Source organism: Anabrus simplex, chromosome 14 (assembly GCF_040414725.1).
Source record: "Anabrus simplex isolate iqAnaSimp1 chromosome 14, ASM4041472v1, whole genome shotgun sequence".
In the NCBI taxonomy this organism is placed as follows: domain Eukaryota; kingdom Metazoa; phylum Arthropoda; class Insecta; order Orthoptera; family Tettigoniidae; genus Anabrus; species Anabrus simplex.
In genome coordinates this window covers 54095407-54232621 of record NC_090278.1, presented here as the reverse complement: position 1 = coordinate 54232621, position 137215 = coordinate 54095407, and the positions used below count along the sequence as shown (strand labels likewise).

The 137215-nt window shown below is 40.6% G+C and overlaps 1 protein-coding gene across 1 annotated transcript; it reads right to left on the bottom strand.

The window, feature by feature from the left end:
• Window positions 1–19164: 19164 nt before the first annotated feature.
• Window positions 19165–93920, bottom strand: LOC136885622 (MFS-type transporter SLC18B1). The gene is made up of 11 exons (XM_067158319.2): window positions 93382–93920; window positions 50018–50113; window positions 47525–47598; window positions 47225–47372; window positions 41380–41448; window positions 40611–40728; window positions 35884–35999; window positions 32907–33097; window positions 30743–30838; window positions 29297–29465; window positions 19165–21724 (listed from the first exon to the last, which is right to left on the bottom strand). Exons 1-11 carry the CDS (start codon window positions 93499–93501, stop codon window positions 21398–21400), a joined length of 1524 nt encoding a protein of 507 aa, XP_067014420.1. The 5' UTR covers window positions 93502–93920; the 3' UTR covers window positions 19165–21397.
• Window positions 93921–137215: the final 43295 nt, after the last annotated feature.

Sequence of the window (137215 nt, the reverse complement as noted above, 5' to 3'; positions counted from 1 at the left end):
ACTAATAACAATATTTGAGAATTAAATTTTAGGCCTTCCCCTAAACTACCATTTTTCTTTGCGTGAATACAATTATTGATAGCCTAGATAGTAGCAATTTATTCCCCAACTTTGCATACCCATTTTCTTTAAAATACGACCACTAATAACATAAATAGTTGAGAATTCAATTTTAGGCCTTCCCCTAAACTACTATTTCACTCAGCGTGAGTGAAATGATTTATAGCCTAGATTGTAGCGGCTCATCCCCCGACTTCAAATGCCGATTTTCATTAGACCACTAATAACATAAATAGTTGAGAATTCAATTTTTGGCCTTCCCCTAAACTACCATTTCACTCAGCGTGAGTAAAATGATTTATAGCCTAGATTGTAGAGGCTCATCCCCCGACTTCACATACCGATTTTCATTAAATTCTCTTCAACCGTTTTCTCGTGATGCGTGTACATACATACATACATACATACAGACAGACAGACAGACAGACAGACAGAAATTACGGAAGAGTAAAAAGTGCATTTTCTTGTTACTATGGACATGACCGATACAGAAATACCATTATTTTTAAATTCTGAGCAATGTACAGAAAAAACTCTTATTTTATATATATATAGATATTGGTTACGATGTTCATATTACCCCATACTATAAGGCTCTCTCATGGTTGAAGCCTGATAAACGTCGGCAGCTACACATTTTAACGATGGTGTTTAGAGTACTAGCGGAGAGTCAGCCACTGTATATTTCTTCTAAATTCACCTTTTTATCATCATTTCACAACACGTTCCAGATCCTCTCTTTCTATTCCAATGCACCGCACAAATAAAATTAATAGATCGTTTGTAGCGACCGGCGCCAGATTATGGAATTCCCTGCCAGCTCAGGTCAGAGAAACTAGCTCTTTACAAAGGTTTAAGGTCACCTGCCGAGACTACCTGCTGAGGACAGCTAACTGAATGGCTGAAGTATGAATGTGTGCGCGCCTGAGGATTAGTCATTATTAAGAGTTCTTACTATTAATTAGTTTTATTATTAACTTAGTAATGTATTTAAATTTGTTCTCAATTCTATTAATTTTTTGTTTGGTTTTAACTATTTTAAATGTCTCAGCATTTTATTTATGATTTTGATTAGTATGTGGTTAAGTGGAAGAGAGGGCCTCGAGCCCTAACTTCGCCACTGAAAAAAAAAAAAGCATTAATAAATAAATAATAAATAATTAATCATTGCCCCAGAGGAGTGCGACACGCTTCGGCAGCCGACACAATTCCTAACCTCGCCGCTAGATGGGGGCTTCATTCAATCCATTCCTGACCTGGTCGAATGACTGGAAACAGATACAGACTGTGGGTTTTCATTCAAGAGGACAAATTAGGGAAGAGGAGTTTGGGATCGGAATATTTTACTAAGGGAGTTGTTCGATATATTTCTGCTTGCTTGTTGTTTTAAGGGGCCTAACATCGAAGGTCATCGGCCCTCGATATATTTCCAAATTCTGTAAAATTATATAAAGGAAGCTACAGCGCACAACACAGTATTATTCAGAGGTTATTCGAAACTTAGGCCATCGTGGTGCAGAGCTTCTTTCGTCAGTAGGAGTACGGTAGTTACAGGTAAACCTCGTTATACGCGATAGTTACGTTTCGCGGAATTGCCGCGCATACCGAATTCGCGTAAATCGAGAGTCATTTTATATGTAAAATATAAAGTTAGGTTTCCATTTACTCACATATTATGTTTAAAATAGTAAATATTATTAGTATTTCAAAAAAAATCATTAACATGTTTCTTAAACGCATTTTAATGCAAACATTATAGACTTAAAAATGTAACACTTAAACACACAATAATAAAATAAACTCTGCATACAAGCTCCTGACTTTAGCTTGAATAGCAGCTCCGGAGAAAGGCATGCGTTGTGAGTTGTGATGCTCAATCCGATCCATTCTTTGCATCGCTTCCGAGCGAGATTTGGCCATTCCAGTCACACTTAAGTTAGCAAAAGATTGAGCAGTTTTTTTCGAATTGATTCGGCATTATCACGAATAGTTCTCACGGTGGATTCACTACGCCCCCAAAGCACGCTGAATATCAACAATACGCTCACCTTTCCCATAGCGATCCAAAACTCCTAACTTTGTTTCTAACGAATATGACTTCGACAGGCACACTTTCTTTCCTTTTATCCGGCGTTTTAAATACGCCTGTCAAGTGCAACTTCACAGCTCTACTGATCGGAACTGACGATCCAAGTCTCGACAAACACGACAGAAGATCCGCGTAGAGATATGCTCGCCTCGTTTAACCTTGGCGCGCATTATAGTGTAGGTTAGAGTTAGGACCGCATGTCTATACCCGCCTTAAGGCATTACAGCTTCCACGTACAGAATTCTTAACAGATGGCAGCACTAGACTAAAACCAAAATCGCGCATATGCGAAAACGCGGATAACGAATCCGCGTATAACGGGGTTTACCTGTATTTTTTTTCTTGCTAGGGGCTTTACGTCGCGCCGACACAGACAGGTCTTATGGCGACGATGGGATAGGAAAGGCCTAGGAGTTGGAAGGAAGCGGACGTGGCCTTAATTAAGGTACAGCCCCAGCATTTGCCTGGTGTGAAAATGGGAAACCACGGAAAACCATTTTCAGGGCTGCCGATAGTGGGACTCGAACCTACTATCTCCCGGATGCAAGCTCACAGCTGCGCGCCTCTACGCGCACGGCCAACTCGCCCGGTACCTGTATTTTTGAAAGAATGTGGGTTTCCCAACCTGTTCCAATAATAACCATCCCTTGCTTCCGCTCACAACAATTAACAAGGCTTTTGAAGTAATTAGCCAGTTCTGAGAACAAAGTAGTCAGCAAAGATACGATAACAAAGACTCTAAATACTGAAGTTTAGAGCCGGTTTATAACTCTCGGCAGTCTGTGTAGCTAAGTAGGCCTACGATGGACGGTTGAGCTGTAAATTATTTGGTCCTAGGAACGAGATTATTTCTTAATATTGTGACGATCAGCGTGTTGTGGTTATTATAATTGGAATATGCTTTTCTTGTGTGTGTGTGTGTGTGTGTGTGTGTGTGTGTGTGTGTGTGTGTGTGTGTGTGTGTTCGTACCATATAAGTGTATTATTTGATTTCCTTCGGATTTCAGAACTAAATGATAAATTGTTATTATTATTATTTCTCTTGTCCGTTTCACCCTCTTTGGCGTACGATAGATCTATCAATGGTTAGTGAGTCGTGTTTTCCTGTCCTCCCAGTACTTTTTCATTCTTTCAGATCTTGCCTTCCTCTCTTCTTCAGAAATTCTGTACAGTCGCTTGGGCTTCACCCTGTCCTGAAACCTCTTTATTTTATCTTTTGTTATTTTCTTTGCAGATCCATCTGCAAGCATCTCTACTGTAATTTGGAATTCTCGTAGGTTCTTCTCAGTTTCCTTAAACCAGTTCGGCTTGGTTTTCTTATAACGGAAATAGTCGAAGATTATTATTATTATTATTATTATTCTTTCGAATGGGCCACCAGAGGACCACGTGCCAATTTCAATTCCTTCTTCTTTGTTCTTTCCTTTTCTTCCAGTACGCTTTCATCTGTTCACTATGTTTCTTCTTTCTGTCTTCAGACCACTTTGAACCAGTCTTTTTTTACTTTCCTACCTTGGAATCCTTCTATTTTCAATACTTTTTCCTGAAAGCCTTCTCTATTATTTATTTCTTCTGTTGTTATATTGTTTTTTTCTAAATCCTTTCTTACTTCATTGACCCAGCTTGTCGTTGATTTCTTACTCCACAAATATCTGAAAATCTTACTGGTTAATCTACTATCTTGCATTCGATATAAATGTCCAAAAAACATAAGTCTCCTTTTCCTCATTACATCTGATATATTTTCTATTTTTTGATATATTTCAGCATTACTTCGTAATTTCCAACCTTCTGCTGTGTTTTGTGGGCCTAATATTTTCCTCATGATTCGCCTTTCTAGTATTTCTAGCTTATCTAAATTATAGTTTAATGCCAGACACTCGCTTGCATATAGGCATTCTGGCTTCACTACTGTGTTGTAATGCCTTATTTTTGCATTTTTGGATAGGCATCTTTTATTGTAGATATCTTTGGTGACACCATAAGCTCTCTCCATTTTATGTACCCTCTCCTCTACTGCAGATTTTTCTAAACCATTTTCTTGGATTATTTCCCCTAGATATTTGAATTTTTTTACCCTCTCTATTTGGCCAATATCTGTTTTCAGAAATTTTGGTGCATCCCAAATATTTGTTAAAAATTTTGTTTTTTCTGCAGAAATTCTTAAGCCAGTTCTGCTGGCGATTCTTTCCAAGACATTTACTTGGGTTACAGCAGATGTCACATTTTCAGAAAGTATTGCAAAGTCATCTGCAAATGCAAGACAATTTATTTCAATCCTTTTATTTCCTCTGCCTAACCTTATCGGTGAAATGTTGAGTTCAATAAGTTTTTCGTTCCAAATTCTCACTATTTTCTCTAGGACACAATTAAAAAGAATTGGGGATAGTCCGTCGCCTTGTCGTACACCAGTTTTTATTTTGAAAGGCTGTGATATCTCTCCCAGAAATTTCACTTTAGAGACTGTGTCTATAAGTGTTTCACGGATTAGATTTGCCAGTTTAGACTTTATGCCAAATTCTCGAATTATTTTATATATAGTTTCTCTGTCAACAGAATCAAAAGCCTTTTTGAAATCTACAAACATGACTACAATGTCCTTTGAATTAAGTAACCTGTGGCGAATTATTGACTTAAGATTAAATATTTGTTCTGAGCATGATCTTCCTTTCCTGAAACCACCTTGATATTCACCTAAATGATTGTCTAGTGTTGTTTCAACTCTGTTTAATAAAATCTTGGAAAATACTTTATATGCCACTGCTAATAAAGATATTCCTCTGTAGTTATTAACGTCCTGTTTATTACCTTTTTTGTGGAGTGGATGTATCAAGGCTACTTTCCATTCCTCAGGAATTTTTTCAGTTTTCCAGATTTCTTCAAAGAGTAATTGTAGCTCATTTGCTATATTTGGTAAGGACCACTTCAAAAGTTCCGCTGTAATAGAATCTTCTCCGCTAGCTTTGTTGTTTTTGAGGGTTTTAATTACTTCTTCAATTTCTTTTATAGTTGGTGGTATGTCTTCTTCCAAATTTTCATCAATATCTTGAAATTCTAATTTATGACTTGGTTCAGGACAGTTCAAAAGTTGATCAAAATATCTTGCTAATATCTCACAATTTTCAGTATTGCTTAGTCCAATTCTGCCGTTTTCATCCTTGAAACTAACATTTGTAGTTTGGTACCCCTTTAATTCATTCTTAAAAGTCTGATAAAAGTCACGGGTGTTATTTTTTATAAAGTTTTTGTCCATTTCTATAAGTTTCTCCTTTTGAAAGGCTCGTTTAGTACTTCTGATTATCCTTGCTGTTTCCTTCCTTTGTTGTTTAAACTGATCAAAATCTTCAATTTTCTTTGAGCATTTCCATTTTTTCCATGTTTTAGCCCTCTCTGCTAAAGCTTCTTCACATATTTCATTCCACCATATTTTCCTTTTATTTTTTATTGGCCCAAATGTTTTCTGTGCTGCATAATTAATTGCTTTGGATATTTCTTGCCAGTTGCCTTGTTTAGCCACTTTAATTTCGTCTTGGTAGTTTTTAATTGATTCTTTTGTTATAGTAAGTCTGTCTACATTATATTTTATTAACCTCTGTGGCTTTCTTTGTTCTTTATTAGGTAGGAGTTTGGCTTTAATTTTAGAGAGATAATGGTCGGAATCAAATTCACCATTCCTTACTACTTTCACATTCATAATTTCTTTTGTACTTTTTTTGAAACAGCCACATGATCTAACTGAAACTCTCCTAACATTGGGTTTGGAGATATCCACGTTTTAGCTTTTCTGGGGAGTTTTCTAAAGAAGGTTGACATTAGTTTCAGGTGATAGCTTTGACACAAACTGATTAGCCTAATACCATTTGTATTTGTTCTTCTGTGGGCTGGGTAATGTCCTACTACATTTCTAAATTTCTTTTCTCTACCTATTTGTGCATTGAAGTCACCTAATAGTAATATGGTGTTCATTTTCGGAATTTTGGATATTTCATTTTCCAAACGAACCCAGAATTCCTCTGTTTTTTGAGGGTTTTTCCTATTGTCTTCATTTATTGGTGCATGGCAATTAACAAGTGTGTACGTTTTGTTTTTGCATTTAATTGATAGGAGAGATATTCTTTCTGAGTTGGATTTAAATTCTGTTACATTTCCTATTATACTTTTATGAATGTAGAAAGCTGTACCAAGTAGTGGCATCCCCTTCATAATTTTGATTGCTGGTTTGCCTTTAAAGATCCTGTAGTTACAAGTGTCTGTTACATTTTCATCTAGGAATCTAGTTTCTTGAACTGCCAAAATTTGAATTTTGTTTTTCTCTAGAAGTATTTCTAGTTCTTTTTGTTTACCAGTCTTGAGTAGAGAATTTACATTTAAAGTGCCAAAAAAGAATTCCTTTTTGAATTTTATTTTAGAAGGATTCCAAGGTTGCTCCGACTCAACCTTCTGATTGCAGTTGTTGGGACTCCCCAGAACCTTTAGTCCCAATGCATTGCGTGACGCAATGGTGGATTTCTCTTTCGAGTTACCACCTGGGGTAGTGCCTTCATTCAGCGGACTTTCCATACTGCAATTGAAATTGTATAAAATACAAAGTGAGGAATTAGATTCCAGGATAAGATCGGATTGTTAGTCCGAAATTTGATTTTTGTTCGTGGTTCACTCCACTAGGCTCTTCCGCTCTCTCCACCGTTCGGAACTAAAGCAGAGTTCCTCTTCCGCCTTCAAGACCGTTGGCCAGGTTTCACCTGTAACCCTAGGCAGGGGCCCTTACTGGGTGCTACCACCCGGAGCCAGATGGACCCAGGTTTTTTAACGAGGTTGTTACTCCTCATTGTTCCGGGGTTATCTGTGGAACGCAGAGATGAAAGAAGGTGTTGGCTTGAATGGGTCTATCTACGATATGTTTGTATGTATGTATGTATGTATGTATGTATGTATGTATGTATGTATGTATGTATGTGTAGTCCTCAGCCCGAAGGCTGGTTGGATCCTCAACAGCTCCGCCATCAGCTGTCATAGATGGCCTAGGCATCACTGAAGAGGCGTACTAGGGAAATGAGGAGTGATGTAGTTTCCCATTGCTTTCCTCACCGAGCCAGAAGTTGCTATTACATATCAGTCTGCCAAGCCCACTGAAATGCCTGCACCAACCGACCCCATGAGCAATATTTTCACACCTTGCATAGCAGAAGGAATGGCATTACCAGCATCGCTGATACCTAAGTCACTTTCATATTGTCAAAGCCAAGGGTAAGACAAAGACAGATCAATGAAAGTAACAAAATTGCTCTAGCCCATAGTGCACTGTAAACACTAGATCCTGCCAGCAAAGGCACCTATCTACGATATCAAAGATTAATTTAAAACTTTAAAAAATAAAGGTTTTATTTCTTTTCAGATCTCAAACTTAACAAAATTCTTCACTAGGTAAAGGAACAAAAATGTCAGGTACAAAATAGCAAACAAGAATAGAAACCCAAGGGTTGGAAATTACAAGTTTTGAGCTTCCAGCTCCAATTTACAAGTTTTACAACGTCGCAAATGTTGCGTTTGGTTTTAAATAAGGAGAGATATCTCCCAAAACACAGTTCAAGAGCACTTTGCTCCAAAGGTTACAAATACGGCCTTCCAAAGGCCCCACTCAATATTACACCAACATCAGAAAAGAGCTTACATGCTTTTTAAATCCAACCAAGGAGGCTGTGCTCCCATTTCCTTACAGCCTACTCAAGGCAACATTACACAAAAACCTTTCAATTTCTGGCCTCTCTAGGCACAACCTACAATTTGCAATACCTTTACACAGGGGTATCTAGTACCCATACCACTCGGCCTTCATGAAAGGAAGAACAGGTTAAATAACTGGCCCCGACTCAAGAATGTATGGAGGCGTACACTTGCACCAAGTTTTGAAACCCTACGTGGGCTTGTGGCCCGATGATGCTGAGGCTAATCCCACACGACTGAGGTGACTAGAAAGAAAAGTTAAATAATGCTTTACAAGAGGAAAAACCGTTACAAAATCGTAGTCACCTCAAGATAAATTGAAGGGGAACTCGAGAGGGTAACGCACTCTCTATCCCCGAATTTACAGTTTAAGTCTTTATGAAATTTTACGTTAGCAAGAAGAAGTTTACCTTTTTAGAAACCAGGTGGTTACATAGTTAAAAATTAGGAGCTTCCCCTCGGGTAAGTTTGCGGAGATAGCTACAGAGATATACAACTGGTAGCCATTACCTGGGCTGATGTTCTGCCTGCCGAAGAATGAGTCACCCTCCCCCACCTCCTGTCTTAACTCGCACACTCAGAAATCCGACGATCAATAAGACAAGGTAGCTTGAAAAGCCGCAGCTGTATATACCCGAGGGGATGGTTCGAGAAGGCTCTGGACTAAATACGGACACGCCCTCTCATTTTTATTGGATGGTTTAAAAGTTACAAGAAGCCTGAAAAATAATTACAGAAAATTTCCCATTGGGAAGAATCAAAGCTAGCGGGACGAACAGGAAGTGTTGCAAACCTTGAAGTATCAAAATAAATGAAAGTCATTCCTGTTGGAGAAACCTATGAACACAAAACTTCTTTAAATCACTAATTATTCCACCTTGCACCAGAGTGCATGACCTCAGTCTTTTTGTAGAGACATCTATGGAAAAGAGTGAGAACTTCTTGATGTACACCAAAACAAAACAAGAAAATTCGGTCAGTTTATGAAACTTTAAAATAACATATTACTCTGTTATTCAGTAGTGACATCTTCTGATCAATGTCCCAATTTTATGCATTAGTGCCTTCAAGTTTTGTTTGATAGATAGTGTTCTTGAAGGCGCTTCTTTTAAATGTGCGGGGTTGAGGTGTACCTCCCGCTAAATTATTATTATTATTATTATTATTATTATTATTATTATTATTATTATTATTATTATTATTATTATTATTATTATTGCGACCTTGTTGTTCATTGTAATAATATACACTGTAGTACGAAATAAACTTATAACTTTCCATATAAAGAAACGAGGGGACTATTCGATTATTGCGGAGGGCGAGTTTCTTAGCGCCGCTATTGCTGGGTAAATACCTGATAGACAATCGGCCACATGGGCGACCGCCCTATATGCAGATCGTTGTAATTAACTACTAGCGTGAGGCCTCCAAACAGGCCTGATGGAGGTCTTTCGAGCTGGTACCCTTTAGGCGACCTGTAAGGAAGTAACCCTATCTATGTTGAACTCTGGTGATGAAGACGACCCACACATTTAGCCCCCCGAGCCATCGGAATTAACCAGTGAATATTAAAATCCCTGACCTGGCCGAGAACTGAACTCAAGATGCCGTGAACCAAAGGCCAGCACGCTAACCTAGGGTTACCATACTACAAGCATGAAAATACGGGACATTCAGACTGCCGTTGATTATTAGGCCCTATTTAAGTTGATAATTTATCATGTGCCACATACCTCACAAAGAGTACTATTATTATTATTATTATTATTATTATTATTATTATTATTATTATTATTATTATTAGGGTCCGCTTCTGTGATGTAGTGGTTATTGTGATTATCTGCCACCCCAGAAGTCCGGGTTCGATTCCCGGCTCTGCCACGAAATTTGAAAAGTGGTACGAGGGCTGGAACGGGGTCCACTCAGCCTCGTGTCAACTGAGTAGAGGTGGGTTCGATTCCCACCTCAGCCATCCTAGAAGAGGTTTTCCGTGGTTTCCCACTTCTCCTCCAGGCAAATGCCGGTATGGTACATAACTTAAGGCCACGGGCGCTTTCTTCCCTCTTCCTTGCCTGTCCCATCCAATCTTCCCATCCCCCCGCAAGCCCCTGTTGAGCATAGCAGGTAAGGCCGCCTAGGCAAGGTACTGGTCATTCTCCTCAGTTGTATCCCCGACCCAGAGTCTGAAGCTCCAGGACACTGCCCTTGAGACGGTAGAGGTGGGATCTCTCGCTGAGTCCGAGGGGAAAACCGACCCTTGAGGGTAAACAGATTACGAACGAACGAACGAACGAAGCATGATTTTACCTAAGGCGGCTAAAATTATGCAATTTTTGCGGCTCATATAAAGTCATATTTTGGATTTATTTAAACGTTTTTGTCATTTTCCGGTAATTGTTCATATGTTCAATTTTCGTATTTTTGCCATATTTTTAATTTTTTTTTTTTTTTCCATTTTCGCATACCTAACTGCAATCGTCTCAAAGACGGATTTTTCACATCTCCTAATTGTAATAATAATGTTATTTGCTTTACGTCCCATGAACTTCTTTTACGGTTTTCGGAGACGCCGAGGTGCCGGAATTTAGTCGCGCAGGAGTTATTTTACGTGCCAGTAAATCTACCGACAAGAGACTGGCGTATTTAAGCACCTTGAAATACCACCGGACTCTCCGGTTTTTGTGGTCTGAGAGTGCATATGGTTTTCCATGTCATCAACAATCACTCATCTGTTATTCAGAATTATATCACGCACTTGTTCAATATTGACATCAGTTACGGCTGCAGATGGACGCCCGGGTCTTTCCTCATCCTTCACGTTCGTGCGACCCCCTTTGAACTGTTCACTCCACTGGTAAACACTTCGCTGTGTCCTGCTCCATGGCTAAATGGTTAGCGTACTGGCCTTTGGTCACAGGGGTACCGGGTTCGATTCCCGGCAGGGTCGGGAATTTTAACCATCATTGGTTAATTTACATGGCACGGGGGCTGGGTGTATGTGTCGTCTTCATCATCATTTCATCCTCATCACGAAGCGCAGGTCACCGACGGCCGTCAAATCAAAAGACCTGCACCCGGCGAGTCGAACCCCTCCTGGGATTTCCCGGCACTAAAAGCCATACGCCACTTCATTTTCACTTCGCTGTGGCAAAACATTGGCCCCGTATTGTGTTGAAAGTCGTCTATGAATTGTAAAGTTTAAAAAAGGTATAAAATATACGGGACGGTTCATGAAATACGAGACGATTATTTTTGTGCAGGGACAACGGGACACCTTAGAGAAATAAGGGACAGTCCCGCTAACCATTTAGCCATGGAACAGATCGGTGGTAATTGATGGTGACTGATGAAGTGACACTACATTTATTCAGCTTCGCTTCAACACTGCTTTTAGCATCATAGGTGATAAATTTCATATTGTTACCATTCATACTTTCGCGGCCCGTACTTGTAGACATGATATGGACTTTTGGGCTTACGTTGTGCCAAGAAAACAAGGTGAACCTCTTTACGTTTTGCATAGAACTTGCTCCGCGTCTTCAGAAGAAAAAAAATCTCGACTGTTCATGAGAAAGACTTCTACAATAATGAGGGTTTGAATTTAAGAATATTTTTACCTTTCATATTACTCTGTATTGAAGAGCAACAGAATGTAAAACAAGTGATAAAGGTTTCCACCTATTCAATACTTACTTTTCTGACCTAAAAATATACATATATGAGGGTCGAGTCATAAGTCTATTTTTTTCACGCGAACAGGAGACAACACGGAAAATCTGAGATATTCATTTGGAAATATTGGGCATGTACTTATGCATAGTGCCTGAAGACAAATTCTAACTGCAGGAGATTCTCGTAGGAAAGTGACAGAACGCAGGCCATTAGTAAACATTGTTTTATTATGGTATAGACAGCAAATACACAAGACTACGTACAAAGGACAGGTCTCCACTGGTTACAGACCTTCGAAATAATCACCCAAATTTTCCACTATGCGTTGCCAGCGGTGGGGATGGCGCTGAATACCATTCGCTGCATGTGTATCGCTAACGTGTGACACCTCTCTCCGAAATGCTGTTACGATGTCCTCTTTGTTAGCAAACCGTTGTCCACCTAATGCTTCCCGCAGCTCTGCATGGCATTGGTGTGCATTTCTGCCGCGGAGAACTGCTATTTTATTATACGATCGTTGCTCCTGCTTGTTGACTTCCATTTTGTGACGCTCTCTCTCGCACACTGAACTTGGGAGCTTGCTTAGACCCACACTGTTGTTTACATACACCATCTAGTGGCATCATACGCAAGTACATTCAATGCGTTTCCAAATGCATATCTTAGATTTTCCGTGTTGTCGCGAGGGAAAAAGTAGTTGCCATGACTTATGACTCGACCTACGTATTTGAAGCTAGTTTCGGTCTTGCTAGAGACCATCGTCAGTCATAGTCATGCAGTTAAAGTGAGACATGAATTATAATAAATACAATGTATGAACACTCATCACGATCACATTTGTTCAGTGTAAGTTCAGGAAGATTCTACAAGTGCTAGTATTTTAAATGTTTGAGGTGTCGGACTCGTTGGCTGCATTGTCAGCGTACTGGCTTTCGGTTCAGAGGGTCCCGGGTTCGATTCCCGGCCGGGTCGGGGATTTTAACCTTCATTGGTTAATTCCAATGGCCCGGGGGCTGGGTGTTGGTGCTGTCCCCAACATCCCTGCAACTCAAACACCACACATAACACTATCCTCCACCACAATAACACGCAGTTACCTACACTTAGCAGATGCCGCCCACCCTCATCGGAGGGTCTGCCTTACAAGGGCTGCGCACTCGGCTAGAAATAGCCACACGAAATTAATAATAAAAATGTTTGAGGTGGTCTTTTGGGAGGTGCGTTCTTTAAATTGGAACAAAAAGTTAAGAACTCACAGATAACACAGACCTATGGTGTTCCTCACATAGTGGAACTAATCACGATCACCGGCTAGATCCATGGTTTTGCTCACATATTGGTACAATAATAATAATAATAATAATAATAATAATTTCGTGTGGCTATTTCTAGCCGAGTGCAGCCCTTGTAAGGCAGACACTCCGATGTGGGTGGGCGGCATCTGCCATGTTAGATAACTGCGTGTTATCGTGGTGGAGGATAGTGTTATGTGTGGTGTGTGAGTTGCAGGGATGTTGGGGACAGCACAAACACCCAGCTCCCGAGCCACTGGAATTAACCAATGAAGGTTAAAATCTCCGACCCGGCCGGTTAAGAATCCGGGACCCTCTGAACCGAACGCCAGTACGCTGACCATTCAGCCAACGAGTCGGACACATTTTGGTACTAATCATAGGCAATGTAGACCGAAGGTGTTCCTCACATGGTGGTAATAATCACAAGTATTCTCATGCTTCTAAGTCCATCATCCCTTGGTCGCCCCTTTTAGTCGTCTCTTACGACTGACAGAGGATGCCGAACCGGGCGGGTTGGCCGTGAGGTTAGGAGCGTGCAGCTGTGAGCTCACATCCGGGAGCCCCACTGTCCCCACTGTCGGCAGCCCTGAAGATGGTTTTCCGTGGTTTCCCATTTTCACACCAGGCAAATGCTGGGGCTGTGCCTTAATTAAGGCCACGGCCGCTTCCTTCCCATTCCTAGGCCTATCCTGTCCCATCGTCGCCATAAGACCTATCTGTGTCCGTGCGACGTAAAGCAAATAGCAAAAGGGAAAAAAAAGGGGGATGCCATGGTTGTATTCTTCATCTGCGTCCCCCACCCACAGGGAGTTCTTAAGTATTTAACAATGGGACAATTGAAGATATCTGTGCAAAAACAGCCTAATTCCAACATTTTTGAGAAATTGCATTTTATGTGCTTTAGTTAGAGAAATCGATGCCACACAAAATAAATCAGACACGCTCACCTTGAAGTAACGTCTATGCCGTAGAGAGAGACGTGCTACATCACGAATTTGCATTAAAGAAAACCGACCAAGTCGGGACTTGAGTGAATCTTGCTGTGAAACCCTGTTGCTAGATGGTGGTAACATTATTTACGTGTCAGCTGTGATGAAGGACAGTACGAAAACAACTCACTGTTGTACGTGTGAAATTGTAGCCTACGTATTGTGTGAATTGCTACCATAGTCGAACGGAAATAGAGTTAACCAAATTTAAGTAAACCCCTGCGGGTGGGGGACGCAGACGAAGAATACACCCACGGTATCCTCTGCCTGTCGTAAGAGGCGACTAAATGGGGCGACCAAGCGATGACTGAATTAGAACCATGAGACTACTTGTAATTAGTACCATCACGCGAGGAACACCATGGATCGCCTTTACTTGTGAGTAGTAGCACTATGTCAGGTACACAATAGGTTTGTGATTAGTAGCAACAGAGTGTGAATCAGTATAAGTTTTACAGTACCCGTGATTAGTATCACTATATGCGGAACACCACAGGCTTACGTTGTCTGTGATTAGTACACCTATGTGAGGAACACCATGGGTTTGCGTTGCCCATGGGTGGCACCGTACTGTGAGAAATACCATAGGTGTGCGTTACCTGTGCCCATTACATCACCTGTGAGTAGTACCACAATGTGTGTAACACCCAAGTCTACTTAACTCATGATCAGTACGGCTACATGAGAAATACCATGGTTCTTATTTTCCTAGCGATAAGTACCATTATCATGAGCCGTTGACCTGGATTTTGTACCCCTTTAGACAACTAGCATCATTGTTCAGTAGAACCAGCCCATTGATCAGTATATACTATTGTTTTTAGATAGTTTCTTGGAAGATGAGGCATTGCGGGTCGAATTCACTAATATTTTAAGTTCATCATCATTGTTCATCGTCTCTTTTCTTTAAATTCTAGTCAGTGGATTAATTTTGGAATGAAACAGTTCAAAAAATTAGGGGAACATATTTTGTAACGTCTGGTATGTGAACGTTAATTTGGTAGATGGGGGTTCCAATGGTCGTACAGCATACCGTGGGACCTTAGCAACGCAGGGTATGTCAAATCGAAGTTATACTCCATCTGTAGACGTAGCCTTGCATTAAACTGTCAGGTGACGCCTCAAAACAAAGTGAATAGCGGTGCGTCCGTGTTTCGTTGTAATGTACACAGACTACTGCACAAATTTGAGCACGTCGTGCGTCAACCAGCACATCTCATGAGACATCTTAACGCAAGGGCAGTCACTTTGATCTAGGAACGATGGACTTCTTGTCGTGTTGCTGTGGATCTCAATGTCTCTCCGTCAGTTATTCACCCCTTGTGGAATTGCTACAGTGAGACAGGCCAGTTCACAAGGTGGGTTGAACAGGGTCGTGAACGCCTGACAACCCCACAGGACGACGATAGCTGACCATCTGTGCGTTGCGGCGTCGTTCAGCAACTGCCAGAGAACTGCAACAAGACCTCAGGAGGGTCACTGGAGACACGGTGTCTGACCAGACAGTAAGGAACAGGTTAAGAGAAGTGTCCTCACTACCCAGACGTCCTGTTCGAGTGCCCCGTTTAACGCAGCAACATCGTGCAGCTCGCCTTCTGTTTGCCCGTACCCACGTCAACTGGCAACTCCACCAATGGAGACCTGTGGTTGTTCACAGGCGAGTCCAGGATTCCCCTGACACAGCGTGATGGACGTCAACGTGTATGGAGACGCCGTGATGAGCAGTACATGCCAAATGTTGTCCAGCAAGTAGACCGATTCGGATAATGTTCTGTGATGATGTGGGGTGGCATTAGTATTGATGGCCGTACGGATCTTGCAGTCGTCCGTGGTAATCTTACCACTGCGGGGTACATCGAGCAGATACTGCCACAGCATGTGTTGGTTGCTGCATACGGTGTTGGCCCTGAATTCGTACTCATGCACGATAATGCCAGGGCTCATGTAGCGCGCATCACCAGGGCTGTCTTGCGAGAACTGGACATTCAAGTAATGGAATGGCCAGCAGTCATCGAGCATGTGTGGGATAGGCTTGACAGAAGTGTTCGTGGGCGTCATGTTCCAGCATAGACTCTCCAAGACCTCGAACAGGCACCTGATACCGCAACGTGACCTCCGTCGACTTATACAGAGCATGCCACGTAGGTGCCAAGCTGTGATAAAGGCTCGTGGAGGACATGCAGCATACTGAAGCTCTCCAACTGTGATAAAAATCCACCCTGGAGGACTGTTACCACCTTGTTTTCGCCCCTATTTGGACATTTCCGTTTGTGTTCTGAAAATGAACACGAATCCATCGATGTTCTTTTGTATATTTCAATGCTAAAGATCAAAGGTTTAGTTGGTTATATACTTGGGTGTGAGGTATTGTATCGTGGAGCATGGCGTACATTAAAAACATGTTCCCCTAATTTTTTTGAACTGTGTATTTGTAACTTTCAACATTTTGAGCTGGATTCGCTGATTATATTAAATTCATATTCTTCCATTCATTCTTCATAGTCACATTGTGAATTCTGGTCAGTGGAGGAGGTTTTTTTTTTTTTTTGCTAGGGGCTTTACGTCGCACCGACACAGATAGGTCTTATGGCGAGAATGGGATAGGAAAGGCTTAGGAGTTGGAAGGAAGCGGCCGTGGCCTTAATTAAGGTACAGCCCCAGCATTTGCCTGGTGTGAAAATGGGAAACCACGGAAAATAATCTTCAGGGCTGCCGATAGTGGGATTCGAACCTACTATCTCCCGGATGCAAGCTCACAGCCGCGCGCCTCTACGCGCACGGCCAACTCGCCCGGTGTGGATGAGTTCAAGACTTTTAAATTGTCATTACATTTTGTTTCATTTCTTACCATTAGGGTCCGATGATCTAGATGTTAGGCCCCTTTAAACAACAAGCATCATCATAAAATTTGTCTGACTCGTTGGCTGAATGGTCAGCGTACTGGCCTTCGGTTCAGAGGGTCCCGGGTTCGATTCCTGGCCGGGTCGGGGATTTTAACCTTCATTGGTTACTTCCATTGGCTCGGGGGCTGGGTGTTTGTGCTGTCCCCAACATACCTGCAACTCACACACCACACATAACACTATCCTCCACCAGAATAACACGCAGTTACCTATACATGGCAGATGCCGCCCACCCTCATCGGGGGGTCTGCCGTACAAGGGCTGCACTCGGCTAGAAATAGCCACACGAAATTATATATATCATCAAATTTAAAGATGCGCAAAAGCTTTCAATCACTATGTGCCAAAGGGTTTACAGTTTATAATATAAACATTACACCTAAAATCAAGAACAAGAAAATAATTATTTAACTGAATCAATCTAAAGGGCATAACAACTGCAAGATGCACAATCGTAACCATGGTACAGTTGTCATTTTTGTGTCATTCAAGTCAGCATTTTGTTTGTATTACCTTTAACACTGGAAATAAAAATTAAATATGTGTGTCTACATATGCAAATATTTATTAATACTTACACATTTGCAATGATTAGCGACCCAGTTGTCTTATCTTAGGGTTATCGTATTCTGAAACTTCAAAATGAGGACACACTCGACGGGACTGATCAACACGTTTTTTAGGATTGCCGAATGGTTATGTGAACGAATCTAATTCTTGAAATGTCATTGTAATTGTTGTCCTAAACGGAGGATAATTGCTTTCACGCGAATCAGCAGTAAAATTAGAGGTAAATTAATAGATACCACTGCCGGCCTGAGTGGCTCAGACGGTTAAGGCGCTGGCCTTCTAACCCCAACTTGGTAGGTTCGATCCTGGCTCAGTCCGGTGGTATTTGAAGGTGCTCAAATACGACAGCCTCGTGTCGGTAGATTTAGTGGTACGTAAATGAACTCCTGCGGGACTAAATTCCGGCCCCTCGGAGTCTCCGAAGACCGTAAAAGTAGTTAGGCCTAGTGGGACGTAAAGCAAATATTATTAATAAATACCACTTCTTCTTCATAAACTGCTTACCCTCCAGGGTTGGTTTTCCCTCGGAATCAGCGAGGGATCACTGCCTTAAAGGCATTGTCATGGAGCTTCAGACTCTGGGTCGGGGATACAAGTGGGGAGGATGACCAGTACCTCGACCAGGCGGCCTGACCTGCTATGCTGAACAGGAACCTTGGTGGGGGATGGGAAGATTTTAAGGGACAGACAAGGAAGAGGGAAGGAAGCCGTGCGTTAGGTACCATCCCGGCATTCGCCTGGAAAAGAAGTGGGAAACCACGGAAAACCACTTCCAGGATGGCTGAGGAGGGAATCGAACCCACCTCTACTCAGCTGACCTCCCGAGGCTGAGTGGATCCCGTTCCAGCTCTCGTACCACTTTTCAAATTTCGTGGCAGAGCCGGGAATCGAACCCGGGCCTCCGGGGGTGTCAGCTAATCACACCAACCACTACACCACAGAGGCGGACAATACCGCTGCTGCTAGAGAAATATGTAACTTTGGCGACTATTTCGCTGTAGACACAACTCTCTTCTCTGGCATTAGGCCTCATCGTGCCGTCTTTTTCTTTTCCTTACGTGAGGTCCAGGAAATGTCATTGAAAATGCAATTTTCCGTCATCAACCTTGACCTCAATTCTTTTCAAAAACTAGGGAGTGTCTAGCAAAACGTCGAAACACGCGTCTCTTATTTCCAATACAGAACGTCCCTGCAAAATTTTATCAAAATCTATGAGACGCATGTCAGACCCTCCCCTTGCGAGAGGAAAACGGATTTTATGGTTTTGTTTACAAATAATTAACACATAAATACCATTTTAGCATAAGAAATGTTGCACTGAATCTTTTCAGGTCAAGAAACAGTTAATTCCACCTTCCTGAAAAGTGCATATGTACAAAATGAAAAGCCCAAACATTTTGGTAACCACAAACCATTCCCAATAATTACCTTACATTTTGTGTGAACAATTTGATTTGATTTTCATGCACATTTGAATGTTTTGGAATGATTTTATTGTCTCCTGTAAAATTTTACTTTGTGGACTTGACAGGTTCTTGAACCGAGGTCCTCAGTTTCAAGTTATTCAGAACCCGCAGATGAACGCATCAGTAGTCTGCAGTTTTCCTCCCCTTCTTAATTTCATAACCTTTGTTTTGTAATTCATTAGCTTCGTTAGCCCCGTATTGAAAGTTCCGACAATCACAATCATAAACCTGGATTTCCCACCTAATCAATACTTGATTTATTTTTTTATGTATTTAATATATTTTTGTAGTACCGGTTTCGACCTCTAATAGGCCATCTTCAGCTGCTGAAGAACCTTAATTTGATAAAACATACAATAATGTTAAAAACACTACTTATTTGTAATTATTTGAATGCTTTCTGGTGGTATTATGTGAGGATAAAACCATTCTTCCAGCCGATGACGTCGGACTTACCAGTTTGAAAACAGCTACATATTAGGAGAATAAGGGTACACAGGAGAAATGAAATAGACAATTCAATGCCTAAGAACTAACATATCGATAAGTAATTAACAAAACTAGACATATATGAATGAGCTTGATATTTATTTAGAGTCTAAGACAATTGGAATAAATTACTACAGAGATGATTTTTAAAATTGTGTTTTATAACTCAATAGTTAAAAATGATTATCTTTATCAGTGCTGTACTTACAATAACAATTAAAATGAGTTTATAGGCAAGGATTCAATACTAAGTGTAGAATTCCATTATTTCTGTACAATTTTACAAGTGATATTTACAATGAATATGATAAAAAGTATATTTCTCCAACATTAAAAATGTAACATGTGTGTACTTCGAACTACCCTATTTTTTTAAGAATTATTATTTTGAACAATTAAATATCCTTCATTCTTCTATTTGATGTACTTTAAGTCTGCAATAATGTGATTGAAGATGCTAAATTCATAGCTTTTCACAATAATCAAGTCATCAAAACCAAGCGCTTCCATCTTCAGGAACTTTTTAATGTTACAAGACTCGCTTACGGTTGGCTAAGTACCCACGCTATTATGTAAGTTTCAGAAATGTTATGACTTGCAATCATCTATTAGTTTTGTAAAACTTGCGGAGCTCTTTTGTGGCTTTGATTACAACAACAGCATGTAATTCCTACTACATTTCCATTCCTTTATTTTTCTTACACTAAAACATGACTTTCATTCTACAGTTGCATTAGTGAACCATTGTGATGCTTTCCCAATGTTAAATTCCCTAACATTTGGTTCATCGTGAGAAATCAGGAAATGTTGAGATAAAAAGTTCTACATTCCTGGTCTGAGGAATATTATTACTGTATTTTATTTTAAAATAATATTAAATATAGTAATAAGACGTTTAGAATTGTCATCATAAAAGTATCTGAATTTCCACAAAGAATAAGCATTACTTCCTTCTATTCACCAAACAAGCAAAAATAATTAACAGTCATAAAATGAACACATATCTTCGGGTATCTTATTTATGGTACAATGTTATCTTATTTTAAGAAGGTTTGAGTTACAACAATCACACTGGCAGTTCCATTAAGACACGTAATACCCTAGTTTTCCTTATTTACTGACGCCACTGATATTTCTCACAGAGAACTGCAGTGACCGTATATGTAAACAGTCGTTTTATTTTTTAAATAGAGGTTATGTCTGGTTTTCCAGTGTCATAATATGGTTAAACATCGACCTCACAAACAAGACTATACATTTTTATCAATCATATGGAGAAATTATCTATAAAATACTTTTTTAAAACTTATGACAGTCATGTTTCAATTAGCTCAGTTCATAGCTTCAATCTGTGATGAAACAGAACTAGCTATATCTGATGATAATACCTTCATGAATAGCCATTTTAAAGTGAACTATCGCAATTCAATGTTTTCAGTTATACGAAATCCTTTGAGGTTATGTGTGGGTTAATCAGTACAATATATGGCTTAACATCAACCTCTAATATAACTATAAATTTGAAAGAATTATCAAAAGAATGCTTTAAAGAAATATCAGTTATCTTTTAGTAAGCGCGTACCGTAAGCACAATCTGTGGTGAAATAGAACTAGACATAACCTATCTGACGAAGTGGTACAATGGATAATCTTCTTAAAAACACATTAAGGCGGATTGATCGGATTGAGTATAACAGTTCCATTCAATGCTAACAGTTTTAAGTAATGTTATTCATTGGGCTGAATATTGCAATGCAATTATTACAGTTCTACGAATGTTTGTGAGGTTATGGCTCCAGTGTGGTTGAAATTGTTTGAGTTAACAATTGCAATTCAATGCATGCTGTTTCACGAATGTTTGAGGTTATGGCTCCAGTGTGGCTAAAATTGGTTGAGTTAACAATTACAATTCAATGAATACAGTTTCACGAATGTTTTTGAGATTATGTCTCCGATCGTTACTACAATTACGGCTTGAAGTAACCCTAGAGAATTCTTACAACGGATTGCAGGAAGGGTATAAACAGTCTTTTCCTTTCACAACGATTTCAATTTATGTTATTAGAAAGCATACCTTAAACCTGCAGTGAAATAGAAGTGGAATGTTTGAGATTCTTGTTCGTAACGTAAGAGTTCTCTCTCATGCTAAGCTTTCTAAGAAGCCTCTAGACTCGAGACTGCCATAGCTGCTGCTGTATGGACCGATTAGCACCGCACCCGTGTCTTTCATATGCCACGTCCCGTGACGGTTCTTGTAACTGTTACATGTAATTATTCCGTTCATTCCCGGTGGTCGTTCTATCGCCACACTATTCGCACGACCCGATGGCGTGTGATGTCCGTTGCTGAGAAGATGTGAACCACTATCCGTCAACGACATGTTCGATTTTAAGTCCTCCTGTGTTACGACTTCTTTGTACGCTGGGGTTCGCTTCGCACAGCAGATGAAGATGACGACGACTATTCCCTGGAAAGAGAAAACAAAAACCATTTATTAGCAGAGTTGGGAAGTATTTGAGTCAGAGCAATTGGATTACGTGTAACTGTTACTTTCTTAGCAAGTTTTACTCGTAATGTACTTCTGAAAATAAAATTGTAATCGTTACATTATGATAATCGATATATATGTATATCGAAACCTTTCAATGGATTCCGAGTCGAAGATGAATGAATCATTGAAGTTTATGATAGTAAGGAAACTGTTTGAAATCATGTCAGAGTATACGTCCAGTCCACAATCAGAGTGCTGGAATGCACAAAGACTCAATCTAGGACACTGTAAAACTAACAGAGTAATAACAGAGGAAGATCAACACATGTCTTCTGATCATATGATACCAAAGTACAACTTCGAAAAGCCGTTTGAGACCCAGATAATAAAAAAAGAAGATTGGGATATCAACAAATGGAATACTGAAAACGAAGATATAGTGTGGTGGACTAATGGCTCAAAGACTGTTGATGGCACAGGAGGAGAGATCAACGGGGGAAGACCTGAGAGATGAATCCAGACGAGCCTGGGCAGACACACTACAGTCTTTCAAGCTGAAATTATAGCTATCACAACATATCTTGAAAAAATCTTAAAATGAACTATAAGAATAAGAACATTTTAATTTTAACGGACAGCCAAGCGGCCATTAAGGCAGTCCGGATAATATCCAGAATTGTCTGGTATTGCCACTCACTTCTCCTGAAGCTCTCAAAGTACAAAATTATCAAAATAATATGGGTACCAGGGCATGCAGGCATAGAAGGAAATGAAAAGGCAGATAAACTGGTAAGGAAAGCGGCAGAAACATATTTTGTAGGCCCAGAACCTGAATGCGGGGTTTCCTATGGACAAGCCCGACACTACATAGGAAAATTGGTTCAAAAGAAACAAATGGAAAACTGGGGAAAACTACTTCAGGATGCAGGCTTGTGAAGGAAATGATAAAAGTACCAAACAAGAAGCATACTAACGAACTGTTGAAACTCAGCAGAGAGAATATAAAATGGGTAGTAGGACTGTTGACAGGACACTGCCATCTGAAAAGACACCTACATAGAATTGGAGTAATAAGAGACAATATATGTAGGAAATGCAATGAAGCAGAGGAATCAGCTGAACACATACTTTTCGAATGTGAGGCGCTGGGTAGAATCAGACTCTCCACTCTAGGACTACCCTGTGAAGAGAGAGAAAAAATCCAAGAAGACCCAATAAGAACAACCTGCAGCTTTGTGAAGGGAGCGGGTATATCTAGGTGGGAATGAAGTAAAAACATGGTAGCAAAAGATCTTAGAGGTCGACACTAATTAGGAACTAATATTTAGAGGTCCCATGAAGAAAAGAATAAGAAGATACGTCCAGTCAATTTACGTCCAGATACGTCGATAATTCGAAGTAACTCGCTCAATTGAGTGGTGATTCTAAATAAAAATGAGAATTCATAAAATTCATAAAATGAGAATTCATAAGCTCAGAACCCCGTAGTATCTAACAAATTCACGTCCAGAAGTTTAATATTGAAGTAATAATCAACTACTATTGAATGAAAAGGACTATATTTGACGGGAGAACAAACCGATTTCTTATGCGCAACATTTAGTTCTGATAACAATTTACACGACAGGAGATGTTTTATCAATTTTTTTTTAAGTTAACCTTTTTAGCTTTTATATTTGTTTGAATGATACATGTCAAGTTCACATTTATTTGCACTGTTTATATGTTATCATGAACATCTACAACTGATCGAGAATTCGTTTATGAAACGATAGATTAGGATACAATTGAAGCACGGCCGACTGGATCCCTCGCTGCGCTAGAGCGATGCATCAAGTTGGCCGTGATTGAAGAAAGCTATACGAATTATTAGGTGCATTCCATTGTTAGCATTCCCGATCGTGAGATGAATTTATGTCAAGGAGGATGTTCCTCGAACGTCAGAAATATTAAAAAGGAAGTTATATGGCATTTATTCTCAAGTATAAAAATGCACGCAATTATTTTATTGTTATTATAGAATAGGGTTTTGTTCTTATTAAAAACAATTAGAGGAGGAGAATGAGCATCGGCATTGACATACATAGACGAATGAAATGAAAGCTGATTGCAGACTGATTGAATCTGTATAGTTATTATATGCTAATAAGGAAAGTGAATTGTAAAGATATACAGCATAGCTTTTAATAGAAAAACAAGGCGAGTGTTGTATCAAAACATTAATATATCTGTTTTGGAGTGTAATACTGTACTAATCGTATTAGATAAGTTGCAGGTTTCATGGTGTCTAGTCGGATGGAAAATTGTGATATTGAGGTATCCGCCAGTATGGCCATGCAGGCCTAAACCGGGCTGGAATCGCGACGGGTCTGGAAGATGTGGTGAAACAAACAAAATGACCATTTTCCAACAACCAGAATGATGGAGCTGTGTCTTCAAGATTTCGTGAGGGGAACTATGACCTTAAATGTTTGGCCCCTTTAAATAACAAGCATCATCATCATCATCATCATCATCATCATCATCATCATCATCATCATCATCATCATCATCATCATCATCATCATCAGAATTTGTCAGATATGATGAGGTCTCTGAGCATCTTATGACATTCGTGGAGTGAGATAATCCTCTTAAATAATGGCGTAATTCGAATCATGATTTAGAATGTGCTATTTCATCTAGCTTCGAGCACACAATCATGGATTATGATACGGGAATTTTACTAGGAATATTAAATGTTTACTGAAGTACTGTCTTCCTATCTAATTTAATGTGCCAATTACTACGTGGATAGTTCTTATTGGAATAGTTATAAATATTTGTTATGTGTGTCGAGATTAGAAGGATTTTGAATAAGCATGATGCGTAGATGAAATGATATGATATGGTTGATATGGTCGAAGTATTTGAAATGATGTTATGCGCGATGGTTACGTTGTAATATTTTGTTGGGAAATAAGCATTAATTGTGATGTAATGTCGTCTTCGAAGAATCCCAATGATGTTGATAGTGAAGGTAACGGAATAAATGCTCATCTTGCGAGTATTAAAATGATATGAAGGGATAGAGAAGCGTTTAAAATTTGATAATTATGTTTCAAAGATATTGTTTCTGAAGAATATTTTCTTACTGGGCATGTGAATAATCATAAATAATATTAATTTCAGATGTGGTTATGCGACGAATGTTACATGAAAGAATAGATAAATATGATAGGAAGATATTCGACACAATATTATAACAATGAGATGTGCAAGTTATATAATGATTGGAAATGAAGTTAGGGTCATGTTATGTAATGTACAACTTGTATTTCCTGTAGAATAGTAGTTGTTGTAGTGCTAATGTCTTGTTGATATTAGTAGAATTTCAGATCTTTGGAGGAAAACCTATGGACGGATCCAGATGCTGTGGTGTCTTAAGAATCTCAAATCATGATTTTTATGATGGTATTATGTAGCTTTGAATGTCTACTTTAGTTCAGGTGCAGCGATTTGAGGACACCAGGATTATGTTGTTCTTTATTTCTCAGTTATGGCGATTATTTATCTGAGATTAGCTGCGGATCTTACTTTGAATGTCCATGGTTGTTTTATTTTAGGTTCCACGACGTTGCACACATTTACATAGCGAACACTCAAGTTGTTAGTTAGGGTTCGTTGATCTACGCGAGGATTATAATATTACATTAATAGAATATTAAAGGACAAGTTTCTGATTTATCAACGAATAGATATGAACGAATAAATATTTTCTTTATTTTTGGCGGAAAAGTGAATAATTTCAGCAATTTTCTTGTTGGCAGTAACAATTCGTTTGCTTTGTTTAACTGAATGTTAGATTGGTTTGCTAACACATTTGTTTTGAGTTTATAAAATGGTAGTTCCTTACGTGCGAGAAATGACAACCAACAAAAGGACATTAGTATTTATTTTTAATTGCGTTGATTAGCATGTTCAACATTTGACTTATCCATCCATGTTACGAGATTTCATTAATTATTATTGTTAATTATACTTTATCAATGAATTGATAAAGCGGAAAATACTTCCAATTAAAATTGATTCTTAGTATTGTCATTTATAGATTAATAGTTAGAAAAGCCTCAGATAGTTATAAGGTACAGATTCTCATAATGACGATGATAACGTGCTGATGATTGCCATGAATTGTAACCGGTGCCTGATTGAACCTGTACGCCCGCGAGTGGAATTTCATGGATCACCGTTGAGTAAGGCTGAGGCAAATCTACAATATTTTCTTCGAACCTCTAAATATACTCTAACGGTTACAATATATTTTAATTTAATTTGATCTATATATTCAAAGAGTTTACTAAACAGCCTTGGCAAATCCGTCCGTTCGTTCGACTGTACCGATTTGCTTTATTTTTGTTTCATTCTCTCTGGAATTACCTGCCGGTGAATCATGAGACATTGTAAGGTCTCTAAGTTCAGCCAACTTTGAGTAATAATAAAATAAAATCATTAAATGATTACTCCAATAACTGCAGGGTAAGGCTTAGCCTAGCCCGTAATACATTATGTACTTAGCAGGTTGGTAAGAGACTAACAATTTCATTAATATTCTGATGTACTATCTGCGCACTTTTTAGCGATAGATTTGTGTACGGGTTTGAGGAGTAAGGAGGGAGCTCTTCCGGTTCCGTTAGTACTGCTAACTGAATGGAAATGAAATCTGAATTGAATCGATAATATGATCAATCGATATGAATTTTCTAAACCTTTGTTATTTAAGCCAACAACTGTGTCACACACACATTATATAACATTATATAACATTTCTCGATGCGAATCTTATTCCTAGAGTGAATTCTATAGTTTGGCTTTGCTGTGTAAATAACAACAGTACTAGTACGTAAAGTATACGCCAGATGCATAAGCGATTCATAGTTTGTGTTTCAAAGATTTTCCAGTGCGAATCTCGAAGATTGCCGAGGTCGACCGCTTCAGCACTAGGGTGTAAATCTATCGCTAAAAAGTGCGCAGATACTATGTGATTTTCATTCTTAGTATGTCATTTCGCATGCAGCCATGTTTGATTACTACCTGTCAAGCCGGAGAGTATACACTTCCTCTGGTCACGGAAGAATACTATTCGCTGCTAGATAGTCTTGATTCTCTAACTTTTCTCAGCTTCTAAGTACAATCAACAGATGACAGAGCGTTACTAATAACTTACATGTTGCTAAGAGAAAAAGTCTACGTGCAAACAGACCCCATCATGGCATACGTCATAGATATTCCGAGAACACCTATCCTAGGATAAGCTAGCTAGATTAGAAACAGTGAAGGCAATGTATCTTAAAAACTTCTATGTCTGGCAAGAAACGCTCCTTCGAGACGAAAGTATGAGCTCACAAGACAACCATTCTATATAGAAGAACTGCGATTTAAAATACCATTGCCTTTTACGACACAATACCGAGCTATACATCAAGACCTACCGGATAAAAAAAAAGCGAATATATGGATAGATTTTTACAAAAAAGACGGCATGATGACGTCAGAATTGGTTAATTCTGACTAAGAACTGCGACATATCACAACGTGCTTCTTATTAAATGTTCATAAAACCAGTGAAAATAGCAGAAAAAGAAGAGACTACGACAGGCAGATCAAGACGAGTTATTTGACCTATTTATAACGAATGCTCGGAGTATCACGGGTTCTCTAGCTTAATTTTTAATTCCTTAGAATAGATTCTTCTACCACTTGTTAGGTGGATGCACCGTATTTCAATTACGTTCTGTATAAATTTGGAGATCAGGGCCCTGTTTCATAAAACATCTTTCACTAATATTAGTAAGAAACCAATAATATTAACTAATAATATTAGTATTATGTTTCATGAAATTATTAGCTAATAATATTAGTTATTAGTTTATGAGTCGAAATTATTAGTAGATGTGCCTAATAATATTAGTAAATTGTTTTATAGACAACATGACTAATAAAAGTTACTCATATTATTAGGATTATTTCCATGAGTGTATTTTGACCCATAATTCATATTATTAGTGAAACCAAAGTGAGCGGTATTTTAATATTTTGGCATAAAATCATGAAGATCACTGAAATGGTCGACTCTGATTCAAATAGTGATAAGGAACGAGTGTAGGCATTCACCGTTCAAGAAATGTTACGTCAAAAACAGCCTGTACTGGAATATAACAAACATATGAATACAATGGGAGATTTAGGTTAGATTACAGAACTACTGAGTATTTGCTTGATAGGATTGGTAATAGAACGTTCCACTGAAAGGAATGAAGCATAACCTTAAAATAGCAGCTTCGCATTGCACTCCACCGGTTGGTAGTGATACACAGTATCATTGTGTTTCACTAGTGCAGTTCTGCTCGGACACTCCGGGTATCCTTTAAAATCTTGGCTTATATCACAAATAAACCAAAATGATGCTGGTGATTATTGTTTTATGGGGAAGTAGGCTGCAACTAGGCAACCATAATCTATAATAACACTAATCAGATAGAAAAATGGAAAGGATCCGACTTTTTGAAAAATGAAGGTATCGGCTAAAGAAAGAGAAGGGCCACGATGGGTGTGAAAATGAAAGACTCTCTCGGCCTCGCAACCTAATACTGTCAGGGTTGGAAAAGAACAAGAGTTGAACAAGGGAGGTTAGAAGGGTAGATGAAAATGAGCCTAGCAGAAGTAAGCAATGGCAGGACTCATCTCAGTGCCCCATGTTCGCCAACACACGCTCCCAAGTTGAGAGCCCTGGGACCCCTTCTAGTCGCCTCTTACGACAGGCAGGGGATACCGTGGCTGTTATCCTGCCGCCCCCACCAATAGGGCGTAGTAAACAAAGATTTTGCTAGTCCATCTCAGAGATTTTTAAGAGCACATGAAATAAAAAAGTAAAAGGAACAAGGAGGGTTATAGTGTGCAAAAGGCTGCGAATAGTTGACGCTTTAACTCAATCACTTTCTGCAAAGTAACTTTCTTCTCTCACATTATTTTAACTTTTTTTAAAATCCATTTTCACACGTATCTAATTCATAAAAACGAAAATATCAAATGAGCCTTTTGAACATGTGGATTAATAGTCGGTTGTAGCCAAGCATTAGCGTACTGCTAGGAACAAACCCAAACCAAGAACATATGGAACAGACCGAATCTAACCTCCATTTGTATCAGCTGACTAATGAACTAATATTATTAGTTAAGATATTTTATTAGTCATGTGTAAATCTTTATGAAACAGAATTTGGTTAACTAATAATTATTTTTATGAGTTCTAATATTGTTAGCTAATATTATTAGTTAGTTTTATGAAACAGGGCCCAGAGAGTGAGAATTCCCAGGCACGCTGCTACAAGCGTGCGCTGAATATTATGTACATGTGTTATGCTCTGTAGGGTCAATGGCTGTGCCAATTAAGCAGGAATGAAAAGATAATGAAATAGTAGATAATTAGTGTTATCTCTTGACCTGACCTGTAAGTGTGTGACAAACTACATAATTATGTTCTAAAGTACAACGTTATGAAATACATACCACAATCGCATTAAGTCCAACGACTACCATTGTGCCATTCCTGAACCCCATGTGGTCGTACAGGATGCCAGCCAATGACGGGCCGATGAAGGCGCCTAGCGCGAACGTCGATGTCCATAATCCAGATATGAGACCATAAGTCTCGAGATTATTTGGGAATCCATGGGCTCTGCAAGAGAAGAATAGATCAATGAATGAATGAATCAATCAATCAATGACCTACATTGATGTCTGTCACCCAAGGGGCAAATTACCTTTCAACTGGTCACCTAGCCTTTTCTTAAATGCTCTCAAAAAGCCCTTCTGGCAAGCAACTCACTGCTGAAAATATCCTAGGGATATGAGCTACGAATTTTAGATGAATAAAATATAATAAAGTATGGGAATACGTTCTTTATTTGTTCCTAAAAATTACAATCCTTTTCTTAATTATTGTTATCTGGTCGATTAGATTAGCATTTTGTCTTTTTCTACCACTACGGGCGCTAAAGTGAGTCAAAGCAGAGTTTCACTTAAGCCCTTATAACTACATTCGGTGTGGACATATTTCAAAAAATAAAAAATGCCTGAGGGTATTGAACAAAGGAACACATTACAGGAAGAATTATGTAAATACGTTAATTTGCCTAGGATTTGAATCACAAAGAAAACGAGTAGAGGGACAAGCGATTTTAGGCAGCTTTTCCGGAACTGCATTTAGGCTGGCAGTGATTTTCGAAGTTTTTTTTGATAGATCTATCCAAGACTCACAATTTGAAACTTTTCCGCGCCATTTAGCCCTTCAACATTAAAACATACACATTGTTGAGCTTTTGTTATATATTGTACACTGTCAACAAGAATGCATTTTAAAGGCTTCCGGCGGCGACCGGAATTCTTACATATTCATTTCTTTGCATTGTTATACCGATTTGAATATCGGTATGCGATATTATATGTTGTTTTACACAAAAATAATAAAAACCGCAATTATGTATTTTATGCGCGTATGTCAAGAATATGCTCGTATCTTGATTATATATACATTTATATGCACTGTAAAACTTAGCCATTCGATTTCAAATGGTATGAATCGCCTTTATTTCTTATGAGCATAGTATATCTTGAAACAGACAAAACTTGCAAATATGCTAAAATCCGCACTCTAATGATAATTATCTGCTGGGGACAAAAGTCCGTTCGTTTATACTGTATAGTCATTTAGAACGCCTGGAAGGTATGCACAGCCGCTTAACGGTGTTGGCGGACAAGTTGCCGGCTTAATTCATAGCCATTTCAGTGCATGGTCACCTGTGTTACGCTGCTGTTAAGCGGGTTGTGGCTTCCCTAGGCTGTATGGATTACAGCGTGAATGAACTTATATCCCCACCAGATATTTCCTGCATTCTAATCAAAGGCAGGGCAAAGTAAACGTGGGGCATGCAACTTAACAGAGTCCACACTTACACACAAGTACGGAGAGCATCTGTGAATGATGCCACCAGTTGAGCTGCGATTCCTAGCCCATGGAACACCAGGCCAACAATACACACCCAGAGGACCCTGGAAAGAAAACAGTGCTCTGAATTAATAACAGCTTATATTGATACATGATGATGAATTTAGATACAGGATGACCCTATGTCACTTCTTAGAATTTCTTTCTTTCTTTCTTTCTTTCTTTCTTTCTTTCTTTCTTTCTTTCTTTCTTTCAAGTCAGCGTTTGAGGGCCTGGCAAGTGCTGATATTCATTACTTCCTCTAGCTAGTGCAGTGGCAATGTAAGGACTCGCACACCGGGTCGCTGGACTTGACGTTTTAGTCAACATTATGGGTACAAACCGTCCTAAATGCTTCTTTGCAAGGCAGAATTCGTGTATATGAGATGGAATTTTTACTGTTTGAAGAACAATTACAAGATAAGAGTTCCCATATACCGGATGGGGAAAATGAAACTGGCCCAGTAAGTATTTACAATAAGACTGGCGCGGGATTGACCCTTATTAGTGAACATCACAGAAGATGCTGAAAATGACCTCATCGGAAGAAATTAAAACACTGAGGATCCAGAAGTCTTGACTCCACTTCAGTCAGAAGCCACCGACAGGACTCAACACGCGAAGGTTCGTCTGGATGTTTTAAAGCATGCACGACAGTAAATTTGTAAGGATACAGATGCAAGTCCTTTTTGATAATATTTCGACAGGACAATCTCTTAAATCCCACTTGCACAGATAAACGACGCTGAGAGTTTGTCGGATTTCGTTCCAGATTTCCTTCATTATCAGTTTGACTTTTGTTGGTCTGTTACCCTTCGCTCTACCTACTCTTTCCTCGTCGTCAATGTCCGCTTCACTAAAATTAATCTTCATCTTATTTTGTATGACGTCCGCAACTTTATATATAGTCTATCTTCGTTTCTACCCGTTCGTCCTGCACCCCATATAAGAATAAGCATTTCTTCATTCTCTCTTCCGATCACCTCCTCTTCTAAACTTCTGACTTTCTCTCTTAGTGATGCAATTTCTTCTCCGTTATTTCTCACCTTTGCTGTTGCATCGCCTTCTTTTTCCTGTAACCACTTCTCCATTTCCTCGCGCTCCTCCGATTGCTCCTGCATCATATTCTTAATCTGCTCAACCTGGTCAACTTCTTCTACCACCTCTTTTACCATCTTTCTAATTACTTCCACGTCCTCCCAGCCCATGCTTCCACTGGAAATCATCCCGGGATTCAATTCCACTCCCCCGTTACATAACATTACTAAAATCACCTTCATTCGCAGTTCCATCATGCTTCCTCTACTTTTCACTTCTTTCTTCTTTCTCCCCAGGCATCTTCCTATAACTGCCCTGCATTGTTCAGCACCAATTATCTTCCCGACATTCTTCACTTCACTCTAGCACTCCCTTCCACACACTATCAGCACACTCCTCTCGACACGTCTGCACTTGTCGCTTGCTCAGGCTAGACTGTGCTTTCCTTCACTATAGCAATGTTTTCTGGTGTTCGAACTCCTTTCAGATAGTTTCTTCGCTACAGAGCCCATGCCATTTTGCCGCTAAGTTTTGCATTGCAGGCTTCGCTGGAGGTTTTTTCCAAAACACTTCCAGTCTTAAACTCTTGCGCAAACAGTTCTGCACAGGTTTTCCACGAAACGTGTTGCGCACACAACACTCGGCAATGAACACGCGCTGTTTTATCATGAGCACCATTTTGTGATGCATTCAACTGGTCACTAAACACGTCTGCTCGTCTCACTCACTCGCACGTAATGACACACTCGGGAGATGCGCAAGCGCAGACATGCGACATCAACAGATTGGTGCATTGATATCATGGTTTCCAGCATTTCCTGTGATGGGCAGTTCTGCGCCAGTCTTATAAATATTTTTTGGGTCAGATTTATCTTGCCCACCCTGTACTTCTCTGGCAGTCCCTTGCATCTCCATAACTTCCTGATCTATGAAGATGTAATTTTTAAGGAGAAAATAATAGTTGTTATTTTGAAATCATGCACCATTTTTATCTACATTTCCCCATCCATTTATTAAATACCTTTCTGGCTACAACCTTTGTTAGCAGCACATTCAGTTAAAGGTTCCATATGAAACTGAAGCTTGCATACTTACGTAGATCCAGGGAAGAAGGGAGCAGGTCCAACCATACTGAAGCCGATGATGATTGAGATGCATCCCATTACTGTAATAACCTTAGGGAGCACCTTCTTGTCACAGAGCCAGCCGTAGAAGGGTGCAGTCAGAGCGTATGTACCTCCATTGATGACGAACATCAGTCCCAGCACGACGGGGGACAGCGAGAACTGAAACACACACAATAATAACAATAATAATAATAATGACTAATTCTAGAAACCTTGACTAACACCAATTCCAAGGTTACATTTAGAGGCGAGGTCTCGGAAAGTTTCGAGATAAAAACAGGGGTGAGGCAAGGGGGTGAACGTTCCCCACTTCTCTTCAACTGTGTCCTTGAAAAGGTTGTGAGAGAATGGCCCAAAGAATTGACCAACTTGGGTGTCCAGAGTGGGTCATAAGATGGAAGGGCTGGTTGTAGATTGCCTGGCCTTTGCCCACGACATGGCACTGATTGTCGATTCGCTGGATACAGCAACAATACAGGTCAATTGTCGATTGGGTCTTCAAGTGTCGTTGGAGAGAACAGAGTTCCTCACCAACTTCAAAGAAGCTAGCAGAGGGATACTACTAGAACAGGGAAAAATCAAAAGGACTGAGAAGTTTAAGTATCTCGGCGAATGAATTGAACCCAACTTTTCAGAAAGAGCATCATTATCCATGAGAGTCAACAAGTTGGAACTGGGCTATCGACTGACAAAGAACACATAACAAAAAGTGCCTGTCAGGCAATCAAACTGAAGCACTACACATCAGTCATTACGACCATAAGTTTTGTACGCCATGGAGTGTCTTTCGTTGAACCGAGGAGGTCTGATGGAGAAACTGGAAGTCAGAGAGAGGAGAATCCTCAGGAAGATCTTAGGTCCGGTAAAGGAAGATAAGGAATTACGTAGACAGCGCAATACAATCATATACAGAGGCTCCCTGATTGTGCTTTCTATGGCTATATAGTAAGACTATCTCCCCAAAGACTGACCGATCGCCTGTTCATCTTCTCGCAGAGCAAGAAGATTCGTACCACTTCGCTGACGGAAACTGAGAAGACATTAAAGAACTAGAAATTTCAGATCTTCAAGATAGACTAGATTTCAGGAAAGGTACCCCCTGGACATATGAAAGGAGTTAAACTGGAAGAAAATGCGACAATACTGGCCAAAAATCAAAGTACAACAGTTGAACAGGCGTGGTCCAATGTAGGTCCATTCGGACCAAGAAGAATGACACTACAAGACAGTTCTTTTTCCGGAAGTTTTATACGACTCAGAAACCATATCCCTTGGGAGGTCATTCTAAAAGTATAGAAGTTGAAAAGAAAGAAAGGAAAATTTTCCGGAAAATTTATAGTCGCACGAGAGAAAATAGAACGTGGATTAAGAGAATAACAGCGGAATTCTACTGATTAATTGACAGGCTCAATGATACTGTACACAAGAGACACCTGAAATTATATGCCCATATCTACACCAATTATTAAATTTACCAGAGGAGACGTGCTACTCCGCAGAATTTTTATATCAGTAGTTCAGGTGACGTGTCTTGATATAAAATTGCTTTATGTGCTGTCTGGGTTGTGTTTTGAACGTTTACCTTTCGGATTTTTATTACATGTTAATTTTTTGGGAAGCGAATTTTTGTAAATGCCTTCGTTGTGACGATGAATTATATTTTACGAACTTTTGGTTTGTTTTACAATTTGCTTTACGTCGCGCCGAAATAGATAGATTTTATGGCGACGGTAAGATAGGAAAGGGCTAGGAATTGGAAGGAAGCGACGGTGGCCTTAATTGAGGCACAAGCCCCACAATATGCCTGGTGTGAAAATAGAAGCACGGAAAACCACCTTCAGAACCCACTCTCTCCCAAATAATAATAATAATAATAATAATAATAATAATAATAATAATAATAATAATAATAATAATAATAATAATAATAATAATCATAATAATAATAATATAATTATTATTATTATACTAATAATTATTATTAGATGCGAAAAAACCAGAAAACTGATCACGCAAAGCTCACTTGCAAGTTGTGCATTTCCTTCTTTGCCAAGCAGCCTTCAATTTTTCTCTCATCGTGGTTCTTCGTTCTTCTGTCCACTTAGCTCCTGTCTTCTTCTTGTGGTTTCTCTCTGACTCTACTTCCCATTTTCTGATTTTCATTCTGTAGCAGGTTCCGTCAGCGATGTCGGCCACTTCGATTCCTGATTTTTCCAGGTCTTGGCGGATTTCCGTTGTCCACTTATTTGTTTTGAGATTTTCTGTTGCCTCTAGTAAGATTCTTGTCAGTCTGTTTTCTGGAAGGCGTTTGATGTGTCCGTAAAATTTCAGGCGTCTTTTTCTGCTGTCGGCCACAAGGTTTGAGAGTTCGTCGGTTTTTGTACGAGATTGCAGTCTGTATCCTTCGTCAGTCAGTTTTCGTCCGAGAATTTTTCTGATGAATTTACGTTCCTCTTTCAGGATGTCTTCGAGTACTGTTTTTCTGTGGATATCCAGTGTTTCACTCGCGTGTAGTATTTCAGGTTTGATCACAGTGTTGTAATGTCGAATTTTGGTGAAGATTGAAAGGCATTTTTCCTTGTAAATGTTTTGCGTTCGGCCGAGGGCTCTCTTCATTTTCTGGATGCTGACCTCAAGGGCTTTCTGTTCTTTTCCTGTTGGTACTACAATTTCTGCGAGATATCGGAACTCAGTTACTTTTTCGATTGTGCCAAATCTATTACTATTAGTATTATTCATGAGCTGACCGATAAAACCAGGAGAAGTCTGCTATTGTAATCAACACGAATAGAATTGTTGTCTTAAATAAATATATTTTCAAAGTTTGAATTTATTGTTTCTGATTTTACAATATATACGCAGCATTATTTTATAGAAGTCTTCAAATTTTAATATTTAATATCCCTCCCCCTCGAAAATAATTGCTGCCTACTCCCCTATCTTACCTGTCTCAAGTGCGGCTCCAGCGTGGCCTGAAGGAATCCAATACTCATCGAAGTGACTATGATACTGCAGGACGCCAATAATACTCCAGGGATCTTGAGGACTTTGAACAGACTAGCTGGGAACAGAAAAGAAGATCACTTGAATTATAAAATGTAAACAATTATGGTAAATGGAGAAAGGGATTTATGGCATGTAGCCTCAACTCAGTGCCCTATGACGTCGTAACAGAGTGCACTCTCACGGGCGCTGTGTTCAAGATAACATGAGCAGTGTGGGCCCATTGCATTTGTCGCCATTACTTAAGTAAATAATCAAATTTAACCTTAAAAATCCTCGAATTCTTTCTATTTCAAATCCCGTTATCAGCTTTTCCCTAACGCCATTTTAAAGCTCAAAATATCGGATTTAAAGGATAGCGGCTCGACGTATACAGGATGTCTCATATAAACCCAGTGTTTGTACTCTGCGCCACAGCAGCTGCCTCAGCCGAACTTATGTCGCGCGCGGCCGCCCTGCTTTAAGCGTGTATACAATCTTACCTTATGAATAAAGCCCGGATTTTTATGCAGTAACAGGTTAGATTGCAAACTAATTTGGTTAGTAAAATGTGTCGGCCACCCGCTCTTCCATAATGTAGCAAGAGTAACATAAATTATAGGGGTTCTGATGGGCCGTACCCCTAAGTTTTATGCAGACCCCATAGCATAATCGTTGTGAAGGTAGACTGTACTTGCTATTCGCTACAGTAAGTTTGCATGCTAACCTATTAATGCATAAAAATCCGGGCTCTACTTATGAACGATGCTGGAAGTGTCGCCCTTGCATCTGGTAACCACATTCTGACTGACGCGAATAAGTACTGCCACTGTAATGTTCCTGATTTCATTCGTAATGTTTTCTTTCAGTTCCTCCAATGTGTGTGGATTTGTTCGTTACACTTTTTCTCTCAGTTTACCCCACAAGTAAAAATCACACACTGTTAGATCTGGAGAACGAGGGGGAAACACACCAGTACTGCTCACTCTGTCTGCAAACACGTCCGAGATTGTAAGAAGGGTATCTTCTGCTGTAAGAGCAGGGGCTGAATCTTGTCGAAACCACCCTCGCGATTTTTCTTCTTTTTTAAAAATTTATTTATTTATTTATTTATTGTACTTCAGACAGGTACAAACCTAATGATGTGAAACACATATACATATAATATTACATTAGATAAAAACAAATATTAAATTAAAATTATAATACCTCTTATGAAATTCCTTGTAAAATAGTCATAAATGAAATACAAAATACACTTTTCTTCAGTAACATAGTATTACAAATATTCAGTTACATATGCACATATTATAACAAGGTATTTAAAATATTACAATTAAAATGATTTACGAACTGCTTTAAAGCTGCATTAGTACTGTAATTATACATGATGGTAGTGATGGTATCGAAGATAATAATGATGATGAGCTAGATGGTATAACTAGAAACTAGAATATTAACTAAAGTTATGAGGTTAACAATCGGAATCAGCAAAGTGGGATTTTAAATTAGAACAGAAAACAATTAAGCTATTTGTTTACATTGTTTTACTATGGATGTGTATGTAGTTGCAAATATATCTATTCTATACTCATTGCTATATTTATTAAATATTTTCATTGAGTTTAACACTGGTGAATTACTATGTTGTTGGGTTCTTGATCTAGAGCAGTAGAAAGTAACATATTTTGGGCGTGTAGATGGATTAGGGACAGACAAGTTGAACAGAGAGAGCAAGTTAGAGCTACCAATAAGATTGTTAAATAATTTGTAGACAAATAGAAGAACTGCAATTACTCGTCTTTTTGCTAAGGACTTATAGCCAAGTTGTTTCATTAAGTCATCATACGAATCAAATTTAGGATAATTATTAGTTATTTTGTACGTAAGCTATCTAAGAAATTTGTTTTGCACCATTTCAACTTTGTTTTCATATAGTTTAATGGTGGGATTCCAAATGGTTGGTGCATATTCTAGCCGACTTCTTACAAAGGAGTTGTATAATAGCTTTATTGCCTCGGGATTTGTGAAGTCACGTGTGCATTTCTTAATAAATCCTAATATTCTGTAAGCATCTGCAACTACTTCGTTTATGTGCAGAGAGAACGTCAATTTAGCGTCAAAATGCACGCCAAGATCCTTGATAAAATTCACTGATGACAGATTAGTATTCAAAATATTATACGAGTGACTAATTTTATTTTTTTCCTGGAAAATACCATTACATGACACTTGTTAATGTTAAAATCTAACTTGGTTAATAACGCTCCAATGTGATATGCTATTGAGGTCTTTGTGAAGAAATCTACAGTCCACCTGTGAACGAATGGTTTTGAAAATTTTTACATCGTCTGCGAATAGCAATATGTACGTTAACTAATAGAAGAACGGCGTAAAAAATGTCATCTTACCGGGTGAGTTGGCCGTGCGGTCAAGGGCACGCGGCTGTGAGCTTGCATCCGGGAGATGGTGGGTTCGAATCCCACTGTCGGTAGCCCTGAAGGTGCTTTTCCGTGCTTTCCCATTTTCACACCAGGCAAATCTTAATTAAGGTCACGGCCGCTTCCTTCCAACTCCTAGACCTTTTCTGTCCTATCGTCGCCATAAGACCTATCTGTGTCGGTGCGACGTAAAGCAACTAGCAAAAAAATGTCATCTTAGGACCTCTCCGCATTTTCAAACATCTCGAAAAAAAAAATAGGCCCATCTTCCTATCATAATGAGGGACTTCATAAACATCATCAGGATTTTCTGCACACCAGTTGCGAGAGTTACGACTGTTCACATGATCATTAAGATGAAACGAGAACGGTGTTGACTGGCGACTCATGCTTGCCAGGTCGAACACGTGCAGGCTGCTTGCAAGGTCAAGAACTATGCGCGCGCCTCATATACTGCAGCTTACGTATAGGACAGTACAAACACCGTGCATTCGCTCTCAGTTTACCTGAGAGACCATCGCCATGAGACATCTGGTGGTGTAATAGTAAAACTTCCAATAATAATTTTATTTATACAGTAAAGCAAAAAATAATATAGCTGAAAACTGAACTTTTGAAACTTATCAGAATGGAAGAAAGTTCAATTACATCACAGGAGCATCTTACAACTCCTACTCGGCAACATCACTGAAAAATAAAAGCAAAATTAGCAGATTACTGTAATTTTCTTTTGCTAGGGGCTTTACGTCGCACCGACACAGATAGGTCTTATGGCGACGATGGGATAGGAAAGGTCTAGGAGTTGGAAGGAAGCGGCCGTTGCCTTAATTAAGGTACAGCCCCAGCATTTACCTGGTGTGAAAATGGGAAACCACGGAAAACCATCTTCAGGGCTGCCGATAGTGGGATTCGAACCTACTATCTCCCGGATGCAAACTCACAGCCGCGCGCCTCTACGCGCACGGCCAACTCGCCCGGTATTACTGTAATAGAGAAAAAGAAAAACCATTGCTCTTCCCCCATAGTAATTCCCTTGAGCTACCGCATATACGGGAGAATCCTTTTCCACGATAAAATATATTAAAACATGTTCTGCCTCTCATCCTAACAAATCTCCAGGCAGCCCTGGTAAGAAGAGTTAAGCAGAGCTCTTTATTTTATTATGCTTGATATTATTATGGATGATTAAAAAATCCACAGTTCTATCCCTTCAGGCAAGCAACTCAATGTTGAAAACAACCTAGAGATATGAGCTACAAATTTTCAGTAAATAAAATATGATAAATAATTATGAGAATATATTCTTTATTTATTCTTACAACTTACAACCTTTTCTTAATCATCATTATCCTGTCGATTAGATTAGCAGTTTGCCTTTTTTCTACCATCACGACCGCTAATCAGAGTTTCACTTAAGCCCTTAACTACATTCGGTGTGGATATTTTTAAAAAATAAAAAAATGCCTGAGGGCATTGAACAAAGGAACACATCACAGAAATAATTATGTAAATAAGTTAATTTGGCTAGGATATGAATCAAAACGAAAACGAATAAAGAAAGAAGCGATTTAGGCTGTTTTCCGGAACTGTATTTAGGCCGGAAGAGATTTTCTATATTTGTTTTTAGTTTGATAGAGCTGTCAAAGAATCATAATTTAAAACCCTTGAGGACTCTGCTTGATTTTACGTTTTTCGCGAGACATTATGTGATGCAGTTGTAGGCTGATAATCAAGGTTTGGAAAATTAATACCAGTCATACTATCGATTCAATGTAGATTCCAGATCAATTCATTTGGCAGTTGTAATGGGACATTCCAGCCCTTTCCTTGCCCCACACTCCGTAAAACTAAGTGCCACTAAAGTTCCACGGATAGTAACCTAGAGTCAACTCCTTGGTTGAATGGACAGCGTTGAGGCCTTCAATTCAGAAGGTCCCGGGTTCGATTCCCGGCAGGGTTGGGGATTTTAAGCGCGTGTGATTATATCTTCTGGCTCGGGGACTGGTTGGTTGTTTATGTTTGTCTCAACACTTCAATCTTCATATTCAGACAACACACTACACTACCAGACACACGCAATAGTGTTTACATTTCTCCATATAGGGTTGGCGTCAGGAAGGGCATCCGGAAGTAAAACAGGGCCAAATCCACACGTGCTACACAGTTCGCACACGCGAACCCACAACGTGTGGGAAAATCTGTAGAAGAAGAAGATAATAAGCTAGATGAAAAATATGGATCAAACTCACCTCCTTCTTTGGTGTTCACCTCCGCTTCACCATTAGGCGGCAATACGAACGCCGTCATGATAGCCGAGAGGAAGAGGGCCGAACCCAGGACCGCGAAGGGTGTCGTATATCCTCCCATCTGCAAGAATAAACATTTACGAATTTCAGTACAACACAGTCATAAAACCAATAGTCCTTTAAGCAAGTTCAACACTGGCACTCAACAGAAAACAAGAACTTGAAGAAATCAAGAAAGAAGAGAGAAAGATCATCACAAAAATCTTAGGATCAAGATGCACCCAAGACGGTTACAGGTTGCAATCAATCAAAACAACAGAAAACTTCTTAAACATCGAAATTGACATTAGGGAAGGACAAATGAAATTCTTTGGTCAACTCGCTAGATTACCAGAAAATCAACTGAAAAAAAGGAAAATAGGGTATGTAACCTCATTTAAGAACTTATCATACTGGCTTAACGCACTTCGACAGGACTTCAAAAACGCAAATATAAGTTTAACAGACATTCTAGAAAGAGACTTATTTAGACACAAAGTAAACAATTGGGAAGTTACGTCAGAGCACCCACAACAAAAACAGTACAGACCAAAGTGGTTGGAAGAACGTAAAAAACCTTCTCGGAAAGAATGAAAGCCTATTGGAACAACAAGAAGAACCCACAGAAGAATTGATTGATTGATTGATTGATTTACTTAACGTCTTCCAATATTGGGATAATTTACTACTACTACTACTACTACTACTACTACAACAACAATTATTATCTTACCTCGTAGAGTGCTCCTCCGACAGTTGGACCAACGATAAGTCCAAGGCCGAAGAACGTTTCGAGTGACGCCTGAAAAGGTAAAGAAGAACAATGTATCAAAAAAAAAATTCCATTTTTCACTATTCTCTTTCATTCTATATTTCTCCCTGTCTCACTTGCATGGGATTATTGTTGTATGCTTTCAATCTTAATTATGTACCAGTTGACCCACCAGCGCCGTTCTTTCCACATAAACGTGTCCCGCATGCACTAATGATGAACGGGATGCCTAGTATCTGATTTTCACAGGGGCACTACTGCCCGCAGAAAGGTTACGTCAGAATATGAATAGATAACAACCAGACGACTGTTCACTGTATGTTCCTCAGCTTTACCCTTCAAATGAGGATCCATTAGCCTCAAGGTAGGAAGATGTCTGGTTCGCGCAGAAGCAGGCATACTCCTTCCCTCACCGGGATCTATTCTGACAGTGAGCCATATACAAGCTCCTAAGTAAGTGAATGAGTCAGCGACTAACGGGATACAAGTGAAAATAAAATTACGTTGAAATTTCACTTGACAGAATTTATAGCATTGGTTCGAAACATTTTAGCAGATCATTGACAATTTTTATTTTCCTTCCATAGTTTTTCCTCGCGAAAAAACATGATATTAAAATTGTTTATCTTACTAGCACGTGCACCTGCGTTAATAATCAAACATACATTAATATCTGTGAAATTTTCGGCTGTGTTGTCAATGACATGTCTTAATTTTCGTCTTTAACACTCAGCAATATTTTTTGCCTTTAATTCCCTTGTACTGTTTGCATTTGATGTTAGAAGTAATCTAAGTAGGCCTACATACATAGGGCCGCAAGAATCTCTTCAAAGCATTAATTTTACAAAATGATGTATGCAAATACTGGAATTATTCGTAAGTGCCCTCGGTTTTCCATTCTTCGTGATTTGTTTCAAAGATTTAGTCCGCGCTTTCCTTCTGATCACATTTTGTTTGTCGTTAGGAAACTTGAAAAAGACTTAGTTCCAGGAGGAGGGTTGCTGTACCTAAAAATTAACCCAATTCCCGGGACAGTTGTTGTTACTGTTAGAAATAGTGGAACCACAATCAGTATTGAACGTCATATTACAGAATGTCAATGCAAACCGCATGCAACAATAGAGCAAACAAGCACTACTCTGCCGATTAGGAACTCCAAGTTTGCCGCCAGAGCGCATCACTATCCATTCGTACGAGTCCTGTAACATAAGATGACTAACACTGGTTACCATTGACACCCAGATCTTAGTTTAATGCTACGTAAACAGAGATAACGGTTAAGTTTGTATTCACCAATAACATCTCGGACAATGGGTATTATTTCGGTTTATAATTTTACAAGGGATCGGTTGGCCGGTAAAATGGGAAATCTAAGATAATAGCCTTCCAAGATGGCACCTCGTAGATGGCTGGAATACCTAACTGAAATAGAAAATCACAGCGACGAGGAATATCATCAGGATTATGCAATTAATAAACGTCCCCTGTGGATATAGGAACGTGCGACATACTTCAAGGACTATGACGACACTGATTTTCAGACACATTTCAGGTCATCTAAAGCTTCGACATTGTCAGTGTTATCCATGATCGAACATAACCTAAATTTCCCAACACATAGGAAGGCCTAAGATAAATTCTCAATTATAGCTTATATCGTGTACGGTACACGAGTGAATGACTTATTAATGAACAATTAAGGAACTCTATCTTATTTTTGGAGTGAAATATACAGTCCCTAGGCTATTATTTTCCTTATTCTGGATGATATCACTTTTTTCTGCCACTACATTTTATAATAATTAAAAATCAAAAAAATCAATTTTTCTTTGTTTTTAAACAATACGAAATCACTTTCACCAAATGTCGTCAAACCATCCTGCGTTATATAAAACAGCTTTTTAAATAATGGATTTGTTCTTATTTTGTTTAATTCAAAATATGAATGAAATATTTACTTTGAATAGTGAATGCAACTTTATAGATCAGGCGTTATGTTTCTGATGTGAACCAGTAAAAACCAAAGCGTGTAAGTCACATTTCCATATTGTTAGCTTCTAAGATTTGACAGTTGTCTTTAACAGAATCAGCTGTGTAAATTCACTGCCAGTAATTCATTTATAAGACAATAATATCCACTCCCACAACAACAACATAGGACAAATTCGCTTATCTGGTTGAAGCCACTTTTATTAACAATATTCAGAATATTAACAAGAGAACTCAATTTATCTGGTTCTTATCAGTGACCGTTTTGTGTTTTTGAATAATGTGGAAGAAAAATTAGGCTATTTCTTCAATATTATGACGAAATGACTTATCTTGTTGGTGTCAAAGGATAGAGAGCGATGACCTTACTAGTTTACTGCAAAAATAATAAATAAAAACTGAAAACTTATTAATCTGCTTTCCCTGGGATTAGTGATTCTAAAGCCCGGATTTCCATGCGCTATCAAATCTCAAAATATGCATACATTCATGCACTATCATATGGAAAAACATGCAAAATAAATAGGAAAATATGCACTATCAAAATTCAGTTCATTTTGAAACATTGTACAACGACTAATTTCTCCAAATTGTCTTGATTCAAGCTCATTCGTTTATCTGTGAGCAAATTATTAAGCACAAGAAGTGACAGATTCGAACTCAAATGAAGACGCGTGAGAAAGTGAGATCAATTGTACGTCTTTTGCATTTTCGAATTGACGGATCACTTTGTTCGACCCATCTCTAGCTGCCGCAGCTACTTCTCCGTGCGATGATTGCAGACACATTTGAATGTCTTCAGTAAATGGTAACGATTGCCTGATGCGATAACAAAGACGTGTGAGGAGTGAGTTTAGCAAATTCCGGGATAACAACGGAAAAGGGTTCAATGCAAAACCAAGGTTTTTAAACTGCTACATCAGTAACGCGGCGCCACAGATATGCGATACAAGTTTTGTTCTGTTCGTCTAACATAGACGGGAAAATGAGCCGTCAATGAGTAATGCACAATTTACGGTTCTATTTATAGCAATGTGCAACTGTAAAACTGGGACACCTTATTCCTAAGAATTAGAGATCGACATGAGGCCTTCCGATTTACGTCAATGTTCACTCAAGCAACACATCAGAAAGTGTTTGGTTAAATCGATTATAGTCAGCAAGTGTCGGTGAGATATGGTAAAATACAGTAGAGACAATACGCGACACTGAGCGAGATATCGAGGGACAGCTATTGGAGCTCTCTCTAGCGGATAGACCTGAACAGTACCGATTCTCTCGTAAGAGCACGTGTATTTTTGTGTGAAGTTTTTGGTGTTATTTATGCGTTTTCAGTGAGTTGACATAATTAAATAGTAGCGTGTGTCATTGCTTGATATCTCCTCTCAACATGAGGGGAAAGGTATGAGCTGTGTTTGGCTGCAGTAATTACGAAGTAGAGAAAAATGCGCGGTCGTTCTTCAGGTTCCCTCGTGACAAGAACATGTAAGTAATATTGTGTTTGCATATATATTCTTCCAGTGACAGAGATTTTTACAGTACTTCATAATCTTCTGACCTGCTCGACCCAAATTTTAACTGGCATAAAATGTAATACGCATATTTTATTCTATAGTGCAGCAGTTAACCTTACATTCCGATGAGCTGTTGTAGGTGTTATCTGTGAGTTTTGAAATGTCACAGAAGTGATTTGGATAAGGTGTACAAGAAAGAAGGAACGTTACGCTTATATAAGAATTATAAGATCTGTTCAGATCATTTCCAGGCCAGCGACTTTAAAAATCCTCGACTATACAGCCAAGGGTATATTACATTTTTACTCTAATTGTACGTAAATATTCCTCAAAGCATCACTATCGACAATATTTTCATACTTTTCTTTCTTTAATCCCTCTTCTCACATTAAAGCCGGAATTTTATAGATTTTTCTTTCTGTTAGTAGGCTTCATGTTAAGAGGAAAATTGTCCAGATTTTAAATGTTAATTCATTGCATCATGTGTGCAAGGAATGTGCCGATATTTTTATTGAAAAGTGTCTTAATGTGATCATACAATGTTTTTAAATGAGAAAAAAGACAAATCCAACCGTAAAAGTTCACGCAGGAATGCTAAAGCTAAAAAAGTAATGCATAAATGAAAGATCAAGCCATTTCACAGCAGCCCATTTCATATCTTGTTTATGTGTCTAATTTCAGTCTTTGAATAATAACATTTTAAATAATTATTCATTCATTTATCCAGAATTGCTTTAGCAACTTCGAAGTTAATATCTCAATACCACTTTCTTTCTAGACATAATTTATTTATCCATTTCCGTATATACATTTCCATTGATATTTGAATTTAGCGCGATTTGTTCAGGTCAAGTCACTAGGAGCGCCACCGTCGAATTGTCTCCCATTTTAGCAAGGCGAAATCCTTAAGTGTCGGGTATTGTCTCTACTGTATTTGATATGGTATCCGTCGTCACGTGGCGAGGCTGGTGGCTGCGTCAATCGAGTCGGGGAGCGTGTGTTCCATACCCGGGGCTGGCGCAGCGACCAGTCTATTTAATTATTTTTAGGCGGTGGGCAGGAGTAGGTGATTATGCGGTGGCATCCTGCATGTGTGCTGGCGATCCGCGCACGTGTGGGATGATACTGAGTAGATGTACAGGTAGTTAATTTAGTTAAGTAGTTTTAAGATAAATGTAGTGGCTCATTTTTGTTTCGTTCTGTTTCTATTACCTGTAAGCCGATGGTGTATACTAGGGTGGGCAATAAAGATATGTATCTATTTATCTATTAAATCGATTATAGGACCTCTGCCGTATGGACTAAGTTTGGTAGTCACATAGGATGTCAGAAATACGTTCTCTCCGTCTCTTATTAAGAGACATACTGTATATCGTGGAAAAATGATCCCAAATTCTGCAAACTAACATTCAGAAAAGACAACTGAACATTATATATGCACCGAAGTCAGGAAAAAAATATATTATGCAATATTAAACGTACTATACGCCTCAGAATGCCTAAACATTGTAAGAAAAGGCCAACTTAGAAAACTGGAGCTGAAGGAAAGGAAGATCCTGAGAAAAATCATGGGCCCTATTAAAGAAGAAGGCAAGTACAGAATCAGGCACAACAACGAACTGTACCAACAATTGGAGAGCATTACAACATCTGTGAGGAAGAGGAGATTGAACTTCTACGGTCATGTCATGAGAATGGACAATCAGAGGCTCACCTCCAGAACCTTCCACACCATCTCTAGAGGGAAAGCGACTAATGCCAAGTGGGCATGACTCGTCAGAAAAGACCTGCAAGAATTGGACATTGCTCCCAGTGAAATTTATGACAGGAATAGGTACAGAACGTTGATCAGAACATCAAACTCTCTCCAGTCACTAACAGAAAAAACAGTACGTCCGGGAGGAGGTGTGAAATGGACGCAGGAGCGAAAAGACATTCACAGTGCAAGAATGAAGGAGTACTGGTCAAAGAAGAAAGCTGCTAGAGATAAGAACCACGTGGTCTGTAGCAGGCCCAAACGGAACTAAAATAAAACGTTCAAATATTCCCTATTAAATCCAAAATCTTCAAAATATGCATTATGCATGAATTTTATCCAAAAAGTACCAAAAATGCAAACATGCACGGAAAAAGAACGGTTATTTGGAATTGTTAAGCCATAAGACGAATATTTGCAAAGTTTGAGAAATGTAACTAGCTTATTTAAAAACATTCATTTGCATGGAAGTCCTGACTCTAAGTGATTACATTTGATTTTCCTATAGGAAAATTTGATACCATTTTTATTCTATGGAAATACTTACGAAAGTTGTCGCTACGTTATCTGGAAATTCTTTCGCTATTATGGCAAAACTCGCTGTAAGGAAGGCAGCATTTCCCATAGCCTCGATTATCCTGATCAGAAATGATAGGATAATGAAGGGGTAGTGGCCTTCCACTTTATCCAATAACCTGTGTAAAAAAAAATTGCTACTTTTTTAACAAACATTAAAATAATATACACTGTGTTCTCAATGAAACGAACTCTTGTATGAATACCAAGGATAAGCAATTGAAACATATCATTTAATACGGTATGTAATTAAAGTAGATTTATTTCTTACCCGAATAATATTGCACAGGTTCCGACGGTGAAGATTCCGCCGTTAAATAGGAACTTAGGACCGATTCTATTTAACTGAAAGAAAACAAGTTTAGGTATAAGCAAATATTGTACTTAATTCTTGGGTCATAAATTAGGATACATGTTTCACTCATTAATAGTATAAGATGCAGCAGCATTTACATCAGGAGTTTACAACTTGTAGCGGCCCGCGAAGGCATTTTTGCAAAAATACATTCATAGAAATATTTTAAAAAATCCACAGTCCTAGTCCTGTTCTTCCTTGGTGCTAACAGAGAGTGGTGCGGCCAACTTTACGTCGGGACAGCGCAAGCTGTACTGATCTGATAACGCTGAAACCTACCACAGACGTAGACAATGGTGCCATCTAGCGGCTGGTGAGCACAAAACACCATAGAGCCAACCTAAAGACAATTAGAGCAAAATTTCCCTCATATAATAGGAAAATTTGTTCACACAATGGGACTTGAGGAAGATGAGAAGAAATCAATACGACGTACTTGGTCGGAGAAACAGAAATTACGACAATCGATATGAAAATGAAGAACTACTGGCCAAGGAGGACAGCTCAACAAATGTTGATTTTTTTTTTTTTTGCTAGTTGCTTTACGTCGCACCGATAAACAGATAGGTCTTATGGCGATGATGGGACAAGGAAGGGCTAGGAGTGGGAAGGAAGCGGCCGTGGCCTTAATTAAGGTACAGCCCCAACATTTGCCTGGTGTGAAAATGGGAAACCACGGAAAACCATTTTCAGGGCTGCCGATAGTGGGGTTCGAACCTACTATCTCCCGAATACTGGCTGCACTTAAGCGACTGCAGCTATCGAGCTCGGTCAAATGTTGATTACGCGTGGTCCTAACTGACCCATTCGCGCAGAAGAAGATATACCCACTTGTACCAGCGCATTTATTATCTTAATTATCAATAAATTATGTATGGCTACTCTTCTTCAAACTGTTGTTCAATCTAATATGTAAGCAAATTACTGTTTTGTTTTGTACATGTCATTTATATAATTAATAATGTTATTGGTTTTTTACGTTCCACTAAAAACTTTCTGACGGTTTTCGGAGATGCCGATGTGCCGGAATTTTGTCCCGCAAGAGTTCTTTTTACGTGCCAGTAAATCTACCGACACGAGGCTGACGTATTCGAGCATCTTCAAATACCACCGGACTGAGCCCACCAAGCGTCAGAGCCATTCAGTCCGGATTTATACAATTATTTGTATCGTATAAGGTAGGAGGCCAAATTCCGTCCCCGCACCTAATTTCGTCCCCCTAGGGATTTCCAGTTTGCACGGTTGGTACCTAACGTTTAGCCGCGCGCGCACACTCGTAGTCTTATCCCGTCGTCGTGTTGTGAGAGTTGGTTGTGTGCACCACGCATAGCTTCCACGTACAATGAGGATTCATTTTTCATGCTGAGCTGAATTAGTGCAGCATTCAAATTAAGAGCCTCCTATTCCTAGGGCGAGCACTTATGTATGTATGTATGTATGTATGAAATACTGGACTGCATCCTGGCATGCAATCGCTGTAGTGAGGTGGTTGGCGTGAGTTACCATAGCGACCATAATAATTAAAAAATCAGAGAATGTTCGTAATTTCGTCCCCCTTTATGTTATTTGTTCTTTAAGTAGTGTATAATTTTCAGATAGTAAAACTCAAGCAGTGGGATACGGAGGCCAAGAGAAAGGCTATTAACGGAGTGAGGTACAAGATAATAGGTTAGAAATGTGTAAGTAAAGCGCATCCCACGAGCGACGCTGAAAGAGTATGTTAAAAAGAATACCAAGAAAACATTTTTTATAAGTGGCCTTCGAGTAATTAATTACAGGGAAAGTGTTTGGTAAGGTAAGAAAGGAAGAATATACGAAGATTAATTGTACTTTACATAAATTCGGCTGGGGACGAAATTACGAACACATTTTTGGTAGTTTAGTTTTTGTAACAGTTTCGTTGTAATTTGCCCGTGAAGGGAAATATATACAGTAATATATGGGAAACAACCGAAAACCATCTTTAGGGCTGCCGACAGTGGGGTTCGAACCTACTATCTCCCGTATACAAGGTCAGAGCTGCGCGCCCCTAACCACACGTGAACTCGCCCGATAAAATAAATACATATATACACACACCAATTCCTAGCCCTGTCCATAATATTCCTGAATTTCTACAAGTCAAAATCTGCTATGAGCTCCATACCTTATAGTCAGAAGAAATGTTTACAAGGCCCTTCCTCCCACGCCACTTATTCTTCTCTCCTTAATCACACTTAATCTCTCGGCCCTTTAGGTGACCCGCCCCACCCCATCAGGTTGGGGAATGAAAGAATAAGAAAAAAGATGGCCTCCAGGCAGTTCATGAATGTTTCTAGCCAGTAGTAATGTGATGTAAGAAACGGCAGTTGATGTCCCAAGGAACAGATTTAATTTTATAAAATTTATGAACAAATTTTTGGTACTTACATTTTGTCCGTAGAATGGACTGACAAGGAATACAACTAACTCGAAGATACCGAACACTAGACCGTACTCTGTCGCCGTCGCACCCTTTCGCTCCGCCTGTGAACAGAAAAACAAGACAATTTAATTGTACTAAGAAGGCATCGAAGAGCTTACATTAAACATTGCAATAGTTTCCAGATGGGAAGCTGTTTCGGTCCGGACAATTAAATACCAGCAACACTGTGAGGCTGTTCAATTCATTTGAACACTCACTGCTGCACAGGGAACATCATCTTGTTTCCTCTTTGTACATAAATGTCTCACCGACACAGATAGATCTTATGGCAACGATGGGGAAGGAAGCGGCCGGGGCCTTAAGGTACTACCCCAGCATTTGCCTGGTGTGAAAATGGGAAACCACGGATCGTTAAGGCGTTGAAGTCTAAATGGTCTGACACCGAGGTTAGCCGGTTCGAGTCCCGTTGGTCGAAAAAATTGTTACCATCAGAATATTGGACGACAGGTTAGGGGAGGTCGTGGTATACAATGTCTATTCACTAGATTGCGTGCCAAAAGCCTGGATTAAATTCCAAATCTCTCCGCAGTGCTCATATGGAGTGAGGGCATACGACGCTGTTGATGGTGATTCGTCCGTCGGATGGGGACGTTAAGCCTTGAGCAGACCCCTTGGTGCTATTCGACAGGAGTAGGCTATGTGCCGGCACCGGGTTTCACCCTCTCCCTTCCTAATGCCATATATCACGTCATTCATTTCATCCCATTAACTCTTCTGATGAGGTTGACTTCAGGAAGGGCATCCGGTCATAAAAACCCTCCACAAGAGATTCATCTCGCCTCATACCCGACCCCGTAGAGAAACGGGACAAGGCTGGACAAACAAAACAAATAACATTAATACAATTGCGTCCTTGTCATCCGTGAATGGCGTAAAGAAATTAACAACGATGGACTCCAAATTGGCGTGATATTGGGTTAAAAGAACATGAATATTTTCAATTGATTGCCTAGCTTCTGCAGATGGTCTAGTAAATTTCTGATACTTAATACATGGCTACAAAGCAAATTTTCACCATCAGACACAGACGGATAAAGCAGGCCTGCAAATACTTTTGGAGATAACTTAATTCGTGACTAACATCAAGCCAGCACCAAGAGAACTAAAAGTAAACCAGCAGGCAGTCAAACGGACAGATAAGTTTAAATATCCTCGAGAGTGGATAGAACCAAACTCTGAAAAAAGAAGCTGTTGCGTCGCGCATGAATAAAATGGAATTTGCTTATCAGCTGACCAAAGAAGTTTACAATAAAAATTCCGTATCCTTGAATGCAAACCTCGTACAATTATTGCACTGTCATATTATAAGGGGCTTTGAATGAAGCAGAATGCCTTAATATGAACAAGAAAGGCCTGTTAGAAAGACTAAAATTTAAGGAAAATTCTTGGCCGAAATAAAGACAGAGGTGATTCGGGGATTTTAACCTTCATTGGTTAATTCCAATGACTCGGGGGCTGGGAGTTTGTGCTGTCCCTAACATCCCTGCAACTCGCACACCACAACAACACGCAGTTACCTACACACTGCAGATACCGCCCACCCTCATCGGAAGGTCTGCCTTACAAGGGCTGCACTCGGCTAGAAATAGCCACACAAAATTATTAATTATTACCATGCCTATGCAGCTGAACTGGTACTGAAGAGCCATCCAGAGTGTAACAATACACCTCAGCGGCCGCGGAAAGCATGAATTCGATGCTAATATTGCTGTTTTCGAGTATTCTTTTATGGCATTCCCTCCCCTACGATTGCTAGGGGTATCTTACCCCTCCAGTATCTTTTCCAGATAGTATTTCGTATTTGTACGAAGTTTGGTTGAGAGCTATTCCGGAAGATACTGTATAGCCTACATACATCTATCTCTGTCATTTTGGTCATTTCCTCTTTCACACCATTTACTTTCAGGATTTGTATTACCTGTTTGAAGTGATTTTTTTATTTTTTATTTATTCTGACTCTTATATATTTATGCATTTTTTTAGTTTTAGTTTGAGATATGGATTCTACTTTAATATTGGTCATTTTCTATAATTTTCCATCCATTATCTCTGTCATTTTGGACCTTTTTCACCCCCCCCCCCGGCGAACCCGAAACCCATGTATTCAACACTATTTCGGATTATTTTTATATGCCACCCACTCCCCACCTCCATCCCTGGGGGTGGCTTAGCCCCCACAGTGCTTTTTTCGCCACACAGTCATGTGTGTAGCAGAATCTCTCGTTGGCCTCGTCTACGTTTATGCAGGTGCCTACTTCGAACACCAGATCCGTATTCTACTGTAGAATCCTTGAGTTGACATTGCCATGGTTACGGCTGGTCATTTCTTCATCCGATTCTTATATCGAGGTAGTTTCCGGTCCTTAAAAACATGGTTTTTCTAGGCCCATACCAAGTTTTGTTCTTCGCGCCGTGAGGCTTAAAATGAGCTTTGTCTCGTCCTTGTACGACAAATTCGATATTTCGCCTGTATTAGCTTATGTTAATGTGCCAAAGGGCCAAAATCTGTGGAATGGAGAGAATGGAAAATTTCTTGTAGATGGGGTTACGCGCAGATTTCTAAAAGGTAAGTATAGAAAATTTGGTTCAGATTGGTGAAACAGTATGGATTTGTATAAGGAACAGACGAGCATAGAGTCAGACATTCAGCTTTATAGATTTTAAACTTGTTAAGGGTTGAAATAGTTTCTGAAGTTTTGTTTAGCTTAAGAAGCTTAAGTTGCATTCTTTCATTCTTGTGGTCATTGATAGATAAGTAGACAGACTGATGGCTCAGTTCGAATATATGTAGTAGCCTAATTTTATAAAGACATCACCTGGAAAATCATGCCTTTGTGTCCTATCACTACGTGCGCTTACGCATCACAGGAAATTTATCTCACGGTTTAAGAAATAGCAACGATATCTCAACATTTATAATATCTGCATGGTGACAACACGATTGGGAGAATTCCTTTCAACCTCTGAACACTGACCTGTGCTCCGCGAGATGACTAACTGAACCCGAGTTCGTAAATACTGTCAAGTTTTGTCTGATAGCAATCACGACTGTCGCAAATGAAGCGAAATCTTCTATCCCATGCCTCATAATGAGTTAGTTTGTCGTCTTTTATATGAAATACTACTTTAAGTCTGATTTATTTGTATTCTTTATGCTTTATTTTTACAAGATTTTTCTGCTAATTTGATAAGAAAACATGCTCCTTCGACAGTTTGTTTATCTCATGAAGGTCATTGAATTCAGTTGAGATGGTACTGGCTTAAGAGGGAAATGACCAGAGAAACCAACGGAGCGGGAGATATAATACGAACAACCATAAAACTTTTATCAACTATAATTCCAGTAGGAACATTTAGTCTTAAATAACAACAAAACTTTACAGCGACCATTATAACAAGGACCCGGATTTTGAAGATGGCGGACAATAGTATGATGGTAAATGGGACGAGAAACTAGATTTCAACAAGAGTAAAAATGCTCTCAGTCTTAATTACTGTCTTGATATGGTGATAGAACCTCACAGGGAAAACTGTAAGTACATAGATATTAATATAAGGAATGAGCTTTTCATTGGGGTTGTTAAGGAAGGACGTTTTCGTAGGTTACACGCCATTATTATCACTCTCTGATCGTTTATATTCTTTTCTTCCCTTCACATTTTTTAAATTCTTAAATTCCATTAATTCTTATTTGACTTTCCGTTCTTCCTAACCTTTCTTCAGCAGACCTACTTATCTCATTCTTCACGACTGTCAATTCTTCATTTACGGAGTTTCCTTCAGCCTTTTCAGACAGTACTTGAGCACCACGTTCCTTGAAAAGGTCTCTCACAATCCTTTCAAATTATCTAGATCCCATCTCCTGGCATTCCTTCCTTTCTTTAATTTCTTCATTTCAGATGGCATTTCATAATCAACAAGTTGTGTTCAGAGTCCACGTCATCTTGATGCAACTGTTGGATACGTTTCTGCCTTGTCTTCTTTCCCTAGAAGTGGTTTTCCGTCTAAGCTCTTAATAATTATAGAGCTTGTTTCCCATTGTCCAAAAGTTTCCGTGATTTTCCTGTATGCAGTATCTACCTTTCCTACGAAAATGCATCCTTCAGCATCCTTGCACTTATCTTTCAGCCATTCTTTCTTAGCTGTCCCGCGCCTTTTTATCTACTGATCGTCTAGAGCATGAATTGTGTGGAAGTGAAACAAAGACAATAACTACTGTAGCTCAGAAAAAAGGGAGTTTTAGAAATGTGGTGTTACAGAAAAATGCTGAAAGTGAGATGCGTAGATCGAATCACGAATGAAGAGATGCTGGATGGAATTGGTGAGAGGAGATAAATTTGGCTAAATTTGACGAGAATAGAGAGAGAGAATGATAGAACACATCTTAAAACACCCAGGACTTGTTGAATTGGTTTTTGAGGGGAGTTCGGGCGGTAAGAACGGCAGGGGTAGACTAAGTTATGAATGTGACAAGCAGATTGGAGTAGATGTAGTAGATACACAGAAATAAAAAGGTTAAAACAGGATAGGGTGGCATGGACGGCTGCATCAAACAAGTCTATGGACTGACTGCCCAACAACAGCATGTATTATTCTTATTCCTACGTTAGGGTCTTCTAGGGACCAGAATACAATTTCAATGCTTCATCCTTTGTTTCTTCTTCTTCTTCCTCCAATACTCCATCTTCTCATTATGTCACATTTTGCTCTCCTCGGACAATTTTGAGCTGGACCCCCCCCCCCCCCGACTTTGGAATCCTTCCATTTTTAACACTTTCTAAATATCTCTCTCTGATGCTTCTTCTCTTATGTTGTTTCTTTCCAAATCTTTCTTGAATTCATGAATCCAGGTGGTTGTTGACTTCTTGTTCCAAAGATATTTGAAGATCTGTTTGGCGAACCTGTTGCCATCCATTCTGTATAAAAGTCCCCCCCCCCCCCAAGAAAAAAAATCAATCGCCTCTTTCGCATTGTGTCTGTTCTGTTTTCTATGTTCTAGAATTCTGTAGTTCTTAGCGGATCGAGTATTTTCCCTATAATGTTTCTTTCCGGTACCCCTAATTTATTCAGCTTGTAATTCAGTACACAAGAAGTTCATTTATCCGGATTAAGTGGGACCAGAACTGATCCGGATTATCGAAAATCCGGATAATCCGCACAACTAAAAACAAAAACAGTATATGTTATATAATATATTAACATAAGTTGTACAGCAATAGGGCCTATCTTTTTTTTTCAAGTGTACAAAAAGTATAAGAACACTTTTCTTACATTCACGACTCTGTTTTATGCACTAAAATAATAATGTGTGTGGTTTCAGTCTGGGATTCTAAATAGGCCATCAGTTTGTCCAGCTGCATTGTTGTATCTCCATGAGTCATTGTTTCTTCTGATGGAGCTCCGGTTTCATTTTCAAATTCACCATCACTCTAGACATTGCGTGCCGAGGAACAAGAGGCTATAATTTATTCATCTGTCATTATGCCGTAGCCTGAATTACAGACATTTTTCAACCAGTCATCTACGTCCGAGCAACCGGGAATACGTACAAGTGTGTCAAGGAACTCAGAAGAGTCCTCGGTTTCCCATTCTCAATTCCAGGCGAATGCCGGGACGGTACCGTTGATAGACCGTGGCCGACTTACTTCCAATTTCTGTCCTTAACTATCCTTGGCGGAAAAGACATTCAAGCAGAATCGACCCTGTAAAAGAAATACTGTACAAGGAAAAATACATTTCTTATTATTTTCGATCCGGATAAACCGGAGATCCGGATTAACGAGGGCCGGATAAACGAGGTTCTTTTTTACTAGACATTCACTAGCGTGTAAGCAATCCGGTTTGAACTGCACTGTAGTAATGTATTTTGAGGTTTTTAGTTAAACACGTTTTGTTGTTAATATTCCTAGTTACACCGTACACTCTTCTCATCCTGTGTATCCTTTCTTCTACTTCATCATCATCATCATCATCATCATCATCATCATCATCATCATGGCGTCAAGTCTAATGGTCAGATTCCGTGACTAGTCGGTTCGAGCCCCGTTGGTCAAAACATTTTCATCATCAGAATGTCGGCCGGTAGGGTAGGAGAGGTGCTGGTATACAATTTCAGGTCAGATTGTTTGCCAGAAGCTTGGGTTGAGTTCCAAAAGTCTCGCATGGAGTGAGGTCATATGGCACTGGTGATTGTAATTGTCTGTCGTACGAAGACGTTAAGCCTAGAGTAGACCCCTGGGTGTTATTTGACAGAAGTAGGCTATGTGCAGGCACCGAATTTCACCCTCACCCTACCACAGTAGGTCTTATGGGCGTCAACTACACCAGTCCTCACCAAAGATCACACGCCGTAACTACCGACAGGCCTAAGTACTTCTGCAGCCAAAGCAATCCCAAGGCCATCTGAAATCAGTCATGCTCCATTAACAGCTGTCTAGATTATAGCCGCGAACCTATCCCAACGTAAACAAACAAAATAGTAGGTCAGCTTGGTCTTTCTTTGCGTGTATAGAAACATACTGATAAATTCAGCTTAATATTGTTAGTAGCACAGCCAATCTACTTGTTATCGAGTTTGACATAAATATGACTTACTAGTACATAAGCCTGTCTTTGACAGTCGAAATTATCTATAAAGTAATTGGAAATACTAAACGGACTATTAATACATTTCATGAATAAGAGTTACACTCTCCAGGTTTTAGATCGCAGTCGAATGGAATCAAAACAGGTATTGTAGTATTTCATTGAGTAAAGGAGTTGTGCTTTAACGCCTATGGATCTGCGTACTCTTGAAAAAGCTACAGGTCCTACCAAATTTTAAGGACACCTGCATATCTCATGACCATGATTGCTGTCCTTGAAATTATAGCCTCAGGTATACTATTGTCTACAGGGAAATAGAACATATTTATCGGAATATTTGCTGAAAGTTTCCTTAAAATATGTTCTTTCTTTCGAAGTTATTGAAGTTCTTGTTTATAATTATTGGAAAGAAAATAGATATTTTTTAATACTTGAGGAGATCTGGACAGTAAAATATGGGGATTACAGTAATAATTTTTGTTGTGGGCAAACACAGATATCTATAGAATATTTATAATTGTTATAGAGTCCGACTCGTTGGCTGAATGGTCAGCGTACTGGCCTTCGGTTCAGAGGGTCCCGGGTTCGATTCCCGGCTGGGTCGGGGATTTTAACCTTCATTGGTTAATTCCATTGGCTCGGGGGCTGGGTATTTGTGCTGTCCCCAACATCCCTGCAACTCACACACCATACATAACACTATCCCCCACCATACTAACACGCAGTTACCTACGCATGGCAGATGCCGCCTTACACGGGCTGCACTCGGCTAGAAATAGCCACACGAAATTATAATTATTTTATTGTTATAGAGAAACAAAATATATTTCCATTTTAAAATATCCCCAGCTCGCAACAGAACCACAGCAAGTGGCAAAAACAAACATTCCTTGACTTTAGATGGACAGGAGACCCCTCAAGCTACAGAGATCATTTGTATGTTACGATGTAGCTGGAATATCTACAGTACAACGTACCATAGTCCTCCTCTGTGGTGTAGTGGTTAGTGTGATTAGCTGCCACCACCAGAGGCCCGGGTTCGATTCCCGGCTCTGCCACGAAATTTGAAAAGTGGTACCAGGGCTGGGACAGGGTCCACTCAGCCTCGGGAGGTCAACTGAGTAGAAGGGATTTCGATTTCCACCTCAGTCATCCTGTAAGTGGTTTTCCGTGGTTTCCCACTTCTCCTACAGGGAAATGTCGGAATGGTACCTAACTTAAGGCCACGGCCGCTTCCTTCCCTCTTCCTTGTCTATCCCTTCAAATCTTCCCATCCCCCCGCAAGGCCCTGTTCAGCATAGCGGGTGAGACCGCCTGCGCGAGGTACTGGTCATCCTCCACAGTTGTATCCCCCACCCAGAGTCTGAAGCTCCAGGACACTGCTCTTGAGGCGGTAGAGGTGGGATCCTTCGCCTAGTCCGAGGGAAAAACCGACCCTGGAGGTTAAACAGTTTACGAACGAACGAACAACGTAACATAAAAACGACCTTTATAGCTTCAGGTGCTTTCTGTTCAGCCATAGTTAAGGATTTTTTTTTTACTACTTTCTGTGGTTGTGTTGCGAGCTATTAAACGGAGGATATTTTTAAATGGAAACATACTCAGTTGTTCTGTTACAATTATAAATACTGTTAAGGAATCTGTGTTTCTCCATAACAAAGATTATTAATGCAACCCCCATATTGTACCCTTCAGAGCTCCTCAAATATTAAAACATATTTATTTTCAATAACTTCGAAACAAAGAACGATAATTCAATGAAAATTTCAGCAAATGTTCCTCTAAATTTGTTCTAGTTCCCTGTAGACAATGAAATGAAATGGCGTATGGCTTTTAGTGCCGGGAGTGTCCGAGGACAAGTTCGGCTCGCCAGATGCAGGTCTTTCGATCTGACACCCGTAGGTGACCTGCGCGTCGTGATGAGGATGGAATGATGATGAAGACGACACATACACCCAGTCCCCGTGCCAGGAAATTAACCAATTAAGGTTAAAATTCCCTACACTGCCGGGAATCGAACCCGGGACCCCTGTGACCAAAGGCCAGCACGCTAACCATTTAGCTATGGAGCCGGACTCCTCTAGACAATAATATACCTGAGACTAAAATTTTAAGGACAGGAATCATGTTCATGAAATATGCAAGGGTCCTTAAGATTTTGGTAGGACCTGTATATAGGGTTATTCACCTAACATGTTACACGCAATTAACTTCTAAACCATTAAAGATATCAGCATTCTGTTTTAATATTCGTAAATGGTACGAAAGGTCTTGTAAAATAAAGTGCTACTTAGTCTCATGCGGTGATTAACAACCAAGAGATATTGATACTAACTGCATATTTTTAAATGGAACGGCGCAAATTTATACCGCTGATTTAAAAGGTCATCTGCGTGCCGTCTGATGCGGTAGCAAAACCGCGTATGCTGTTCTTATTTTTATCTCAAAAAGTAATTGTCCGATTTTGAAAATACTTACATATTTGAACTTGTACACAGATGAACTTTTAAATCAGCTGTATAAATTTGTGCCATTCCATTTAAAAATATGGAGTTAGTATCAATATCTCGGTTGTTAATCACCCCATGAGACTAAGTAGTACGATATTTTACAAGAACCCCCGTACCATTTACGAATATGAAAACAGAATGCTGATATCTTTAATGGTTTAGAAGTTATTTGCGTGTAACATGTTAGGTGAGAGCCTCCGTGGCTCAGACGGCAGCGCGTCGGCCTCTCACCGCTGGATACCGTGGTCCAAATCCCGGTCACTCCATGTGAGATTTGTGCTGGACAAAACGGAGGCGGGACAGGTTTTTCTCCGGGTACTCCGGTTTTCCCTGTCATCTTTCATTCCAGTAACACTCTCCATTCTCATTTCATAGCATCTATCATTCATTAACAAATCACTTTGGGAGTGGTGACCCCATCGTACTAATAGCCTATATCTGATTCATTCATTTCATTCCTGACCCGGTCAATGACTGGAAAACAGGTTGTAGGTTTTCATTTTCATGTTAGGTGAATAACTCTGTATATAACTGTCCACAACGAATCACCATCAACAGCGCCATTTGCCCTCGCGGAGAGGTTTGGAATTAAATCCAGGCTTTCGGCACGCATTCTAGTGTTTACTGTAGAAATTCCACAAGACCACCTCTCCTACCCTAGCGGCGAGTATTCTGATGTTAAGAATACTTCCAACGAACGAGACTAGAACCGCTAACCACGGTCTCAGACCATATACAGAGTGTTTCTTTTAAACCCAGACCGTCCAGCGACGTTCGTACTCTCCGAGACCTAAGCAGCTGTACTGAAGGCGTGTTATTATCAATGCCGTGTGGATTTAAGAGATTGAAATATCCTGTGAACTGAGACTGTTCGAATACTTACTCTGCCAATGTTCTGAATGCGTATTTAAAGTTTTCTTTTATTTTTCGTAATCACGGAAATATTTAGTGTCATTTCTCTAATTATTTAACATTTACTTATGAAGGAACATGTATATATAAATGAAGAGTTTTTCTGTATATTGCTCAGAATTAAAAAATGGTATTTCTGTATCGGTTGTGTCCACAGTAACAAGGAAATGCACTTTTAATTAATTGTCTGTCTGTCTGTCTGTCTGTCTGTCTATCTATCTATCTGTGTTTTGTATCGTAAATCAGCTGTTTGTATTCGTAGCAGTTTGGCACCATCGTCTGACTTCCGACTAACTGTCAAGTCGAAACTCATAAAAACGGGACTATAAGTAAGTACGCAAACCTTTTCGTGATACCTGAGCTCCCTAGTGCTGAATCGGTAGACCACGGGTATCTTCGAGATTCATATTGGCAACCTTACAAACACAAACTATGAATCGCTTATGCATCGCCGTGAGACATCTGGGGTACACTTTACGCACTAATACTGTTGTTTCACGGCCGACTTGATGCGTCGCTCTAGCTGGAGCGCAGCGAGGGATCCAGTCGGCCGTGGTTGTTTACACAGCAAAGCCAAACTATAGAATTCATGCTAGAAATAAGATTCGCATCGAGAAATGTTATATAATGTGTGTGTGAGACACAGTTGTTGGCTTAAGATAATGAAGGTTGAGAAAATTAATATCGATCGATCATATTATCGATTCATTTCAGATTTCATTTCCATTCGGTTGGCAGTATAACCGGAACCGGGAGAGCTCTCTCCTTACTCTTCACCCCCGTAAAACCAGGTATCACGAAAAGGTTCGCGTACTGTAAGTAAGCAAGTAAGTAAGTAAACCACAGAGTCAGTATAGTAAATATCAGCGAATATAGAACGACAGAGAAAAAGTTCTTTCAAAACACATTTCAACACACGCTACGACAAGGCGACCACGTGTATTTCACATTGTAAACACGCATGTAGGCGACTGTACTGACAGGCATTGCGGATCAGCTGTAAGGTCAATGTCTCGGGCATGGCGCGGCGTGAAGGTTAAAAAAAAAAACCAGCTGAATGGCGAACAGCGTCTGCTGCGACACATCACGGCCACCTGATGCTTGTCTCGTCAGACCCCATTTTATAACTGGGCAAACGTCCTGGGCAAACATTTTTAAAGGGCATAAGAGTAAGGATTTTTAATGCTGCATTTTAAAAAGAAGTTCTTAAATATGTATAATTCGCAAAGATGTAACAACGTATGCACAGTAGGCCTATTCAGCTGATATGTACACGTCGAATAAATCCTGAACTGTTCAAGATATCGACATTCCGTTTCCACTTACAGTAATGATACCAAGGGACGCATAATCAGACTGTCAATATCTGCTGAGATTATGGTACTATTTTTTTTTAATATGACTATGCAGCTCCTTCATATAACCACCTATCTTGCCACCGACTAGAAATCTGTTGCACTCTGCATACCCAATGCTGTCCCCATAAAATCCCTAATTCTTCATAACTATTCCAAAAGACTTTATATTTCAAAAACCTCTCATTTATCACAGTCTTAATACTAGACTGTATTGCGATTGACTTATCTAAGGCATTTGATAGGGTAGATCATGGGAGACTACTGGCATAAATGAGGGCAATTGGACTTGACAAAAGAGTGACTGAATGGGTGGCTCTGTTTCTAGAAAATAGAACTCAGAGAATTAGAGTAGGTGAGGCTTTATCTGTCGCTGTAAACATTAAGAGGGGAATTTCTCAAGGCAATATTATTGGACCTTTATTTTTTCTTATATGTATCAATGATATATGTAAAGAACTGGAATCAGATATAAGGCATTTCGCAGATGTTATTCTGTACAGAGTAATAAATAAGTTACAAGATTGTGAGCAACTGCAACGTGACCTCGATAATGTTGTGAGATGGACCGTAGGCAATGGTATGATGATAAACGGGGTTAAAAGTCATGTTGTGAGTTTCACAAATAGGAAAAGTCCTCTCAGTTTTAATTACTGTGTTAATGGGGTGAAAGTTCCCTTTGGGGATCATTGTAAATACATAGGTATTAATATAAGGAAAGATATTCATTGGGGTAATCATCACAAATATGATTGTAAATAAAGGGTACAGATCTCTGCCCATGGTTATGAGAGTATTTAGGGGTTGTAGTAAGGATGTAAAGGAGAGAGCATATTTGTCTCTGGTGAGACCCCAACTAGAGTATGGTTCCAGTGTATGGGACCCTTACCAGGATTACTTGATTCAGGAACTGGAAAAAATCTAAAGAAAAGCAGCTCGATTTGTTCTGGGCGATTTCCGGCAAGAGAGTAGCGTTACAAAAATGTTGCAAAGTTTGGGCTGGGAAGACTTGGGAGAAAGGAGACGAGTTGCTCGATTAAGTGGTATGTTCCAAGCTGTCAGTGGAGAGATGGCGTGGGAGGACATCAGTAGACGAATAAGTTTGGATGGTGTCTTTAAAAGTAGGAAAGATCATAATATGAAGATAAAGTTGGAATTCAAGAGGACAAATTGGGGGAAATATTCGTTTATAGGAAGAGGAGTTAGGGATTGGAATAACTTACCAAGGGAGATGTTCAATAAATTTCCAATTTCTTTGCAATGATTTAAGAAAAGGCTATGAAAACAGCAGATAGGGATTGATTGATTGAACGTACTAGATCTACTAATAATTCCATCGTTGCTTTACCTACCCATGGAACTGCCTTTTACGATAATTCATCCACAGTATTTACCTGCCGTGAGTGGAACCTCCTTCTCGAAAGTATCAGAGGGTTAAGCGCTATTCGAACTTTTAAAGAAGCACTTTGGGGACATTTTGTCTACCAATAAGGGTCAGCTTGATGCTGCTACTCACAACCATTCTATTGTCATGGATGACCTGGTAGAAGATTAGTTTCAAATTCTTAATCGTTTTCTTTTCCGTCCGACTCATTGGCTGAATGGTCAGCGTTGAAGCCTTCGGTTCAGGGGGTCGCGGGTTCGATTCCCGGCTGGGTTGGGAATCTTCTGGCCCGGAGACTGCGTGTTTTTGTCCGTCGCAACACTCTCCTCTTCATATTCAGACAACACACTACGCTAACAACCACCACAGAAACACGCAATAGTGATTACATCCCTCCACATAGGGTTGGCGTCAGGAAGGGCATCCGTCCGTAAAACTGGGCAAATCCACATGTGTGACAGTTCACACCCGCGATCCCACAGGTGTGAGAAAAGCGGTAGAAAACGAAAAAGAATCGTTTTGTTTTTCAAATTTTATTTAATTTTATGCAGAACCTCTGTTTTACATGTAGGGTATTACTTTTAAGAATTTTTCCTTTTATTCTATTTATACATATAATTTATTTCAACTTAATTTAATGTCATTACTCATTTTATATTATTATTAATTTAACTTTTATTTAATCTAATTATTGTGATGTCATACAATGTAATATATTTCAGTGCCTGGTTAGATGGAAGAGAAGGTCTGAAGGCCTTAATCTTGCTGGGTAAAATAAAACATTACTATTACTAAAATAAAACATCACTATATTATTTTATACCCCTAGATTCAAGCTTATAAATATCATGCATTCAGCCCCGTGATTATTTTGAAATTCGGACAAGTATTTCTCTAGAAAATAATGTACTAAAAAAGAGGACTTATAAGTCTTTGGTAAGACCCCGATTAGAGTATGGTTTCAGTGTAAGGGACCTCACCAGGATTACTTGATACGAAGGGCCGATGACCTTCGATGTTAGGCCCCTTAAAACAAAAGCATCATCTACTTGATACGAGAACCGGAAAAGATCGAAAGGAAATCAGCACGATTTGTTTTTGGGCAAAGTAGTAATGTTAGGAAATGTTGTAAACTTCGGGCTGGGAAGACTTGGAAGTAAGGTGATGATGATGCTTGTAGTTTAGAGGGGCCTAACAGCCAGGTCATCGGCCCCTAATGGTACGTAATATGACGAAACGATATGATTATTAAAATGTTGAAATATATCCACTGAATAGAATTTAAAGGCCTCCGTGGCTCAAGAGGCAGCGCGTCAGCCTCTCACCACTGGATACCGTGGTTCAAATCCCGGTTACTTCATGTGAGATTTGTGCTGGACAAAGCGGAGGCGGGACAGGTCTTTCTTCGGATACTCCAGTTTTCCCTGTCATACTTCATTCCAGCAATACTCTCCAATATCATTTAATTTCACCTGTCAGTCATTTATCATTGCCCCAGAGGAGTGCGTCAGGCTTCGGCAGCCGGCACAGTTCCTATCCTCACCGCTAGATGGGGTCGATTGACGAAACAAGCTGTGGATTTTCATTTCTATGAGCTTGCATTCAGGAAATACTGGGTTCAAACCTCACTGTTGGCAACACGGAATATTGCTTTTCGTGGCTTCCCATTTTCACACCAAGAAAAGGGTAAGGGATTGAAATAACTGACCACGGGAGATCTTCGATAAATTTCCAACTTCTTTGGAATCAATTCAGAACGTACTAGATAAACAACTGATAATATATCTACCACCTGGATGACAACCCCAAGGCCTTCCGCACACGGAGCTTCACGCAAACTGCGCGATACAGGAGCGAATTGTTAGCTGCATGAAGAAGGGCTACACGCGAGCTAATTTTACAGCCTGCATCCGCCAACCGAGCGACACAACCTGGGAAGAACTAGTGGCTTTACGTCGCACCGACACAAATAAGTCTTATGATGATGATGATGATGATGATGATGATGATGATGAGTGTTGTTTAAAGGGGCCTAACATCTAGGTCATCGACCCCTAATGGCACGAAATTAGACGAAATGTAAGGAGAAATAAAAACCCAGAAACCTCCACCGACCAGAATTCACATCGTGAGGACGAAAAATGAAAGGATGGATATGAATTTAAAACAACCAGTGGATCCGACCCGCAATGCTCCACATTCCCAGAAACTAGCGTTAAACATTAGTATTACTGACTAAGGGACTGCTTCTAAAGCAGTGTACTGAATCGATGATGCTTGTAGTCTAAACGGGTCCAAAACCCAGGTCATCGGCCCCTCATAATGGTACTTACCGCTAAGAAAGTAGAACCATGATATTTGTCATGTTGCGGTACTAATCAAAAGTAGCGTCGACTCGCGGTATTGCACACATTATGGTACTACTCACAGGTACAGTAGAAAGCCGATAGTCCGGCACGTTCGGGACCGGCCCTGTGCCGGATTACCGAAAATGCCGGACTATCGTGCGGTACCTCTTACTACGATATAGCTTGAGGCGTACAGCGAAAACAGCTGTAATGCGGCGTTTTGCAGTAAAATGTCGATCAGCAGATTCATTAGTTTAATAACACACTCCTCTTTTCAAACGTGTTGTTTCTTATTGACATTCCATAATAATGCCAGAGTTCACCGTTTTTTTTTTAATCTGTAAGTTTTCCTTTACCATTTAGAGTCTTTCAATCTACAACTTATCTTTTCCTTCTGCCCGCTTCAGTTTTTGAAGGCATACTCCCATCCGTTTTTTAACATGACCCATACATTCAATTTTTAAAATATATTTTTTATCATATGGTTTTATTTGCAGTACTCAGTGTAGCACACAGCCTTCTAGACTGATATTTCCAGAGATAGATATATTTAAGTAAGTCAAGGCATAACAACTGGACTGTATCAGATACATTTGCACTATAAACTTTGAAATAATAAAAATACACTTCCAATGGTTTCGAGAAATAATGCATCAAATTGTTCAGGATAGATCATTATTAAGAGATAATAACATTAAAAAATCCTGGAATGGTGCCGGACCATCGGACTGTTGGATGCCGGACTGATTGAATTCTACTGTAATGTAATGCGCATATGTAACACAGACCTATGGTGTGTCGCTATTCACAGGCAGCGCAAACCTATGACGTTCTTCCCATAAGTGGACTGAACACAGGGACTCGCACTATCCCGTGGTGTTTCTCACATAGTGGATACTAATCATAGACAAGGCAGAACCATGGTGTCGCTCACCCATGGTATCGCTCGTATAGTGGTACGAATCACAGGTACTGTAAAACTCATCCTGAGCACACACTGTCGCTGCTAATCACAAACCTATTGTGTACCTAACATAGTGGTACTACGCGCAAGTAAAAGCGACCCATGGTGTTCCCTGCGTGGTGGTACTAATTACAAGTAGTATCATGGTTCTAATTTGATCATCCCTTGGTCGCCCCTTTTAGTCGCTTCTTACGACAGGAAGGGGATATCGTGCGTGTATTCTTCATCTGCGTCCCCCACACACAGGGCGGGGGGGGGGAGGAAGGAGGCGGCTGTGGGCTTAATTCCTGTAAGGTACAGCCCCAGCATTTGCCTGGTGTGAAAATGGGAAACCACAGAAAACCATCCTCAGAGCTGCCGACAGTGGAATTCGAACCCACTATCTCCCGAATGCAAGCTCACAGCTGTGCGACCCTAACCGCACGGCCCACTTGCTCGGTGCTCCAGGATACTGCCCTTGAAGTGGTAGAGGTAGGGTTCGTTGCTGACTCTGGGGATGAGAGTACAAAACTGGGCGGATACATTGACTAAATAAATAAAAATATTTTTATAATGATCAATTTATTTGCATCTAATAAACCCGTTTTGAGAGACCGCTGTATAGAATTTGGAGTCGAAAAGTTTAGGATTCAGAGCATCGAAAGGGGAACTGACTCAGAACTTACGCAACTAGCACGAATGAAATAACGAGTTCTCTACAGTATGGTGAGATGAGACCTTTGAAAAAATAAAAGCCTTCTATATCTCTCTTAATCATGATCATCCATCAACACTTCACTCTGCACAGTTGCTAGGTAACACACTGTATATCGCTAACTTCAGACGACTCCCAGTCGTAAGACATAGGCTAATTGTGTCGAAATTGAATGAAACTTTCGGACATCGAAACGACTCTTAAGATGATGATGATGATGGTGCTTGTTGTTTAAAGGGGCCTAACATCGAGGTCATCGGCCCCTTATGGTACGAAATGAAACGACAAAGCGCAAAAGTTCAAAATCATCCACTGACCAAAATAAAAAATTTCATGAAGAATGAATGAATGAAAATGAATTTAAAACAATCAGTGATTTCGACTAAAAAAACTATCATAGTTAATAGTATTACTGACCAAGGGACCAATTCCAAAGCGCAATCCTGAATCGAGGATGCTTGGTGTCTAAATGGGTCCAAAATACAGATCAAAGGCCCCTAAGAATGATACTTATCGCTAGTAATGTAGAACCATGGTATCTGTCCTATTGCGGTACTAATCAAAAGTAGCAGAGACTTGCGGTATTCCACACATTATTGTACTACTCAGAGGTTATGAAATTCGCCGTATAATACAGACCTATGTTTTTCTCACTTTGCGGCGCCATTTACAGGCAACGCAAACCTATGGTGTTCATCACATAAGAGTACTAATCACAGGGACCTTCCGCTATCCCGTGGTGTTCCTCATATAGTGGGTACTAATCATAGGCAAGGCAGAACCATGGTAGCTATCATCCCATGGTCCTGCTCATATGGTGGTACTAATCACAGGTACTGCAAAAGCCGACTGCACGGTGCTCCTGTGTGCTACTAATTACAAACCGATTTCGTACCTAATATAGTGGTACTACGCACAAGTAAAAGTGATCCTTGGTGTTCTCCGCGTGGTGGTACTAATCACATGTAGTTTCATGGTTCGAATGTAATCATCCCTTGGTCGCCCCTTTTAGTCGCCTCTCACGACAGGCAGGGGATACCGTGGGTTTATTATTCGTCTGCCTCCCCCACCCACAGGGGGGGGGGTGTTTGGTCCGCGAGAGGTATTTTATTTCCCTCAAGTCCGCCGGCAAGCCGGGTAGGACCCCCCTATCCGCCACCTGGGACGCGCCACGTGGGAGTATCACCTCTCCCCCTGCTACGCCAGCGTAGTAGGTTCGTGGACGACTCTATAATGCTAACGAATTGGTTACTAGATAACGTTTCGTTTTTGTTTTGGTTAAAAGGATTAGTAGACAAAAGACAGTCAGCGCTTGTTGTCACGTACGACACACGACAGCAACCAACAGTAGGCCATGTTTATCACTAGACAGGCGCCTTCCATTCAGTGAACCGGAATGATGCTGACTGACATTCTTGTTCACTGAATAATATTCACTCCTTTACTACTAAAATAATATGGCTATGTAGACTATGGACATAACATACCGTACCAAATATAAGGATAAAACTTGACATGATTTTAGAGATAAGTTACTTTAATTATTATTATTCGAGTTAGGGAGGAAGGTCAAGTCTTTGTCTATATATATACCGTATATAAAATAAGAGTGTTGTCTGTACATTGCTCAGAATTTAAAAAGGATGGTATTTCTGTATCAGTCGTACTCACAGTAACAAGGAAATGCACTTTTTTTTTTACTTTTCCGTAATGTCTGTCTGTCTGTCTGTCTGTCTGTCTGTCTGTCTGTCTGTCTGTCTGTCTGTCTGTCTGTCTGTCTGTCTGTCTGTCTGTCTGTCTGTCTGTCTGTCTGTCTGTCTGTCTGTCTGTCTGTCTGTCTGTCTGTCTGTCTGTACACGCATCACTAGAAAACGGCTAAAGAGTATTTAATGAAAATCGGTATGCAAAGTCGGGGAATAAGTCGCTACAATCTAGGCTATAAATAATTTTATTCACGCTGAGTGAAATGGTAGTTTAGGGGTAGGCCTAAAATTTAATTCTTGAATATTTACGTCATTAGTGGTCCTAGCTTATTACAAACTGGTATAAAAAGTCAGTGAATGAGCCACTACAATCTAGGCTATAAATTATTTTATTCGCGCTGAATGAAATGGTAGTTTAGGGGAAGGTGCCTGAAATTTAATTTTTAAATACCTATGTTTTTGGTCCTATCGAAAAGTATTACATAACAGAAGGTACAGAGAATACAATTTCCGATCGTTTATGTTTTATTCAGTTTTACCGTACCGACTATGATGAGTGGTATTTCAGAGTCGGCAGAAAACTAAATGTGGAGCTTTACAATATCGAAAGCACATAACATTGATCAACAATAACATTACATTGACCATTGTTTGTTGTGATGATATTTGTCTCTTATGCTGCCTCTCAACTCCGATAGATGGGATTACTGCTGCGTACCGAGTATAATAGCCTGACTGAATATTGGGAGTTAGAAAACTTTCTTCTTTAGCATGCCATTCCTCTGATTCATACATTTTCTGATACAGCTGGTACGTAACACACTGGCTCTTCATAGTATTCCAGTTATTCGATCCCTACTCTGACGCGCTGTTTTGAATGAGCAGTGTGCATACTTCAGACAGAGGCTGACGTAGTAGTAGTAGTAGTAGTATGACCTGGTCTAGAATAACAATTTAGGCCTATTCCAAATTATAGCACCACAATTCACTAAATAACTCAAAATTCAACCGTGGAAAGAGCCATTTCTTTAGAAAAACTTCATCTTCACTTTTATTAAATTCTACATTAATTTTATTCCAAATTATCAGTGAAGAGGGGGTTTCCCCGCTGGCTTGGAGGAAAAATTTGCCTCCAAGTCGGACAGATTTTTCCGCCGCCAGTGTAGTGAATTGATATGTTCCGACTCATCGGGTACTCCTAGGAAACAGATTAGTAAAAGGGCATAGTTTTTGCCCTGGGAGTCTCCACTATTCGACCATCTCCCCGCCAAAAAAAAAAAAAAAAAAAAAAAAAAAAAAAAAAAAAAAAAAAAAAAGACGAAGAGTATTCACGAATCACGGCTGTCTGCGGCTTGGTCATTCCAGCTCTGGAACCTTGGACTGTTAGACCGGCAGTGTAGTCCTGTTATTTAAAAGTGAGAAAATGTGTGGTGTTTCATTTGATCGAGTATTTCATATGAAAGCATTGCTTTTAATCGTGCAATTCCTACTGACGTCATTGTAATGTATGTTCATTTCAGTTGGGAAAACCACTAAGACAGTCTTTCTGAGGATGTGAAAAGGCAGGTGGAGAGAGAGTGTCTACCGTTATAATGAAAACTCCCCAACCTGATTGTGACTAATGGTATGCAAGCGAGTCTGCCATTACAGTGAAAATTCTCTGACTCAGTCTTCATATGAGAAAAGATGTTAGGTGACTTCCCCGTCGCGTTTCTAGGGAAACGTTAAGAGCTATGCAATTTAACACAATCTTGCTCACAACGTGTACACTAGAATTGAGGAGCTATCTGACGGTGACATAGCGGCCCCGGTCTCGAAAGCCAAGAATAACGGCCGAGAGGATTCGTCGTGCTGATCACACGACACCTCGTAATCTGCGGGCCTTCGGGCTGAGCAGCGGTCGCTTGGTAGGCCAAGGCCCTTCAAGGGCTGTAGTGCCATGGGGTTTGGTTTGGTATATCTGGAGGGTAATCTCAGAAACTACTCGACCGATTCTAAAAATTATTTCACTAATAGGAAAATACATTATCCCTGAGTGCTATAGGCTATATTTTATTTTCAAAACAATTCGAGGGGGGCAACAGAGGAAGATAAACAATAATAGGCTAATATAGGTAAAATATCGAATTGGTCGTACAAGGACAATACAAAGCTCATCTTAAGCCCCTTGACGCAAAGAACAAAACTCGGTAAGCTCTATGGGCCCGAAAACCATGTTTTAAGGCCCTACAACGGACCGTTATAGAGATATTGGCACCACACTACCCCTTCTCTAGGAATCGGATAAAGAAATGAACTGCCGTAACCATGGCAACGTCAGCTCCAGAATTTTACAGCAAAGAGATTATGCGTGCACCTTTGGGGCATAGCTGTCAACCAAAATTGGTACACACAATCCTTGAGCATATCTACAGTATATCTCAAAAACTTAACATGTTACAGATGTGCAAATTGGTATTTTTAATATTTTACAAATACAAAAACAGGGATTTTGTTTTTGGGAAAACCACTCGGCGGGGAAGGGGGTGTGTTTGGGGGTGGGGAGTAAAGGTACTGAAAAGGCGGTTGATTATTTTTACTAGGATACCGATATCTCAAAAAGTGAATACGTTACAGACATAAAAATTGGTATTTGGAGTCTCCTTTAAAAGAAAGAAATACGTATTCTTTTGTTTTTGGAAAAGGGGGATGAAAGAATTGAGACATTACTTGAATTATTTGTATGAGGATACTCATATTTAAAAAATAACCCTAAAGTTGTTACAGACGTAAAAATGGGTACCGTATTTGAAATCCCCTTTAAAAATTAAAAAAACACGCATTTCGGGGGGAAATCAACTTCGGGGAGTGGGTGGGTGAGAAATAGGGAGTTGAAATATTTTCATGAGGATACAAATATCTCAGAAAGTGGAGATGTTACAGTCGTGATAATTGGCATTTGGAAGCTTCTTTATAAATAAACACGTATTTTTTTGTTTTGTGTTCACTTAAGGGCGGACGGGGGGGGGGGGATGGAAAAAAGTGATGAAGATAAACTTTCTATGAACATACTTATATCTCAAAAACTGAAGATGTTATAGACGTGAAAACTGGTATTTGGAATCTCCTTTAAAAAACGTTTCTTTTGTTTTCGGAAAACCACTTAAGGGGCTGAAAGGAACTGAAAAAAGCAGGTGAATTTTTAAAATGAGTACCGGAATATCTACAACGTATGTCAAAAACTTAACATGTAGAGACCTGAAACTTGGTACTTGCAAAGTCCTTTAAAAATAAAGAAACTTTTTAAAATTATTTTTTACTTGAGGGACGACGTTCTCACTTTTACAGTTCTAAGTAAACTCTTTCAAGATTAAAATTATTGTGTCCACCTTTTCAATACAATCCTTAGGATTAATATAGGCTGAAGATGCCCATAACTAGGGCGAAACATGCCCCTAACTGGTGTGTTTCATTCATGTAGAATTTAACCACTAAAAATATATATTTGCATTGAAAAGGTGGACACAATAATTTTAATCTTGAAGGAGTTTACTTATTGTATCTTCAATACGGAAAAAAATGAGATTAGTTACTTGTACTTGTACAGTTCTATGTTGCATGGTCATCTTAGCCCCTAAAGGCAATACCACAAACGTGGTTTACGAAGTGTTTCTGGGGTAAATGAAGCTCAATTTTTCGGTGTGTTTTTATATGGATTTTCAGATACTGTCTTAGTTCAATGCCGAGGAACGATTACTTTTATCAAATTACGAATTCCACGCGAGAGAAGCCAAGGGTAACTGCTAGTACTTGCATAAAATTACGCAGAAAATTCAACATTATCATGTATACTGACGCCATAGCTGTGGTCAAGGCAATATTTGATACAAAGAAAATTGAGTAAAACTTGTTAGGAATAGCTTTACGCCTCTTAAGATAGGATATTGCCTGCTATGCAATCACTAAGGTATGTATGGCTCTATCTTATGCCTGTAGCTCACGGTAAAATTTTCTGTCAAATTTATTGTACAATAATTTAATTTTATAATATTTCTGTTGCTCACGGTCAAATTCAAGTTGTATAAAACATTTGATAAAACTTTTCATAAAATAGGACATGTTCTAATCCGTAACATTAATTTTATGAAACGAACCAATCAGCAAAACTGACATGATGATGTTGGTGCTACGTCGTGAGAAGATTGTGAAGCTCGACTGTAAACAAACACTTCTTTCTAAAATGGCAGGATCCGGGTGGACTAAGGAAGCTGTTAATGTTTTACTGATGAATGCCAGAAATATCCTTGTTTGTACGAGGTTAAAAAGCCACTTTACCACAACAGAAATGCAAGAAGAGAGGCAGAAAACACAATCGCCGAATCCCTATAATGAATGCTGTTCTTCTAACCTCAACTAATTTTCGACCATGGACAGCAATCCTCTACCTTCTTCTCTTCTTTTGATCCAATCGCGAGTCCAGCATTTCCTGGCATTTCTTTTCTTCCTTTTTTAGCACTGTACAACATATCAGTGCAGCTAAAGCAGCAAGTTTTGCTTGTTTGTTGGAGCCATACTCTCAAACACACTGTAAGTTGAACAGCTGATTCTTGGTTTTAAATTTATCAATAGATGGCAGCACATACAAATCTTAGTTCAGAAGTGAGTTCATAGATGGCCATCCTGATGCTTCGACGGATTTTAAAAAATAATTTTACCGTGAGCAACACAACTTGCTTTTATCAAAAATTTTATAAAATTAATTGTACAACTAATTTTACAAATCATTTTACCGTGAGCAATAGGCGCACGCTTCCAAAAACCCGCTTTATGCACTTTTTATGAAAATTGAGTTCTTAGCTTATCTCTATAACTCATATGATTTAGCATCTTTTCCAACAAGAAAACTGTTCCTAAACCCACTTAGTCCCCATGAAAATGTAAAAAAATCAGGTGACGTTTCCAAAATCCGCCTTGTCCAAACATGGCGCACCGTAACTGAAACGCATCTTAAATAATACTGTATGAAGTCAACATTAGTACGATGTTTATGAAGTTGCAGGTTCACGGTGTGTTCTTTGAAACTGTTAGCAATACTATTCCCGATAATTTCGCGCCAGTTTATCACATTGTGATTGATGTATGTATGTTTAATCATCAGCGTGAAGGCTGGTTGGATCCTCGACAGCTCTGCCATCAGCTGTCATAGATGATTGATATTGAGTTTAATCACTGGCATTCATATCCTTCTGTATTTTATATAATACGATTAAAATATGTTTATGATCTCAAAGAGCATAAATAATAAAAGAAAATTATAATTATAAAGTTTTAGCTACGTTTGCGCAATGGCAGTTCCAAAACCCTCCTTATCCAACCTTAATTTGTAAATATCTTCCTCATATGTCACGAATTGTATGTAACTCTTCAATTATATAGACCGACTAACAGTGGCATTACATAAGGGGCCAGCAGAGTGGTTCTATGAAAAGTGGGCTCAGTGAAATTTCCGCTCAAATGGAATGCTGCCTGTGGGCTTTCCCCATACTGTGTTCTCAACTTAGCTTTTTTCTCCGCTAAAACTAGCTTATTTAATGCAACGTTTAGCGGCAAAAGGATAATATTCCCGCTGTAGCTTACTCCCCGCTAGATCTGGCTTATTTCATTCAAAGTGATTCATGTGATTTGGCATTGTGGTTCCGCCAGTATGAACTCTCTCTCTCTCCTTGTGTGATGTGGTAGCAACAGCGAAACTAGCTAGCTATGATCATGGTATGTGACGCACTACTGGTCCAGCGGGAGCATGAAATGTGCCTTTATGATGTTATGTTATGAGCTTATGACATCCCTTCTCATACTCCAGTTTCACTATCGTCCCACGACCCCACACAACTTCCTTTCTTGTGCCAGACTTTTCACTTTCGTCTATCCTATCAGACCTCCTTTGGTCAACTCTTGTTCTTTTCCGACCCCGTCGGTATTAGGTTAGGAGGCCTAGGGAGTCTTTCACTTTGACGCCCTTCGTGGCCCTTATCTTTCCTTGGCCGAAATCTTAATTTTTCGTAGTGTCGAGTCCCTTTCCATTTTTTCGCTCTGGTTAATGTTTTATGGAGGATGGTTGCCCAGTTGTATTTCCTCTTAAATAATAATCACCACCACCACTTTCAGGACTAGTTCAGTGTACATAATTAAATATCCATGGTTTGCGGTTATGGTAGTTTGCTAATTGAACAGAACAAAACAAAGAACATTTAAGCTCTTAAGTTTTTAGGCTTTTTCAATCGTAAAATTACCAGCGTTTCGCCCCAGTGCAGCAGTGGGCTCATCAGTTGGCGTACTGCAACTTTCCAAGACGCTAGAGCTAGTACGCCGTTGAGGTACCACTGCAAGCCTCCTATATACATAGGACAAGGGACTAAGGGAAGCTTGTGCCTCCACCTGCATAAATGCCTGCCTTTGGCCTATATCCTAGAAGGAATGAACATTTCATTCCCTACCCGGAGAGCAGTGCTATAATTATTTGGCTTACTTTAACTTTTTCTAGTACTGAGTTAGCTTTTCCTAGCGTATATTGGATGATGATCTAGCTTATTAAACGAAAACTGAGTTTGCAACACTGCCCATACAGTATTCTGATCCTGCAGTGTAACTGCGTATGACTTACCGTTCTGGGAGCCTCAGCGTACATGCGGTATCAGTTAATTTTGATGGAAACAGAAGAAAACCTGCATACCGAAGGTTAGTTAAGTCGGTCCCGCGGTGTAGGGGTAGCGTGCCTGCCTCTTACCCGGAGGCCCCGACTTCGATTTCCGGCCAGGTCAGGGATTTGTACCTACATCTGAGGGTTGGTTCGAGGTACACTCAGCCTACGTGATTACAATTGAGGAGCTATCTGACGTTGAGATAGCGTTCCCGGTCTAGAAAGCCAAGAATAACGGGCGAGAGGATCCATCGTGCTGACCACATGACACCTCGTAAGCGGTCGCTTGGTAGGCCATGGCCCTTCGTGGCTGTTGCGCCATGGGGTTTGGTTGAAGGTTAGATGAAAGAATCAAGAACACAGTAAAGAGGTACGAAGATACAAGCGAGGTCTCAGAGCGACCTCATTGTTACAAAAAATGGACTAAACTCGATGAAACGTAGTTCCATCCCATGACGTATAAGCTAATCTTTGGTCTGAATGTATCCTACTGTAAATTTTGTAAATCAAGTGTAACCGACTTTGGGAAAACTCTTCCTAGTAAGAAAATAATGAAGATTTTATAAACTGATTTTTTGTGTGCCACAATTTGCTTTACGTCGCATCAACACGGACAGGTCTTACAGTAGCGATGGGATAGGAAAGGCCTAGGAGTGGGAAGGAAGCGACCGAGGCCTTAAGGTACAAATACAGCATTTTCCTGATGTGAAAATGGGAAAACCAACGAAAACCATCCTTAGGGCTGCCGACAGTGGGGTTCGAACCCACTATCTCCCGGACGTAAGCTCACAGCTGCGTGGCGCTAACCGAACGGCCAACTCGCCCGGTTAAACTGATTTTAAACACGCCTCAATTATTTGAAAGATATTTCAGTTATTTAGCTAGTCCAGTCCGCCTTTGTGGTCTAGTGGTTAGCGTGATTAGCTGCCATCACCGGAGGCCCGGGTCTAATTCCCGGCTCTGCCACGAAATTTGAAGTGGTACGAGGGCTAGAACGGGGTCCACTCAGCCTCGTGAGGTCAACTGAGTAGAGGGAGGGAGTTCGATTCACCCCTCAGCAATCCTGGAAGTGGTTTTCCGTGATTTCCCATTTCTCCTCCAGGCAAATGCTGGGATGGTACCTAACTTCAGGCCACGGCCGCTTCCATCCCTCATCCTTGTCTATCCTTTCCAATCTTTCCATCCCCCAAAGGCCCTTGTTCAGCATAGCAGGTGAGGCCGCCTGGGGGAGATACTGGTCCTCAACCCCAGTTGTATACCCAACCAAATGTCTTACGCTTCAGGGCACTGCACTTGAGGTGGTAGAGCCGAGATCCTTCGCCGAGTCCGCAGAGAAAAACAATCCTGGAGGGTAAACGGATTAAATAATAATAATAATAATAATAATAATAATAATAATAATAATAATAATAATAATAATAATAATAATAATAAAATATAAAGCTCGCGTCAGATAAAGGGACCAGAAAGCGACGAGCATTGATCAAGATTTCTACCTAACCCCCACCCACAATTCAAATGAATGAAAGGAACCTAGTAGCTCTGCAATACGACACGTGTTCACTAGGCCTGCGGGTCGCGACTTTCATTACAGGTTCTGTGCTCAAAGAGGATTTCCCTAGGCAGCGATATCAACTGCAACACTTACTGCATAGGAGACGCGAATATGATACGGGCGGGCTTGCAGGCAACCACTTTAAAAGAAATTAAAACGTATCAATAACATTAATTTAACTTCATCACATACATTAATGCAATATGCTATATATTCATGATTCATATGCTGCTGTATTTCTAGGCCGTTGATCTGTGCTAACTCCCTGATAAAGGAGTTGATGTCGGTCATTCGATACACAAGACGGGTCAATGCTGTTCTCGATAGACAAAGGGCTCGTGCCCGCGGGTGCCTATGATCGTTAAATCTGTATAGTTTGACACCGTGCTTCGCCATTTTGTGTCCCGTTGGTAATAAAAATGTTCGCCAACATGGTAGGAGACTTGGTGGTATACAATTTCTAATCACTAGATTGCATGCTACAAGCCTGGATTCAATGCTAACCCTTTAAGCTTGTATGGCGGAAGTCTTCTGACATGTTTAATCCAAGAATCCATGGCCTACCAAATACAGTTCTTGGCGTGATTTGTGCAGGCAATCCGCGAAACGTATATCGAGTGCTGTGTTTACAGTTGGAAGGCGCAAAATGGCCTCACTAAAATGAAGCGATTGAGCAATAGTGACATAAGCGCGATTATGAATGATTTAAACTCCAGTGAAGATGATTGTATTTCGGAACTTTATTCGGAGAGTGACTATCGAGGTGTTTCAGAAATATTCAGTGAATTTGAAGTTGAAGAAGGCACCAGTTCATTAGAAGATGATTGCTCTGAGTGGTTAACCTTAACCTAGAAGCCTGAGTTTGTGAAGTTCCCGCATGATTTGAGAAGTGAATACACACTGGGAAGTTTGTAAATTTTTCATATTCACTGTCTGCGTAAGTAAAGTCAATATTTCCAGCTTAAGTTTTGCAAAATAAATCGTATTGGCCTTCAGAATAGATAGCAATATGGCCATACGTTTCCATAAAAATAAATACGTGTAGGCCTATATAGTATGCAGTAGACGAACTGTGTCCAGCTAAACAAAATGGCTCCTTACAGAGTAATAGTGGAATTACGATTTATTAGGTGTGTTACCCCAACCATACTTGTTTCTATGAAAATACCTTCATATCTGCGAAAAATCCTGTCATGTATTTATGTATTTCAAAACAACAGAGATGTCTCTCCAATTACAGGTAGCTTGGTCACTATGCATTAATTATTATAATTAACACATTAGGAGGAACCTAAACTTCTTTTAAAATATCTAAAATTAAATAGAAAATGCACACACTTTTTAAGAAGAAAGTAGCAATCGGAATTAACAGTAGGGCCTACATTAATACCTTTTCTAATTCGAAGTAGATATGTCACCTGCAATAGAATGCTGAAGGTGAGATGAGTAGATCGAATCACAATAAAAATAAAAGAGAGTAATGCAACAACCCTTAGGCGAGACACGTACACTTTGGTCACAGTGTGTTCGGTCTGTTCTGTTAGTGTACTATTCAATACAGTACATAACAAATGCAGAACAGTTTCCTTACAGGTATCGTTCGAAATCTCGACCACCATGGTCATGGCATCGTTCGCTTCCGGCATATTAAAGAACTTCTTCTTCTTCTTCTTCTTCTTCTTCTTCTTCTTCTTCTTCTTCTTCTTCTTCTTACCCTCCAGGGTCGGTTTTTCCCCTCGGACTCAGCCATGGATCCCACCTCTACCGCCTCAAGGGCAGTGTCCTGGAGCTTCAGACTCTGAGTCGGGGATACAACTGGGGAGGATGACAGTACCTCGCCCAGGCGGCCTCACCTGATATGCTGAACAGGGGCCTTGCGAGGGGATGGGAAGATTGGAAGGGATATACAAGGAAGAGGGAAGGAAGCGGCCGTGGCCTTAAGTTAGGTACCATCCCGGCATTTGTCTGGAGGAGAAGTGGGAAACCACGGAAAACCACTTCCAGGATGGCTGAGGAGGGAATCGAACCCCCTCTACTCAGTTGACCTCCCGAGGCTGAGTGGACCCCGTTCCAGCCTTCGTACTACTTTTCAAATTTTGTGGCAGAGCCGGGAATCGAACCCGGACCTCCGGGGGTGGCAGCTAATCACACTAACCACTACACCACAGAGGCGGACTTAAAGAACTCTACGGGACAAAATGGCCTCATCAAATCAAGAGTTGGACCAGTGCTGACATATGTACCCGCATGATTTGGGAAGTGGATACACACTGGGAAATTTGTAAATTTTTCATATTCACTGTCTGCGTGAGTAAAGTCATTTACTCCAGCTTAAGTTTTCCAAAATAATTGTTTTAACCTTTAGAACAGATAGCAATATACCCATACATCTCCAGAAAAATAAATACGAGTAGATGAACTGTGACCAGCTAAAAAAAAAAAAAAAAGTTTGTCAAGAAGCAGCATTTATTATTTTCCGTACAATATAGATACTACGCTAGTTATCCGACTCGTCGGCTGAATGGTCAGCGTACTGATCTTCGGTTCAGAGGGTCCCGGGTTCGATTCCAGGCCGGGTCGGCGATTTTAATCGCTTCTGATTAATTTTTCTGGCTCGGGGACTGGGTGTTTGTGTCCATCCCAACACTTCCTTCTTCATATTCAGACAAGACACCACACTACCAACCACCACCACCACCACCACCACCACAGAAAACACGCAATAGTGATTAAATCCCTCCATATAGGGTTGGCGTCAGAAAGGGCATTCGGCCGTAAAACAGGGCCAAATCCACAGACACGCGCGCGCATATGTGTGTGTGTGCGCGTGCGTGTGTGTGTGTGTGCGACGCAGTTCGCCACCGCGACCCCACAGGTGTGGGAAAAGCGGTCGGAAAAGGAGGAGAATAAGAAGACAGATACAAAGCTAATTAGGGCAACAAACCAAACGAAATGCAATCGCTCTCTTATGAGCCACCGGAGACCACGAGTCCCTTATACCAATATACTCAGAAGGTGTCCCTGAACTACCTCGGCAAGTTTGTTGGTGGAGTTCGGTTTCATACTGTAGACATATTATTCTTAATATCTTATGCTATTTCCCTATATTTGTTCAGTAATTTTATCACCATATCATTTGTAGTGTTATGCTTTGGTCTTGTGCTAGTCTTGATAATGTTCAGGAAGCTAATAAAATAAAATAAAATGAAATAAAATTCTACTAGGCTAACTTCAGTTCCTTACTGGCTGTAAAATGCAGTATAGATAATCCTCTCTACTTAAACATGTATTTAAACTGTTATTACTATCACTTAACATACAACTGATATCTAGGGAAGATTTTGCAACTTCCTGTCTGACTAGAAGATGACTCACAAGTTATGTCCTTTGCCTTCGACCCCATAAGTTACCTTTGTATAATGGGAATCGGCAAACTAAGAGCCCTGAGGGAGACACACTAGCGAGCGACTGGGGAAAAAGGGAAGTGAAGCGTTCGGACGGCGCGTAATATGCACGAGTCACAGAAAGAATGCATCAACCCCGGAATCCAGCACATGATGCGTGGATACACCGTCTGAGGATTCACTACTTTGGAAAATAACGTGTTCAAGTTTATTGTCACTTGATATTTACGTAGATGTATAATAATGACATCGCTTGATTAGCAACGCCAAGGCACTCAGCTGCAGCTCTAAGAAGTTACCAAAACAATAAGGAATGAAAGAGAGAGAATTGCCTTAATCTGATCCAGTTTTCGTCTGATCTTGAAAATGTTACTACTTCAAGAACTTGTTAAGCAGACTACTCGTATCTATGTCTTGTTTACTTTTCATAAGACACAGTTCATTAACTAAAAGTGTCATTAATTACACAACCTTAGGCTACGTACGCCTATTGATGCTATACAAATGGTAGATGTCAAAATATTCTGGTTCATTGTGGTTAATTACACCAGATCCGAACGTGAAAATGAAATCCATTCCAAATGGAACACATGCGGCAAATTTTGACCTCGATATAACTCGTGTCTGTCGCCGGTCATCTCGCTATGTTCTCCTTGCTTCTCAAGCACTCCTTATGTCACACGGCCCCGCCGGTAACTCAGAAGTTGAACTTCTTCGCTGACTCCGAAGATAATTACGCGCGTGTATACAGAAAGCTAATTAAAGGAATAGGCTCTTGACAAACCATTTTACAGGACTTAACTAGTTTTCAGGGGTTTAGAATTCGCCCCCCCCCCCTGTGGGTGGGGGCGGTAGAATAACACCCACGGTATCCCCTGCCTGTCGTAAGAGGCGACTAAAAGGGGCCCCAGGGGCTCTGAACTTTGGAGCGTGGGTTGGCGACCACGGGGACCTCAGCTGAGTCCTGGCATTGCTTCCACTTACTTGTGCCAGGCTCCTCACTTTCATCGATCCTATCCGACTTCCCTTGGTCAACTCTTGTTCTTTTCCGACCCCGTCGCTATTAGGTTTGCGAGGGCTAGGGAGTCTTTCATTTTCACGCCCTTCGTGGCCCTTGTCTTCCTTTGGCCGATATCTTCATTTTTCGAAGTGTCGGATCCCTTCCATTTGTTCTCTCTGATTAGTGTTATATAGAGGATGGTTGCCTAGTTGTACTTCCTCTTAAAACAATAATCACCACCACCACCACCACCACCACCACCACCACCTTAGAATTCGCCGCACCCGATTTCATGTAAGAAAGAGTTTCTTGTGGCATGCTGGTGGTACGTTCTTTCCTCTGTTTCCCCATGATTAATGCAGAGTTGAAGAAAATGAGTTCTAACATGGAAATATATAATTATATTCTATATTATAATTATATATATAATTATTTTCTTCTTCTACGTGTGAGGTAAGGTAAGGGTGTATTCTGCCCGAAGGCAGGTCCGAACCTCCGCAGAGGTGTGCCTGAGCCGGAGTTTACGTATGGTAGGGTGGCCAGTTCCTTTTCGCTCTTCTATTCCCTTACACCTCACCAACAGCGCGTGGCAATCCATCCAAATCTTGATCACCCCCAATGTTGCTTAACTTCGGAGATCTCACGGGATCCGGTGTTTCAACACGACTACGGACGTTGACTACGTGTGAGGAATGTGTCCTAAAAGTTTTGCTGTACCTTAATATTACACTCTGTATGTAGAAACATAAACTGCTGAAACAAGAGATTAAAGTGCTAAATATGTATTAATTTAATCATTAATGTATTCATGTCCGCCTCTGTGGTGTAGTGGTTAGTGTGAATCGCTGCCACCCCCGGAAGCCCGTGTTTTCCGTGGTTTCCCACTTCTCCTTCAGGCAAATGCCGGGATGGTACCTAACTTAAGGCCTCGGCCGCTTCCTTCCCTCTTCCTTGTCTACCCCTTCCAATCTTCCCATCTCCCCACCAAGGCCACTGTTCAGCATAGCAGGTGAGGCCGCCTGGGCGAGGTACTGGTCATCCTCCCCAGTTGTATTCCCGACCCTATAGCTCACGCTCCAGGACACTGCCCTTGAGGCGGTAGAGGTGGGATCCCTCGCTGAGTCTGAGGGAAAAACCAACCCTGGAGTGTAAACAGATTAAGAAAAGAAAGAATGTATTCATATTTATTTATTTATTTATTTATTTATTTATTTATTTATTTATTTATTTATTTATTTATTTATTTATTTTTGCACTTATTTTTAACGAACCATCAACTAGCAAAACCGTTCAATTTGACGATATAAAATTAGTCTTCATCTCTTTCATTATGATTCACATTATCTGCACAGGAGGATAATAACCTAATATATATAACAACATGTCCTGACTGATTAATCATCGCCGAGCCAAAACTACTGGACATAAAGGAATGAAATTTTGGGGACACAATTATATTACAGTTTAGCTGCTCACTAAGAGAGGATTTCTGGATATTCCATCTCTAAGGGGGTTAAAAGGAGGGGGGGGGGGGTAAATTTTAAAATCAGTGTATCTACACCTCAAAAATTTGACAGTTTAAAGCCGTGGAAATTGGAAACACATATTTTTGGTTGTATAAAAATCCACATAAGGAGAACGGGTAAAAATAAGTGAAAAAGGGGTTGAATAATCTTTATGAGGATACTTAGGCTATATCTCAAAAACTGAAGATGTTACAGAAGTGAAAATATTTGAAGAATCAGGTGAGTGTTTAAAATGAGTATATCTACAGTATTTCTCAAGAACGCAACATGTTACAGGCGTGAAACTTGGTATTTCGAATCTCCATTAAACATAAATAAACACGTATTATTTTTGTTTCCGCAAAATTCACTTAAGAAGAAGGGGGGTAGTTTGAAGAGAAGTGAAGAAAGAGTTGAATGAGGATACATATATCTAAAAAAACCAAAGATGTTATAGACGAGAAAATTGGTGTTTGAAATCTCCTTTTAAAATAAAGAAACAAGTAATTTGTTTTTTTTTTCGGAAAATCCTCTTAAGGGGGTGAATAGGATTGGTCTTAGCCTCAAACGGCAATATCACAAACGTTATTTACAAGGAGTTTTGGGGGTAAATGAAACTCAACTTTTCGGTGAGTTTTTATACTTTGGGGATTTTCAGATAAAGTCTTACTGCAGTACCGAGGAACGATTACTTTTATCAAATTACGAAATCCACAGGCGCGAAGCCGCGGGTAACATCTTGTTTGTTATAAAACTCCATCGCAGGATGCCCTTTTCAACTCTCCCAAAAGAAACTTGATCAGGTAAATAACTATGTCCCCGCACAGGAAATATTATCTTCCTTTTAATATTCTGTCGATCGCAAGGCTTGATCAGTATTGCCAATAATATACATGTAAACATTTTTACAATGGACACGTCATTCTCACAAAATAATTTGGTATTTTGCATTCTTTTACTCTCGGAGCAAAATTTGCGCACCCACGCAGTAGCGTAGCGATGATCAACTGGTTGAGGGGGAGGGGGGGGAGGGTTACAAAACAATAGAACATAATGACGTGTGTGGTATGAGCATGTACGAGTGTCATAACGACACTGATACAAGTAAATTATGTTAATATTCAGGTTGCAGTCCCGGTATATTACAAAATATTGTATTAAAATACAGAACAAGGACAATATGGTCAAAGTAAATAGTTTTATGGCGAATGGCATGTTCAGATTACAATCTGTTCGTTTTACAACTTTCTCTCTATGAATATTCGAAAGAGTCATGTTTCTAACCCCCAGTAACACCCCTTCCCCTTGGCTACGTCCCTGCACCCACGTGATTACGTAGAGTATTCCTATTGGTCATGTGGAAATACACTTGCCTGAAAATAAACAAGGCACTGAAATATATTCAATTTTCAGTCACTCTCCAACCCGGGATGGGCGTCGTTTTTATTACAAAATTCCCAATGCATTGGAACAAACAACCAACTTTGAAAATAAAATTGTGTCAACTTTCCGTTTGGGAAATTAAATTATCATAAATATGTATTTTAATGAATGAAACTCAAATTGATAACGATTGCATCCAACGAATAGTTTTCGACATACATCTGTATGGAATTTGGAGTTGAAAACTGTTGAATTCAGGGCATCGAAAAGGGGAGAACTGATTCATGGCCTATGAAACTACGACGAAAGAAATAATCAGTTCTCTCGAGCAAGCCCCCTCAGAGTGCATGCACCAGTGTATTGCGCTGTGCACGTTGCAAAAGAAGACTTCACTTGGTTGACCAGAGTGCAGGCCCTCCACTCCTCGATTTGGAGCAATAGCGCCGTCTCTCTCTTTCCCCACGCCTGTCTCGCTAGCTCCGCCTGTCTCTCTCTTCCTCACCTGCTCCATAGCGCTCCAAATTCGAGCAAAGTTAAGCCGAGTAGCCCAGAGACGAAGCGTTGGTCCGAACCGAGCCGAGTGGGATCGATGCACTGTGCACAGGAAATCTGCGCTTCAGTTTGCACGCGTGAGATTTTGGGAGTTTGAGAGGCCCTGCTCTAGAGTATGATGAGATGAGGCCTCTTTGATAATAAGTCTCACAGTCATGGCCATCCTCAATATCTCACGTCACAGCCTGCACGGTCGCTAGGTAATATCTCTTCACACATTGTATATTGCTAATATCACATGACCCCCAGACACAAGGCATATTTATGGCAAGAAAAGGAGAAACCTCGCTTTGGAAATAACCCATTCCTTTTCTTTTCAAGTCTCAAGAGAGGAATTTAATTCAGGTGAAGTACATTAACACAATTTTAGGTACACTAGAAAACAAAGAATAAGAGCAGACGAAACTCGTCGCGCTGACCACGAAGGACCTCATGATCTTCAAGCCTTCGGGGTGAGCAGCGGTCTCTAAAGAGATCAATGTCCTTTAGGAATTCATTGTTTTTTTTTTTTTTGCTAGGGGCTTTACGTCGCACCGACACAGATAGGTCTTATGGCGACGATGGGACAGGAAAGGCTTAGGAGTTGGAAGGAAGCGGCCGTGGCCTTAAGGTACAGCCCCAGCATTTGCCTGGTGTGAAAATGGGAAACCACGGAAAACCATTTTCAGGGCTGCCGATAGTGGGATTCGAACCTACTATCTCCCGGATGCAAGCTCACAGCCGCACGCCTCTACGCGCACGGCCAACTCGCCCGGTAGGAATTCATTACCATGAGGTTGATTAGGTTACTCGTTATTTTTATCAATAAAGACTGCTTAGCTCCATCAGAAAGTCGAAAACATTAGAAACAATATTTCTATTTCTGGAGAGTTATATGGTACAGAGGTTCACTCAGCCTACAACAAAAACGAGCACCAGATTATTTCCTGAGGATAAAGGTGGCAGGAATAGAGCTAACCGCAATTTCTCAAAGGATTTCAAAAAGTCACACAAAAATTATTGATTTTGACATTTCTCAAAAGATTTCAAACATTTTCACGTACCTCGTGAAGTTTTCACAAAAATTGATTTTGACGGAATTTCCAAAATATTCTCAAAAGATTTTTTTAAAATTTGCGCACTTTTCGATGTTTTCCAAAAAAATGATTATACATTTGACGAAATTTTCGGAGAATCCTTAAAAAATTAAAAATATATTCGTTTTGACGGAGTTTTCCCGAAAATGCTCAAAATATTAACACTTGCGCAACTCGTCAAGTTCCCCAGACATATTGATTTTGACGGAATGTTCCAAAAATCGTCAAAAAGTTTCGAAAAAAATTATTATCGATATTTACGGAATTTTCTAAAATTTAGCAAAAGATAAAAAAAAATTCGCGCACCTTGTGATGTTTTCACCTCAGACAATTCCTAAAACATTTAAAATAATAATTGGTTTTGACGGAGTTTTACAGAAACTGCTCAAAAATTTAAATACATTTTCACGCACCTCGTGAAGTTTCACATGCATATTATTGATTTTGACGAAATGTTCCGAAAATTCTCAAAATAATTCAAAATATATTAAGTTTACGGAGTTTTCCGAAATTTTGCGAAAGATTCAATAGTTCCTGCACACTTTTGGTTTTCACAAAAAATATTGATTTTGATGCAATTTTCCATAAATGTATTTTTTCAAATGTTTAAAAATGGTGTTGAAAATTTCACGCATTTAGCGAAGTTTTCCTAAACATTATTATTGATTCATCAAAAAGTTAAAAAAGATACTGTATTGATTTTTACATAAGTTTTTTGCTAGTGGCTTCACGTCGCACCGACACAGATAGGTCTTATGGCGACGATGGGATAGGAAAGACCTAGGAGTTGGAAGGAAGCGGCCGTGGCCTTAAGGTACATCCCCAACATTTGCCTGGTGTGAAAATGGGAAACGCCGGAAAACCATCTTCAGGGCTGCCGACAATGGGATTCGAACCCACTATCTCCCGGATGAAAGCTTACAGCCGCGCGCCCCTAACCGCACGGCCAACTCGCCCGGTACACACAGAAGTTTCTAAAAATTCCCAAAAGATTTAAAAAATGTTCACGCACCTTGGGACGTTTTCACCTAATTTTATAAGTTTACGCGCACCTCGTGAAGTTTTCACAAAAATTATTCTCCGCTTATGAGTGTTAATATTGCCTCTAATAAGTGTGATATATTTGTCAAGTATTATTTGCTGTCCAAGTGACTATTTCTCTTTGTACAATATACTTACATATACATTGCGTTTAATTCTCATCAATTCAGTGATTAGTCTTATATTTAATATTTTTGTTAAGTGCGCCAAAATTCGTTAATTTTCAGTCTCAAAAACTTTCAATATTTAAAAAGAATTAAGATTACATTTTAATTTGTTGGTGTTGTTTTCTAATAGACCACGTCCAGACAAATCAAATAATGCCTCACTCGACTCTGTACAAAGTATACACGCCAAGCTACATCACGCGGCAAGTGATTTTCGACTGAAAAATAACGAATTCAAAATAATTCGCACTCTTACACGCTCTCCGCTATACGGAAAGGCATAAAAATAACGGACATGTGTTCAGGCTTAAAAGATGTGAGAGAGAGTACAGATTCTTTGGTTTCCCCCCTCTTAGTAACCTCTTACGACATGCAGGCGATAGAGATAATGATGCAGTCTTTTACTCAATCCACAGGGGTGATAAAGAGTTCGGATAAATCGAAAGGAAAATGTGTGTGTCCACAAAATAGTGGTAAGACTTCTGAATTGTGAGAAAATGAAACACATTCTAATAATAGTAATTATTAAAATTATTATTACTTATTTGGGATCGTTTCAACCTCCTGTGGGTTACGATTACACAACTTCCTTGACTGTTGATGGTTTTCTTTTTTTTTTTTTTTTTTTTTTTTATTTTACGTCAATACTCCTTCATTCTCTGGCTCGCTTTTGCTCGTTCCTCATCCTCTTCTGGGTTTCTCTACGGGCAGATCCGTCACCTCCACAATCCTCCTTCTGAACACTGTTCTGTTTGTAATATCTCCCCCCTCAATGCCACATTTTTTAAGACCTACATGAACTTCTTTCAGTCATGGTACTTGGATCTTTCTTCTTTCCTGGAAGATGAGGATCTTATTTGTCAGGCGTTCCGGTCCCATTATTCTCAGGTGTCCATAGAAAGTCAGTCACCCTTTCCTTATTGAGGTTGAAATGGTTTCGCATTTTTCATAGAGCTCTTGATTTGATCTCAAACGAAAGGTAAACTCATTTCTTGATGCTTTCTTGGATCCCAGAAATTTCCTCGGAAATTCACGCTCTTTCTTTCCTATTTCGGTAATCCCCTTTCTGGCAATTGTCTGTGCTGAATAGAGGCATTCAGGTTTCACCACGGTATTCTAGTGTCTGAGTTTGGCTTGATAGGAGAGGGATTTTAACTTATGAGTTTCCTGGCATAATCTGAATGCCATCTCCATCTTCTTTTCTATTTCTTCGATAGCTGGCTTCTTATTGTTTTAGGAGTCAGAATCTCCCCTGGATATTTGAATTTGTGGACTATCTATGTCACGATACTTAGTTTTCTCAAAGGATATTTGCAGTCCTGCCTTTTATGCTGTTTCTTAAAAAACCTCTATCTCTGTAGTGGCAGGCTCTACATTTTCAGCTAAGAACATTATTATTATTATTATTATTATTATTATTATTATTATTATTATTATTATCATCATCATCATCATCATCTGTTTACCCTCCAGGTTCGGTTTTTCCCTCGGACTTAGCGAGGGATCCCACCTCTACCGCCTCAAGGGCAGTGTCCTGGAGCTTCAGACTCTTGGTCTGGGGATACAACTGGGGAGTATAACCAGTACCTCGCCCAGGCGGCCGCACCTGCTATGCTGAACAGGGGCCTTGTGGAGGGATGGGAAGATTGGAAGTGATAGGCAAGGAAGAGGGAAGGAAGCGGCCGTGGCCTTAAGTTAGGTACCATCCCGGCATTCGCCTGGAGGAGAAGTGGGAAACCACGGAAAACCACTTCCAGGATGGTTGAGGTGGGAATCGAACCCACCTCTACTCAGTTGACCTCCCGAGGCAGAGTGGACCCCGTTCCAGCCCTCGTACCACTTTTCAAATTTCGTGGCAGAGCCGGGAATCGAACCCGGACCTCCGGGGGTGGCAGCTAATCACGCTAACCACTACACCACAGAGGCGGACTATTATTATTATTATTATTATTATTATTATTATTATTATTATTATTATTATTATTATTATTATTAGCAGTCCCGTGGTGTACAGTAGCGTGCCTATCTCTTGCCCTGGGTTCGTTTTCCGGCCAGTTGAAAGATTGTAATTGCGAACTGTGGAATAGAACAGGGTTCACTTGATACGAGATTTTCTCAAGCTCTTAGTTACAGGAAGAAAGCGAACAGTGAGAAGATGATGCTACATAGACGAACATAGGTAGTCATGGTTTACTATGGTGTGGGAAATTCATTACGCGAATTCTAAATAGACCCCGAGCCCAAAATCATATCCATGTTAACATACCTTAATTTGGCGGCCATCTTGTGATAGCGTCATGCGCATTAGATCGGCTACCGTCATCAAGTCTTGTGTATTAATCCCTTTTTCTTTACAACATACTTTACGTCTTTAGGTCTTATGGCAACGATGGGACAGGGAAAGGCTGGGACTAGAAAGAAAGCAGCCTTGGCCTTAATTCAGGTACAGCCACAGCAATTGCCTGGTGTGAAAATGGGAAACCACCTTCAGGGCTGCCGACATTGAGGCTCGAATCCTCAATCTCCCGAATGCAAACTCACAGCTGCGCGACCCTAATCGTACGGCCAACTCTCTCGGTATATTAATTCTCCTACTTCAAAATAATATACAAGCCATTCCCTCATATGCAATATTTTCTACTACATGTTTTCATTCCTCCCCTGAGGGGGGAGGCGGGCCTCTTAGACGGTGACGCCGTCTCTCAGGCCGGGAGACTTGTGACGGTGAAGGAAATGCTCGGAGAAGGTGAGGAGGTTGGCGGCCGTGGCCTATACTAGGAACAGTCCCGGCATTTGGCTTAGTGCAAGAGAATGGAAAACCACGGAAAACCATTCTCAGGTCAGCCGACGGTTGGGGCCAGTCTTGAGGTCCAGCCCTTTCCCGTCTCTCGAATGCAGAGGCGTAGAGCCACGGTAGAGCCATGGCCACCCCTCCTCTGCTCGGTTGGCCGGTCAGAGAACAGAGCTGTTGGACCACGGACCAGCCGTTGACACTTGAGGGCCGAGACCCACTCTGCATCTACCGACCTGTAATACTTTTTGAGCTATACTATTTTGAAGCACTCCATGAAATTAGTTTCATCGACTTTTCGCTTGATTATCCCCCTCCCCCACTCTCCCAAGCAAAGTAATATTTTAAAGAAGTTTCACGTCAAAAACCCTTAACTGTCACCGACTTTAGCCAGGATCGAACCTACTACCTTCGACACGTAAGGTCAATGAATAATCGACAGTTGAATAAGGTCAGTTGGATTTTTTTTTTTTTTTTGCTAGTGGCTTTACGTCGCACCGACACAGATAGGTCTTTTGGCAATGGTGGGATAGGAAAGGCCTAGGAGTTGGAAGGAAAGGGGCTGCCTGGCCGAGGCGGTAAGGGCGTGCTCGGTTTGCCCGGAAGGACGTGGATTCGAATCCCCGTCAGGAAGTCGTAAAATTTAAGAAACGAGATTTCCACTTCCGGAGGTACATATGGCCCTGAGGTTCACTCAGCCTACACCAAAAATGAGTACCAGGTTAATTCCTGGGGGCAAAGGCGGCTGGGTGTAGAGCTAACCACTCTACCCCATCACGTGCCGCGGTTAACAATGGTGGAAGCCTTTACCTTCCACTCCTCCAAGGGCCTTCATGGCCTGTACGAAGGTGAATTTGTCTTTTTGGCTAGGAGTTGGAAGGAAGCGTCCGTGGCCTTAATTAAGGTAATTGGTGTAATATTGGAAAACCACGGAAAACCATCTTCAGGGCTGCCGACAGTGGGATTTGAACCCACTATCTCCGGTTGGAATTCTATCCAGCTATTCTGTTGTCAGTTATCCCTAGCACAAATGCTACCAGAACGCTTAGAGTGGAAGAAAATTTATTTATAATAATAATAATATAATTATAATAATTATTATTTTATGTCCCATTAGCAATCTTTACGGTTTTTTCTGAGACGCCGAAAGTTTGCTACACAGGAGCTTTTACGTGTCAGTAAAGATACCCAGGCGAGACAGACGTACTTGAGCGCCTTCAAATACCACCAAACTAAGACTGGTTTGAATTCGTCAAGTTGAGTTAGTCAGCCCGGCTGTTTCACAATCGGACTGAATAAATGAATAAATACATACATAGAATCAGCACTTCTGTCTTGACTAATCGGAAAAGTATTTTCCGTGCTTACGAAATAATATAAAGTCTTCATGGAGAAACGCCGTCCGTAGTTCGTACGAAGGCCATGATTAACCGAAGTATTATTCCATGGCCTACTATATTTAATATTAAACCATCCATGAAATAGAAATAGAAAGATAGAAAGATCGTAGTTTACGTTATGGAAACCCACCAACTATAGAGAAAACCTACAAAGCCAAAGTCATTCATTAAAATAATATATTTATGTCATTCCTTAGGGTCGCGAGGCTGTGAACTTTCTTTCGGGAGATAGTGGCTTCTAACCAGACTGTCGCCAGCCCTGAAAATGGTTTTCCGTGGTTTCCGATTTTCACACCGGGGAAATGCTGGGGCTGTACCTTAATTAAGGCCACGGTCGCTTCCTTCCAACTCCTAGACCTTTCCTATCCCATCGCCGCCGTAAGATCTACCTGTGTTGGTGCGACGTAAAACAAATTGAAAATGGCATTCAAATTGGAAAGTTGTTTGTTAAATTCAAGGTCGTAAAATAATATTAATAATTTATTATTTTCCGACCCCGACGCTATTAGGTTTCCGAGGGCTAGGGAGTCTTTCATTTTCACTGCCTTCGTGGCCCTTGCCTTCGTTTGGCCGATACCTTCATTTCCCGAAGTGTCGGATCCCTTCCATTTTTTTCGCTCCGATTAGTTGCTTAGTTGTACCAAACAACAACACAAGTGACATACAGTATAAACTTAGATTAATTTCCTCCTACGTCCGACTGGGCGAATGTACTCCTTTGTTGTCAACTGTAATGATAATTAGAAGTAGCATGCTATATATCAAAGGAATAGGATTTCATTCGAACCACGGTATCCGGCGGTGAGAGGCCGACGCGCTGCCGTCTGAGCCACGGAGGCTCCTTCCCTAGACGATATACCTACTATATTATAATACTGCTTATCGAGAGGTCAGTCAGCTACAAGTTTTACTGTCGATCAGTTGAGTTTGGTAGTGAACTCAAAATAAGAACAGAAAGTAAATGATCTAAGTTTTCTTCGGACCCCCCCCCCCCACAAACACACACACACACACACACACACTCACCTTTCCCTCTCGGAAACTAGCAGGAAATACGGACACATGAATCTGAACAAAGAGTCTCTCCAGTTGTTTATGAATTTTCAACTGCTATCAACCAAAATCCAACACAGTAGAGAGAATACCTACAGTATCTGTCAGAAGAAGGTGGAGCAACTCGGTATCTCAACAGCTAACTCATGTTTCGTACGTAACAACTAATCGAACAGGGCTGCAAATGAAGCACATTTGAATACATTACATTTCCTCGAGAAGTACTTGTCCGATTTTCAAAATAATCACGGTGTTAAATTTGTAATAATTGTATTTTCAAGCGTATGTGTAGAAAGCAGTGTAGTTCCACTTAAGAAAACAAAATTAGTACCATTATCTCAGAAGATATTCATCATCATCATCATCATCTGTTTACCCTCCAGGTTCGGTTTTTCCCTCAGACTCAGCGAGGGATACCACCTCTATCGCCTCAAGTGCAGTGTCCTGGAGCTTCAGACTCTTGGTCGGGGATACAACTGGAAAGAATGACCAGTACCTCGCCCAGGCGGCCGCACCTGCTATGCTGAACAGGGGCCTTGTGGAGGGATGGGAAGTCTGGAAGGGATAGACAAGGAAGAGGGAAGGAAGCGGCCGTGGCCTTAAGTTAGGTACCATCCCGGCATTTGCCTGGAGGAGAAGTGGGAAACCGCGGAAAACCACTTCCAGGATGGCTGAGGTGGGAATCGAACCCACCTCTACTCAGTTGACCTCCCGAGGCTGAGTGGACCGCGTTGCAGCCCTCGTACCACTTTTCAAATTTCGTGGCAGAGCCGGGAATCGAACCCGGACCTCCGGGGGTTACAGCTAATCACGCTAACCACTACACCACAGAGGCGGACTCAGAAGATATTGACGCCGTAAAAATAAACTGTAAGTCCGATTATGAGCCCCTGGGTATCATTCCTGAAAGTGAAAACAAAATGCTGATATTTTCAACCGTTCACGAATTATTTGACGTTGACAACTTAGCTGAATAACTGTATCTTGCATGTAATTTGGAGGAGAATCCTCCCCATCTTCAGTTCTTTGCTACACCATTGATCCACATATACAGAGAACACAAAATAGGAAAAATGACTCTATTGTGGTCAGCAATCTTCTGTAAAGAGGTAGTTACAGAATAATATGTCAGGAGGTAAGTTAACTTACTTCAACAGCACCCAATGTAAGTAACATCTACGTACTAAAACACGTCATAACAGAGCATGGTGTGTGGGAAAAAAAAAAAAAAAAAAAAAAAAAAAAACTTACCTCTTTAGGGTAGAAAGGCGCTTGTAGTGAAACACAGATGGCATTGCAGAAGTCAGCAACACCAAATACGACGAGGGTCAACCACTGGCGTTTAGTGAAATCTGGCAGCGTAAAGAGCATTTTTACGAATTGGAAGATAAATAATGTAGCTATGAGACGAAAAAAAGGTAAAATCTGCACAATTTGAAGAAAGAAATGAAGAGTTCCTTGGAATCAGTCTTTCTAAATACTTAATTTAAATGCTTTGACTTTCGCACAGTTGTGGACAATGCAGTATTTATCAACTCAACAAGAAAGAACGATCGTCTGTATAATTTAATATTATATTGCCTGTATCGACCTGCATTACGTCACCGATTAAATAAAATGATTCTGTTAATATTTTAAGAAAAGCTATTCAGTTTTTTTTAAGACGTACAAAAAATCTGATAATGTTGTTATGACGGAAGAAATGGAAGGCGCGACCAGTTGCGACAATCGTACGGTGTATCTAGGAGTGCCACGTCCGTTCTTCACCACAGTCTCCACATTTATGCCGCTTCTCTACTCCAGTATCTTCGGAATAAACACATTCTCTTATCGTTTAAGGCTACTCTTACTTCCCCCGCCCTCCCTGCTCTTTCCCCTCATTCCCCTCTCTTCTGCCCAGAATCTTTGCATTACATCTTCCTACAAAATTCCTTGGCCTCATCTAGCTGTTTATAATCTCTTTCCGTACATGTTATTTGAACTGGAACGCTGATATTCTGTTTGTAGAATCGACTTTGATTGTTTTTTGTTTCAATTTGCCGTGTGTCTTTTGTTTCACGTTGTGATAGATGGGTATAGTTGGGCGTGCTGCTTTAGAAGGCCGTGGAAGAAGACAGATCACAGTGTAAAGGCGAAAGGTCGCCATGTGTTTAAGGTCAATTCTTGGTTATCACTAAACACTCCCTCTTAGATACTCGGCCCTTATTGGTCGTCTCAAAAGTCAAGAAACTACCTTCCTTTTTTTGTATGTTTGTTAAGCGAGAAGTGATAAATGTTTCAGTGCGACAATTAAGTTGGAATATTATTGACACAATGAATGAAGTAATCGTTGAAGTGAAATCGTGGTGGAACTATTTATAAAGTTACGTGAAGAATTCTATTACAGCCTACCTGTTTCCCGAGAATATTTTGTATTTCAAAATTATTACAGGTATGTGTTGTTCCATTCATTACTGTTCCCCATTTTACCTTTGCTCGAACTCTGTCAATTATCAAAGCAGATTAGTTTCATGTTCCGTACTGATGTTAGACGATTATGGTAAGGGTTTTGGCTCCACCTAATCAATATCAAATTGTATCGACCCAACTGTCGGGTCGAAACTAGTATATATTTGGAAGAATTTTACAGGTTTTGAATGTATGTTTTCTACATTTTGTAGTTTAAAGGTTTCCTGAGGTCGCTGGAATGCTCTATGAATAGTATGTCTATTCCGCGTGAACTTCTGTCAGAGTTTGAGCATTAATTACAATAGAAGAAATTGTCGCCAGTATTCTCAGCAATTCTCTCCAAACTGTCAATCACCTTTTCTATTGTAAGACAAGCCGGGCCGAGTGGTGCAGACGGTTGAAGCGCTGGCCTTTTGACCACACCTTGGCAGGTGGCATCTGAAGGTGTTCCAATACGACGGCCTCGTGTCGGTAGATTTACTGGCACGACAAAGAACTCCTGTGGAACTAAATTCTAGCACCTTGATGTCTCCGAAAACCGTAAAAGTAGTTATTGGGACGTAAAATTATTATTATTATTATTATTATTATTATTATTATTATTATTATTATTATTATTATTATTATTATTATTGTACGACAAATTAAACATTAAACAAAAATTTCGATTCGGGGATAACTGTCTTTTTAGAGGAATCTTCAAAAAATCAATACATATTTTAAATTTAAAACGTAAGTTAAATAGTTTGAAAAATACTAATTATGAGACTGTAGGGACTGTCCAATGGACCTCATGGGATGCCCAAGGAATCTTGTATTTCTCTTCTTTTCTTTCGTTGTTAGTTGTCATGCATGAAAAGGGGTCTTGTGAACATTTATCGGGGGTAATGCGCCTGTTATATTCAATAAATACTAATTATGAGACTATATTTCCACGGAAACTCTTTTGCAAGGGCAGCTATTCTGTCTGGATTCCCTCTCTTTATTTATTTATTTATTTATTTATTTATTTATTTATTTATTTATTTACATGTAATACATACATCTTCATTATAGAATGTTATGCCTTTCAGCCTTCAGTCTGAAAGCCTCTGTGAATTTACTAAACGCCAACATAATTCTCTATTTGTAACTAGTTCTGTGACTTCATTTAGTTCTGTAACTCTTTTATCTTTAAATCGTTAGAAACCGAGTCTGACCATCATCATCTTGATCTTCCTTTACTTTTCTAAACCTCTATGACAGAGTCCGTTATCGTCTTAGGGAACCTATTCTTCTCCATTCGCCTCACATGACCTCACTGCCGAAGCCGGTTTATGCGTACAGCTTCATCCCTCGAGTTCAATTCCTAACTTAGACTTTATTTCCTCCTACCTGTTTGTACCGGCCATCCTTCTCACAACTTTCATGTCTGTTACTTCTAATTTATGAATAAGATGTCCTGAATCTACCCAGTTTTCACTCCCGTAATGTTGGTCAGAAAACAGACTGGTGTAAAGATAGTTTTGTTGATCGCAATGGCGAGGTCACTGCATTAGTTTTGCTGCACCTTGATTCAATCTCACGTACAATACTACCATCCTGGGAGAACACAAACGAGCTAGAGGCAAGTTCAGAAAGGTCCGCCTCTGTGGTGTAGTGGTTAGTGTGATTAGCTGCCACCCCCGGAGACCCGGGTTTGATTCACGGCTCTGCCACGAAATTTGAAAATTGGTACGAGGGCTGGAACCGGGTCCACTCAGCCACGGGAGGTCAGCTGAGTAGAGGTGGGTTCGATTCCCACCTCAGCCATCCTGGAAAGGGTTTTCCGTGGTTTCCCACTTCTCCTCAAGGCAAATGCCGGGATGGTACCTAACTTAAGGCCACGGCCGCTTCCTTCCCTCTTCCTTGTATATCCCTTCCAATCTTCCAATCCCCCCGCATAGCAGGTAAGGCCGCCAGGACGAGGTACTCGTCATCCTCCCCAGTTGTATCCCCCGACCCAGAGTCTGAAGCTCCAGGACACTGCCCTTGAGGCGGTAGAGGTGAGATCCCTCGCTGAGTCCGAGGGAATAACCGACCCTGGAGGGCAAACAGATAAAGAAGTAGTAGTTCAGAAAGGACAGCCGTTTTGGGTTGTCAAAACAAAGAGAGTTCGCGCGAGAACAGATGCTCAAGTGACTGGGAGATTGTACGTTCCGATTGAACATACATACCGTAAGTTTTAGGAGCTGCTAAGTTGAACCTCGCCTTCGAAAATGCCAGCCGTCTGCTCAGCGTACGGCTGCACTACTCGGATTAAGGTGTTGCGTATGGTGATAAATAACATTCTCGTTTTTTCGACTTATGATGTGATGATTTCTTAGTACCTCTTTATATTTTGCCCTCGAGAGTCCATTCTTGTTTCCACCTGTTGGTGGTGGTGGTGGTGGTGGTGGTGGTGGTGGTGTATGACAGTGGTGGCTGGTGGTATCTGAAGCTGGATGTTGCATCAAAGTTTTCAGTGTAACATTTTTATAGCTTACAGAAATAACAAGAAACTCTATTATCGTTAAGTAATGGACTATATTCCTACTAAAACTGAAATATATCTGGCAATTACAACACAGGAAATAAGAGGCTAATTATACACTGTAACTACAGTTACTCTTAATAATATTGTTATTGGCTTTACGTCCGGCTAACTATTTTTAACGGTTTTCGGAGACGCCGAGGTGCCGGAATTTAGGCCCACATGAGGTCTTTTACATGCCAGTAAATCTAGTGACATGAGGCTGACGTATTTGAGCACCTTCAAATACCACCGGAAGGCCAGCGCCTCAACCGTCTGAGCCACTCAGCCTGGCGGAGTTACTCTTCCCTCACTTAAATTGAAAATTTGCCCTGCTGTTTTTCATTGAAGCAATATGTTGATAATATTGTGGGTGGTCTGATATGGCGGGGATAAGAAATTACCGAGCGAGTTCGCCGTGCGGTTAAGGGTCGCGTAGCTGTGAGCTTGCATTCGGGAGGTAGTGGGTTCGAACACCACTGTCGGAAGCCCTGAGATGTTTTCCCGCGGTTTCCCATTTTCACACAGGCAAATGCTGTGACTGTGCCTTAATTAAAGCCACGTTTGCTTCCTTCCTACTATTAGCTCTTTCCTATCCCATCGTCGCCCTAAGACCTGTCTGCCGTCAAGCAAAAATTGTAAATGTAAAAATGGAAATGAAATTACCTTTACGAGAGGAGAGAAAGTAGGAAATAAGTAATCTCCGCAGAATGGCGCAATCTAAAGGGGACATTTGGAACTGTTTCTCGATGGGGGACTTGCTGGTCTCGTGCAACTCCCTGAGACCGATATTGGCGACCGTGCTACCTGATGCTATGCAGGCTTAGGCGCGTCCCTGCTGAAGAACACTGCGTTGCGCCGCGCTGTACACTAGGGAGTTGCCGGAGGAAAGCAAACCCCCTGAGTTTGATTCGAAGCGGGCTGCGTTTAATGGTGCGTTCCGAGGCATTAGTACAGCGAACGACCAAAGATGGTTGATTTTATCATGTTTTAGAATATACGTTAGGTTTATTAAACTAAAACATTAGAAGAAAAGACGACAAATGAAGTGTAAAATTATTGGGAGTTGTGCAACACTCAACAATACCACGGTCCGGCTTCATGGCTAAGTGGTTAGCGTGCTGGCCTTTGGTCACAGGGGTCCCGGGTTCGATTCCCGACAGGGTCGGGAATTTTAACCATAATTGGTTAATTTCACTGGCACGGGGGCTGGGTGTATGTGTCGTCTTCATAATCATTTCATTCTCATCATGACGCGCAGGTCGCCTACGGGAGTCAAATCAAAAGACCTGCACGTGGCGAGCCGAACATGTCCTCGGACACTCCCGGCACTAAAAGCCATACGCCATTTCATTTCAACAATACCACGCACCGCCCCTGGTGTATGATTAATTGAAGTTCAATATCCAGGTTGTTCTTCTTTTCTTCTCCATAATAGTCCTGAAGGCTATGTATCACTCTCTGTGTCTTGTGCTTGGGCATTCGTTTGCTGTAGGCCTATTCCAGTGAGACGTTCACGAAGCATGGTAAATACAGTATTTTACTGCTGTCTGTGAAATTTATGTAGTGTTTATTGTAGATTAGGCTACACTTCATAATGGACAACTTTCAAGGATACCTTTCGCTATAATACGGTAATTGGAACCCTTTGTGGGTGGGGGACGCAGACGAACAATACACCCACGGTATCCCCGACCTGTCGTAAGAGGCGACTAAAAGGGGCGACCAAGGGATGATGACATTAGAACCATGAGACTACATGTAATTAGTACCAATATGTGCGGCACACCAAAGATCGACTTTACTTGCGACTAGTACCACCTTTCGAGAAAAACCATGGATCTACGTTACATAGGAACACTACGGGCCTGGGCGTTGTTTGTGATAAGTATCATCATAGGGCCGGCCTCGCGGTGTAGGGGTAGCGTGCGTGCCTCTTATCCGGAGGGCCCGGGTTCGATTCCCGGCTAGGTCCGGGATTTTTACCTGCATATGAGGGCTGGTTCGAGGTCCACTCAGCTAACGTGATTACAATTGAGGAGCTATCTGACGGTGAGATGGCGGCCCCGGTCAAGAAAGCCAAGAATAACGGCCGAGAGCATCCGTCGTGCTGACCACACGACACCTCGTAATCTGCAGGCCTTCAGGCTGAGCAGCGGTCGCTTAATAGGCCATGGTCCTTCGGGGCTGTTGCGCCATAGGGTGGGGGGGAGAGTTGTTGGGGTATCATCGTGTGTATTCCACCGGTCGGTTCCAGTGTGTTCAGAACGGCCCTACGTTACCTGTGATTAGTACCACTTTATGATAAATACCATGGACCTACGTTACCTGTGATTAGTACCACTTTATGATAAATACCATGGACCTACGTTACCTGTGATTAGTACCACTTTATGATAAATATCATGGATCTACGTTACCTGTGATTAGTACCACTTTATGATAAATACCATGGATCTACGTTACCTGTGATTAGTACCACTTTATGATAAATACCATGGACCTACGTTACCTGTGATTAGTACCACTTTATGATAAATACCATGGATCTACGTTACCTGTGATTAGTACCACTTTATGATAAATACCATGGACCTACGTTACCTGTGATTAGTACCACTTTATGATAAATACCATGGATCTACGTTACCTGTGATTAGTACCACTTTATGATAAATACCATGGATCTACGTTACCTGTGATTAGTACCACTTTATGATAAATACCATGGCCCTACGTTGCCCGTAATTAGTACCACTTTATGATAAACACCATGGCCCTACGTTGCCCGTGATTGGTACCACTTTATGATAAACACCATGGCCCTACGTTGCCCGTGATTAGTACCACTTTATGATAAATACCATGGCCCTACGTTACCTGTGATTAGTACCACTTTATGATAAACAACATGGACCTACGTTACCTGTGATTAGTACCACTTTATGATAAACACCATGGCCCTACGTTGCCCGTGATTAGTACCACTTTATGATAAATACCATGGCCCTACGTTGCCCGTAATTAGTACCACTTTATGATAAACACCATGGCCCTACGTTGCCCGTGATTGGTACCACTTTATGATAAACACCATGGCCCTACGTTGCTTGTGAGTAGTACCACTTTATGATAAATACCATGGATCTACGTTACCTGTGATTAGTACCACTTTATGATAAATACCATGGATCTACGTTACCTGTGATTAGTACCACTTTATGATAAATACCATGGACCTACGTTACCTGTGATTAGTACCACTTTATGATAAATACCATGGATCTACGTTACCTGTGATTAGTACCACTTTATGATAAATACCATGGCCCTACGTTGCCCGTAATTAGTACCACTTTATGATAAACACCATGGCCCTACGTTACCTGTGATTAGTACCACTTTATGATAAATACCATGGCCCTACGTTACCTGTGATTAGTACCACTTTATGATAAATACCATGGCCCTACGTTACCTGTGATTAGTACCACTTTATGATAAACACCATGGCCCTACGTTGCCTGTGAGTAGTACCACTTTATGATAAATACCATGGCCCTACGTTACCTGTGATTAGTACCACTTTATGATAAACAGCATGGCCCTACTTTACCTGTGATTAGTACCACTTTATGATAAATACCATGGCCCTACTTTACCTGTGATTAGTACCACTTTATGATAAACACCATGGCCCTACTTTACCTGTGATTAGTACCACTTTATGATAAACACCATGGCCCTACTTTACCTGTGATTAGTACCACTTTATGATAAACACCATGGCCCTACGTTACTTGTGATTAGTACCACTTTATGATAAACACCATGGCCCTACTTTACCTGTGATTAGTACCACTTTATGATAAACACCATGGCCCTACTTTACCTGTGATTAGTACCACTTTATGATAAACACCATGGCCCTACTTTACCTGTGATTAGTACCACTTTATGATAAATACCATGGCCCTACTTTACCTGTGATTAGTACCACTTTATGATAAACACCACGGCCCTACGTTGCCAGTGATTAGTACCACTTTATGATAATGCTCTAAGCTTTTGGCTAACGGTGTTTAATTTTGCACCAATGATTCTGCAATGCGTATTTTCAACATTTTTCGTCATTCGAGTGCCGCGCCTTTTGTTTAAGTGACCATTAAAAACGTGCTGGACGTTCGTTCAATTAGCTGCAGCCAGGCAGCGGTCAGCCCCTCTGTTATTCTAGCTCGTTGGAGAGAACATCTATCCTAAATGCTTGAAATGATCTACATGTTACAGTTTGTGTTTCCAAACTGGCATTCAGTTCTCTTAGGTTTCTTACCTACTGACATAACCTCAGTCTTTGAAAAAGTAATATTCATATAATACCCGTTGAATCTATTTTCAAGTTATAAATAAATAAATAAATAAATAAATAAATAAATAAATAAATAAATAAATAAATAAATAAATAAATAAATAAATAAATAAATAAATAAGTTTACCTTTGCTGGCGAGATCTAGTTTTTTTTTTTGCTAATGGCTTTACGTCGCACCGACACAGATAGGTATTATGACGACGATGGGATGGGAAGTGTCTGGGTGTTGGAAGGAAGCGGCCGTGGCCTTAATTAAGGTACAGCCCCAGCATTAGCCTGGTGTGAAAATGGGAAACCACGGAAAAACATATTTTTTTGCTAGGGGCTTTACGTCGCACCGACACAGATAGGTCTTATGGCGACGATGGGATAGGAAAGGCTTAGGAGTTGGAAGGAAGCGGCCGTGGCCTTAATTAAATTAAGGTACAGCCCCAGCATTTGCCCGGTGTGAAAAATGGGAAACCACGGAAAACCATTTTCAGGGCTGCCGATAGTGGGATTCGAACCTACTATCTCCCGCATGCAAGCTCACAGCCGCGCGCCTCTTCGCGCACGGCCAACTCGCCCGGTGAAAACCATCTTCAGGGCTGCCGACAAAGGGATTCGAACCCACTATCTCCCGGATGCGAGATGTAGTGTTTACACTGCACTGTGTCTTTTGGTATGGGCTAGAATAAATTTGTTACTTTCATTGACCTGTCTCAGTCTCATCCTCCGCTTTGACAATATGAAAGGGACTCGGGTATGAGCGATGCTAGTAACACCATTCCATACGCAGCCAGTCCCTGCTATGAATGGTGCGAAAATGTTGCTCATAGACTCGGTTGGTGTATGTATTTCAGTGGGCTTGGCAGACTGATATGTAACAGCAACTTCTGGCTGGGTGAGGAAAGTAACGTGAAACTACCTCACTCCTCATTTCCCTAGTATGCCTCTTCAGTGACACCGAGGCTATCTACTACAGCTGTTGGCGGAGCTGTGGAAGATCGAACGAGTCTTTAGGCTGAATACCCAACATACAGTTAGTTAAACTACCGGAAAAGTCTCAGCGGTCCAAAAGATATAGGTAGGGACAGTTATTAATCAAATTTACAGATTCGATGTTAACAAATAAAGCAAGAGTTCGGCTTGTCTTTCCCATTGCGGTTGAAGGTTAAGAAGGTCTGTTGAAGTGTCATAATTATGTTGACGCTTTGGCCGCCGGATCCCAAGTTAGCGGGTTCAAACCCGGCAGAGGTAGTCGGATTTTTGAAGGGCGGAAAATAGTCCATTCGACACTCTATGTCGTACGATGTCAGCATGTAAAAGATCTCTGGTGACACATTTGGTGTTTACGCGACAAAATTCATAAAATCTCAGCCATAGACGCCCAAGAGAGTTTCGGTTTACTCGGTCTGCCATCTAGTGGACCTAGAGTAAAACGGAACGTCGAAATTGACGAGCAGACAGCCCGATGGCGCCAAATTGAAATGTCTGCATACGGTAGCTGAGGCCATACGATTATTATTATTAAGCGCAGTGAGAGACAGGTTGTTCAGATGTCGAAGTTTAATGGAGATTAATTTATCATTCAAGGCATGAAACGAAAAGTTCTTCAAACAATGTGGAATGAATTACAAATCCATGCCCTTTGATATTTTTGTAGAGTTACACACAGTTTATAGAGCGCAAGCTGATGATAATAAAACGTTGGAGGAAGTTGAACGATTCAAAAGAAAATAAATTAATTGTGTAACATCTTTACAGTCAACTAAAATTTGAATCTTACCTAACAAAAATCACAAATATGTTTACAAACAAAGAAAAGTAAGATTAATTTTTTGTTTGATTTTTGTGTATAAGACTTTTAAATAATATAAAAGGTAAGGGTGTATTCTACCCGGAGGCAGGTCTGAACCTCCCTAGAGATATGACTGAGTCGGAGTTTACGTACGGTACGGTGGTCAGTTCCTTTCCTCCATTCCCTTACTCCCACAAACAGAGCGTGACAACCCATCCAAATTTTGACCACGCCCAATGTTGCTTAACTTCGAAGATCTCACGGGATCCAGTGTTTCAACACGTCTACGGCCGTTGGCTTTAAATAACATAATAAATAGAAAACTGTACCATTTAAAGCTAAAATATTGCTTTTTTGTGTGTATAAGATTTTTAAATTATGTAATAAAATAATCATTACCATCTAAAGCATCGTGAAGGGAAATGAAACAGTAATTATTATTGATAAAAATAATTATGTAATAATACTTTTTGCAAATCTAACCGAGCGGGGTTAACGAGCTATGTCTATGAGGCCAAACAAGCGCGTTCCAACCCTATTATCAGCTGTCTTGAGAATGGGTTTTCTGTGGTTTCCCCATTTTCACTACCTGTAAAATGCCAGAACAATTCCTATTTCATTCACTATCATTCATTTCATCGTCATTGTCTCCTCAACTGAGGTTGGTGACAGGAAAGGCATCCGACCGTAAAACATGCCATATAATTTCATCTCACTTATAATCCCCTACCCCTATTAGGAGACAAGACTAGGGGGTAGATAGACATACTTTTGAAAACACAAAAATTGTTTTTTCAGTGGAGTCCATCAGTCACCATTGTTCCGCATTTAGGAAAATCACCCAAGTGGCAGATTCCCTGCCTTATCTTAAATAATTTCAAAGAATTTGTGGAAATTTATTGAACATCTCCATTGGTAAATTACTCCAGTCCCTAACTCCTCTTCCTATAAATGAATATTTGCCCCGATTTGTTCCATTGAATTCCAACTTTATCTTCATACTAGATCTTTCCAACTTTCCAAAACCACCACTCAAACACGCGTCTGCTAATGTCATTCCACGCAATCTTTCCATTGGTAGCTCGAAACATACCGCTCATCTCCTTTCTCTCAAGTTTTCCCAGCCTGAACTTTGCAGCATTTTCGTAACGCTACTCTCTTGTCGGAAATCACCCAGAACAAATCTTGCTGAGTTTTTGCAGTTCTCGAATCAAGTAATCCTGGTGAGGGTCCCATACACTGGAACCATGCTCTAATTGGGGTCTTATCAGTGACTTATATGCCCTCTCGTTTACATCCTTACTACAACCCCTGAATAGCCCCCTAATCATGTGCAGAGATCTGTAACCTTTATTTACAGTCCCGTTTATGTGATTACCCCAATGAAGATCTTTCCTTTTATTAACACTTAGATACTTACAGTGATTCCCATGAGGTACTTTTACCCCCATCAACGCAGTTATTAAAATTGAGAGGACTTTTTCTCTTTGTGAAAATTACAACCTGACATTTTACTCCTTTTATCGTCATACCATTGCCTGTTGTTCATCTCACAATATTGTCGAAGTCCTTTTGCACTCGCTCTTGAATCCTACTGTCAGTGGGGGCGTTAGAATAACACCCACAGTATCCCCTGCCTGACGTAAGAGGTGACTAAAAGGGGTCCCAGTAGCTCTTGATTTGGGAGTGTGGGTTGGCAACCAGGGGGCCCTTAGCCGAGTCATTGTTTCCACTTACTTGTGCCAGACTCCTAACTTTCATCTATCCGATCTCTCTTGGTCAAATCTTGTTCTTTTCCGAACCGACGGTATTACAATACATATGGAGGGCTAGGGAGTGTTTCATTTTCACGCCCTTCGTTGTCTTTCTTTGGCCGATACCTTAATTTTTCGAAGTGTCGGACTCCTTCGATTTTTCTCTCTGATTAGTGTTAATACAATGGTTGCCTAGTTGTACTTCCTCTTAAAACAATGAAATTGAAATTGAAATTGCGTATGGCTTTTAGTGCCGGGAGTGTCTGAGGACAAGTTCGGCTCGCCAGATGCAGGTCTTTTGATTTGACACCCGTAGGTGACCTGCGAGTCGTGATGGAGATGAAATGATGATGAAGACGACCCATACACCCAGCCCCCGTGCCAGCGAAATTAACCAATTAAGGTTAAAATTCCAGACCCTGCCGGGAATCGAACCCGGGACTCCTGTGACCAAAGGCCAGCACGCTAACCATTTAACCATGAAGCCGGACTCTTAAAACAATAATCACCACCATTACAATCTTGCAACCTATTTATTATAGTCTGTACGATGTAACATTATCCGCAAAGAGCCTTATCCCTGATTCCAGTTCTTTATATGATGTCCGGCTCCGTGGCTAAATGGTTAGAGTGCTTGCCTTTGGTCACAGGGGTCCCGGATTCGATTCCCGGCATTAAAAGCCATACGCCATTTCATTTCATTTCACTAATATGATTAGTAGACGAATAAGCTATAGTGGAGCTTTTTTTTAAAGGTAGGAAAGATCGTATTATTAAGATGAAGTTTAAATTCAAGAGGAGAAATTAGGGAAAGCGTTTTTAGGAAAAGGAATTAGGAAATTGAATAATTTATTAACGGAAATTTTCGATAAATTTCCATTAACAAAATAATTCATCAAAGGGCTAGTTAAACAATTGATTGTGAATCTACCACGTGGGAGACGGCGCTAAATGGAGATCAATGGTGGTTGTTGTTGTTGTTGTTGTTGTTTTCAGGACATTTCGAATGCAACCGTTTCAGTGTTCATTACAGGCACCATTCCAGTCCCGTTTGTACAGTGTGTCGCTGCATCTGTCCTTTGTTTTAGGTGCCTTCCATATACCAATAATTTGACCCTGATTGACTAGCGAACGCATTGTAGTAATTGTTATATGTCCGCCAGTGAACAAGGAAGGGAATGCGCGCTTGCCTTAAACATGTTACTTTGTACGATAAGAGGTATATTTGAGAATGTAAATACACTGACTGACAGAGCAAATGCAACACCAAGAGGGAGTGGTTCGAAAGGGATGAAAGTTGGGGAAAAAACAGAGACGGTACGGGCGAATAATTGATGTTTATTTCAAACCGATATGCAGGTTACACAATGCGCACGGCATCGACTCAGTAGGATGTAGGACCACCGCGAGCGGCGATGCACGCAGAAACACGTCGAGGTACAGAGTCAATAAGAGTGCGGATGGTGTCCAGAGGGATGGTTCTCCATTCTCTGTCAACCATTTGCCACAGTTGGTCGTCCGTACGAGGCTGGGGCAGAGTTTGCAAACGGCGTCCAATGAGATCCCACACGTGTTCGATTGGTGAGAGATCCGGAGAGTACGCTGGCCACGGAAGCATCTGTACACCTCGTAGAGCCTGTTGGGAGATGCGAGCAGTGTGTGGGCGGGCATTATCCTGCTGAAACAGAGCATTGGGCAGCCCCTGAAGGTACGGGAGTGCCACCGGCCGCAGCACATGCTGCACGTAGCGGTGGGCATTTAACGTGCCTTGAATACGCACTAGAGGTGACGTGGAATCATACGCAATAGCGCCCCAAACCATGATGCCGCGTTGTCTAGCGGTAGGGCGCTCCACAGTTACGGCCGGATTTGACCTTTCTCCACGCCGACGCCACACGCGTCTGCGGTGACTATCACTGACAGAACAGAAGCGTGACTCATCGGAGAACACGACGTTCCGCCATTCCCTCATCCAAGTCGCTCTAGCCCGGCACCATGCCAGGCGTGCACGTCTATGCTGTGGAGTCAATGGTAGTCTTCTGAGCGGACGCCGGGAGTGCAGGCCTCCTTCAACCAATCGACGGGAAATTGTTCTGGTCGATATTGGAACAGCCAGGGTGTCTTGCACATGCTGAAGAATGGCGGTTGACGTGGCGTGCGGGGCTGCCACCGCTTGGCGGCGGATGCGCCGATCCTCGCGTGCTGACGTCACTCGGGCTGCGCCTGGACCCCTCGCACGTGCCACATGTCGCTGCGCCAAGCATCTTCGCCACAGGCGCTGCACCGTGGACACATCCCTATGGGTATCGGCTGCGATTTGACGAAGCGACCAACCTGCCCTTCTCAGCCCGATCACCATACCCCTCGTCCCCTCGTAAAGTCGTCTGTCTGCTGAAAATGCCTCCGTTGACGGCGGTCTGGCATTCTTAGCTATACACGTGTCCTGTGGCACACGACAACACGTTCTACAATGACTGTCGGCTGAGAAATCACGGTACGAAGTGGGCCATTCGCCAACGCCGTGTCCCATTTATCGTTCGCTACGTGCGCAGCACAGCGGCGCATTTCACATCATGAGCATACCTCAGTGACGTCAGTCTACCCTGCAATTGGCATAAAGTTCTGACCACTCCTTCTTGGTGTTGCATTTGCTCTGTCAGTCAGTGTATGAGGATGATCGAAAATAGGAGTATTGCTGAAACTTGAACTATGAAATGTTTTAGAGTGTTTTCTGTTAAAATAATGTTTGTTATATGTAATCGGAGGGATAAAGGTTAATAAATTAATTTCCAACCATATTCAAACTCTCAGTCACGAGGTAGATGTAACAGCGATTACCATTCCTAATACTGGAATAGTGGCAAATGAAATGTTTGCAGGATTGATGAAGTTTAAAGAAGAATACAATCCTATACAGGGTGAAGCGAAATTCGCGCACTCGGGCGTCACAGCGCGACTCCTTACATGCCAGCAATAAAAAAATGTATCTTACAAAAGTTCGGCCTACGAGTATATCCGGCAGAAAAAGGACGTTGAGGAGTGGCAATCTGGCAACACTGTAACCACATGTAGAACAACTACCTCTGTCAGCACTCATTAGTCGTGCTGTACAGGTGGCGCATTGGATAGAGTTTTGGGTTAGCATGCGCGAGGTCGAGGGGGTCGATCCTGGGTTGAGGCGTATTTTTTTTATTTCGTAAATGTAGTCCAGGTGGTATGGTATCTGGCATCTTAATCGTCAACAGCGATTGCAGCGGGTCCTCTCGAAACCATTTGCACTTACCTACTACGATCCTAGAAATGCACAAACATTAGTTTTCATTGGTCAGCTTTGAAAGACGCCCTTTCCACGTCGTGGACGTGAATCTACTAGATGCGTTACTACATGTTCAGCGTTACTAAATTTTGCAAATGTAGGATACATGTGACCTATGAAACGGTGCCTTACTGTATTACAGTATGTAATGTCCGATGGAAATTAGCAAATAAAAAACTGCTCCTCAACCCAGGATTGAACTCTCGACCTCCTGCACGCTAACCCAAAACTCTATCCACTGCAGCAACTGTACAGTAGGACTAGTACGTGCTGACAGAGGTAGTTACCCTACATGTGGTTACAGTGTTGCCAGATTGCCACTCTTGAACGTTCTTTTTCTGCCGGATATTCTCGCAGGACGAACTTTTGTGAGAGACATTTTCTTATTGTTGGCATGTGAGGAGTCGCGCTGCGACGCCCGAGTGCGCGAATTTCGCTTCACCCTGTATATGGGTTTGAACCCATTAGCTTGTTCAGCGCCTCTCGTTTAAACTAAGACCGTCGAAGTGGCGTTTATACTCTCCGATTGGGGTTCTGCAGTATGGGGAGGGGCGTAGTTATTGACCTTGCAAGCAGCCAGCTCGTGTTCGACCTGGCAAGCATCAGTCGCCAGTCTGAATCTCAGCTGTTAACATGGTGAGACTGTTCATTGCAACACCGTATTTTCGTATGTAGAAGTTCTGGTTTCTTCTTAATGGTCGTGTGGACAGTCATAACTATACCTCGGATTTTTAGGTGGTAATAGGTTAGAATGTAAAGTAATTTGGTTTGTAGGAAGTGTCATGCAACCCGTTGTACCACAGTGTAGGAAGAGTAGCATAAATTAAAGGAGTTCTGTCTGCTGTACCCCTAATATCTATGCAAATCTCATAGCATAACCGCTGTACAGTGTAAGGTTTATTTGTTACTGGCTTAAGTAAGTTTGTGCATTCTAACCTATCAGCACCTAATAATCCGGACTCTAGTTATAACTCTCGCAATTGGTGTGTAGAAAATCCTAATAGTGTTTATGAAGTCCCTCATTATGAGAGGAAGATTGGTGTTTGGTGTGCTGTTAGTGCAAGACGAATAATTGGGCCTTTTTTTTTTTTCGAGACGACAATAAATGCAGAGAGGCACCAAGGACATTTCGACCCCGTTCTTCAAGATTATATACAGGCTTAATGCGCCCCCTTAGGTTTACCGTGCGATGAGGTGCTCTACTCCTCTGCATTCGGGAGACGAGGGGGGCTGGTCCCGACCGTCGACCGTCCTGAGAATTTTTTCCCGTGATTTTCCATTCTACTGAACTAAAGCGAATCCCGGGACCGTAACTAGTTTGGCCAACCTTCTCGCCTTCTCCGAACATCTCCTTCAGAGTTACAGTGTGGCCAACTTACACTAATGAAACAGAGCACAATTCATTGTTAGAATCTTAGATCGTTACATTATAGATAAAGAAAGATACTTTTTTTTCTGTCGGTAATACAAGTTTAAAGAAAAGTCACTTGGTATCTATTTTAACACGAGAGAACGGAGAATAGCTTGTCGTTAAAGGCTGTGATACAAATAGTTACCTATTGCTATTGGTAACGTTCAGTGTTGCCTACATCGTGCTTACCATGTGCTCTACTCCAGTGGTATTCAAATTGTGGTACGAGTACCACTAGTGGTATGCGGGTTCATCCCAAGTGGTACGCAAATTTATCGTAGGTTCTTCCTGTTTTCTGCGAACAGTACAGAAAAGAGTTGAACCAGTTCATCTATGTATATAAATAAAATCGTAACGACCGTGTGTCTGTACATTGACTATTTTAGTTATCCGTTTCAGGTGTAATAATGATCATCTGCATATTTTTAGCCTTGGTGTCTGAGTTCTAATAACTTGAAATCTACTAGATATATTTCTACCAAACTTGATATTTAGAATCGACTTGCCCTTGGGTAGGTTTTAGGGTCAATTTTATTTCTGTATACCTGAACTGACTGGGGGTTTATACGAAACCGAAACAGTGATTTTGCACTCCCACAAAATATACTCAACCGAACTTAATGGAAATCGATTTCTAAAACATTTTTCTCCTGTAAAAATGAAATGGCGTTTGGCTTTTAGTGTCGGGAGTGTCCGAGGAGAAGTTCGGTTGGCCAGGTGCAGGTCTTTTGATTTGCCTCCCGTAGGTGACCTGCGCGTATTGATGAGGATTAAATGATGAAGTCAGGTTGTGAGTTTCACAAATAGGAAAAGTGCTCTCAGTTTTAATTACTGCGTTGATGGGGTGAAAGTACCTTTTGGGGATCATTGTAAGTATCTAGGTGTTAATATAAGGAAAGATCTTCATTGGGGTAATCACTTAAATGGGATTGTAAATAAAGGGTACAGATCTCTGCACATGGTTATGAGGGTGTTTAGGGGTTGTAGTAAGGATGTAAAGCACAGGCATATAAGTCTCTGGTAAGACCCCAACTAGAGTATGGTTCCAGTGTATGTGACCCTCACCAGGATTACCTGATTCAAGAACTGGAAAAAATCCAAAGAAAAGCAGCTCGATTTGTTCTGGGTGATTTCCGACAAAAGAGTAGCGTTACAAAAATGTTGCAAACTTTGGGTTGGAAGAATTGAGAGAAAGAAGAAGAGCTGCTCGACTAAGTGGTATGTTCCGAGCTGTCAGCGGAGAGATGGCGTGGAATGACATTAGTAGACGAATAAGTTTGAGTGGCGTTTATAAAAGTAGGAAAGATCACAATATGAACATAAAGTTGGAATTCAAGAGGATAAACTGGGGCAAATATTCATTTATAGGAAGGGGAGTTGGGGATTGGAATAACTTACCAAGGTAGACGTTCAATAAATTTCCAATTTCTTTGAAATTATTTAGGAAAAGGCTAGGAAAACAACAGATAGGGAATCTGCCACCTGGGCGACTGCTCTAAATGCAGATCAGTATTGATTGATTGATTGATTGATTGATTGATTGATTGATTGATTGATTGACACATACACCCAGCTCCCATCAACATCAAATTATTACAGAATATTTCAGTATGCTCCGTAGTAAAATAATATATAATTTATTCAGTACAGAGAGCTGGATAAAAGGTCTCGAGGTTCTTATTAAACATCCTAGCATTCAGTTAGAATTCTTTGTTATTGTATTGATATGATCGTTGAACGTTAGCTTACCGTCAAAAATTCTACCAAGGTCCTTTAATGTTAAAACCATATCCAATTTTTCCACGAGTATGTGATGGGCTATCATTAAAGACTGGAAATGGCAGGAAGAATTCTTCGGCCATTGCTCCCCGTTCATTTCTGGGCTTCTTCAGTAAAGTTTACTCCGAAGAAGTTATGAGGTTTCATTTGCACAGGGACGATATATACACAGTACATTACATCATTGTTATTACTGGAGAACAGAGTGGTGTAGCGGCTTAGCTGCGTGTCTGTCATCCCGACAACCGTGGATTGATTCCTGATGTTGCTGGGATGGGCTTTTCAACTGAACATCCAGTGGTGACATAAAGAGCATGCAACCTTAAATCCTCGGCCAAAACTCTTTCACCGAGCTCGATAGCTGCAGTCGCTTAAGTGCGGCTAGTATCCAGTAATCGGAAGATAGTGGGTTCGAGCCCCATTGTCGGCAGCCCTAAGATGGTTTTCCGTGGTTTCCCATTTTCACACCAGGCAAATGCCGGGGCTGTACCTTAATTAAGGCCACGACCGCTTCCTTCCCATTCCTAGGCCTTTCCTGTCCCATCGTCGCCATAAGACATATCTGCGTCGGTGCGACGTAAAGCCAATAGCAAAAAAAACTCTGTCATGCCTCAGAGCGTGAACAATCATTTGTTATTTCTGGTATAATCGCAATATACTCGTACCTCAGGGGGTACGAAGGTAAAAGAATTGGAATTTAGGGGTACGCAAATCAAAAAACAAAAAAAATATTGAATACCACTGCTCTACTCTATAAAGCAGTTTTGACTTGTACCTACCTAGTGAATGACATTGAAGTGTTGTGTAACGCGGCCACTGGCACTCCCTCAACCCTTCATACAAACCCAAACCAAATAGTATTTTGTCAATGTCTTATGTTTGGAAGTAGTGCCCATAAGATCTGGCTCACACACTCAGACAAGCGCTGTCAGAATTATCAAAAATTTACAAATTGTAAAGGCAGGCTTCTAGTTTTCTTATTGAATTCATTATTCGATTCGCTGAACATATCGACTTCTTTTGTTACAGTTTTATACAGCGTTGTCATTTTTACGAAAGGTGAATTTGACTGATGCAATGTTATTGACCTTTGAACGCGAAATAATTGGCAGAATAAGATACGCAGAGAAAAGAAAATCCAGAGCCTTTTTCAGTCATTTTCCAGTCATTCGACCGGGTCAGGAATGGAATTAATGAATCCCCACCTAGCGGTGAGGACAGGAATTGTGCCGGCTGCCGAAGCTTGTCGCACTCCTTTGGGGGCTATAAATAATGACTGACACATGAAATGAAATGATAGAGTGTTGCTGGAATGAAAGATGACAGGAAAAACTGGAATACCTGGAGAAAAACCTGTCCCGCCTCCGCTCAGATGGAGTGACCGGGATTTGAATCAGGGAACCCAGCGGTGAGAGGCCGGCGCGCTGAGCCACGGAGGCTCTAAGAAATGCATAAATTTCCTTAAAATTTAATATAAATTGTTCTTGTGAGGAAAGGAATCTTATGTTGTTTAGTACATTTGTGGATGCAATGGCACACCGACACTGCCATACCAACCGCCCTACCATCCCGTAGAAAGTGCTTGACCTTCTGACTCCTCTTTCATAATCTATTTCATTTATCACACAATATACGGAGAGTAAATATTCTTTATGGACAGCAAAATATTTACCTACTGACAGCGATGACTAAGGCTCAGTGACCAAATCTCTTTATTATTATTATTATTATTATTATTATTATTATTATTATTTGTTTTGCGTCGCACCGACACAGATAGTCTTTATGGCGACGATGGGATAGGAAAGGCCTGGGAGCGGGAAGAAAGCGGCCGTGGCCTTAATTTATTAAGGTACATCCCCAGCATTTGCCCGCTGTGAAAATGGGAAACCACAGAAAGATCAAATCTCTTGACGATAGCGTTCAGAAGATAGGATGGTTTACTGCATAGCAGTTACCAAACTTCTTCGTCACCTTGAAAATATAGGCATTTCAGGTAAAAATTATTTCAGTTTTTGCTAGACTTTTATTTGGTCGAACCCCGTGGTCGAATGGTCAGTGAAGTGATCTTCGGTTCAGAAGTCCTTAGTCCTGGTCTGATTGATTTCTTTTGCTCTGGAGCAGGGCATTTATCTTCGTCTAAATACACTTCATCATAACACGCATTCCACTACGAATCAGGATAGAAAGGCTATATTCTTCTTGTTTTGTGTAGGTCGACTAAGGGCCACGATATTCAACTGTTGCGTTTGTAGTGGGTTTTGATGTTTGTCTAGTAATTGCGCATCCTCTGATTGTGTTGTACCTTCCTCTCCTTTGTCCAGAGGATGCCTGTCTTCCTTCCTGGCGGTTTGTCCTGGAACCTAATTTGTTTAAGCATCCTCCTGAGACATGTCCGGTCTTGTAAGTCTCTTCCTGTTCCTCCCAGTATAAATATTCTTTTAATAATTTCAGTTAACATGCAGTTTTAATGTAGGCAGTGTTCTCCCTAGGACCTTTCTAATGGGCCCAGCCGTTTTCACTGACTGCCCGGCTATCATGACCTAGATATCTCCTAGTTACATAATATTTCATGTTGTTTTACGTCGCACCGATACAGATAGGTCTTATGGTGACGATGGGATAGGAAAAGGCTAGGAGTGGGAAGGAAGCGGCTGTGGCTTAAATTAAGGTACAGCCCCAGCATGTGCCTGGTATGAAAATGGGAAACCGCGGAAAACCATCTTCAGGGCTGCCGACAGTGGGGTTCGAACCCACTATCTCCCGGATGCGAGCTCACACTTGCGCGCTCCTAAACGCACGGCCAACTCGGCCGGTGAAAACCATCTTCAGGGCAGTCGACAGTGGGACTCGAATTCACAATCTCAGGGCTGCGCGCCCCTAACTGCACAGCGAACTTGCCCGGTGTAGTATTTATCGGTAGGACCACTGATATTATTTCTTAAATGCAAGCTCACAGCTGCGTGCTCCGAACTCGCTCGGTTTACGTAAGATTAATGCATATTTTAGTATTTGAAAACGTACAACCTGTTTTCCAGTCAGTGACCGGGTCAGGGATGGCATGAATGAAGCTCCCATCTTGCGGTGAGATTAGGAATCATTAATGATTGACAGATGAAGTGGAAACGATAGTGGAGAGTGTTACTGGAATGTAAGATGACAGGGAAAACCGGAGTACCCGGAGATGAACCTGTCCCGCCTTCGCTTTGTCCAGCACAAATCTCACATGGAGTGACCGGGATTTGAACTACGAAACGCAGCGATGAGAGACCGGCGCGCTGTCAAGTCAGCAAAGGAGTTATTATGTGTTCCAAATTAAAATGTAAACACTGTAAAACTGTTTATTTAAATGAAAAATCTTCATTATTGTCAGCATAATTGCGCGAGTTACGTCGGAGATTACGCAGTGTCGTACGCGAGCGGTGTCTGGATTAGCGTGGAATCTCATGCGAGCACTCGATTCTGCGGGACGTAACAAACCCGTCTGGCTCTCCGCAGCAACCGATTGATTATGAACGAGCAGTAGAACACTAGTTCAAAATACTCTGTTATGTCTTTTTCGTGATAACACAAACATAGTTCATTTTTGCAGTTAATGTTTACCTGTCTAAAATTATTGTTAATGGCCAGAGCGGAATAATTTAAAATTTTATCATATTCATTTTCTGCGTAGTATTTCCCGCCGGGCTACTCACTCCTGCCACCCTGCAAACGAATATTTCTGGGAAGAACACTGTAGGCATGTACATGTGTATCACAACTATACGGGCAAAAAAAAAACAGAGATGCTCTTCGTGTTATCTTAAGAACGACGGTGCAAAGGGATTGGAGGAGACATTTTTTCTTTTCGAGAAAATAAGGTTACTTTTTTAGATCCTCCGTGGCTCAGGCGGCAGCGCACCGGCCTCTCACCGCTGGGTTCCGTGGTTCGAGTCCCGGTCATTCCATGGGAGATTTGTGCTCTACAAAGCGGAGGCGGGACAGGTTTTTCTCCGGGTACTCCGTTTTTCCCTGTCATAATTCATTCCAGCAACACTCTCCATTAACATTTCCTTTCGTCTGTCAGTCATTAATCATTGCCCCAGAGAAGTGCGACAGGCTTCGGCAGCCGGCACAATTCCTATCCTCGCCGCTAGATGGGGCTTCATTCTTTCCATTCCTGAATCACTGGAAACAAACTGTGTGGATTTTTCAAGGTACTTTGTTACTTCCGAACGCGCGATTCAAATTGATGAACTCGCCGTATTTGCTATGCCAGAGCACAAGCCGCTGCTGTGCTTCAGGAAGGGGAAGTGGGGTGTATGGTGGAGGCAGAGATAGTGCTCCAAGCGTATGGATAAGTTTCCTCGTTCGACTCGCAGAGAATTGATATTGTAAGTGTATTGAGCGTGATTATGTAGTTGAGTATCATTAGTATTCTAATGAAGGTGTGTAAGTTTCTAATGATTGCCAGGCTGAGTAGCTCGAAGGGTAGAACCCTGATCTTCTGAGCCCAGCTTGGCAGGTTCGATCCTCGCTCTGTCCGATAGTATTTGAAGGTGTACGTATATTCACTGGGCGTTTCCGGAAAACATAGAAATAGTGGGACGTGACATTGAAAATTCCACGCCTTGTTCCTAGTTTCAGCCGGGTCAGGACCACATCTAGCGGCGAGGATAGGAACTGTGCAGGCTGCCGAAGCCTGTTGCACTACTCAGGGCAATGATTAAAATGACTGACAGATGAAATTTAATGATATCGAAGAGTGTTACTGGAACGAAAGATGACAGGGAACACCGGAGTACGCGGAGAAAAACCGGTCTCCCCTAAGCTTTGTCTAGCACAAATCTCCAATGGAGTGACCGGGATTAGAGCCCCAGAACCCAGCGGTGAGAGGCCAGCGCACTGTCGTCTGAGCAACAGAGGCTTAATAAGATGATTATTATGTCTAATTATTGGATTTCTATATGTCAGAAACACAATAAATAAATACAAAAATAAATACATATTCTTTACATTTTCCTTTATGTCTCACCGATACATACAGGTCTTAAGGCGACGTTGGGATAGGAAAGGTCTGAGAGTAGGAACGAAGCGGCCGTGGCCTTAAGGGAATCGGGAAGTGTAATAGGCTCAAAATTGCCAGTTTTCATTTTTGCCCTTAAAAATATCTCCGATCTTTCCTGAAGAATTTGGTGTATCAGTTATTGTTCTGAAGTTATATTTGAGGCAGTAACATTAGGTTTAAAAATATCTCTGCACGCTGAATATCATTAGATGACAGCTACCTGTCAAATTTTATTATTGGATTTTCTAAAAGCCGTACTTTAAAAAAATATATATACCTTTTTCTTCACAAAATATCACATTAATGTATATGAAACTTGGTATTCTCTTAGACACTAAATAGATCTGCTTGTGGAACTAAATTTAAGAAAAAATCAGTTTTCAACTATGATATAAGACAATAATTTCTCAACTCCTGTAAACATTGGGTCAGTAATTTTACTTCAGCAGCTCAAAAAAGGTTTAAATATTATGCATGCAAAGTTTTTTGGATCTAGTTTGAATATTTTCTCAGAAAAAAAGGTACATCAGTTAAAGAAATTGTTAACATTTTAAAAATAAAATATCGTCCTATAATGTTCTTTCGGACACAAAATATTAAACGTAGAAGCTTCATATTCTTTCCAAATAATGATGTATGTATTCTGAATATATCTAACAAATATTCAAGGCGATACCTCTTTTAGTTTTTGGTACATGTAACTAAACATCGGATGTTATATTTTTCCAACGTTTCACACTTCTCGATTCCCTTAATTAAAGTACAGCCCCGGCATTTTCCTGGTGTGAAAATGGGAAACTACGGAATACCATCTTCAGGGCTGCCGACAGTGGGAATAAATAAATAAATAAATAAATAAATAAATAAATAAATAAATAAATAAATAAATAAATAAATAAATGAATAAGTTCAAAATATGTATTCAGTAAATATGTTAATGTTAAATAATAGCTAATGATGCCACTGAACAACAGATACAAGATCAAGTGTTTGTTTTCCTGTAAGGGAAGCAAATATAGTCGCGTACAATACGCGTTCCATAATTTAGAAATGTTGATGCGATAATTAGTGGCTGATAGTTTGACACAAGTGCTCTTAGTGGAAATTCTCCACGCCACTTCGGTGCGGTTCCACGAGGTGGGCGATAACCTTTACAGTCCACTCTCATAAGAACTACCGGTTTCAGGCAGAATACTCCTTATCGGAGACCTCTGACATCATTTTTTCTTTGTTGTATGTATACCGAGCAAGTGGCTGTACGGTTTAGGTCACGTAGCTATCAGCTTGCATTCGGGAGATAGTGGGTTCGAACCTCACTGTCGGCAGCCCTGAAGATGCATTTCCGTAGTTTCCATTTTCACACCAGGGAAATGCTGGGGCTCTATCTTTATTAAGGCCATGGCCGCTTCCTTCCCACTCCTGTCCCATCGTCGCCATAAGACCTATCTGTGTCGGTGCGATGTGCTATTGTCTTCGTTGTATTTCTTTGCTGTCACCAGTGTAAATGTCTTTTACTTGAAGCTATGACGTGATTGCCTTCTTTCCGTACTCAAAAGAGTACAGAAAATGTCACTTTACTATACTGCAATTGAATCGTTGATTGAAAAAAGGCTTAAGTCTACATTTTATGAAAATTTGTGAAGACTATTGTCAGAACCCCTGAATAGACACATCAATGAGCACAGAAAGGAATCAGAGTCCGTCATATCTCGGCATATCTAATGTATTAAATGTTGATTGCAGATAGGTCTGCAGTCCAGGACTGGAATACTTTTCTGCAATCAATTGTTGGCATACATGCTAATTAAATTATTTACTCTCTAATAATAATAATAATAATAATAATAATAATAATAATAATAATAATAATAATAATAATAAAAATACTCTGTTTCATTGGTGGTATTTCTTACTTTATAATTTCATTGTTAGTTATAACTAAAGCCCATATTTCATGCGGGAATAGGTTAGATTGCAAAATAATTTGGTTAGTAGGAAATGTCGGCCACCCGCTCTTCCAAATTGTAGAAACAGTAACATAAATTATAGGGGTTCTGATGGGCCTTAACCCTAATGTTTATGCAAGCCCCATAGCACAACCGATGAGGAGGTAGACTATACTTGCTTCTCGTTTCAGAAAGTTTGCATCCTAACCTATTAATGCATAAAATTCCGGACTTGTTATAACTCTATTCCAGAGTGACCGTTGGACCGCCATATTTGAATTTACTTGAACGCTGGGTCCGCCATATTCTAAGCGATCAGATCGAATGGGCGGGAATAAATACCGTTTCACAGCTTTCTTAATTGTGGAAGCACTCAAAGATGCACAATGTCTGTTTAAAAGGACGTTAAAAATACAAGATGCAGGCTAAATACTTATATATTGTATAAAAAATTAACACATTTCTAGTAATTACAGAAGAAGCAAGTTTAGCCCTACTTACAGAGAGTGAAAATATAGAACAGAAAACCTTGGACAAAATAATATAACATCGAGAAATAATTCATATAATATTATTTCTGGTCTCTGCTCAGTTACCTGGATTTGGAATTTTGTGTGGATTCAGCCTAATTTTAAGGCGAGATGCCCTTCCTGACGCCAGCACTAGGTGGAGTGATTTAATCACTACTACGTGTGTCTGTGGTAGTTTGTAGTATGTTCTGTTGTACGCAGATGAAGATGGTTATCCAGTCTTCGATCCAGAGGAATTAGCTGTCCACTACCCAGTTAAAATCCTCAATCGGGTCGAATCCCGGGCCCTATGAACCTAAGCCCAGCACTCTGATCATTCAAGGAACTTGGCAGGTTCGATCCTGGCTCAGTCCGATGGTATTTGAATGTGATCAAATACGTCATCCATATGTCAGTAGATTTACTGGCATGTAAAAGATATTTCGTTCCTCCGCAGTTCCTTTACGGGCCGGTGAATCTACTGACACACGGGTGACGTATTTGAGCACCTTCAAATACCAAATATGCCAACTTGGGCCCTACCGTGTGAGCCACTCAACCGGGCAGGATACTGTTTATCGTGTTTGGCTGTTTGGTCAGTTCCTACAAGAAAATAAAAGTAGACCTACTGTACACATGCTGGATTGAGCCACACGGGTAAAGTAATTCTCTGCTAATCGCTAAATCTGTGTACTTTAGTGAAAAGAAATATCATATTTGAAATATGCTATATCCTTTGTATTTTCACTACAATGTATGCAATATTCGATCTAATCTGTTAAAAGTAGCGGACTGTAAGCAGAACAAACTATATGGAAGGCGCTTAAACTACGGAGTCGCTGTTTCGCCTTGGCACCACCCAGAGCGCTGTAGCAGCCATGTTAGTCCACTTTATAGTCCTCTTTCTAGCTCGTTGCTCTATTCCAATAGGTGATCGATATACAACAGTGCTAACATTACCATATCTTACTTTTACCAGTTCGACTTCTGTTCCGATAAGAAACGCATTTTCGTGGCATCTCAATACATCAGAGGATTATATTCTCATACATTCTTTGCTACGATTATAAGAACAACCCATCAAACTATCTACTCAGTTTGCCTATCCTGAAAACTATGTATCCATCGATACTAAAAAGATGTCAGATATAAAGAAGTCAGTCCAGAATGTTCCAGAAGAAGAAGAAGAAGAACCCCAACAATTCTATATAACGCGCAGTTGTCATTTTATTAGCCAATCAGATCGCTTCCCGGGTGAATTTAAATAGACTTTGGGAGGCGATGTTGCTAAATCACACTCTGTACAATCTCGCAGATGATAAAAGTTATTTATCTAAGAGCAACAGAATGTGGTATTCTACGTTATGAGTTAAAAGTCGAAAAGAGTAAATATTTAAAATATTCGAAACGAGGAACGTAAACTTATCACTTAAGTGGCTGTTGCGTACAATATTTTGTTTCATACTACGGTGAATGTACTTATTTTATATTAAATTAAATCAATTTAATAATTTGGATTCCTCGTGACGTGAATCGGCCATGTTTGATCCACGCATTGACGTTTTCTTGTTTTACTACTACTGAATTGTTTTCCTTTCGCCCCTGAAGGGGGGGGGGAGGTGGGCCTTTCAGACGGTGGCGCCGACTCTCAGGCCAGGAGATTTGTTACCGTGAAGGAGATTCTCCGAGAGAGTGAGGGGATGGCGGCCGTGGTCTCTAGTAGGAACTGTCCCGGCAAGAGAATGGAAAATCACGGAAAGGGCATTCTCAGGACAGCTGACGGACCAGAGGTGTATCTTCCGAATACAGAGGTATAGAGCTACGGTAGTTAATGTCTGGTGCAGTTTGATGGAAGATCGTGTGATTGGTCCTTTCATTTTTGTAGAAAAGAGAATAAACAGGGACATTTACTATGACATGTTGACAGAGTACTTCTTTCCCCAAATGGACGATATTGAGGCGGAAAAGTGGCTTGTGTTTTTCCAACCAGATGGCGCCCCACCTCATTACAGTAACCATGTGCGTGCGGCTCTTGTCACTCGCTTTTCAGGAAGTTGGATACGATACCTTGGCCATCACGAAGCCCAGACTTAACCCCACTAGACTTTTTCGTTTGGGGCCACATAAAAGATGTTGTGTACGGTTAAAAGATCCGAGACAACAATAATTTACGGGAAAGAATCGTCGCGGCGTTTGGGACAGTTACACCTGAAATTTTGGTGAATACGTGGTGAGAAGTAGAATATCGTCTCGACGTGTGCATGGCAACAAATGATTCCCACGTTGAAGCTTACTAATATTTTTTAAAAAAACTTGAAGGAACTCTCTTTCATGGTATGTGATCACTGATGTAGTTTTCATTCATTTCTCCATTAAATTTATACTTAAAACTAGGGAGTTCGTTTTCAAACACCCTGTATTGTAATCGAACTGATACATTAAAAAAACATTGGAATAGCTGGAAATTTTTGACGAGTGAAGGGATACGGAGAACGAAGTGTTTGATAGATAATCATGTTTAATTCAGTAATTCATTTATTCAACAAGTAAAATATTTGTGAATACACTTACAGAACAGAGCTACCTTTTCTGTCATGCTATATGCGTGATAAAGCAAATTCCTTAAAAGTAAGGAATGAAACATTTAGCGTGAAGGCAAGAAAAGGCCTAGCCAACAACAAGAATCCAATAAAAGTGGAAGGGAATCTGAAAACCAGACAGAATACAACTGATTCATTTAAACAGGCTAATTATAACACTAAAAATAAAGATATTATCTACGTTACTTGACAGTAATGCTTAAAGTTTATCTTCGTCATGAAGGTACTTGAGTTTGACAAACATGTATCAAATACTCCACTATAAGACTTAAGACATCGAAATATATTGTGGAATGCCCTGAATGAAACAGATCACACTCTGGGTTGTACCAACTTACGGGCCGATGACCTTCGATGTTAGGCCCCTTAAAACAACAAGCAAACAAGTACCAACTTACTGAAAAATCTTGAGGTAAGACATGCAGACTACCTAAAGTCTGAGAGATACTTGTGTAGGGAATTATTAACAACATATTCACAATTGAAATCAAAAGGCCCCATTACACATCCTTGGGAAGAACTTGCTGTAAAACACGCAAAATTGCTATATTTTCAGAGATGCATGCATAGTGAATTATTAATAAGGTGGATGCCCTCTTAAGCGCAGTCAGATTAGCCGATAATAGGATTAACCAACCAAGATGGTAAATAAAATTGCCTCGCTCAAAAGGCAATTGGCAATTTCAGTCATTTTATACTATAAGTCTAATATATTTAGAAATTCTGTTTAAGAGATCCAAACAGTATAGCACTATAAATTACAGGCTAGGAACTTCATTTTAATGTTGTCAATTTAAAAACCCATTTTGTTATGCGACTGGGGTTCAGGTCCCGAGCAAGCTGTTTGGGAGGGCATCCATTGCATATTAGAGCGGATAAAATCAATGCTTGTTTCATTCTTCAAGCTTCATTTCCTTGTTGATATGTTTCCGGTAAATCAGTTCTGCTGCGAATACCACTGATGCAATACTCATCCCTAACAACAGCATAGCAAATGCTCCTTCAAAATGAGTTAGCCTTAGCTTGGTAGCATCGTCAGTCCCGGTGAGTCCCCCTTCACGGATGACAGCAAAAAGTTTCTGCCTCTTAAAATCTGACATCCATTTCGATAGGATACCAGACTGCTTGATCCTAGTAATGATGGAATTGAACCGCTGTGTGTGAGGACTATATTTCTTAAGATACATGGTCACTTCGAAACTCATCAGACCGTCCTGCAGAGCGGCGTATTCTCTCTTGCCTCCGGTTGTAAGAAACAGTTCGTTCTGGACAAAACCTAGATCGATAGAACAAGCGAAGTAGGCAAAGTCGTCCTCGTTGGCAACTCTTGATAAACACGCAGCTTTAGGAGAGCAAATCTCATATTTCTCGTGTATTCTCGCAGCAGTGGAGTCTCCGTCGTCTTGGAACAGTTTGTGGTAGAAATATAGGGATCCGAAATGCAAATCGGACTCCACAAGTTCTTCCGTGTTTGTCACTTGCTGTTCGCGTCCGGGATTAGTGAGTACGCTGACCAGAACAGACTGGTACGCAGAATTTATCAGGAGACAGTAGTAAACCCACAGCGCGAACACCAGCCTGGTTTTGGTTGCTCTAGGCAAAGTGTTTAGCCCGATACCGATCAGAACAGACCACGAATCAATAACGTAGATGTAAACGCTTTTCTTCACTTCCTCGACATAGAAGAATACAACAGATATTAATGTGAAGGAGAATATGATGAGAATCCACATTTTCATTCCAAATATGATAAAAATGGATTTCCAGTTGGGGATTGGTCTGGCAGGTGGGACGAACCAGTGACATGTGTCTCTGGAATGTTCCTCTGTGACATCCACGATGGTCGTTTCCCACTGTCCGGGTCTGAAACCAGCGAAGGCGACATCTGCAACATCAGTGACTAGATATCCAAGAGCGCCGAACCATGTACCGTTCTGATACCTGCCACCCCACTTGTCCGCTATCGGAGGTGGGTCTAAGAAGTGATTATCATAGCCTGAAGTTGCCGAAATCGCTTTGAATAACTGAACCTCAAGCCCTTTGCTATACACATATTTTGAAACACTCTGTTGAGAAGTTTCTGGTGGAAATATGTATGGCTGGTATTCAAACGTGGAGACTCGAAGTGGGCAATTGAGAAGTCTATCAGGGACCTTCCGGGGGAAGATATCAACCTCGTTTAGGAAACGGCCGTTATCACTTCCCGTTACCCACTGATCTATGGTGGTCAGTTCTTGAAGATTTGTTCCACATTCTCCGGATTTGCTGAACGGAAACCAGGTGTATAAATGTACCCGAGGAAGTTCTTCATCTGGATGCAGAACTACAACGACATCTAACACAGACCATTTCCATAATTCCTGGATAAAATGACGAGCTGTCTTCTGTAGGTCGTGGTTCTTTACTGGATTTGGAACGACGAGGAAGAATCGTGCTTGATGATTCCACAGGTAACTTTCAACTAATTCCTTTACCTCCTGGGCGAAGAGACTAGGTTCTTCATTCTCTTGAACAAGAAAGATGAAACACTGTGCTTTCTCCGGTAATGTCCTTTGAAACGATCCGTTGGTTTTCTGTTCTTGAACGGAGGATATTATTATGGGCTGGTTGAGATCTGAACCGAGTTCCTTCACCATCAACTGAAGAAGCCTGTTATGATCCGCCAGTAATGGACTGATTGATATAACAACGTTCCGTTCTCCAATACAGTAGCGGTTACATACCTCTTTTAAGCAGTAGATATTATGACCTTGTGTGATGAACTTGTCTACTATTGGTAACGCTGCACTGACTAGGGAAGTGGAAATAAGAATGAGCCTCACGTATTCCATTTCTGAAGATCATCTGCTGGAGTTGTCCCTTACAGAAGAGAGATAGGTTTCTGTGTTGGCTGATTTTCAAGCGTCTTCACCAATCCTTGAAAAGAATGATTATTATTATTATTATTATTACTTTGTTTTCACAAAATAAAAGGTTGTAGTAGTGGTGATGATTGTTTCAAGCCTGTTTTGCAGCCTGCTACAGCTGGACTCATATTCACAGTAGACTAATGGAATTTTCACTACATGCATGTAGAATGTTCTTAACTGTTATAGTTTCGACATTATGAGAATAATGTAGGTAAACAACAAAATTACTGTAAACCAAAATTATAACTTCATTTGTTCCTTCATGCTTTGTCTATTATGGCAACTTTCAACTGAGGGAAGTTTTGTAAATAAAATAAAAACACATTTTAAAAAATCCTAATGCAGTTAGTTCACCTGCAATGGACGGTTCTTGGAAATACATACAATTTGGGTTCTCAGATATTCAGGTGCACTTTTCTCTGAACTTTTTGAGATAAAATTATAATTTTTTCTATGTAAAACTCTTGAAACCATCCTCAAGGTGATCAAAATTTTATATTATTTAAATTGAAATCGTTTCGATTATTTAAATTAATATTATCAAACATTTATACGAAATAAATCCGGCAAATCGAAAATACTTTTGCTAAATAATAGGTAATTTAAAGCATTTTATTTAGTAGATCGCATATATTATATCCAATCTGAGAGTTTAGTATATTATGTAACTTATTGTAACTTGATGAGAAAATTGTGAATAAAGAGAAGCATGCGTGAAACGAAATTAATTTTATCTGTTTAAAAAAGTCCATTTCAGGTGAACTAATTGCATTAGGATTTTTTAAATGTGTAACAATGGTTAAGAACATTTTATATGTACTATATGCGGTGAAATTTTTATTAGTTTATTGTGAACAGGAGCTCAGCCCAAAAGCAGGCTGAAAAATATCAGTTACCTACCTTCTGTCCTTAACATTAATCAGAGGAAAATTTACAGTTCGAAAAATGAAGGACTCTGCAAAAGAAAGGCAAGGCCCACGAAGGGCGTGAAAATGAAAGGCTCCCTAGGCTTCGCGAACATAATGAGGCCGGGGTCAAGGAAAGAACAAGAGTTCACCAAAGAAGGTCGGACAGGAAAGATCGCAGTGAGGAGCAACGCCAGACTCATCTAGAGGAACCGTGGTCGCCCACCCACCCTGGTCTCCCTTTTAGTCGCCTCTCATGACAGGCAAGGGATACTGTGGGTGTATTCTACCACCTCCACACACAAGAGATCGTGCGAGTGGTAGTCACTTTTCTGAAGGACGGAAAATATTTCCTTATCTTACGGTGTAGGTAAATGCAAGATCTTTGGTGATACATTTGGTGTATAACTAAACTAAACTAACCCCATGGCACTACAGCCCTGTAGGCCTTGGCCTACCAAGCGATTGCTGCTCAACCCGGCCTATGCACCTCCTCCCCTCCCCACTCCTTCTGGTTCCCCGTCTCACGTTTTCTTTCTCCCCGCACCTGCCCGTCTACTTAGCCGTTGAATGGGACCGGTGCTACACTTTGCGTACTCTATCAGCCTTCTTCATAGTTCTCCTTTGTAATTCCCACATTGTATTTGTTGGGGATGGGCTTGAGCGCAGTTCGAGCAGCTCGAGCTGATGCCGTCACAGCTCGATGTAGATCGAGCAGGAGTATGGCCTGCCATCTATGAGTGATATCATTGTACTAAATCAGTTGCGTGGCAATCTTCTTAGCTCTTTGATGTCAAATACCGCATGATCGTCGTAATACAATAAGTTTATACCGAAATATGTTGAATTATTAACCAGCTCTATGCGTCCTATGATGCATTTTCGCAACATTCAATATCTACGGATTGTGAGGTGTAATTTTAAAAATCCTGACAGTTCAGTTATATCTAGGGTTGCCATATGTCCCGGAAAACCGGGATTGTCCCGGATTAGAGTGATATAACTAATGTCCCGTCCGGCTCACTAAAAGTCCAGGATTTTTAAAAAGTAATCCCTTTACTCCTAAATGAAATACAATTTAATGGCCCGTCCAATGGTCGAGACTCAAGAAGTATCCATTAAATTTTACCTTATCGATCTTATCCATGAAGTAGTCAAAGTAAACTATCGAATTATCGCTTCTTTCTACGTACTTCCGGTGTTACAGATTGTTTTCAATTAGAATACTGGAAAGAATCTTGTTTTATTTCTATGTTCGAAGAAGAAGAATCTGTAGGAATCGATTAAGTTTAGTGTAATATTCTGAGTGAATGAATACTTAACATTTTTAAGCATGGCATCGAAACGGAAAAAGAAATTTAAAGATGAATACGCCAAAAGTTTTCCTTCAATAAAACGAGGTAGAAGTGAATATGAGGCGGAATGTAAACTATGCAAGTAAGTTTATTTTATTTTTTTATATCAGAAATAGAACAAATGATTGATAAAATAATTTCGTTTACGGTTTACCGTTTACCAGAAGTCAGACTTGGTAATTTAAAAATAATATTTCTCTTTACAGTTGCTATTTTTCGATTGCACATGGGGGGGGGGGGAGGGGGGAAGTGACATCAAATATCACGTAGGTACAGTGAAGTACGGGAATTATTTGCTAATATGTATTTGTCCCGGTTTTGTGGCAGACAATTATGGCAACCTTAGTTATATCCCATCGGACTCCGGATTTCAGTTCTGTTCCAATTTTCTTCTTCTTCTTCTTCTTCTTCTTCTTCTTCTTCTTATTATTATTATTCATCTGTTTACCCTCTAGGTCCGGCTTTTCCCTCGGACTCAGCGAGGGATCCCACCTCTACCGCCTCAAGGGCAGTGTCCTAGAGCTTCAGACTCTTGGTCGGGGATACAACTGGGGAGAATGACCAGTATCTCGCCCAGGCGGCCTCACCTGCTATGCTGAACAGGGGCCTTGTGGAGGGATCGGAATATTGGAAGGGATAGGCAAGGAAGAGGGAAGGAAGCGGCCGTGGCCTTAAGTTAGGTACCATCCCGGCATTCGCCTGGAGGAGAAGTAGGAAACCACGGAAAACCACTTCCAGGATGGCTGAGGTGGGAATCGAACCCACCTCTACTCAGTTGACCTCCCGAGGCTGAGTGGACCCCGTTCCAGCCCTCGTACCACTTTTCAAATTTCGTGGCAGAGCCGGGAATCGAACCCGGACCTCCGGGGGTGGCAGCTAATCACACTAACCACTACACCAAGGAGGCGGACATTATTATTATTATTATTATTATTATTATTATTATTATTATTATTATTATTATTATTATTATTATTATTTTCCCTCCTTTCCCTTTTTCTTATTAGCATATACGGCAGCAAAATAATTATAAATTGAATGGATACAAATTAAATATCAATGTTGTATATAAACAGGTCTTTGTGTAGGAGAAATAGTATAGCAGCACTATAATAAAACGGAGGAATATGTTATTAAAACGATACATCCAATGATCAGAAGAACCAGAAATGGAAGTAGCGACCAAGTAAGGACAGGAAAATCACAGAAAGATTATCACTCTGCAGAGCTCATCTTCATGTCGAGAAGTCAGTTCAGTTTGATAACAAAAAGTTATTCTGGGAATATATGGGTTTAATAAACTGTTGCGTCCACTACGACTTCTGGTACTTCTGTAGAATGATCGCCTATTACTCTACTGCAATGTAATGACGAAATGTGAAGACCAAAGAGAATGAGTGAAGACGGAAGTGTGGCTCGAGTCAAACACACACGTCCTGCTTAGAGAGCATGCAAGCCTACGTCATGAGGAAATTCTGTGCTACTCGATCTTGCTCGACACACCAGTTCGTGACGTCAGCACTCGAGCCTGCTCAAGCAGGCGATCGAGTGACATCCCTAGTATTTGTCATTGTATTGCGAGGTGTCATGTCAGCACGACCAATCCTCTCGGGCAGTATTCTTGGCTTTCTAGACCCACATTTGGTGTATACTCGGTAAAAATCAATAGAAGCTCAGCCGTAGGTCTTGCAAAAGCGATCCGTTTCTTTCCCGTCTCATCTAGTAAGAAGGAACGTCAAAATCGAAATGCACATAGCTTAAATGGCGTCTAAAAATACCCGTTCATGATAAAAGGAGAATACGAGTATTTATTATTACACTTAAGAAAATGGAAATTGCAACACCATGAAGGCATTGATCGTTTGTGTTGATTTTCAAGATATGGAACGATGCCATGTAGATATGTAAACGATCAAAGTTTCAGACCCATTGGATTGTTGCTAGAGGTCTCCTCACGTGATTGGTCGCGGAGGAATCAACTCCAGTATACGGACTCTGGTGCAGCATAGTTGACTTGCAGTCTGTGCAGTGAAGTGTTCCCCGTCAAACATGCCTCGACGACCGAGAAGAGCACGCTATCAACAACTGTCGCCGTTTGAGAGGGCTCGGATAATTGGGCTGTGTGTGGCTGGATTATCGCTAAGGACTGTTGCTGCACGTGTTGGCCGACAGGCATCTACGGTACAACGTGTATGGCAGCAGTGGTCAAATGAAGGTACCAACACTCGTAGACCTGGCACAGGCTCAGCGCGACAAACAACTGTGAGAGAGGATCGCCGCATCATTCGGATGGCCCGGATGGAACCCCATGCAACAGCAGTGCTAATTCGAGCAGCTGTGGCACCCCACGTTACACAACAAACAGTTGGTAATCGCCTGCGTTCAGCTGGCTTATGAGCCCGTGTCCCTGCAGAAGGTGTTCCATTGACCCCACAACAGCGACGTGTAAGGCTGGCCTGGTGTCGAGAAAGATCGACGTGGGTCGACGAATGGCATAGGGTCATCTTTAGTGATGAATCGCGCTTCTGTCTTGCCCACAGTGATTGCCGGAATCGTGTGCGCCGACGTACCGGGGAGAGGGGCCGCCCAAATCTTATTGTCGAGAGGCACACGGGGCCAACACCAAGCATTGTGGTCTGGGGAACTATTGGCTTTAATGTGCAATCACAATTAGTGCTTGTTGAGGGAACTATGACTGCTCGACAGTACGCTTATAGGGAACTCAATCCAGCGGTTGTCCCTATGATGGCGAACATTGCTAATGGGATGTTTCAGCAGGAAATGCCCGGGTTCACACTGTACACATCTCCAGAGAAGCTCTCAACGACATCACAACCTTAGAATGGTCCGCCAGATCCCCGGACCTCAGTCCTATTGAGCATGTGTGGGACATGATGGGTCGACAACTGGCCAACCGTCCTCAGCCACCCACAACTCTGGAACAACTCACCCGTGCAGTGCAGCAAGCATGGGCCACAATTCTTCAGGAAGCGATCCAGGGCCTTATTGACTCCATGCCTCGACGAATTCATCAATGTATTGCAGCTCGTGGTGGGCACATCCTGTATTGATTGTTGTCCAAACTTGCGATCAGAGGGACCTGAACGTGTAATCATCGAATCACAACCGAACACTCGTCCTGCATGTTCACAATTGCAGGAATGTAGCACCACTCCTTCTGGGTGTTGCAATTTCCATGGTCTTCAATGTATTTACTATGAGGCCTGCTAGGGACCACATTTCAATTTCAATTCATCCTTCCTTGTTGTTTCATTGACCGGGTTTCCTTTTCATTCTTCTTCGGGATCCTTCCATTCTTAATATTTTTTAAATCTCATTTTTCATAGGTTGCTCCCCCTTATTTTATTTCTTTCTAAAAATTGTTTTGACCTCTTGGGTCCTGGTAGTTTCTGACCGTCTCTCAAAAAGGTACTTGAATATTTCTTTTTATAAGCTGCTAGAATCTATTCTATAGATATTTCCAAAAAATAGTAGTCTCTTTTTTCTTATTGTTTCTATTATATTATCTTTGTTTTGGTATCTTTCCTTATTACTTCTTGTTTTCCATTGTTCTGTTGTTTCTCATTGGACCTAATATATTTCTCATGATTCTTCTTTCTCGTACTTCTAGTGTATCTAGACTATAGTTCAAAACTAGACATTCACTTGCGCAAGGACATTCCGATATCAAACATTCTTAGTGATGCCATACGCTTTCTTTCTTTCTTTCTTTCTTTCTTTCTTTCTTTCTCTCTTTCTTTCGTTATTTATTTGGGGCTCTTAGCCCTCTCTTAGACTTAACCACATTCTTAATTAAAGGTTGAATTAAAGTTTTTAAAGAGTTTAGAGAGTTTTTAACATACAATAGTTAAAGAGTGGGAAATGATCCTGTATGATCAATCCCAGTATTCTCCTCGGTAACCCATCCTTCATTCCACTCGCACGATCCCAGCATCGAAACTGATTCATCCATAGAGTGCATTCCTCATTTTGCTTATATCTCCTCACTGTGAGTAGCCTCCTGTTACTGTACTTATGTTTGTATCTTCAAACATTCTCGCGACGTTTATGTCCTTTACTTCCTGCTTAAATAAATAAATAAATAAATAAATAAATAAATAAATAGGACTTGTTATAACTTTCAGCGATCAGTCTGCAATTCTATGAAATGAATGCCATCATAAATGCTTTATTTTCAGCTAGTACTGTCGCCTCATTCGTTCGTATACCTTGCAAGTATAATAGTATTAATAATAATAATAATAATAATAATAATTGTACCGGAAGGTACATCCCAACGCCGCGCATGCAAATTCAGCGCCTAAATGAACTCCTCTATTGGTAAAACAGTGAAACTGAAACTACACCAACTTAGAACCTTACTCAGAAGGTGTTACCACAGAAATATGATGTAATTTTGTTATTGTGAAGTTTCCTAAACTGACTGAATTTCTACTAGTTTTGTTTGGTATACATAAAGAAGTTTGGACATTCCTCCGCAGATGACACTACTAAAGACTATGATCATGCACCCTGGTGCGAGGTGTAAGAACTTATAATTTAAAGTAGTTTGGTTTTTTAAGTTTTTTTTTTCACTGATTGATGTTAATTTAGTTTTGGGTTAGCAATATTTCCTTTTCCTTTCAGCCAGTTTTGAATCTGGCCAATGGAAATTTTCTGTAATTAATTTTCCACCTATCACTGGCTTCTTGTTCGATTTTGAATGTTACCTTTGAATTTAACCAATAAAATTAAGAGGGTGTGTCCTGATTAATCTTGAATGACCTCGAACCTTCCTGAGGGTTTATAAACTGCGGCGTTTCACGTTTCTTGGCCAATTCATCGTCATCTTTCTGAGTATGCGTGTTAAGCAGGAGGCGGGCGGCTTCTTTCGTCGGCAGCTAGAACATCTACAAGGTAATGGCCACATAACATTATTCATTCTTGCTACCTCCGCAGTTTCACCCGAGGGAAAGGTCCTAATCTTTAACTATGTAACCAACTTTTCTAAAATTGAATATTTTTTCGGCTAATGTAAAAACTTCGTAAACTCTTTAACTGTAAATCGGGGATAGAGAGTGAATTACCCTCTCGAGCTCCCCTTCATCTTGGTTTGGGGTGACTACGTTTTTCTCTAACTGTTTTTCCTACTGTAATGTGTTAATGTAATTTCTATACGAGTCACCTCAGTAGTTTGGGAATAGCCCCTGTTTCATCGGCCTAGAGCCCGTTTGGTTTTTTAAGTGTTCATTATCTCGGAGCGCAGTACGCCTCCATTCAGTTTGCGTTTCGGGCCATTTACTTAACCTGTTCTTTTCCGCAAAGGCCCTATAGGTTGGGTACGAGATACCCCTGTTTTAAATTGTAAGTTGGGCCATGGAAGGCCAGAGAGTGTAAGATTTTTGAGGAGGCTGAAAGAAACGGAGAGCCTGTTAGCTCTTTTTCAAGTTTTGTAATTGTAAAGGGTGCCTCTGGAAGGCTAGGTATTGTAATTTGAGGAGCAAGTGCTTTTGAATTAGGGGATTTCTGCCCCTCATTAAATAATTCCTCTTCCTTTTGTAAAATTGTAAAACTTGGGGCTTAAAACCCAAAGTGTTAATGTTCTGAATCTTGGAGTTTTCCTAATTTTCCTGATTTTTATTTTTCCCTTGTGGAAATTTTTTAAATTTATTTTTTTATAATGAAAGAAATATAACCTTGTTAAAGTTTTAATTCAATTCTCGACATTGTAGTTAGACCCATTCAAGCCCGCACCTTCTTTCACCTCTGCGTCCCACAGATACCCCGGAACAATCATAATAATACGACGAGGCTTGGGGGAATAAATTATGCTAATTATTTTTTCCTCATAGTTGCACGGTGCTGCCATACAATGGTCAAATGTCCTGTAAACCATGACACTCATAGTACACGGACAGAGGATGAGATTGGTGATGTGTTGGATAGGTACCACGTACAGGGCGATGGGACTGCAGTAGTGAGTCAGGCTCCATGCATAATGGATGTAATGAAGCAAGCGTGCGTACATCAAACTAGCCAGAGCTCAAACACCAGTCTGTAGAATGGAGACATGCAAGATTATCACGAAAAAAAAGCAGTTCGACAAAACCCTCCCCTCCGTGAAGCTGATTGTCACTGTGGCTTTCCGCGTCTGAGGCGTGAGTGCGTGTAACTTCGTTCCACGTGGCACAATGGTGACAGCAACATACTACAGAACCTTCCTTCAGAGACAGTTACGTCATGCCACTAGGGACGAAATCCCCCAATTTTCTCATCAATGTCATCCTTTGCCATGACAACGCCAGACAGCATGCAGCAGAGGCTTCAGCGCTGAGGTGGGAAAGGGGAAGTACTGTTTCATCCGCCATATTCACCGGACTTGTCTTCGTACGATTTTGACTTCATCCCCAAAGTAAAAGAACCATTGCGTGGGAGACGGTTTGGAACACGAGAGGACATTGGCTACGGCTGTGCAATATGAGATTACAAAATTCACACATTGTGAGGCGACTGGAATCCGACGTCTCCCGCATCGTTAAAAAAATCTAGGGGGACTACTTGGAGGGTTTACCATAAAGATTACTGTACTAATGATGATGATGCTTGTTGTTTAAAGGGGCCTAACATCGAAGGTCATCTGCCCGATTATTGTACTCGCTGAGAGTAAATGTTATGCAGTACATGGATTTAATGGCTGACTATTTCCTCGTTTTATATCCTACATCTGGTAAACCTACTCGGCTTCATTCATACATTCCGCAGCACCTTGTGCTCTTCAATCCCATATGTATCTTTTCACTCCTCTGGTAGATTCCGCGTTCATGTAAAAGAACAGTTGCAGAGACTTATACCCCAACCCTGGTAATAATAAATTTGAAGCCATTTGGCTCTTCGTGAGTCAAATTCGACGTTCTGCTTCAATCTAGCAAATGACAGATTTTTAATTAAATTTATCGGATAAACACCAAGTGTCATATTTTACATACCAACACCGAACGACAGGGAGTGTCGAATGGGCTCCTCAAAACTATCACTGTCTCTGCAGTATTTTGAGCCACAATCTTGGAAGCTAAAGCCTGTTGTACACAATCATTTTTTTGTCAAATTGAAGACTTCATAAGAATGTTCAATACTTTACAAGGTTACTTGTCAAATCACTTTCAATACTTGAGAAGTCTTGAGACATCTTCAAAATTCTTAAAAGTGAATTTTAAAAAGTTCTAATCGATCAAAGAATTGCAAAATCTTTCACAGAATTGATCATTGAAATTCGGGTATTAATGGCGCGCACTATGCCGCTAGGCATGCTTGCATTGCCGGGAATCAAAACAACAAAAATGGCTTTGTCTTCATGACCGGGGCATGTTGCGTGTATTTTGGGCACCAAGCATCATCGATTCAAGATTGTGCTTTAGAAGCAGTTCCTTGGTCGGGAATACTATTGGTTTACGCTAGTTTCTGAGGCACATCCTTGCCTACATTCAGTGGACACCTTAGAGTACCACAATAAAATGAATAAAATGGCAGCGTACAAAGAGATTGCAAGATAAATAGCTCAACGAAGTGAACCTATAAGTAGACACTATTAGTAATGTTCGACTTATCACGATCTTCACATATTATTATTCTTCGTTATGCCCGTCTAAGGAGCACGTTTGAACTTATTTAGCTGCTGCCATTCTCTTTTTCTTCTTCCAAAATCTCTTCATCTTCTCGCAGTGGCTTTTCTTGCAATCTTCCGGCCATATTTTGTTGGTGGTAGTGCTTGAATGGTATGTAAACCGGTGATTCTCGACTAATATTCCGAACTTAAGATCTATCTAATACGATGTCATCTGTGATTATTTCCTTAAGATCTTTTCCAACTTTGAGCAGCCAATTATTTGTTAATTTCATTGATAGGGCAAGGTTAAGGATGCCTTTGATCAGTCTCTGATTACTTATTCTGAGAAGATGTGCGTAACATTTCAAACGTATTTTCCTAAAGTCTGAGATTTTCTCAGAGTGTTGATACAGGTCTTGAGATGTCCCTATATCCCTGTACAGATTTTTCTTTCTTCCTTTTCTACATTTTTAATCTTCCCCCCAATGATCAGTGTTTCCGATGCATACAGTATTATAATGTCTTAATTTTGCATTTCGTGAAATATATTTGTTATTAAGTGAGTCTGTATGTTCCTTGTAGATTAGAGACCCTTTCTATGTTTGCTTCTCGACTTAATCCTGAAGGTTGGATGACTTCTTCCAGGTATTTGAATTTAGACACTTGGGATATTTTGCCAATAGGGTTTTCATTGGTTCATTAGTCCATCTAGTTACCGAAGACATTCTTACATGTAGTGAGTTTTCTGATATGAGATCTGTAGTCCTGTTCTGGATGCAGTTTCATGGAGTTTCAATGGATGCAATCGCTTCTGTCTGTTAATGAACGATACTGCTAAGTCATCAGCGAACGCCAAACACTGTAAATTATATTTTAACGTAATATGTCAAGCGTTAATCCTTTAACTTATTTTTCCCACGTACTAATCAGTTTTCCAAAACAAGATTAAACAATAAAGGGGACTGCCATTATCTTTGTCGGACACCCGTTTTAACAACAAATGGCTCAGAAAATTCCCCTAAGAATTTAACGTTGGAAGTGGTTCCTGTTAGTGTTTGCATAATTAATTCTTTTGTTTTCCTGTGTACTTTGAATTCTTCCAGTATCCGGCTGTCTATAGAGTAAGATGTCTTTCTCAAGTCCACAAAAGTAATCACCGTTTGCCTGCCTTTACGAATTTGTAGGATGGCCTTAAGGTTAAGAATCTGCCATTCTCTGAACCCTGCCTGATATCCTCTTATATTATTATTATTATTATTATTATTATTATTATTATTATTATTATTGAATATGCTTTCATGTAATATGAATTTCCGTTGCAATGCTCTTATTTTTATTCAGGTAAAGTGAGTAAATACAACATAACCCCTGCAAATGATGATGTGGCAATAAAAACATTAAAAAACATATGTTGAAGATAATCACATTAATATTTTCCCTACCAACCAAGTAACTGCGGGGTTTGGGTCAGGTAGCTGTCAGATAGTGGAAATAGTGGGTTCGAACCCCACTGTCGGCAGCCCTGAAGATGGATTCCCATGGTTTTCCATTATCACACCAGGCAAACGCCGGGGCTGTACCATAGTTGAGGCCTTGGTCTCTTCCTCCTCAGCGACGTAAAGCAACTTGTAAAAAAATAAAAAGTGAAGCTTCTTTCCCACTCCTAGCCCTTTTCTATACTATTGTCGGCAAAGGCCTATCTGTGTCCGTGCGACGTAAAGTAAATTGAAAAAAATATTCCCCATGTAAATTATGGTTTATTGGGCGTTTCTCTTCATTTTAAGAATATATCGCGCTATTGCTCGAAGAGTCCGCCCGCGGTGGGGTAGTGGTTAGTGTGATTAGCTGCCACCCTCGGAGGCGCGGATTCGATTCCCGGCTCTGCCATGAAATTTGAAAAGTGGATCGAGGGCTGGAACGGGGTCCACTCAGCTTCGGGAGGTCAAGTGAGTAGAAGGGGTTCGATTCCTACCTCAGCTTTCCTCGAAGTGGTTTTCCATGGTTTCTCATTTCTCCTCCAGGCAATTCCCGGGATGGTACCTAACTGAAGGCCTCGGCCCCTTTCTTCCCTCTTCCTTGTCTATTCTTTCCAATCTCCCCATCCGCCCACAAGGTCCCTGTTCAGCATAGCAGGTGAGGCCGCCTGGGCGAGGTACTGGTCCTCCTCCCGGTTGTATCCCCAACCCAATGTTTCACTCTCCAGGACACTGCCCATGAGGCGAGTCAGAGGAAAAAAACAATCCTGGAGGGTAAACGGATTAAAAATGAAAGACAGAAAGTTGCTCCAAGAACCACGGCAGCTGTTTTCCTTTCCTCGCGGGGCTGAATAGCTCGGATGGTAGAGCGCTGGTCTTCAGAGCCCAACTTGACAGGTTCGATTCTGCCTCAGTCCGGTTGTATTTGAAGGTGCTCAAGTACGTCAGCCTCGTGTCGGTAGATTTACTGGCGCGTTACCCACTGGGTGGCCCGCCCCAACCCCTCAGGGAGGGGAATGAAAACTTTTCGATGATGATGATTAAAGAACTTCAGCACCTCGGCGCCTCCGCAAATCGTAAAAAGGTAGTTCGTGGGACGTAAGATCAATAACGTTATTATTGCGTTTCCTCCATGTTAAAAACAAAATGCTATCAAAGCTTGCCAAAGCTTTTCAAACCTTCAGCAATGTTGAACAAACTTTGACAAAGTTTTACAATTTTTCTTGTGAAGTATTGAGTTGAAAGAAACATTTGATGGTGTACAAATGGAATAATCTGATCCACTCGACACTTAGTTTACAGTTTACGTCCTTACCTTTGCGAACTTCACGACAAACATTCATGCACTAAA

Excerpts from the sequence above, each read along its gene's own strand:
- LOC136885622 (XM_067158319.2), bottom strand. The coding sequence starts at position 93,501 with ATGCTCTTTACGCTGCCAGATTTCACTAAACGCCAGTGGTTGACCCTC. Across the intron at positions 47,373-47,524 it reads ACCTGTGCAATATTATTCGG|GTTATTGGATAAAGTGGAAG; the intron begins GTAAGAAATAAA and ends TTTTTTACACAG. Across the intron at positions 21,725-29,296 it reads TTGGACTTAATGCGATTGTG|GGAATAGTCGTCGTCATCTT; the intron begins GTATGTATTTCA and ends TTCTCTTTCCAG.